This window comes from Anopheles ziemanni, chromosome 3 (assembly GCF_943734765.1).
Source record: "Anopheles ziemanni chromosome 3, idAnoZiCoDA_A2_x.2, whole genome shotgun sequence".
Taxonomy (NCBI): Eukaryota; Metazoa; Arthropoda; class Insecta; order Diptera; family Culicidae; genus Anopheles; species Anopheles ziemanni.
In genome coordinates this window covers 75,339,689-75,479,648 of record NC_080706.1, presented here as the reverse complement: position 1 = coordinate 75,479,648, position 139,960 = coordinate 75,339,689, and the positions used below count along the sequence as shown (strand labels likewise).

The following is a 139,960-nucleotide window of genomic DNA, read 5'->3' as shown; positions in this document are numbered from 1 at the left end:
GATCGATTTGCGGGGGGAGGAGGCCGTGTGGGTGTTGGGTGGGTTTATCAACTGGTTGTTGGGGGCAGCTAATATCTAGGACTATGTCTAACTCTTCTACACTAGTTATATTACGTTCACACTTTTCCTTTCACGTTATCTGCAATGAAATTAAATCGAAACAAAAACACAGCATTATGGGCACACTGCAATTTATTGTGTAACTTTTCGGTTACGAGAGGAAGCACAATGTGTTTGAGAAAAAATTTCCTTTCTCGTGTTATGCCATAACACAGTTTTAAAGAGTCACTTTGGTGAGGTCATACAGAAAATAAATGCAAAGGCACTGCACTCATTGCATATTCATCCTTGCCAAGGACTAACTTCAAGAGCATTCCACATTTTACAGGTCGAAAAACGAAACATTATTCCACCGAATTAAATTTGCCAGCATATGCACACGTAATTAGCGCTTATTTTAAATTTTTTCCACCGATTACCGATCGAGATCGATCGCGCTTAGATAATCACTCACGGTAGCAGCACACGGTCGACCTGACTTCACAAACACAGTTCCAACAGCACACTCCGACGGTCCCGACACTTCTTGGATGCCCTGCCGTGCGAGAAACGTCTCGGGACCTGGCACGGGCTTTGGCCACGGAACGAGAAGACCGAGCACACTACACACTACAATGATGACGATCGCAGCATCCCGACCGTGCCAACGGCAAACGACGATCATCCTTTCGTTCCATTTTAGAACCAAAAACACGGACACCCTCAGATGGTCGAACTTCACTGCTCGTCGTCGGGTTGCGCTATATACGCGAAGGAGATTCTCGTTTGCTCGATCGGGATGTGGCACCACCCGATCACCTTCTTCTGCCCTGCTGGCGTCTACAATGAACGGTCGGATCTGTGGCCCACGGTGCGTGAACATTCGATGTGGGATAGAGCAAACGTCAGACTGTCAGTCGGCCACCGAGACATCACTCACCGAGACAACGACTCGACTATCATCGGACGCTGCAGCACTTGTGTGGACTGTGCTTCCCAATTCCTGCAGGGGAATGTATGCCGGGAAGGGGGAGAAAAGGGCACACATACTCACGCGAAAGAAAGTCCATGCGATCAAACTAAAAACACGTATCTAAAAATGTCCCTTTATGTCCCTGCGTCGTCTCGCGCGCTCGCACAAAATAGTCTAAATAAGCCGTGTCGACGGCTATCAGCCATGAGTCTTCGTGGTGGCGTTGCGATGTGACTGGCGAGCGCGTTTATTACTTGTACCTCCTCACGCCCCAACCCGTCGAGGGGGTAGATTGCATAATCAACAAACGGCGGCGGAGACGACGACGATGATGACAGCTTGACGAACTCACGTGCTTCGTTTAATACTTCTGTGGGGTGCGCTGAAGTAAAAGGAATATGCTCTGCGCCCTGCGAGGACCAACATTGGGATTTTTGTAGAAAAATATTATTGTTACAATGTAACTCGTACGTTTATGCACGTTCAACATATCCAGAACTGTACCCCCAACTTTGCGACGTTTACAGTATTATTATGTATATATATTCAGTACGACAAACGATTGTATAACATTATTCAACAACATCGACTTGCTTGTTTATCATCAGCTTCGACCGAAAATATTTCCTCAACAAAACAAGGAAGGCAAGGTCGGAAAACATGTCAACGCAAGTGTGTAGCGATGATTCAATTATACATGTTTTTTTACTGTTTGTATAAAAATACGTCAATCAAATAGATATTTTTGGAAAAAAGAAAGCAGGAGAATCAGTAGTTGCTCGCTAATATGATTGTAAACATCGGTAAATAAAGTCAAACACATTTTCAAACCGAAAGTATAGGAACACGTGGCCGCAATGGAGCCGCATGGTTGACTATTAACAATCGGCTTTAAAGAATTGAAACTTATAAGCAAACTTATGGAGTGGTTTGAACATTAGGATAGGATTTAGCTCTTTGGGCAACAATTTAACTCCATTTGTTTACAGCAGCACTGCTTCATTTAACGCTGTTTCAAACAGCCACAACATAGTTGTTTTTTAAGTTGAGAAGGAAGACCAATCGGCTTTGTTTATTTCACTGCCTACGACTGCATTTGGTAGATGATACGATCACGAGGAATAAACGATAAAGAAAAGAAATCGCAACAAGATGGTGCTGCAAAGGAAGCACCACACATTCTTGGCGATCGTCGTTGAAGTCGGGAAATGCTTAACGCGATCGCAGCCCAGTGTACCGCGGGCAAACCGTTAGAAAAATGTAGTCCGTTTCGACAAGTCGCTTTTAGTCCGCACGGCTTGGCTCTGAAGAAGCGGAGCAAGAAGCACATTAGCATCACGGTGCAGCTACGGCCAACAACGGGAAATTGGAAAGGATTGCCAAAAATGTGCCACCACCGCGGGTAGCCCACCATCGTCGCTCTGTTCCTGCGTCCTTTTGCTTCAGTTTAAACGTTGATGAACCAATCGAAGCAACCTTCTACTTTTACCCGACGACTTGGATTCATTTAACTACTGCTCTCTCGTTTGGTTACGCACGAAGGTTGCAAATTGCAATTTTGGTTCTCAATGACGACACAAAACACATTTGTCGTGTGCATTCGTTTGGTTGCTGCATGACTTTCCTTTCAGCACGGTGGGAAAAGGCAACGAAAGAGATAAAACAACATTGTTTTAGAAGCAAATGTTGAGGGTGAGCTTATTCAAAATCGGTAAAATCGGAAGATTAAGAAATTGCAATCATTGTGCAGAGGGGTCACGATGTGCGCCATCATCATAAAAATTATCTAGAAGTTGCTAGCTGGAGCAATTTTAGGAAAAAGGTTTAACATTTTAGTTTACATCTGAATAACTTACTGAACAATCACGATTTTCCTTCACATTGGGTTTCATGGTAAGAACGTAACGTCATGTTGTGAAACATTTCTCAATTCATCCATCCATTGCACACATTTCCACTACAACCCACCTTTGCCGTGCTAATCGATCCGCATTATTTTTGCTCTCCTGTTTTCTTGGCTGAATTGCACAACAACACGACACATGGAGCCAAATTTACACAACAACGTCCGGATAGGCTTTCGAGTTTGCGTTTTCCATATATGGAGGGTATTATAACTTTTTTTAATTGTTTTAAAATCGCTCCAAGGAGGTAAAACTCGCGTTTAAAGGACGATCTCAGCTCTCAGTTCTCATAATATCAAGTGCTCTGCATTCTCTTTCTCTTAAAGGCAAACGAAACCGCGGTCGCCGGTAAACGGTATTTTTTCAGCCCCCTCCCGGAGGGAAGGAAAACGTCACGGCAAACTTGGAAACACAAAAATGGAGCCATCGAACGCAGTCAAAGGAAAACGACCGAACATCATAAATTTTCTCAACAAGAAAAAGACTTGAGAAATCGACTAGACAGAGAGGAGAGCTGAGAACTAGAATAAATTGAGAGCGCATTCGGGAGGAAAATGAGTAAGACGGAGAGAGAGGGTTAGCGAAAACGTTATGCACGAGATCAGCTGTTATGTAATAACGGTCGGGAAATTGCACTTTTAGCCGCACCACTGCCCTTCGCCATTATCTTTCTTCGAGTGTCGGAGGGCAAGTAGGAGGATCATAGGGGGAGGACATGGGGCGCCGAATGACTGATAACGGAGTAATATGTATTTTTCTAGCCTGGCACTATATTAGATGCTAGTTTACGCCAAACCAGTCGAATCAGACAAAGAAGAAGGTGAAAAAACGAAAAAATATATTGACGAGTTACGAAGTCACAGGTTTTACTGGAGAGTTTGTAAGAGATTCTTCGGCACGGAAATTTTGTAGCTCCGGTGGCCACAAAATAGTAGGTGTTATTCAACACACGCTTCAGCTCCATCTGCGTGGGAGGAAGATACCTAATCTTTGTTTACTCTCCCGCACCATTCAAACAAATCCCGCTACCTCATAAGTTCTCAGTCCATTTTATAGAGATTAATTTGGCGTTTTTTAATTGAATGACAAAAACGTTATTAAATGGCGATAGAAAAACAAATCGTTTACGGTGGATTGTGTAAGAACCGAACAGCACATGACGGAGAACATCACACTTTGTTGCTGCCGGTTTCCTGTTGCTGCCACTACCACCTCCAGTTCTTTCGCCATACCAGTGTACACTATCAAACATTTGACGAAGCTTCCTTTCTATGGACCGGTCAAAAGTCATTTCAACATTGCGGGAAAAAAATGCTTCTATCAGATGGATTTGTTGAAACGTTGGTCAGCTGATTTCAGTATGATTTCGAATTTTCCTGCTGCTAGTGACACACTTTTACACGCTCATTATCTCTGCCGTACTAAAATCACGTGATTGATATGCTTCCGTTAAACAGGTTTGGGGGCACAATTCAGAATCGGCATCGGTTACCTAATCCTAATGACAAGGATTCGAGCACACCCGGAAGTTTCCGGAAAGGCGCTTGACCCCGGTGACCCCTGCAAATGTGCATTTCACAAACACGGAAAATCGATTTTCCTCGACACTTAGCACGCGTGGTTATGATTATGTGGATGGAAAAAGACGGACGAAACGGATTGCGGCGCACTAGCGGAGGGGCGAGAATAACGTTTCCTTTGGCGAATAGTTTTCCTTCTAATTGCTTCACTATTTTCGCAGACTCGTTCACACGTGCGTGTTGAGTTTATTGGTTGAAGAATGTATTTGGGAAAATATTACGGCCAGTCGATGCCGGGGAAGGCGTTAACGTTTGGTTATACAATCAGCACGAATGAAAGACAGACAACTTTTCTCGACGACTGACATCGTTTTGCCGGGTGTGATTTTGCATTCGATTGTTTTTTGCAACGGAACTGCACTGAAACACTTTGCAAACAACACGTACGAGACACACGGGCACTTTCAGGTCTTTCCCATCGCTTCTTGTCCGGCGACCCGGTTCGTCTCGTTTGTGGTGTAACACCCCACCGTAGTAACCGCCACCGGGCCATTTGATTTTTCTTGCCAATTTTCCATTCTTCCTACCACTTTTCCGACTTAATGGGTCCCCGTGCGTACCTGCATGCAGAAAAAACTGTCGGAAACTGTAGGCAACGGTTAATGGTGTCGTTGGTACAGCTATCTATCGTGTCGGCCGTTTCGCGTTCGAATGATGTCGACGCAGGTCTGTTGAACGTACGTTGATTGCTCGGCGCACGTCTGTCTCGGGCACCTTCATGACACAAACTGACGATTTAATCGACGATTCGTTCTACACAAGTTCTACGTATTGTGCGCCATGTGTTAGTTACAAACACAAATCGCTTGGCGAAACGGTCGATTGACCGAGCGTTAGTCTAGCAGAGGTCACCGAGACGGTAACTATTTGGCTGTGGTCTGTATATGTTTGTGGTAGGTTAGGTCTTGATCATTTCATGAGGTAATGGGATCAATTTGGAGTGTAATTTTCTATTCTAAAAAAATGTTTGATGCAAAATGTGTGGTTTTATATTATGGTTTTGCTTTTCATCGCCCACTTGTTTCTGGGTCACCATTTTTCTTTACAAGTGTTTTGCAGACAGTGATCTTTTAAAGAAAAAAGTGCCTCGTGCCAGGAAATAGGTTTCTATTGCTTACCGTTTTAAAACGTTGTAGGCTAAAGTTTGAAGCAGAGAATCGTCAAAACTGCCCGTTCTAAAATAATTACAATCACAAAACTTAGAAACCCAAAAGAAAGGAACCAAATCAGTACAGCTTTGAACTAGAAATCTTGGGGTCCATACGCTTGCGACGGCAGCACTGCCATTGGATTGTCAAAACTGAATGGTTCATAAAAACACACGAAAAAGAAATTCCTTGCGAGCCGCACGCGATATTGTCCGCCTGGTAAGCTTTAATAGATTTTCTCAGCAAAATGGACAAAGAAGTCGCCGTATTGCAACGCAAGCTGGAGGCGGAGTTGAAGAATTTCAAGGATTCGCAAAAAGGTACCAAACATCAGCATTCCTTTTTAGGTTTCCTGCTAGACGAGCTACTCGACCGGCATTAATCATTGCCAATTGTTCCCTTTTATAGAATTCAACAAACTCGTGCAAACCCAGCAGCAACTCGATGGACAGTTCTTTGAAAACAAGAGTATTTTGGAAGAGCTTCAAATGCTGAAGCCAGCCAACACGGTAAGGAAGGAAGGCAATGTGCAAAATATTATTTTTTGACAATCGGGGTGTTTTCTTTGCTCGTAGGTGTACAAATTGTATGGTCCGGTGCTGGTCAAGCAAGACCTCGAGGAAAGCAAGCAGAACGTGGGGAAGCGCATTGAGTATATCACGAAGGAGCTGAAGCGGTGTGCGGAAAACATCAACCAGTTGGAACAGAAACAGGACAAATATCGTGCAAACTTACAAAAGCTGCAGCAACAGTATCAAAGCCAAATGGCATTGGCTAAGCAGTAAAACACCTCGGTGGACTCATTCGGAAGTGCAAACATCCATCACCAGCAGCAGTAACCATGCAATCATTTCCCGATGAATAAAATGGCAAACATCTAACCAAAGGTGCATCGTGTAGTGTTGTTATGATGTAGTAAACATCGTTACCGATTTGGGTCGAATATTGATTTAACTTGGACCGTTGCACTCGCATTCCTATGTTGTAAATTATTCGAGGGAGAGTTATTACAATGTTGTGTCGACGGACTCCTCGCTTTTTGGAAAGGAGGTTGATCCTTTTGCAAAAGGATCCAAAAGGATGTTCCCGATTTCAACATTTGTACATTCATTCGTACGGTGTTCATGCGAGGATCCACCGTTTGTTTATGTTCATCGCTTCTATCGAGCAACAACATTTGACGTACATCAGCTGGCACGGTTATCAAAAAGAAAACAATCACCACATTCTATTCAAGTTTCTTCCAGTGCGCAGTCGACATGAAAGCATAGAACGACGATGGAAGTAAATCCACTGAGTATCATCCTCGTTAAATCGGATAGTAAAGGAGACCGCCTGTTGTTTCGCTATCCGTACAATCTACCTCAGCAGTTCCAGGCGGCCGTTATTCCATCGAGAAAAACGCCCTATTCCTTAATCAACGCCGGGGAAGATATTCTCCAGAATGCTCCACCTTCTAACATTTGCTTCGGTAGGTAAACGTGCGATATGGTCTTGCCAACGACCCAACGCCAACGTGCCTAATGTGCTTTCGCTTCTTACAGATCAATTGTATGGCATCTCGGATAAAGATCTAGCAACGCTGTTTGCCGTGAAATCTGAACTCTGCAATCAAAAATTTGAGCTTAAAGTAAATGACGTACGATTTGTCTCGCATCCAACGTTGCTGCGTAGTGATCAGGGTAGCAGCGAACAGAAAACGTCTTCCTACATTCAGATCAACGTGGTGTTTGCACTGCACGCCCAGGCAAGCTATTCCGTGGTCAATAGTTACTACGAGCTCAGCAAACGTATCGGCTTCGCGCTGATCTACGAGGAACGACGTGATGGTTACATTTCTCGCGAAATCAAAACGATGGTTGCTGTGATGGATGAAAATAGTGCCCTCCAGGAGCAGGAGCAGCAGCCAGCTGGTACAACTGGAACTGGTGTGACAGGTGGGCCCAGTGGTGGACCGGGGTCCACAGGCGCTAGTGGCCAAACGGTGGTAACAAATGCTGCAGCAACTGCAGCCGGAATTGCCGTCAGTGTTTTTGATACGATACTGAAGAACACCACGCTGGCGCAATTTATCAAAACTGTACGCATCCGCTAAATGTGTTAAATTGTGAAGTCACTTATTTTGTTCTCTTTTTTCTAGATTTATCACGACCTTTGCAGCACAGGTCTTCTGAACGTCACGATGAATCAAACGGTGACGCTAAGCTTCTGCCTGCCCCAGAAGGCACATCAGTTTCACAAGAAAGGTGTAGTCGTGGAGCCGGAAACGATTGACCGCTGCGTGGATTCGTTGAAACCCTATCACGGGATGCTGCTGCTCGTCGATCCGTCCGAACTGTTTGACTGTGTGCCACCATCGGCGGCCAACATGCTGCTTCAGCTGATTGAAGTGTACAACCCGCTAAAAAGTCTCCAAAACATGGCGTCAGATGCGGAGCTGCTGATTGAGTACGTAAACCAGATCGTGGGTCATCTCGTGTACTGGGCCAAGGCGACCATCATTTATCCGCTCTGCGAGACGAACGTGTATGTGATAGCACCGGACGCGCAACTAAACATTCACTCCAATCTGCCGGATAAGTTCGCCACCAAGTTTCCGGGCATGTCATTGTTCGAGGTGATCAGTGACTTCTCGTTGCCTACCTCGATCGGGCACCTGACTACCCCGTTGCAGCATCCTGCACGTCAGGGTCGGCTCGCTCAGATGGTTCTCTGGATGTTACAGCACCATCTGCTCATGCAGTTGCACACGTACGTGCAGTTCGTGGCCAACCTAGATGGGATAGAAACGGAGGAAGAAATGGAAGGGGCGGCAGGATTAGCAGGAGCAGGCAGTGGGGGAGGTTTAGCGACTGAAAGCTCTAGAGCTAATGCAAACCAACAACACACGCTGTACGGTAGCTCGGCCCCGAGCGGTTCCTCCAGCCAACCGTTGGCTGTGCCGATGGGTGGCAACCGGAAGCATTCGCTCAGCGAAGATCGCTATTCCGATAGTCTTTCCGCTTTGCTCACAACTTCGGTCGTTTCGGTGGCGTCGAATACAAGGCCCTCGTCGGTAAGCCATCGCTCAAACATGAGCCACTCCAGCGTTGGAGGGTTACAGACAGCTTCAAGTACCGAAAACGATGAAAGTATCGCATCGATTGATGAGGACGATAAGTTGCGCCGACTGCTGGCCGCTTTTCCCGAACCCGACCGGAAAGCGGTGGCGCGTATTCCCGCTGCGAAAAATCCAGAGGATTTAGCGTTGATGGTACGCCTTTGGCAGAAGGGATACTTTATGGGCGAGCATCACTTGGAGGAGATTATGTACTTTGAAAATCTGCGTCGATCGCAGCTTCTCCAGCTGGTAGACAAGTTTCGTGAGGTGTTGATTATTTACGAGACGGAAGATCCGGTCATAGCGAACCTTTATTCGGAGCAGACGGATGATTAATGAAGCGCTGTTGAAAACAGGCTTTCAGTTACTGATAAATATTTTCCAAAACTACAAAAATACGTCTTATAACTTCCTTTTTTTATATAAAGAGGTTTCTCTTTTATTCGAGTATATTAATTGCTCATGCATGAAAAGCCAACAGCGGGTTCGCTTCTTATTTAGCACCGGTGAACGAAGGTTCTCCCTCGAACGTACAGCCAGACCTTTGAATGATTTCCCTTGCAGCCCAAATCCCACATTCAATGCAGGTATCAACGCTGCGTCTCTTCAGCAGCTGGGCCAGAAAACCGCCCGCAAACGCATCACCCGCACCATTCGTGTCCACAATTTCACTCGCTGCTAGCTTCTGCACAGGAAACTCCCGTACGGTACCATCGGTAATCAGTAGCACCGGACTGCTGCCCTGCGTAATGATTACGGTGCGAGCACGTTTCGTATTTTGCTTCGGCAGAGCGGAGATTCGTAGTCCAATTTCTTTCAGATCTTCCGTGCCGTAGTTGAACTCCTTCGCCAGGGCAGCTGCTTCCTACAATTACGGGACGACTGGTGTCGTTAGTTAATTGTTGCTAGAAATGAAAACTCAACCGATTGTAGCTCACCGTTTCATTGCCAAACAACACATCGACATACGGGAATATTTCCTCTAGGTTCGCTTTGTAGAACTGGGGAACAAACGGTGCGCTTAGATTCATCAAGAACATTCGATCGGTTGCTGCGGCGTCCTTTGCTACCGCGAGCGCACTCTCGAAGCTGACGGTAAAGAAAAACCCAGACACATAGAAATACTGGGCTTCCCGGAGGTACGCTTGGTTTGCATCGCTTTTCAAATGCTCGGAGGTAAAATCGTTCGCGGCAGCCAAATTGGCGCACAAGCTTCGCTGTGTACCCGTTATCAACACGGCACAGGTACCGGTGGGATTAGATGATGAACGCTGGTATTGCACGTTGACACCATTCGCCGTTGCTCTCTCTTCAAGGATGCGCGCGTAGTCATCCTGTCCGACGCAGCCGAAAAATACGGCCACGCGAGGCCGTTGCAGAATCCATTGGGCAACTCGAAGAGAATTTTGTACGCTGCCACCTGCGATATACTCGGCTTGGTGCTTTTCAATCAATTCTTTGTAGCTGCAAAAACGAAGAGGAAAAAAAGGTCAGTATATGAAGATTCAAGTTTTCCTCTGAACAAAAAATTACATTACATTGGCATATGCTTTTCCTCGGCCAGTATAGCATTATTCGGTTGCATATCGTACTTTTCGAGAAGATTGCTTTCAACAACCGCCGAAATGTCCAACAGCGGGTTGCCAAGGCCGACAAGTAGTCCATCCCTGAATATGATTTAAAAAAGACACAAATATCATTGAAAACAACTACATTAAATACATAGACCACAGTAATCACTAAGCGCTTGAGAGGGGGCTTGACCTTTTCAGGCCGTTATCTCGCATCACGCTGAACACCACAGAAGGAAACAATTGCGGAACCGGATGTGAACCGCGCAAACAGCCTTACTTACCTAAGCTCTTCCATATTGATTATATAAAGATAATCTAATCTTTGGCAGTGCGGGTACTGAGAATGCTAATAACAAACTTTATTCAACAAAGTAACAAATGCGCGCTACGCACCACACGTTGCACACGGACGGGATGAGATAATGTTATACAGAGTAAAAAAAAGGCAAAACCCGCTGTTGTGCTTTAAGCTGACGAAGGCACTACTACTATTTTTAAACCAATCACATCCAACTACCGGCACTCGGACAACCAGAGCGATTGCTTCATCTAAACCGTTCACCTACTTGTCGAGAGCAGAATAATTGAACTGAATGCGGTCCCGATTGTAGACACCGCATGAAAGACTACCGGCCACTTGGTGCGGTGTAGAAAAACAACATGCAAGACTCGTGTCGCAGACATTTCTGTCAAAACATCTTTGAGAAAGAGATGGAAAAGTTTGTTTACACTGGTGAATTGAGTACGCTTCGCCACTTGCAGCAAGTTGGGGAATGTTTGCAATACCAAAACCAGTAAAATTATGAATGAAAATGGGATTCTCATTGGTTAATTTCTTTTTCGAGTGAACGGAAATAAAACCGTTAAATAAGGAACTTGTGTGTGGCGCAAATTCATAAACATTTTCAGTAAAAGAAATTAAATTTGTCGCCTTCGTTTGAAAACAAAAAAAAAAAAAACAACCCGAAGCAATCAAAACATAGACGAAAATTTCGCTATTGCAAGCTAGTTTTCTACATATCAAAGATCTTCATGAAACTGAGCGAGTTTAGGAAATGAACTTTATTTATTCTTCAATCCTAACTTTTCTTGATGATTTAATTTTTTAGCACAATGTATGACTTTATATGCATTGCTGAGTAATAAACAGAGTATAAACCGTTGAAGCAACAATTTAAAAAAAATCCAAATTTGGCCTTGTATTTTTTACTTCTCGTTTGAATAACGTAATGGGATGAAACGAGTCTTGTTTATCACAGTACGGCTGTATTTTTATTTTCCTTTTGATTCAAAATTGCAAATGGTAGATTGTGTAGTGAGAAACTGAAAAATATTGTAATTTTGGCAAGACATCCTTCGCATAATAAAATCAGACATAGCAACCGGACGTGACGAAAATGTTTAGAAGCGAAAAACTAGAATGAGCGAAATCGTCGTTTTCGCCCGTATAATCGAGCGGGCGAAAAAGTAGCCTCGGGCAAAAAAGTAGTGGTGAGAAAGTCAAATTCCTTTAGCGACTCGAATCTTTCGATTCAGGTCCGTTGTGAGATCCGGATCTCCGACTCCGAAGCCCAATCCATGAAACAATCGTGAGACGATGTAAAAGTGAGTGTGGGAAACGAATTTCAAAATTTTAATCCCCATCAAACTACAACTTATAACTCGCTTTTTTAGTTCCAGTGCTTACATACGCCTCTGATAAAACCCTCTTAACTGTGTTTGGGAGGAAGATGCTCAATATATGCCCAATTCATTTTATCCAGCGTTTGAGTGCATTGCAATCAATCACGTTGTCTCTACAGCGAATCGCTACGTGACAATATTTGACTCGCCTCTTGTCTGAATGGAGTCACATTAAATTGAAATAGGTAAGGATCAAGTCTGAATCAAATCTAGTCAGAATTGTATTGAATCGAGTCCCAAACAAATCAATTGTGATTCAAATTCCAAGCGAATCAAATCTAATCTGAATCCGTCAAATGGGATTCAATGCTTTAGAATCCGTCAAGGGATCGATTCTTCAAATCTTCCGAATCCTGATTCTGCCAACACTACACCTAACCTAGTGCCTTTCAGGGAAAGAAGCAAATGCAGCAGAAGCAGAAGCAGCAGCAGCAGCCGAGCTCCTGTGAAAAGAAACAAACTTTTTCCGACATTTGCAAAGTAGAATCGGTCGAATTGGTGTCTCAACGATGGCATCCCAGTGAGTGCGTTAGTGTTTTGGTTAGCGGGCTCGGGAGTGTGTAAACTTTGTGCGTTGGAAAAAGTGTTCCTACATGCAAGCTTGAAAGAAACACAGAACTACCAACACGGATTAGCAGACAGCAGAGTGGAAAGAAGGCAAAGAATCACACAGTGGCAGGCAGAAACGTAAGTATTATTTCCCTGTATACTTCTTCTTCGTCGTCGTCGTGGTCGCCGTCATCGTCGTCGTCATGGAAAGGCGAGTGCAGTGTCAAGATAGGAGGGAGGGGAGCAAAAAAGAATTGTGACTACTTTTCGCATTTTTATCGTGCGTCGATTTATATCTGGCAAAAAGGGTAATACCCGCGCACCTTCCCCGTACCTTCGGTTTTCGCGAACAAAATTTTCTCTGAAAATGCGTCCTTATGTGTGTGTGTGCGCGCGCGTGTATGCTTGCCTGCATGTGTGTGTATGTGTGCAGTATGTGTGCTCGAAAAATTAGGCAGCATCGTAAATGAAACACAAGCAAGCAAGCAAGGAAGTTAGAAATAGTCAAAACGACGGCAAAGTGCGATGATGAAAAAAGCAGTGAAACGGCGGAACTTTGTCCCCGCGCCACCTCGCACCACACACCGCACTCTGCCTCTTTGCCCTTCCTCCTCTAGCTCAAGCATTGAATCGCGAGCGCGCGCCTGCGTGTGTGTGTATGTGCAGCGGCGAAGAAGAAGAAGAAGCTGGTGGTGGTGTATTACGAAAACGCGGTGACGACGATGCGATGTGCGGAAGAAACGAGATGAAAACGCGGCGCAGGAGATCGATCAATGGTAGTTATGGGGGTGAGAAAAAAGGTGGCTTCGATTTGTCTGTTTTTGTTCAAATTGGCAGACAGTTTTTCTTCCAAGAATCGTGGCAAATCGTCGTTACCTACAACAGTAGTGCATCCCAGTTGGCGCGGCATATGTAGATGCGTGTGAATTGGTTTGCTTCGACATTCCAAAGTATTTTGAATCATCTCTCAAACTGCACCTTGATTGGTTTTAGACGAGTACGACGGGTTTTTTACTTCTCTCTCCCGTCTTTTTTCTACTCTTGAAAAGCGCTGCATCTACACTCGCTGTATACACCATCATACGTTTATAGTCGCGCATTCATTTTGCGATCGCAGCGCCCTCTGTACTCAGCTCGAGCAACCACAATGGAAGCGTTGTGTGTGTGTGCCTGCGTGTTTGCTGCGAAATAAGACAAAAAAGTAAAAAAAAAACTTGGAATTAGGGATGGTATTCTCTTTAGGCGAATTCCATTAAATAAACCTGGGTGCAGAGACAATTTTGCAACAATTTGCTATCGAAAAACCATTGCTTTCAATACTCTGGATCGTGTAGCGATAAGGGTTGTTCAAGTTTTGTCTTCTTTTTCATGCTCCCATTAGGTAGCAGAGAGTTGAATTTGGGAAATGCATCGCAGCAGTCAAAGATCCCTCCATTGCATAGATTATTTCTTAAGACAAAAAGAAAGACGAACTAATAATTGAATGTATAAATTTTAGCATTGATCTCTTTCAACCTCGAGGCTCACACACCTACGTTCTCGGCACTGCTTACTTGAGAAAAAGAAAAATTGTAGGAAATATCGACGTCTTTCATCGTAGTAGGCGTCTCCATGTTTCCAAACTACGCTACTTTATTGATCGATGCACGAAGGAAGCAAAATCCCAGACAGGCATCGAACAATCAACCTACCATCATTTGAGCAGTGTACTTGGCTAATTCGTACTTCGTTTGCTGATCAGTTTAGTTATCGTGGAAGAAAATCGCTTCCTCAGCAGCGGTAGACGTCCTATAATTCAGTTGTCTGCCGCTGGTATGACTGTATTGCACTGAAGACGGGTAAACACGCCGCAAGGAAAAACCTAACGAGGAAGACGGTGAACGAAGAGCTCAAAACGAAAACCTATGAAAACGGTGCGAGAAAAATCATCCAACGTTCCTCCACCTTACATCTCTACCGAAGAAGGTAAGGGTTGTCGATTCCTGTTCGCATCCGACGAGATCGATGAGAGGCTTGAGTATTTTTCTTGTTTCAGTGTGTATTTTTGTTAGTACAATTGTGCCGCCATTCACCCGGCGGGTCTATGGTTCGTTTGGTTTTGGTCGATCCGCGCGAGAAAACATGAGTAGAAGCAGTAGCACCAGCAGCAACATCAGCAGCATCCGTACCGATCACTACAGAGAGAATCGAGGGACAATGCGAGAGTGTTTTGCTGTGTTTGACACGAACTGGCAGAGAGTCGAGCGCCCAAAATGAAGTGCAACACACCATTTGGTTCCGCGCTATACCACAGAGAGAGCATAGACGGCGGAACACGGATGTTATTATGTCGATGATCCGGACACTACCGTCAAATGTACGAAATTTGGTGAGACCAGTTTGCTTGGCATGGCTCGGTACATATAAAATAGGCACACATACATACTCGCCCGCGCATGGTATCGTCACATCTTGTGTGGAACGGGGAAGAGGAGAAGCCAATGTTGATAGGACATCCGCCACCGAGGTCGCACAATTCGGCTTGTGATCCGTAATCAAGATTATTCCAATTTCACTGGCGAGACCGGATGCTTTAAGCTGCTGTAGCTCGATGAAACGAGCAGAGAGGGCACTGTTATGGTAGGCACTGGGGGAACGGCCTTCTCCTGCCATTAGGACGGGGGAGGCTAGCGGTGAAATGGATAGGTCTCTATCGCGAACCCCCCGACAAACTTGGGGCTGCTGAAAACTGTGATAGAAAGCGCACACAGCGATGTAGTTCTATTATTACGCAACAGCGAGTAATTTAACGAATTATATACGTTCTCGGGTCGGCGCGCTGAGCTGGTTTGTTTTTCATTCGGTCACTGTTTTTATTCACCCCGAGGGTTCGACGAGATGGCCGTGAATGTTGATGGAATGGATGGGGTTTGTTTCGAAAAGGATCGGAACTCCCCGTTTTCGTTGGAGCCGTATAATTAATGAAGTTTAAAAATCAAAACACTGAACATTTTGTCTGCTGCTGAAAGACATTTCACTGGAATTTTGTTCAGTATCTTGCTAGGTTATCACGGCAAATTGTTGACGGTAGAAGAAGTAGAATAAGTTTAAATAGGGTACCTTCTCACTAGTCGCTTGATTTATATGAAATCTTTGTTTACCAAACAACACCAATTCTCTTTTAGTACAGTTACTTCCATACCTACTACCTAAGTAAGGAGGAAAGTGGCTTTACATTTCAAACATTCTTGTTAGGCTGGCTTCGAGAAAGAACATCGATAATAGTTTTTCTTTGAAAGTAAACAAAGAAAGTTGTTCTAGCAGGAAAGTCAACATCTTTATTTTTCCTACTTCTACGTCAAATTGTACGCTGCAGTAACCTGCATGCAAATACCTTGAAAGTCGTATAAAGTAGAAGAACAAAAGGGTATTGGTGAGCAAACCTCAAGCACACATCCCAATACACGGTTTGCAAAACGCATACTATTACGAATTGCCCTAAGCACAAAACCATCGACGATGTCACTTGATAGTGTTAGTGTCGGGAGTCGTTTAGTTTCTCTTGGAGTTTATGGATGTAGGTTGGAGGATTCACAAATGTTAGCAAAATGGATTGTGCATTTTTATACGACGCAGTAGGTTAGTTCGGTTCGATGCTGGGCCTTTCCCTACTGTCGAGCGTACAAAATGCTACAAACCATCAACACATTGTAAAATCAAGGGAGAGATGGAAATGGTCAATGCGTGCTTGTAAATGGAGGGGTTTTACAATTTAGTAATATGCAAAGAAAATAGATATTTGTGTTTTCATCAAATGACGAAGGACACACATTTTCTTGTATCATGTATCGTAATTTGCGATTGCGGAAATGTATCCGTTTTTGGTAGGCAAGTGCGCATGTTTACTATCATTCGGAGATTTCTATTACATTCAAGTCATTCGCGGGGTTTCCTTCCAGCTTTCTTTGTTGTATTATTGAGCGAAACACAGCAATTGTCGATGCGCTTCATTTAATATCAATTGCAAAGTGTATGTTTTTCGTTTCAACTAGAATTATCATTAATTCTCTTGGTCTACGTACTTTCCACATGTGCAACACGATGATTCATTTCTATAAACACGACGATGATGCATTTCAGTATGTTTCAACGGTAGCAAGACTTTTATAAACGATCTCTAACGATTTTGTTCCTCTCTATCCCAAAACAGGAAGCCTCTGGCCTACACTGCTATGAACTGTGCTGACATGGAATTCTCGCTGCCAGCAGCACCATCGGACGAAGGCCATCACGAATTTCATAGCACTGGTGGTTATAGTAATCCTTCGGCTGCGGGAGAAAAAGCCCCGTTACCACTGGTCGGAACGAGCCAGGAGAACAAGCAGTGTCAGCAAATTTGTCATCCTTTGACACATGAATGCCCCAGCTTCCATCGGTGTCATCGTTGGACAAGCGGTCAAAGTCATCAGAAAACAAGTTGTTCTTCATCGGTTTCATCCTACCGATTGGTGACCTCTGCTGTTAACAGAATGGTGTACTAATTACCTGTGGTTTACTGCACAAACATTACTTGATCGTCCTAGATAGGACTGCCAGCGAATGATCAACAGGGATCATTCAGGAAATATTATAATAGCAGTGGACTATTGGATTTGTTTACAATCTCGGTGAGCAAAACGGCAGAAGCAACGACAAAAGGTGTTTTTGTGCATTGTGTTGTATGTCTAGTTTTTGAGTGTTTCCCACACGCCTGTGAAAAGCGGGAAAATAGAGAATCGCTTCATTACATTATTATCTTCGGAAGAAAATAAGTGTACGGTGGTGTGAACAGTGAAGTGAGTTGAAAGAGAAGTGGCCGGGGAAACAGTCCACGTAGAAGCGGGCACAACAACATGTCCGCGGCGTCCTCCTCATCCATGAACAGTGGAAATACATTCAATGCTAACGGAAGCAACGGCAGCACCACTGGTGGAAAAGTTCTGATTGTGGAGGGCAGCAATACGAATCACCATCATCACCATCTGCTGGATACCAACGACGTGGTGACCGCAGCCGCAGGACTTCAGCAACTGTCGAATGCCGCCGCAGCCGCCCTCAAGCTCAGGCCAGAGGGAACTACAGTAGTAGGTGGCAGCGCTGGCGGGCAGTATTCGAATCTGTTATGTGGCAACAGCTATGGAGCACCAGTGTCCCTTAGCAGTAGTAGCAACAACAGCAGCATCAGCAATAATCGTAGAAGTAGTTTTAGCAATAGCAACAGTGGCGGTACCAGTAACGGCAACACTTTGAACAGCAATAGCAGTAGCAATAGCGGCCAAATGAGCAACAGCATCAACATACTGTCGTCCGGCCAGCAGCAGCAGCAACAGCAGACGACGACGACGGGTGAAAGTAGCGGACCCTTAGGGTCGGCCCGCGTACAAATCATGAGCAACGTAACGCTGGTCTCGAAAGGAGGAGGTCCACAGCAGCAGCACACGTTTCATACGGTTCAGTCGCCACAACAGCAGGCGTCGGCAGCAGTGGCTACCACGACAACGACGTTCAACTACATCGATGCTGGTGGCAAAAACTTTAACGTTCTCACGTCGACGGGCGGCAAGCTAAACGCAAGCAAGCTCATCAGCGTCCCGATATCGAAGGTGAAAAATCTCAACAATCATCATCACCATCAGCAGGCATCATCGCCTCTCCATCACCAGCATGTGCTTTCTGCCGGTGGCCAGCAGCAGCAGATAGGCCCACCAGCGACAATGTCAATTGCTGGCGGGCTAGGAACACCGGGTGGCGCTGGTTCGACGACCACAGCGATGGTGCAGAAATTGACCGTGCCTCGAAACATCCAGCTCGTCACAAGAATACCACCAAATGGCGGTGGAACCGGTGGTAGTGTGGTGACCACATCGCTTGCGAACGGTGGAAGGATACTTCAGCACCAGCAGCAGCAGCATCAGCACCTGCAGTATACCAATGCAATCGGTCAAATACAGGACACCGGTGGCGGAGGTTCTCCAACGGTTGAGATAAAGAATGTCGTATCGACGGCGCACATGAAACCGATTCCAGTGACAAGTAAGAGCAAGGTGAGCCAAAACGCCTGGGTCAAGATGATGGAGCAGCAGCAGCAACAACAGCAGCAGCCGAAACTCTCGAGTGTAACCCTTAAACCATTTGCTGTTTTAAAACCACAGCAACAGCAGCAGCAACAACAACACCACCAAACCCAGGGTAGTGTCAATGTTAGCCTGAAAGCGGTAAGGGCTAATAGTGCGACGAAGAGTAGTGGCCACATTACGCTCAGTAGTGCCCCTACAACCAACGTCTCACAAGCAGTGTTATCGACGTCGTCAACTACATCGTCGACTGCGACGACAACCACTACGTCGGCGACGTTCTACATGAAAAGTACTAATAGCAGCGGTGGCAGTACGACGAATGGTGGTGTATCGATAGAGCAGCAGCAGGGTGTCGCACCGACATCTATCTACACGACCTCCACCGGACAAACGGTGTACCACAACCCAAACATTCAGCCGATGATGGTCCCGGTATCGGCATCGTCGTCGTCGTCTTACGCACAACACAATACAACCAGCGGTGGCATCAACTCTACCGGATTAACACCGTCTTCGCACGGTAGCGTAAAACTGTCGGCCGCCTCGATGCATGGCCTGACGCACGGCGCTTCCAAAGTGAACATGATGAAGGCGAACAAAAATCAGCTCATTCAGATTCACCAACAAACGCAACCAAGAACGCAATCTCCCAGCAGCAGCACAGGAGGAGGAGCAGTAGGCGGTGCACTGCAAAGCTCAACGCATAGTCTAATGTCTAGTAGTGGCGGTGGAGGGGGAGGAGGAGGAGGAAGCGTTATACTGCAACAACAGCAACTTGGTGGAAATGTTACTCCGTTAATAAGCTCCTCTTCCTCTACGGCGACGTCGACGACGACAAATACTATGAAACTATCCACTAGCGGTCGGTACACGCCGTCATCCTCTACGCCATCCCCGCTCGGTGTCAGTTACGGCAACATCGTACCAAGTTCTTACGGTAATTCGACGGTAGTGGCAACCGCTACTTCCACCGGAGGTCCGACTGGCTCTGTCATATCGCAGGGCCATAAAGGGCTCAGCAGTCTCTACACGGCGGCTACCACCGTTGGCGGGTATGAGCTACAACCGCCGCTATCGGGCAAGGTTGGACCGACGACCGGTTGCTACTCGAACGTGCTCAGCACCTCCGGCACCCCCAGTTCGCCGATAAAAACCACCGCCAGCAAGCCATCCGTTGCAGGAGGTCGGGGGCGAAACAATAGCGGAAGTCAGTTACAGTATTTAAACTCTCTTGGGCATACGGTGGGACCAGGTCCTGCATCGTCACCGGTTGTTAGTTCTCAGAGCTATATCCCCATTGCTGCCGAACAGCAACAGCACCACACCACCACCACCCCGGGTAGTGAACATCAGACACTGAATCATGCCGCATCACCACCGTACCGGTACGTGTACTCCTCCTCGACCGCCTCGAGGGTTGTAGCGTCATCAGCGCAACAGCAGCTCCCACCACCACCACTGTCAGCCCCAGCAACAACAACAACAACAACAACGACAACACCATCAACATCATCATCATCCGGCACGTCGGACGGTGGTGACATGAGTTTCATGAACGGTCAGACGGACGAGCAGGCCACGGCCCGGATATTACAAAGTTTATCCCGTAAATCGCTCGAATCGACGGCGGGAAAAATCTCCTACAGTCGACAGCAGTCTTACGAGCAATCGTCGCCAGTCGTTGCATCTCCAGTGAACAGCACCGTTAGCATTCCATCGCGTCCAACCGGTGGCCGTCATAGGTACGATTCGACCAGCTCCACCGACGGGCGACGGATGAGGTAAGCCAATTTGTATACATTTAGTTAACTTTAGAGATGTTTGAAAAATACGATAATGTCGTATGTTAATGTAGATTTTATCATTGCTAATATAAAGTAATACGAAACTAATAATACTGTTTTGCACTAATTGCAGTGGTTCGGTTGATTCATCGACGACCTATTTTGCGGACAATATTCCGCTGAAGGAGAGCAGCCCAGCGACGATGCTAAACTCGGCTTATTACTACTCCAGCCGAGAGGACGAGGAAGGCAACAGCATCGAGGTACGCCCGGGACCGGTTGATCCATCCGCCGGTCGGCACTGCACCCTGCAAGCTATCCTGCAAGATCATACCTACTGCGTACCGATCACGACGTCCAGCACGGTAGCATCAGCTTCCGGAGTCACTGCGGTGACCGGGGCGGCGATGGAACAGCAGCAGAATCAGCAGCAGTATCACCACTATCAGCTCCCACCAGGAATGGGACCGCAGACGGTGCCACAGACGATGGCTCTGTCGAGTTCTTCTACGGCGCAGGCAACAATAATATCAGCACATTCCGCTGGGTCTGGCGGTGGTTTGCCTTCGAGTAGTATCAGTAGCTCAACAACGCTGGTACAGTCAGGATCATCCTCCGCAGCAGTGGTTGTTGGACAGAACGCAAGCCAAACGGGGATGATGGGGGCGCCATCTGGAGCGACGGGTGGTGGTAGTACACCGATGCCAGTCCCGGTGGCACAACTCAACCTGGCCAAACTGACCAGTGCGGCAGGTGTCGTTTCGGGCGATCTGCTCGGCGGTGTCGCCACCAATGCGTCCGGTCGGACGATCGAGTATTTCTACCCGGCCAAGGGTGGTCTCTCGTCGGCACGGCCGCACACCATCCTTGAGGATGACGATGATGCGCACTCGATCATAAGCACTGGGTCGCGTACGTGCCAGGATGGTGAGATGAACGAAGACACGGACACGGCGGAGGAGTGCGAAGCAGAAGACGACTCGGTGACGCGGTGCATCTGCGATCTTACGCACGACGATGGGTACATGATCTGCTGTGACAAGTGCTCGTAAGTATATGAATCCATTCTTGAACGATAGAGTATAACAAACCCTCTCTCTAAAAAGTTTACACACGGCGCCACTGAATCTCAAAAGCTGCTAGTGTTATCTCTCAGGCCAAGTCAAGTCCAAGACAAAATTGAAATCAGGAGACAAAACCAGATGAACACGAGACAAAAATTAGAGACTGTAGGAGTCCTAGATACAAATGTATTTGTAGTTTATTCAATAATTTATTTTTTGAATGAACTTGAAATGAAAACTTGTTCCCATTGAACCTTACATTGATTCCTCTTCTTCCTTTTCGCTTTTTCTTCTCGTAACAGCGCATGGCAGCATGTCGATTGCATGGGCATCGACCGGCTAAACATTCCGGACGAGTACAACTGTGAACTGTGCCAGCCGCGACCAGTCGACAAGGCACGAGCGCGCCAGCTTCAGCTTCAAAAGCGTAAGGAGCAGAGTCTTTTCCTGGCGAACAACAATGTCCCTTCCTCGTCGTCGACGGCTGCGGCAACAGGAACCGGCTCGTCGGTTCCTTCCGACACTGTGTCCAGTACGCTGCCACCAACACCGCCACTGAGTGGGAAAGGTGGCTACCAGCAAGCACAACAGCAGCTGCACCAGTACAACGATCTCATGGCACAACAGCACCACCAGCAACAGCAGCTACAGAGCAACGGTTCACTCGGACAGCTGCCGGGAGCGTCCACTACAACGACACCGAAGGGTTCGAAAAAATCAAAATCTGGCGGTGTCGGTGGTTCGCGCAAGAAATCCGACAGTGTCTCGTCCGCCACGGGCATCCCCGTATCGGGCACGGTCGTCGTCGGTTCCACCAGCGGCGTTGGTGTACCAACATCGACAACAATGTTTGGTGGTCCCGCCGGTCCGCTGGGAAGTGGCGTAACGATGATCGATCCAAGCACGGCTGCTACGGCGACGGCTGCGGCTTTGGGTCTTACGTCACCCCTCGGAGCAATGGGAGTAACCGCCGGTGCCGGGTTGATTTCATCGTCCGGCTCGATGCACTGTGATAGTAGCAGCGGTATAGGAGCAGCTGCTGGCGTCCCCGGAACGCCATCGGCGAAGAAACTGAGCAAAAAGGCCGAAGCGGCCCTCAACAACCGGCTTAACGGTGGCAAGCGGGCGGGCAACAAGGAACTGCGAGCGAGCGGCGGAAACATGAGCGCCGCGGCTGCTGCGAAACTGGCCAAGAAGAAGACCAAGAGCGCCGAGTTGAGCCTGGAGAAGCTAACGAACATGGTGCGCACCTGGATCGACAGCTACGAGCGGGCAACGACGAACCACTACTCCCCGGAACTGCGTGCTCGGCTGCAGGCGTTCGCCAAGATGCAATCGGCTAACCCGTTGCTCACTGACACTCGGCTGCTGATTGTCCCGAGTGCGGCGAACATGAGCCCCCGGTGTACGACGGTTCCGCACGCTGGCGGAAAGATCCTGATCGGTACGAGCGACATCGAACCACGCGCGCCAATCATCGAGGTACGCGGGAAGTACATGCTCACGAGTCAGCACAAGCAGTTGCAGTCGTTGTTTAACCTGGCGGCGAACGGGAAGCTGGCGCAGAACAAGAACGCCGGGCCGTTCCTCTTCCTCTACCAGCTACCATCGGCCGGGACGGGCGGGATGGAGCTTTGCGTGGACACACGAACGTACGGCAACGATGCGCGATTCGTGAGGCGATCCTGCCGGCCGAACGCGGAGCTACAGCATAGCGTCGAGAAGGGTGTGGTGCATCTGTACATCGTGGCGACGGCAAACATCAAATCGAACACCGAGATCACGATCCGCCACGACGAGCAGTTGATCCAACGGATGGGTGGCGTCGTCATCCTCACGCACACGACCGTAACGAATGTGTGCGCGTGTGGGTTGATTAAGGATTGTGCCTACTCGGCGCAGCTGAACGATGCGTCAGGAGGCTCCTCTCAGCAGCAATCATCGGGCGTATCGGGTGGTTTAGTGGCATCTTCCACTTCCGCGGCTTCCGGTTCCAGTGGACCGGTCTCAATCGTTCAGACCCCTGGTGCGAAGGGTGGTGCCAAGGCAGGTTCGAAACGGGCCCATGGTGGCGACCTAACGTTGGATGTGAAGGCTGGAAAAGCGGGTGGCAAAAAGGCACGCAACAACAGCCGGAATCGATCGATCTCGTCGAGTGGTGGCGAAAGTGATGCGGTGTTTGCCAACCAAGGGACGGTCCACGGAGCGCTCGCGGGTGGAAGTGGCCTTTTGTCACCCCAAACATCACTACTTCCCGTTCAGTTCCAGCAGTTGCTGCAGCAACAACACGAACAGCAGCAGATTCTTTCCGGCCTCCCTTCAACCTCGATATCGACCTCGAGTAGTTCATCGTCAACCCCCGCCCTGACGCCACTTCCTCCGCTAGTAGGAGGAGCTGTACCCCCGTTCCTATACGGAGCAGTAGCCCCACCACCACCAGGAGTCGTTTCATCACCGCATCCCCACTTTGGGACACATCCTCCCGCTCCAGGGTCCATTCCTTCGCCGTACAATTATTACGACATCAAGTCGTCGCCTCTTCGCTCGCCCCCGCCACCCTCGGTAGCAGGTCTGCCCCAGCAGACGGCACCTCCGTTGAACTCTCCGCTTGCTCCACCCCTTCAAACCCCCACCGGACCGATACAGTTGAACGCGGGCGTACCACAGCCGCTCACCTTGCTCGCACCGCACCAGCTTGCGTCGCCGATGAAGAAACAACCCTCGCCCGATCAGCCGGAAGCCGCGGCCGCCCTGCTGGCGATGGCATCCTCCGGTGGGGTCGGTATGGGATCGCGCGCCGGTACGGCGGCACTCGATGCGGCCCTGCTCGAGCATGGCACGCGCATGGAGTTGATCCAGCAGCAGCAACAGCTTCATCAGCAGCAAATCCTCGAAGACGTGCTGAAGATTCAGGCCAAACCATCACCACCGGCCTCCCCGATGAAGGTTGGTGGCGCTGCACGTGGATCACCCGTTTCGCTTTTACTATCCCCTCCGAGGCCACAACCCCCGCCACCAGCTGCGGCTGCATCGGTAGCGACAACGGCTGAGATAACCGGAACCGTTCTGCAGTTTCATCAGTCACCGGTCAAGCAGGAACCAGCAGCACCGGGGATCGCGGGACGGCATGTTGTATCCTCTCCGCAGCGAACACCAGTCGATCTGGGGCTAACGGTGAAACGAGAAGTGGAAGACATCAAGGAACAACTTCCACCACCACCACCACAAGCGTTACTACCCCCGCCATCATCGTTGGTAGTTGCACCTGCTGCACCAGCTATGATGGATCCGATTGCAGTGAAAAGTGAAACGATAGAGTACAAGGACATCGTCAAGCAGGAAACGTTGGTAAAAGCCGCCCCGCTGGAGGAGGAAACTACCGTCATCAAACGGGAGCCGGTACCACCGCAATCTTCACCCTCCCCGATGTTGGCGGAAAGGAAACCGACACCATCGGAACAACCCTCAGCTTCTGCTTCAGTTGGATTTAGTACCAGCGTTGGTACCCCCCTGTCGTCGGGCAACATCGTTCCATCGATGGCGAACAACTGCGTGTCCATTTCCTCCTCGACGCCCATCAAGCAGCAGCGTGCCAGCTCACCGAATCATCACCATCATTCGAGCGGCGGCGGTGGTAGCAAGAGTAAGCGCAGCATTTCGCGCGACCACCGGGAGCATCATCAACCGAGCCGTAGCGAGAAGAAGCAAACCGGATCGGAGAAACCGAGCCGCAAGCTGACCCGGGAGGAGCGCAAAATGGAAGCGATCGTGAAGGCGTTTGCGAAGATGGAACAATCGCAGCAGCGCAAGCAGGAGCTGAAGGAGCAGCGCAAAGGTGGCGATGGTGGCCCGTTCCACGGATCGTCCCCTTCGTCCAACGGTGGCAAGCGGAGGAGCATATCGACATCAAACTCCGGCGCCGGGGGTGGAAACCTGTCCGACGAGGGTACGATGGACGCTCTGGGAGGTGTTTCTTCCTCAACGACGATGATGGTTCCGACGAGCTCGTGCGATGAAACGTTCACCGGCACCGGCGCTGGTGTTGCGTCAACCTCTTCGTCGATGATGCTGCACGCTTCGGGTGCCCATTCGTCCTCGAGCAGCAGCAGCGGCGGAAGTAGCATCAGCAGCAGTAGCAATAGTACCAAACGGAAGACCACGGGCGGTCTGCTGGCGGGTTCGAAATCGGGCCGTTCGTCCGGTGGTGGGTCGAAGAAGAAGAAAAGCAAAGCCGTCAGTCAGCACTTTGCTTCGTCAACGCAGCAGCGCCGGAAAAAGATGGCTGCAGCGGCGGCGGCAGCGGCACGTTCGCGTTCGAAAACGAAATCCTCCAACAGCAGAGTCTCCCCTGCGTCTTCCGGTTCTTCCACTTCGTTTGTACAACAGCAACAACAACAGTACAGTGCGATACCATCCGCACACGAGCAAGTCCTACCGAACGACACCTCCGCGCAGTACGGGGATAATCCGGCGGAACTGTTACTTACCTTCTCGCAGGCGGCCCAGCTGGGAGGGATTAGCTCCTCAACGGGTGGAGCAGGAGGAGGAGCGGTCGTTGAGACGTCCACCGATACGGCTGGCAATCTACCGCTGCTCAGTTCCGCCTGTATGCTCATCGAGGCGGCCGTCGGTCCGCTGGAACAAGCGGCCACTTCCACCACCTCATCCGTGTTGATGGGTGGTGTAAACCGTACCGCGAACCATCATCATCACGGTCTTCCGGCATCGGTAGTTGTGTCATCATCTGCACCCTCGCCACCGGTCATTCTTTCCGTTGACCAACAGCAGGATCAACAGCACCAGCAACAACAACAGGATTTTAAGTACCCAACAAAGGCGAAAACGAAAAAGAGTATGAGCCGTGAGTGGCTCAGCGGACATCAATTGTTGGTAACGGAGCAACATCAGGAGCAGCAAGCTGGCTACAACATGTCCTCGATATCGCAGCCGCTTCACCTGAAGACGAACTTTGACGAACCTTCCCCGGGTTCGGCGTCCACTCCAACGGACGGTGGCAATATGATGTTCGTGGCGAAGAAAGTCGAGGAGTTTATCATGCAAAACTCTCCGCAGCCGCCGGTGGACGAACATCACAAGTGGCCAACGGTGTTACCGTCGCCATCGACCTCCCTGCCGACGACACCGGCTAGTGAAAATGCCCCCGGTGGAATGCCGAGTGCGACTTCCGGTTCGGAGAAGATGGAAAGTGCCGCCGTCAAGAAGCGTTGGCTACGGCAGGCGATCTCGGAGGAAACGGATGAAACACACCCCAGTGGTGGTGGTTTGGTCGGTGGTAGTTCCGCCGTCGCTGGCGGTTCACATTCTTCCTCACCACCGCCACCGAATGGGTTTACGACGCCATTGAAAAAGCGACGCGTTGTACGGGAAAATCCACCCCCTTCTTCGTTAGCAGTCAACCTTGTGCCATCATCGACCGACGGACAGGCGCAACAGTTGTTCGTTGGACCACCGAACTCCGTGTACTCCGGGACGGACAATAGTGTACCACCGGCCGTGGTGACGGGAACACCGGGAACGCCCATGTACTGGGAAAGCCCGGAAAAGCAAGCGATGGACCTTTCGTCACACCGTCCACCACCAGGACCGCCGGCTCCGACGATTAAGATGCTCACCCCGCTACACTTTGCCGACCCGGGACCGATGCCAGCAACACCACCACCACAACCATCGGCCGTGCATACGCAACTTCAGCTTGTCCACGGCGTCGTTGGGGGTGACGGTGTGAACACTGCGGCCGCCTTATCTCCACACGAGCAGCACCACCATCAGTACCCGATGCTGCAAACGTTTCAGCATCAACTACATCACACTCTTCCGCTAGAGATGGCAGCTCAAATGCAGCAACAACAGCAACAGCAGCAGCACTATGAAACACCGACGACGGCGACGACGACGGTGGTGACTGAAGCGACGTTGGTGGTGGAAGAATCCACTTCACAACCACTACCACCACCACCACCACCACCGGTGGTTGTTGTTGAACCATCCGAGCCGGTTGAAAACGACGAAAGGACGGCGGTGACGGTGACGGATTATCTACCACCGTCCGTTGTTTATCAATCGGAACCACCATCATCATCGGAACCACCACCGAGTACGGTTGTTCCAATGTCCACGTCTCCGACGCCGGCGGTGGAAGAGGAGGAGCAGATGGTCACCGAAGAGGAAGCGGTCGTTGTGGAGGAACCAGTGACGACGGTGGTGATGGTCGATGAAACGATGGAAGTGGCCACAACCGCCGTTGTGGAAACGATCCCTCCTCCCCCGACGACAACGCCACCGCGCGCTAGTGGAATGACGCGAAGCAAAGGAAGCCAGAAGTATATCGAAACATCGGTGGTGGAAGAAGAAAAAGTGGCCGAGAAACAGCAACCGCAGCAGCAACATGTGGAGGAAGAAGACATAGTGCAGGTGATGGAAGCGGAAGAGGAAGAGGTGGAGGAAGAGGATGTGGATTTGATGCACGAGGTGGCGGTGGTCGTGCAGGAGGAAGAGGTGGAAGAGGAGGAAGACGACTCGACGGGATCGTTGACGGCGTTGAGTATGATTGAACCGTCGCCCGAAGAGCAGCAGCTGATCGAGGAAACGCTCAAGGAGGTGGTTGAAGAATGTCTGACCTCAACGCCGAAGGTTGTCGCGGAATCGAAACATCCGGCTCACAAGGGCGTAGCAGTTGAACGGAAAGACCGTTCAATCGAGCGCACCAAGTCCAAGAGCGAAGAAGAGCTGATCGATCAGGATGCGGACACAATCAGCTACTGTGAGGCGGATGAGGAAGCGGACGGCAATGGGACGTCGGTAGCGGAATCACTTTCGTCCACGTTCGATGAAATCGTCGAGACTATCGTCGAGGAACGGCTGGCGGCGATGAACGACGGGTCGGCCGACGTTTCTCGGCTCGAGAACGTCGAGGAAGACGATGACATCGGATGCAGCCCGGAAGACTCGGTGTTGGTGTACGTCCAGGAGGAAGAGGAAAGCGACAGCAAACCGGCCGACCCGGCCCTCGAATCCGTCGAGCAGGAAATGATGGAAATGATGTCGGAAGGAAAGGAACCAGCACCACCATCTGCTGTGAAGGCTCCAGCGAACGGGAAAAGCCCCTCTGGTGTGAGTTCGGAACAGGATGTTGTGGGGAAGTCTTTCGTGAAGGTCGACGGAGGAGACGCTGAGAGGAAACAATCTCCTGTTGTAACCAGCAACGGGAAGGACGATAAAGGGACCGCCGCGAGTGTCGCCACGGTTAAGCCATCGAGTTCAACAACCAGCACCGCCGGTGGACCGCCGGAGGAAATTGAGCAGAACGAAATGGCCGACCTGCAGAAGAAGATTGCTTCCTTCCACTCGGAAAACATCATGAATCTGATCTCGAGAAATCGTAGCAAATCGAAGAAGGGCAACTCACCGGCGACCGTCGGTGCCAGTGCGGTCGGCCATCAGCCGGTGAAGAAGCAGGTGAAACTGAACTTTGATCTGTGCGTCAAGGATAATGCGGTCAACGTGACACTTCAGCAGCAGCAGCAGCAGACGGGAACGTCACAGAATGCCAGCTTGATAATAGACTCCGCCGTCTCGACGGTAAGCTCAATCTCCGTGCCATTGATTCTGCCACCTCCTTCGTCGGTGTCCGTACTTGCGGCATCGGCACCGGCTTCGATAGTGACATCACCAGCGGCACTGAAAACAATTCCCTCGGTTACGACGTTCGGTGCGGAGCCGATCCGCTCATACACGACGCTCCGGGCGGAGCCGATCCCAACGATTACCGGTGGACATCTGAGCACCCTCGGTGGGTACCATCTTCACCACCAGCAGCCATTGCTGCGTACCGATACGCGACCACCGTCCGTATCGTCTTCCTTCCTTGATTACCCAACGCCCTCGTCGGCCTCACTCAAACCGGCCACCGGGGGGGTTGGTGTAATCCCGGTCGGTGGAGGGTTGTCGTCTGCCACTGGTGGTGGCATCTATCAGTACCGCTCGGAAGTGTCGAACCTGTTGGAGAGGACATCCCTGCTGACGCAGATGCGCCCGACAAGTTTCTCCACGCTCGGTTCCCTCACGCCGACTCCGATCGGTGGCGGTGGTGGTGCTGTTGGTGCTGGTGCAAAGTCTTCGCTGCTTCTGGCTGGCAGTGTCACCGAATCGTTGTCCACCCTCGGCGGAACGGCGGTGGGCAGTGTGATGACGGGAACTGCGACTGGGGCAAGTATTACCGGTGTTCCAGCACCGGGCATTGGTGGACTGAGTGCCACGTCGCCCGGGGTAGGTGGTCCAACAGGATCAGCGGCCACGCTAGGAACGTACCCGAAGATCTTCACCAAAACTGCCAGCTCCGATCCGCGACTCAATCCGGCTCTGGTGGCGTCGACCACCCCGTCCACGGCCGCAGCCGATGGTGGTGCAGGAGGTGCCGGTGGTGCCGGTGGCGTTTTTGCCACTCCGAAGCGTAAACTCTCCATCACCGAGTACCGGAAGCGCAAGCAGCAATCGTCCTCTTCAACGTCATCGTCTCCTGTGGCAGCGTCCAACACTTCGCCAACTGCAGGACGAACTACTAGCAATCACAGTACAACCGGGTCGTCCCCAACAACGAGAGCGACCACGACAATGGCAACGCCGGTGGCATCCAGCAATAATAGCTCCACGCTACCGGGAAGCTCTGCCTCTACCACCAACACCACCCTCTTATCGCTATCGTCACTAAAATCCATCGCGGCAAGCACCAGCAGCACGCTCAGCAGCGTCCCACGTATGAAAGTACGCAAGGTTGATGGTGGATCGGCATCGACGGCCTCGACAGGGACCGTCAGCAGCACCATCAGCAGCAGCGATGTGAGCAGCTCGATCTCGCGGGAACTTTGCCTCGAGCTCGACTTGGGCATGAACGACGAAGACAAGCTACTATCGAAGGGGGGTGACAATTCGAACTCATCCTCCTCGACGTCCTCCACCGGTCGGATACTACCCTCGGCGATCGCCGCCGGCATTAGCAATGGCGCACTGGCGAAGCTGAAAGCGGTTAACAAGGATGGCAACAGCAGTAGCGGCAGCAACAGTAGCAGCGGTGGAGCATCTCCCGATCACCATCACCATCATGCGGTTAATCATAAACTATACAACCACCACCACAGCAGCAGCAGCCACTACGAGGCACTTTCATCGACGGATGAAATAAGTAAGTGAACGTACCGACCAAAATGTCCCCGAATCTTCCCCGAACCATTACTAGAACACGAACATTGAAATCGATTAAAAATTACTAATTCATAACTGTTAACATCGATAACATCAATTTCTAAATGGATGCTTTCACGATAATAGTAGAAACTTTATAACGCAATAAACGTAGATTTTTTAAATAAATCAATCTTTTTCATCTACCAGGGCCAAATGTAGACTACTACTAGAGTGAGTGTGTTAGATCAGAATTACAAACATAATCTAGTAGGTCGAAAACACTTAATCGTGGATGGAAGCTTGTGGTTTTATTCCTACATAGTTTTCTCTACCATTATCAAGAACTATTATTATTCATTGTAATTGTTGTTTTGATTGTGATTGTGACAATCTGTTTTGATACAAATTATTGATATGATGAATTGGTTGATCTTAGACTGGGTTATAACGATTTTATTAACCAAAAAACTGGTGGTTCGTAATGAAAAAACAGATAAACGAACTAATTAAATCGGTGAGAGCCCTAGCTCCATTTTACAACCTTTATCTGATTGTGTCCCATCTTTCTTCCTACAGCAACCACATTCAGTGCCACACCGACGCTAGCGGAACTGCGCAGCGAAGGTGGCATGTCGGCGGAACGCCTAAAGTCGCTGAAATACTTCCCCTAGAGAATGCAACTACTGTCACAACGCGGACATGCTGGACGTGTCACCATGAAGGAACGTGAGAAATAACAACGCGTGGAAATACCGCCGTACAGCTAGGATCTCGAATGCGATCTTCCTACAAGGATCGATCTTTGGTAGGCAGAAGAACGATAGAAAGCGATAACAGCCTTCAAATCTGTCAAAACTTTTGTGTGTTATTTTGTCCCTGACCATAGGCTAACACACACATACACGAATGCGCGTGTGCATGTACCGTCATCTCCATCGTTTTAGGAACGAGGGGATAGGAAACTTTTTGCCTTTATTTTTCTCTGAAGGTTTCGAGCTTGGGCGAAATCTTCCTGAGATCCTTCAGAGAGCCGCTCTCATATCTGCAAGTTTAGTCATGTTTTTAGTTGCTAGTATGCACTAGCACACTAGGATTCACTTTTGCTTGGGGTTATGAAATTTACAAAATTAATTACCCATTCTCTCTCAGCCAACTGGGATAGTTTTCATAGTTACGTGAATAGTTCGTGGAAATGTATATGAATACGGTTTATATTTAATATTTCCTTTACATTGAGACGAATTTAACATTATTAAATTCACCCTATTCTTCGAAGTTGTTGAACGTGTTCGAAAGTGGTAAAGTCTACCGTGCTTACAGTAATGTACTATATGCCGGATAATCAAAATTTTTCCTTCCCAATTGCATTGTGAGCAAGTGAAGTGTTAAAAAAAAATGAATTCTCCTATCCTCTGGGACATGCGCACTCACAACCACGCATAGACACGCACGGTACACACAGATAACAACTATCTTGCTACATCTAAGTACAAAGTACAAAAGGAAGGAATTAATGGTTCGTATTTTTGGTTAGAGAAATCTAAAACTAAGTTTAAGCATAATTAGTATGGCTCTATGGAAAATCTACACCATTCGAAGGTGATCATAGAGGACGGTTTGATTTATTGTATACAAGAAGAAGCTATGCAAGATGAAGATCCTACTTAAGGTAGAACGAAGAAGAAAACACTCGTCCATACGTTTTTAAATGAGTAAGAACTAATCGTTCCGGATTCGAAGGAACAACAGATGTAGAAAACGATCGAAAGGAGGGAGGGTGTACTATAATAAATGAAGATGAATCAATGCAGCCGAATAGCGGTTGGACATGTCGAACTTCCCGATGATTCTTACAAGCAAATTTGCACCTTGTCGTTTTGTTGGTATTTATTTTTACGAATTAGTTTGTTACAAAACAAGACATCGTTACGGAACGAAGATTGATGGTCGAACCCGGGACGGAGAGGAAAAGGAGGTGTGGAAATTGAAACCGAATTTAGACAATGTAATCGTTTGCCCCATTTCATACACACATACATTCACACACGGTCGCGCTCCGGCTATATGATGGAAGTGCTCTCTGATTTAAGCTAGTGGTTAAATGGACACAAGGAATCAAAATGCCATCGTGGATAGAGTTGAGAGTAATATTCGTTTCTAACAGTCGGGGCAAAACATCATCCGGAAGGCCAAAAGAAGTTCAATTCCCTTTTACGATAGCTTTTTTGGGACTCAAATCCTTCCCTTTCCTCGTATTTTTTGAAATAACATTTTGTTTAATTTTAACTAATTCTTTTCTATCTCAACTTTCTCATGTTTCGTCCTACTTTTTTCTACTTTCTACTTAGTACTATTTATATATTTTCCCTTGATTAGTTATTATCTTTGATTCTACTTATACATTTTTAAACATATTTCACAATCACTCAATCAATCAATATTTGTACGTTATATATAGAAAGAGCGACACAATTAGCGAGTCCCATGGAGTTAACGTGACCCACAACACCTTCACACATTCCTCGTTGAACAGAAATGTTGTTAAAGAGCCCCAACTTCTTCTCCCCTCGTGAAAACCACACGCTTGCACAGTCAATTTTATTCTCGAAATCGTATCGTACGTACCCCCTTAATGCTTCCTGGATGAGAATGAAATTCTTTTCAGATGACCTAAAAATGCCCCAGTTGTCCTATGTGGAAGAACGAAATCTTAATGGTTCTTCTTAAAAGTAAAGAAAAAGCGGACACCGCTTTGGAAAAAGATAACACACAAACGGTTTGTCTGACGAACTTATTTAAGAGGCACACAAAACAAACATCACACATAAAGACAACAATGCGCACAAAAAGGAGTAGGTTTAGCAAACCTGTTAGTGTAGTTTTAGTGGAAAGGATTTGCGTATTCTCCTCTGACATCGACGAATTTACGACACATTTGTTCTCTTGGTAGGAATAAGATGGGTTTTTTTCCTACCCGGGTGCTTGTTTTCCCTTTCTCCGCCCAGGGCGATGGTGTGTGTATGTGTGTATGTTCATCTAGTGGTCTTCTTTTCGAACCTTCTCAATGCCCGCAAGAATTGTTCAAACGGCATTGATAAGTTTGTTATACATTTTTTAAACTGTACAGTTTTACTCGTTTGTTCCCTGTTTTTTTTTTAGTCCCGTAAGTAAGAAAAATCAATGTAGATACAAAGTAATTTTATGCAATAAGAAACGAGTAACTAACCCTAAATATGTCCTAGTTGTGTGTGGTAGCTTGGTAGCGGCGTAAGAGATTTTTCAATTTTGACATTTGATTTTGTTTTTAAAAGAATCAAGAAAAAGAGTCTATAAGTTTTGTAAATGGTATTTTTTTATAGTGCTATGTATAAAAACCGTAGTTTAATATATGAAGCAACAGAAACCGCTGAAAACTAGTGATACAAAGGCACCCGCGAGAGTGTATCCTTTACTGTACATATTGACACAGCCAACTACGTTTAAGCAACATTTAAACATCTTTTCTACTTATGGCTCTCACTTATGAAAAAAAAAGAAGTAAATACTATAAAACAACGCCAGATCATTGTGATCCGGCGCAAATCGAATGCAAGAAACGATGGGTGAACGAATGTGAAAAGAAGGCAAAAAAAAGTCCCAGTCGAATATGTGGCGCAATTGGTGTAACTTATTTAAACAAAATCATTTGACGCGAAGGTAATAGCAGATGAGATAGACAAAGCATACTAGATGAATAGAAAATGGAAAGCAAGAAGCAGAGAAAAACATGGGAGCGATAGGTTATCTAAGCGGGAGAAAATAAATAAACTAAAGAACTGTAATGTGCGCTACAAGTGCAGATCGGACGCAGAACAGCAGTAAAACAAAACATTGAGACACCATTTTATTAGCGTTCATTCATCGGAAGTGGAAGGAGGAAAAACGAGTGAGAGCGTAAATGATGAGTATGTAAAAACCAGATATAATGTAAAAAGGAAAAAAAAAATCTAAAAAAAAAACCACAAAACAAAATGAAAATGATAAAGTATAATTTGAAAATGAAAATGAATTCCGCCTACTAGACTGGTTAACAAAACATCCGAAATATACTATAAATTAAAAAGGGCTAAATTCTCCTTCATTAGGTAGGCATAAACGGACATCATACAATACCTAATCTGATACGATCTCGATAGCGACCCCCGATCGACACGATGCCCCGGAACGCGCTCGCTCACTGAGAAGGACGGAAGCTTCGGCCATTGGAAGGGGCCTCCTGGTGGTTCGTGAATTGAAGCCTGCTATGAAGGTTGAAATTTTAGCCGCACCGAAACTCGATGCGACCTAATCTTTTTCTAGAAGCATGTAGGAAGCTGAAGGAATCCCGGTTGACAAAAATTCAAATTTTTTGCAGCTGTCATGTAGTGTAGATAGTAGCAAGTTTTTCCATGGCAGATTGCTGGGACTCTTGCTGAAACTACATAGTACCAGCAACTATGTCAATTTCTGTCAACCGGGATGTTTCTTTCTACAGTATCATTTTTTTAAATTTTTGTTTTTGAAAGATCAAACGTATATTTTAGAATAATAAAAACTTACCTAGTAGGAAGAAAACCATAGTTTTCGAAAATAAATAGCTATAATTGCTCGCATAAAACAAACCCATTTTGGAATAAATTCACCACTAAATGATTAAAGTTTTATTTTCCAACGCTTTTCAATAGAAAAACACGAGCTTAAGAGTTGTGTTATAATTTTTATTATTAATAATTATTATTACTTTTTTTGTTTGGCTTTGTTTGTCTGTTCGCTTGTCCGTAGTTCTTTCTGTTCTTGCTCTACGCACACCCCGTTCTCAGTATGTGTTTTTTTTTTAATTTCAATTTTTGTATCTCATTCCCAGGAAATCCTCCAAAATAAGCTTGTACGCTCAATAGTTTTCCTCTTTTTTTGTTTACTCTTTGACACAAGTATCCATTTACTGATTTGTAGGTTTTGTGTGGTTCGGTTTTGTGTTTTGTTTTTCATTTCTCCACTCATTGCGTCGCATTTTATTTACCGACTTCCGAAAACAGATTCTGTGGTTAGAGTTTTCTTATCCACACGTTGCGTTTGAAATGTTTTGGCAAATAAACCCTTCTCTGTGTTCTAGCTGACTTCTTTCCTCCACTCGATCTCATTCTCAACTATTTACGATCGTCCTTCGCTTTTCTGCAAATTATCGAATTTTATCATCTTTTCCAGCTACTCAGAAGACCGGTAAAACTGTCCTTCATTCGCATTAATTTTGCCGGTTGGCTGGATGAGAGTAGTGGAAGCAGCAAGGGAGTAAACCTAACATCGTGGAAAATCGAGTGCCAATTTGAGTCAACGCGTTTGTGGTTCGAATGAAAACAATAAGTCACATTCCGAGCTCCCCTTCTGGAAGTGGAATGCAAATTTGTGCGATTTTTCAACAACGTATTTTCACTCAGAATAGAGCTCCAGGGCTTTACGGCTAGTTTTTTTTCTCTCTCCATTAGCATTCGTTTAATTTTTCGGATGTCCTCAACCGTTTGTTTGCGCTGTTTTTGTTTTGGCTTTTATCTCCTCGCCTACTCTGTCGTCGAACGATTTGAACGATTTTCCTCCCATCGCCAACCAATCCAAACACACGAAACACATCAAGGAGTACACTTTTCATAAAAACCTTTTTTTAACTTGGGGCTACGAAATGTTGCACCCTAAACACATTTCATTTTTCCACGACCTCTTGAGCTTGAAAAAACAACGAGAGAATTAGAAAACAAAAACACACACACACACACACATACATCAAGCGAGTTCGATTAGTGACCAAGGTAAGGGAAGGGGCAAAAATGTCCCCTGCCCTTTGTCGCTTTGCTAATTTCGTTTTTTTTCTTTTCCTCAACAACATACAAACGAACAATGGCTACTCCTCCCTACGCAAACCCCTTTTGTTTTCTTTTCCGGCCAATAAACGTCCCCAAAAAGTATTAGATCCCCCAAGTGGGATCACCGTATGCTGCTTAAAAATCGATCCTTCCAAACAACTGGTTTCCGCCGCCGCTAGCAAGTTTCCCACCCTAACTGATCGCTACACTTTCCTTATCCGTATCCTTTCCATTTCCGTTTTCAAACCGGACAACCTGTGTCATTGTTTGTGTGCGTGTATGTGTGTGTGTGTGCATGCATCACACATGTAAGTGTCGTTTTGTCGTCTCTGGTATCATGAAAATCGTGCCCCGAAATGGCGCATCGTTTTGAACGTTCATACAAATTTGATTGACTAACCACGTGACTCTCACAATCTAATTTGCGTAGTAACAAAATCACGCTCAAAGGAAGTACAACTCTTCGGCACATACAAAACATACATACACACGCATACACGCGCGCACACACACATACACACACAGCGAGAGACATAAAGACGCGAGTGCGATCACTGATCGTCATTATCGAATCGGGTCGTACGAAAGAAGACATGTAAACTACACGTAATAAGAAATAATTAATGCATTAATCAATGTAACGATGTGTCAACATAAATATATATCTATATTATATTATTTCTCATATGTATGTATATATTATTTTGTAATATATATATATATTTAGTTTGGCGTGTGAACACGCCAGAGGTTTTCTGTTTTTTTGTCCTTGTTTGTTTTCTAAACCTATCTTCCTCGGTTCCTGTCGCACACGCGCATTCATTCCGTTTACCAAGCACTGCTAATATACCTATGCACTTATCCTTCTCCGTTTCCTTTTCATCTGTTTTTTCCCACACCTTAAAAACAAACTGTTTTTTTTCCGTTACTAACCCAAGTTATGTTTTTTCCTTTTCTTATGTTCTCTTAGTCTTTCTCCAAAAATGTATCTCCACACCGCAGAAGTGGTCTGTTTTTCCAATATTGTTACATTCGGTGTCTCGTCACTCGTCATTTGTATGCTTGAAAAAAGCATTTTGACACCGAGTTCGACGTTCTTCGTCTCCCAATCGGTCGGAAATCGTACGGAATGGAACATTTGAAAAACGGCAACGCTAATATCTAAGACTTTTCCCAGGTTCCAGGTCCTTCCACCTTCTGCTGCCTTCCGAAACCCACCGAAAAATGGAGGGCGTTGCGTATTTCCCCCTTCCCCTTCCCCTGCCTTCACCGAAGGATGAATCTAACGTAATCAACGTGTAGTTGTGCGCACACAAGAGAGCTTCTTGATAGGGAAGGAATCGTTTGCGTGGAAAATGCTTCCACTTCCAGCTGGCACGCTGGCGCTTTTGGCATGCTTTGACCAATTGCGGAAAAGACGGGGGGAATCGAGTGCGCGGTGCTAATGAAGGCGGTCACTCTCTTCTTCCCTCGGACGACGGTTTCCGGTAAACACTGGTTCCGGATTTGGTTCCGGTATGCCGAACTGCGTCTTAGTCGTCTTCGTTGCCGGGAGCGGTAGTGTCGATCGGGGGACTGCTGTCCTGGTGCTCCGGGAGGAAACGGTCCGGCAGCTTGAAGCGACCGCCGGTTCCGTCTCCGCCGGCCGTATCTCATTTCGGCGTGTTGCTGCTCGGCGTCCACCGGTCGAACTCGATGCCGGAATCGGGCGAGATGCCGGTGGTGAACGGACCGAGCAGATCGATCGCCGCCTGCGTACACTTGCACTCCACCTCCACGCAGGTGCAGTTGTACTTGACCATGTGCCGCAAGTGATGCTGGTGCTGCTTCGGTGCTGGAAGCTGCTGCTGCTGATGCTGCTGATGCTGTTGGTAATGGGAATGATGATGGTGTGATCGCGACGTATCGCCCGCACCGAACGGGGTGCCACTGGACCTGGGGCCGCCGCCGACGCCGCCACCACCACCACCACCACCGCCGTCTCCACCCGAGGAGGACGATGACGATGAACCGGGTGTGGCTGCGGCCGATGAAGAGCCGCCTCCGTCACCGCCACCGCCCGCCGACGAACAGGACGAGGTCGAGGAGGCCGAGTAGAGGGCTTGCTTGGCCGAGGCCGACTGTGTCGGATCGATGTTGAGCTGCTGCTCGAAGCTGTGCAGCTGCTGCATGAAGTGGAAGTTGGGTGAGACGTCCGGTTTGCGCGAGCGCACCAGCAGGAACGCATCGTTCAGCGAGAGTGTCCGGGCGAACATTAGGTAGGCGAGCGTGACGGTCACCGAGCGGGACACGCCGGCCAGGCAGTGTACCAGCACACCGCAGCCTTTTGTGCGTGCCTCATCTGGAAAGAAGTAAGGAAAAAAAACGTTAATAATGGCATAATGTTATTACATGCGAGGTATAATAACGATAAAGACGAAAAACTGATACATAAATACATATCTCATTGAACATACATTTTTTTTTTATTTTTTAGTACGTTTAGTGAAAAACTTTTATTTTGAAAATTTATTTTTTCATTTAATTTATTTTTTATTGCAAACGTTGGGAATTTGAAGTGAACGTTTACTTACCGATGAATTTGATGGCGTCCGGGAAGTGATTTGCCAGGTCACCCGCCTGCGACCAGTGATCGGTGATCGGTATCTGCAAGTACCGTATCAGCCCATCGCGCTCGAACACATTCGGCAGATCGGGAGTGACGTTCAGAATGTACTGAAGAAGGAAGAAGCGGTATAAGGGTGAGAATTTAAATGCAACCTGCTGCATTTTCGCGTCTTCGCCTTGCGACTTACTTTAATGTTGTACTTTTTCAGGGACTTGAGGTCCTCGCTGTGGGAGGCATTGCCGAGGAAGAGCCCGGGCAGTATCTCGACCGGCTCGACGTTCACGGCTGACTCGGAAAGGTAGTTGGTGGTGCTTTCGCAGTCCGACGACTCGGTGCTGCTGCTGCAGGCGGAATCGGAGAACGGAATCGAAATGCGAAGCGATCTGCAACGAAAGGGAGCGAAAGAAGCATTTTAACATTTTGTGTTTGATCGTTTGTTGGATATTTGCCGTCGGGACGGTAATGATGGATTTCATATCTAGGTGAAATTATTTATTCGGGAAATTTGGTTGTTTGTATTAATGTTGATTGATAAAGAATAAACTTGTTCAAAGCAAGCATTGCTCTACCCGCTGAAAACAAATATACCATAAAGTACGCAGCCATATTAGCCGAGACACTTTTACCATAGGCTGCGTTTGTTGTTTCGGCGTGGGTTGCATTCTTGAAAATACGTAGCTTTTGTTTTTAAATCTGGAATACTCTTCGCTTTGCTCTTTTTAAATGCTTTTGAAGTTGCACTTTTTGATATGGAATGCACTTTAGATTTCCTACTTAATTTGACCGTGTGTTCTCATTTTAAAAGACATTCCCTCGAGATTCTGTCTGAATACAACTTGCGTTGCGTTATCATAATAAAAACATGGATTCAGCAAATCGCGTATTTTCGAGTGTATTACATCACCTTTACCGTCCACGATTATTATATTGCAACAATTTTTTATTTCACATCAATTATGCCTTACAGGGTTTTTCAGATGATAGAAAAGCAGCATCGGTTGATTTTATGACGCAATCAGGTTTATTATGGCGTTGTCAGTTGAAATGAGAATTACTGCAGTTGATATTATAAAGCCGGTACAGAAGCTTGAGTGATGTGCGTAACTAACGAGAGAAAACGTATACCGCAAGTGTGACAATCTAAGGTAGTTTATCGCGGATAAATTGATTTGATTTCATTAGAAAACGAAAGGAAATTTTAAACAATTTTTGCTGACTAATTTTCATGTCAATTGCATGTAATTTTTTTTTACTTTTATCAGTGACCTGTTTTATTCCAATGAAATCAAAGCGCTCCATTCGAGATGAACCAACCTGATATGTTGAACTATTTTGGAGTGTTCGTCCGGTATAAGTTTACACTCGCTAGTTGCGTACTTCGCTCGAGCTGATGTACCGGGATTACAATAACAACGTTGATTACAACTGGTTTGATTATCATTTCAACTGGCTTCGCTATAATAAACATGATCGGGTTTAAAAAAAACCTTATGCTTCTATAATATCATGTGCTGTAGTTAGAAATAATGTTGCTACTGTTTAATATCATTTGAATACCCCTTTATCTATTCGTTAAACGAACGATCTTTTTCATCGATAAATCATTTAGGAAGACAATTATTTATTTAAATTTGTTCTGCAGTAATAATCACAGTCCAATGAGACTGTTGTCAAATCCAATGAATAATATCTTTAGTAGGGAACAGCAGTATTTAAATCTGTAACAAGTCTTTTGGTACGAAATTCTTCTTAAATGATTCTATTGTGTATTAATTGGTAAAAATAGTCCCTTCTCTTCCTCAACACCGGACCGTTCAGTCTGTAGCCCGTGTTTTCACCAGCTTCCACTTGCTCGTAACCACACCAACGCGAAGCCACTAACAGCCAGCCACTACGTCGATGGATTACCTTCGGCTGGTGCGAAAGCTATACAAACTGCCAGCACGTGGTGGAAGGATCGTTGCTTTGGGCATCGATGCTGCCGCCACCACAACTGCCGCTACGGCCGCCGTTTCCGTTTCCTCTGATGCTACTTCCGCCTCTTCTGCTGCTCCTGCTGCTGTTGTCGCGATGTAGAGTGCCGCATCGTCGTCAAGCGTCCTTCTGCTGACCGTCGTTGGAGGGAAATTCATGTATGAAAAGCCACGCACCACGGGAGCGAGTTTTGCTAATCGGCAACCGAAAGTGCACTATTATTTCCCCACACCGTTTGTAAACCTTATTTACAAGCACTATTTTATTGCACGGAACTGAATGAAAATTTTCCCAACCGAATTAGGTGAAATTAGTGGATGATATGCGCCGTGGGAGGGTTATTCCGTTTGTGAACGAAGTATCGAAAACTAGGATCGGATCCGTTGCCCATCGTAATGGCCGTGCGTGTGCTCACCTCCTTGCTAGATACATGTTTCTACCGATTTTTGCCAAACACTTCACTTGATTTGGTAAAGAAAAACAACACCTTCCAAGACACACCAGATGATATGTAACTTTTTGTTCAGTTGAGCGACACTAGCTGACACTAAACTACACGAAATCTTAGCCAAAATCAACTACATCTTGCTGAGGGTATTTTCGTTCGTGGTTTCTGGTTGATAAACTGCACTTTTCGGCTACATTTCGAACCCTTTTTCACGACTCCATCCAGGAAGATCGAGTGAGTTTTCCCCAAAAACCGAGGCTTCCTTGTCGAAGCAACGCGTGAATAGTGTACGCGATTTTATTTTCACCACACGACGAGCAGCACTCGACTTTCCATCGTTCCTTCCGGCAGGTCGTTCGAACACTGACGGAATCATCATGCAACCACCGGAACGAGCTTTCCCGGTCAGTCTGTGTATGTGTGTGTGTGTGTTTGGTTTGTCTCGGCCGTAAAAAGGGAATAAAACATAGACAGAGAGAGAGAGAGGCAGAAAGAGGTTGCTGTACGTTGGATTGTACAAAAACCAACTCGTTCTCTCCCTTTCTCCTGCTTTATCGCTCCCTCTCTCGTTGGGATGGAAAAACCCACCTAAAGCTGGGCCCACCATTTCCACCCCACCCTTCCGGGGGAAACTCGGAAAACTTTTCCTCCACTCGAATTATGTATATATACGCGCTCCGACGGTTCATGTAACCGAAAAAGAAAGAGCACCACGCGAACCGCGAGCGAAAGAAGGAGAGTGGTGGAGTATGCTGTAATGGAGTATTACACGATGGAGGCATTTGTGGGCTCCCCTTCCCCCCCAACACACACACACATACAAACACACAAAGTATCACTTTCACTCGACTGCACCTTTCACTTCTCCGACGGTTGGTTTTTTTTTTGGTGCTTTTTCGCCAGAGTTCAAACCTATGCTTGAAAGAGGAAAACGTGCGGGTGCAAGGACGAACGGACGGTTTGCGATGTTTGTGTCGACACGGCAGATCCATATCGTGTCCTCCTCCCTCCCCTCATGCCAAAAAAAAATCCCACACATAGGGCGACCAAATAAACACCACATATTCTACACTCCTTTTTACGTTAGATTTTTGGGGGAAAAAAAAGTTCACCAATTTCGTAGGTGCTTCGAGTAGAAACACTAAAACCAAAATGCGACAAAAATACTCATTTCCATCGGAAACGAACTAATCTCCTTCGGCCGAAACATGTAGGCAGTCGTATTTTACTACACAACAACCCAAACCGCCCGTCTCGCCTTTGGGCGGGAGTAAAATAAGGTTAAATCGGATTGGACTGCGTGCGCGTGGGAGCCCCTTTGTGGAGTTAAGGGAAATTGTAGCCGGGACTAGGCACAAAGGACAGTACGCCCGGAGTTGTCACAGTGGGTGAGCTTTTCACCGTTAACAATCTTTTATATAACTTCGCTAAGTATGTGGGTGATTTTGTTATAATAAGCAGCATCACTGAATGGTTATAGATTGGATCCCTTTCATGCGGAAAAACTCCTAGCGTAGCTAAAGTTGCATACCTTTAGGCGCAAGTTTTGGATTGATGGCAGCGTGTAGTAATTCTTATAGGAAACTAATAAATACATTTTGATTAAAACTAGTTCATTTGCGCGGTTACACAGGCTGCACTATATTTTTTTTATGTGAAAGTTATCTAGGAGGTGAAATAGATGAATAAATGAACTTTTTTTCTCCTAGTCTAGTTGGGTCACTTTTCGAACCATTAAAATCGGTGCCGTCCGACTTCACATCAATCTTAGGAAGCTTTGAAACTATTTGTCTATCAAACATCTTCGGTTTCCACGTGTTGTCCAACGGAGTGAGCTGTGGATTGCGTTCTGGTTGCTAAGTGCATCTTAACGATGTTTTTGTTCGTGTGTGTGATTGTGTTTTATACGAGTTTGTGTTTGGTACGTGTTTTGAAACACTTGAAGAATCGTGTATCCCGGAAATTAACTATCACTTCTGTTTGTGTTGTATTTTGTTTGGCTTTTTATCTGTTCAATTATACAGTTATACATTTTCCCTCATCGAGCTGGTCGGTATAGCAATCAATGCTATGTAACAGGAAAAACCGTTTGGTGGTTTTTGGCAAAATTAAATGCACTCAGTTGTTTTGTTAATAGTTCATAATTGTGGACAAAGTGAAAATACTAAACATCCGTTGCAAGTTAGTGACGAGATCAAAGCGAGAACAAAACGCATCATGACCGACCATGAAGATCCTAATGCTGTTCTTCTGTTGCGGAACTGTTAGTTGGGTTTTTTTTAGTGTTGGCAGAATCGGGATTCGGAAGATTTGAAGATTCGATCCCTAGAGGGATTCCAAAGATTCGAATCCCATTTGACGGATTCTAAAGATTCGAATCCCATCTGACAGATTCTAAAGATTCGATTCCCATTTGACGGATTCTAAGTATTTGATTCGATTAGGGTTCGAATCAGATTTGATTGGTTTGGGACTCGATTTGATTCGATTCTGACTTGTTCCTAAACTGTTTGAATCGACTCACAATGATTTGAGTCGAATTAGTCACATAAATAGTCGATCTAGAGGTTTCCTGACTAGTCGATCTAAAGAGAAAAATTCCTGGAACCTATTTTTTACCAAGAAATACAGTAGAATGTCCATTATTCGAGTTGTTCTACCCAACCAAACCCATTTCATCAGGACCAGACCATTTTTACCGAATTCTGAATCGGATTCTGGGGATTCAGATTAGGATACACAATTTCCAGACCGACATTGATTTGTTTACATGATGATGTTGATGATGATGATGATGATGATGATGAGTCCCACCGCCTACCCCTACATAGGTTTGAGAGGGACGAAAGTATCTTGCGATATTAAATATAAATCATCAAACGAGAGGGGGCATTGGGGTAATACTCTCTAGAACAATCGCATCCAACTCTGCTCCATTCATACAACGGTCGCCATCGATTGCACAAGGGGGTACATCTTAGATTTCCCAACTAGCAAAAGGAGACCACTTTCCGGAGTAGGGCAGGTATTTTCGCACAGTTTTGGTTAACACCACCAGCTAATTATGGTTGATAGTGTGGAGAAATCCACCAGTGCTACTTAAAGGACCTCATCTTGTTCCTTCCATATAACGGCCCCGAGCAATCACCTCGAAAGGTAAATCGCCGAGTCCCCCAAGGTTAACGGGGCACCACTTTCCGGGGTGTAAGAGGATATTTCTGCTCTGTTTGTAGTTCCCCCCGCCAATTACCATTGGTTGATAATGTGGTGCCACTATCAAGAACAGAAAGGGTCCCAACTACAGCGAGATGTGTAGATACTATTAGTTCTTTTCGTACAGCCATTACCACCAATTGTCCTCATTTACGAGCGCGTGTATCAAAACTATGTAGACTCATTCATTCTATTCAGTTTAATAAGATAATAAAAATAAAAAGTCCCTGTGCATTTTTTTACTCATCATCATCATAATTGAAGACCATGTTGACAAATGCAATACTACGGGCTCAAAAACTACAACATTTACTAAATACATTGCAAGCACAGCGTCAGACTACCCGCTTTACGTATACGGCGCATAGGCGTTTGAACTCCCTAAGATTTCACGCTTGTTTAATCTCTCTCGGCATCCTGTTGTACCATTGAGGAGTACCCTTTGCAAAACAACGAATTTCGGGCGTTTCCAGACAGATAGCCGGGAAGTCTTGGCTCACCGGCATTAGGAGTGTGAGTCCTAACTACTATCCTTTCCCCCAAATACGCTGGTACCAGGCGTTTCAAAATTTTGTACACAAAGACCACAGTTCCAAAGGAACACTATCCACTGCTTGGACTGTTCCGACTGTTTCTTGGATTGGGATTCGGATTTGGGGATTTGGTTTACCCATCACTACGAACGAAGCTGCGCGCCAAACTTTGTGCAACAAGCTTCGAAAATCAACTAATTTCTCAATAACTTTTTAGTGGCTTGGCCAATTTTAGCGCCAGACCCCTAAATGAAAGATTTTTTAAAGACTGTAACTCTGTGCAACAAAGACTCTTCCGTAATTCTTAGTTTATGAAATTCTGAGGCGTAGGTGCAGAAACCTTGGTTGGTATTTTCTGCTGAAATAACTATTTTGTGAATAACTTTACAATTGCTGAACCGATTTGTACATGTGACCCCTTAAATGAAAGGTCTGTTCAAGATACACAACATTGTCTTACAATAGATCCATTCATATTTTCTAGTTTTTGAGAAAACTAATTGTGTGGAAAAGGGACAGCATTCTACCGGGATCAAGGTTGATAAACCTCGATTACAGAAACGCAAATAATTACCAAATTGTTAATAACTATTGATTCTCTTAACCGATTTTCACAATTGACCCCTTAAATGAAAGGTCTTTTCAAGACGCACAACTGCGTTGAAGGTAGATGTTTCCGTACTTTCTTGTTTTTGATAAAAAAAACACACCTGGAATGTTTTCGCCCGAGCGGGCGAAAAAGTAAATCAGGTTGATTGGCAATTTAGGTTAAAAAAAGCCAATTCTCGCATAACTTGTTAGTTCCTTGACCGATTTCCACGAATGACCCCTCAAATGAAAGGTCTTTGCAAGACGCGTAATTTTGTCTCAAGGAACATATTACATTTTGTCCATATTTTCTAGTTATTCGTTTGAATATATAGTTTGAATACAATTAGAAGAATAATGTCAACTATATTGATATTCTTATGTAAACCATTCATTGAATTAAACACATCATATGAAAAATCGACATTAGATGAGCATGTATGATATGACGGATTGGGATTCAGATTTGAAGATCCGGATCTCAGAATGGATTAGAATCGAAAGATTCGAATCCCTGTAGGGATTCAGTTTTCTCATCACTAGTTTTTTTCCTAATATAGCAGAAGGCTACCGGTTGCATAGCAACTTGTATGCAAGCTGAGCTTGTACAAATTTACACCTTACAAGTTGCAAGTGTACTTTGCTAAATTTTATATATTATAGATTATAGGTAGAATAGAAGACAATCATGCTAGTTCTAGTTTGTTTGTTGGTCAAACAAAAGGTTTCTAGTGTAGGTTATCTTTTCTGTCTTTGAAAATGAGACATATTGGAAAACCAACAGAACTAATCGATAAGATGGATATTTTTCATCGGTTAACTGGTAATAACGCTTCTTTTTCGCAAATCTTATCGATTAATAGTGCTCGGGAATGTATATAAAACGACACAGATTTCTTTATCCGATTGTAGAAAAAAATCTTTTCTAAGCATATCATTCGTCTTTTTAAATTATCTAAGGTTTAAAAAACTGAAATTTGATAGCCGACAACGCAACGCTTTGCTTTCCTTTGGTCTGTAATGATTACGGACAACGTAGGTTGTCGAACGTTGGCACAAAGTTGCTGCTGCTAAGCCTCCCCCCTCGGCGTCGTCCCACGGTACTCACCTCAAGCCCATCAGTTGCTCCGTGGCCGCGCAGCCCGACTGCAGGTTGGCATTGATGACTTCATCCTCGCACCACTCCGGAAACGACTGTCGAAAGTTTGCGTATCCACCTACACACGCCGGGAATGGGAGAAAAGGGGGGGAAAAAGAAAACGTTCGTTAGAATTGTACGGCTTTCTGAAACGTCCCAAAACGTATCCATCCTGCTGGAGCATGTAGAAGTAACGAGAATGTAAATATTCCCCAAGCGTCGGGAGATTCGTCGCCGACACACATAACAACTCAATCTGCTTGGCATGCAGATCCCTTCCAACGCAGCCGTTGAGCACGTTTTCGGCTGCGTACGTACGTCCACACCATGCGTACACACTGTCTCTTTCTCTCGTTGTCGCTGTCCCCTCCCCCGGCACCAGGCAACACACACTCCTCAGCACTTGGCAAACCATCCATCCATTCATTCATGGCTACGTTCATTCATGCTTTCCATCGACCGGTTGGAATCCGCGCCGGGTTCGTCCTTGCCCTCCTCCTCGTGTAACGAGGCTTTACAACGGCAACGACAGAGAAAGGTGAAGAGAGTTCGCCGAAAAGAAAAAAACATGCTGACTGGTAAAAGTGTGTGCCTCAAATCGGCATCGAGTTTGCAGCATTTGCACATAAGAGAGAGAGGGGTTGGTTGTTCCTCGACCGTCTAGCGTGTGTATATAACCTCGAACGGGAAGAGGGGAGCTCGACATTCTTACAACCTTTACCACTTGAGGGGGGGACCATCACCCACGCCATTTGTGGGGCAAACGCTTGGGGTTGCTGTAAAGACGCGTGGGCGAAACCTAACCACCAACAACTCACGTACTCGTGAGCTGATACCGCTCCGGAAAGAAAGGAGCAGAAGGAAGGAAGAACGGTGGGGGAGGGAGAAGGTGAGTGGAGCATTGTGAATGGATTTGTTCGTGCGCGCGTGTATCCGTGCGTAGGTGTTTCATCATTTATCGGCATTCGAACTTTGGCAAACGCGACGACGGCTTCCAAACATTTCTTTTGGCCAATGTCAACCTGTGTGTTTTTTTTTCTAATCACACAAAACAAAACAACAAAAGGAACGGAAGGCCACAGTTTACCTAACCTTGGTCTTTTATGTGTTTTGTCGTCTCAGAACAGTGCGGAAGCTTCCAAATTACTAAGGATTCTTTGGTTGGCTTTCTCTATCCAAAGTTAGGTGCCGAACTGAAGTTTGTTTTTATTCCTTCGAATAGAGACGTTTATTCTGAAACTGATCTGTTTTTATGGCATCGATATTCCGAAAAGCAATTTGTTTTGTGTCAAACATTATGAACAAGTTGCAAACACTTAAACCTTAGTCAAGTTGAATCAAGGGACAATCTAGTAAAGTTTATTCAGGTTTCTCGCTTTTGTGGCACAACCCGGGAACGTATATTTTCTTCCCGTAGTTTTCATATTACAATTTAGGAGAAGGATTCCTTAATTCAAGATATTTATTATATACTATTTCCCCACATTTTACTTACAAAAACTTGTTTAAATGTAACATTTCATACTCATATACTTATCTAAAACTATTGTTACTTTTCTATATGAAAAGGTGCCAGGACTTCGTAACATCTCTACAACATAAATTTCATTAGATATTTTAAAATACAGAAAGTCGAAAATAGTCAAACCAATCGAATGAGAAAATGGGATGAGTAAAACAATCACATAGTTAAAAAAAAACGAATGTGCTACATTTGTTACACCGATACCAAAGAGAAGAGAGCTGCGAGTCTAACCATTTTGTGTAAGAACACAATTTGGAAACAGAAGATTCTCTCAATGTTTCGTTTTTCTCTGTCGCCAGCATATTTGGAGAGAGCTAGAAAATTGGTTTGATCCTTGTCTAACATCGTCCGCTTACTAACAAACACACATTTACACTGTATACCACTAAAAGCACATAGTGGCCTTATGTACTCAAAACACCCATTGTAGAATGGAACCAGCGATGACTCACCGCGCAGAATAAACCACCACCATTTGGAGCTCCCAAGTTCTTCCCAGGACGTGGGAAGTTGGGAAAAGCCACCGACAGGAGAATGGGAGAGTTTTCCACCGAAATTCCATTTTCCTGTTCTACTATTATACTTCATTCTAAGCGTAGGCCGAGAATCCTCGCTGTAGACGCACACTCACACACACACAACATTCGGCTTCGTCGTCCTCTCGATAATCCCTTCCCGCCCTTCACCGGCGATAAGGGAGAGGGGGGTTTATGTACACCACGGCGATAGCAGTCTAGCGCCATAAATACATTCAATCTCGCCACGACGAAAGCGTGGGATGATGCGCGCCAACCCTTCGGACGAAGAATTCATTGAGTAAAAATTATTTTTAGGAAGCAGCAGATGCCCCACGCCGGCCGGTGGCGGGGTGACGAGCGGGTTTTCCGGGTGTCTTTTGGGCTTTTCGTAAGAACTTGTTAGACAAACCGGGGGCATACAAGCTTGCCGAGGCTCTGGAGCTGAATGTTTGTGTTAAGCCGTAATGTAGGTATCTCCCACGGGATCCGACAGCTCCACGTGGTGGTGGATGATGGCGACATGTTTGGCTTGGACATCAAATCTCGAGGTCTCAACTACACGTTGTGGTGGTATATCTATGGGTGTATATACCCCCCCCCACCCCCCCCCCCCCCCCCCCCCCCTTCAATTATTAAATATAGCTGCGAATTTCATAACTCAACCTCCGGCGGATCGACGGTTGATCGACGTTTCGATCCCGGCCAGTCCCACGCCATTTTTCACGAACACGACGGTGGAAAGTCCGACGAAAGCATCCATCGTCGCACCCACTGGGTGGATGGGAAGATGGAAATCTGTCTTTCCACCCGCGCGTTTCTTCGAGGTTTCGAGGTGGGCTTCGAGAAACGCTGCTGGCTAACAAAAACAAAACAAACGAAAATAGCATAAACCTTGCTTTGATACTTTAGCGGTTGCGATAAGGTTGCAAGAAATGTCTAATTTTAGCTCGAGAGAATTCTGCGAAAGGAGTTGTACCACCGTGCACCGTAAAAGGACACGGTTACGGACGATGCAGGCTCCTACACTCGGGGAATTTAAACATTTTTGGAGAATGACGATGGAGAAAAGGGGGCCCACCGGTAACTGCAAATAACGACAGGTGGGACGGACGGTGGGAAGGCACCCGGCGACCGGTGGCGTAGGACGCGAAATAGAAATATAGCTGTCGGGCAGTAGGAGTAGTGCTTGTGTAATCGTTGTTATGTGTGCCCACCCCCGTACCACCCAATTAACCGTCGGTCGGCTAAGTTTAGCTTTCAATTTCAGATAAGCGACTGCAACTGACAGATTGTGCCAGCCCCGCCGTCCCGTGCTCGGTATGAATGAACCGAACCGGGTGATATAATGCACCGGAACACAAACACACACACACACACACCATACTACTTGCCTCAGAGGTTCAAACTTTAAACTACGGGTAGGAGGTATTCGCTTGGAAAAAGATTTTACGTAGGTAGAGGCAATGAGCATGAGAAAGTACGGTTAACAGGGAGGTTTATTATTAGCTTATATTGCGAACCGAACGGTTTAATCAATCTGCTTAACACATTGACTACTGCCAAGCGTTTTTAGCACACTTTTGTAGTACAATATTTTTTAATTTGTTTATAACATTTTTTAAACCGAAGGTTTTCGAAGGCTAATCAAAGACTTTGCTTCCCAAAGAATTAGTATTAAAAAATATTTTAATTTTTATGTTGCATTTTCATTCATTTAAAAACTTTTTAGAACTAATGACAGCTGGCTATAAAAAATTAAAACGATCAAGTCAAGGAGTTAAAAAAACTGAATTTAACATTAAAAGCAGATATAATTTAATACATTGATTTGAAACTTTTTAATCTTTAAAATTTCGTGCATCATACCAATAACTTTGCAGCATTAATCGATGAAATGGGCATTTTTACAGGTTCATGAACCAGTACAGCATGTTTTGCGTGGTTAACACAAGACAATATTGCTTTGGAATTTTAATAATGCTAGTTTTGAAGATTTGTCGAATCAAAACCGGCTTCTTTTTAGTATATTTGTTGACTATCTTTTGGGTTTTGCATGGACCTCTCTATCATTCCGCTAGCTCGGTATAAAGCAAAAATGATCGGGTTTGAAAAAATATTCAGTCGTTTGTGAGATAATAAAAACGAAACTGGCGTAGCGGTCAAAACGACTGCTATTTGGATTTTAGTGCTAACCGATAATGTAGCGCCAATCTCATCGATTAATTAATGCGCCTGCATTTATGCAGAAGACTATGTAGGATTATTTTTTTTTGGTTTAATATGTTCTAACCCACTTAATTAATTCTTTTGTAAGTTAAAGTTTAATCAATAACGACATTTAACAAAAAAAAATGCTTGTTTGTATTTGCAAGTGGGTGATTTCCTTCTAAAACCAAACAAGAAAAAATGATATCAATAATATCGTAAAAGTTTGAAACCCGAGAACGGAAGCTCCCACATAAATTAGAGAAAAGAAACAATTTTATCCTCCGGAAATGGAGCGAAAATTGATCCACGTGTGGACGACATTTTGGACGGCCATACATTTACTACCGAGGATGATTTGAATGCGCATGAATCGTATAATGATAATAGACGGTAGACATCTAGAGGGTGTCTTTACGACCTTCCAACGTTATTTGTGTTAAAGGAGCAGCATAAAGGAGGCGTCAACCACGCCTGCAAATAGATTTGATTTTAAATCACTACCACCCGATTCGTTTACCGTATTTCGTTTTCAATTTTCTTTTCTTCCCCCCTCTCGGCTGCAATCTGCTGAGGCGTTCGTCGGACGAAAACGCTTAGGCAAAACCGCGGTGCCCACGCCGTAGTCCTACGGTTTCCGGCCCGCGAGCCATATCAAGTGCAGACACTAGCGCTGAAAGCTCCACTAAACGGAACACACTGCCTCACTTTCAATGGAAGTGGGTGGGCAGCGGAGTTTAAAAATCCGTCCCCGATGTATAACGCCCGGTTGGTGGACCGGCCAAACCAGGTAAGGTTGCTCAGACTCGCTTGATGTTTGCGACACGAGACGGGTGTTTGGTTTAGGTGCTGCGTGGGAAGCACGTCGAGCTGGAGTAGCAAAAGCAGCAGCACCTTGCACACGACGTGTGCCATGCTCGTAACCAAAGGCTGTGCAACGATCTGGTGCCGACGTTATTCAATAAACAGTTTTAGCGTATTACGTTAATATCTGGCATTAGTTCGGCATGAAATGAGTCAAGCTCTCACCATAATAATACTAATAAAATTAAACATGACCAATTTGAATACTATCAGTACAATGGAAATTCAATGACTAAACACATTCATGACCAGCAATTCCCTTAAATGCTCGGTTTCAAGAAACTTATCAAGTTTAATTGAATGCACCGCGGAAGCTCGCATGAAGGACGTCTGTGTTGCTGCTTTATTTTACTGGTTCGTACAAATCATCGCACAAAGGCCTCCGCCGAAGAGAATGATAAAAATGGACGCCGGACGGATAAAATGGCAGCACGAAGCGAGTCAGTTGTGAAGAAGCGAAGCACGAACGCACAGGTTCAATGGCAGACCGTGGTCTTCTGCCGTTTTATTCTTGTTTTATGGCAAATGGCGTGCGTGGGTGTAGTTTCATTCATGAGTTGCGCTTCTTCGTCATTTCGTTCGAGTCGGGGGTGTACGTTCTCTTGGGTTAGTGGAATTCAGAGCGACGTCACCGTTTTGATGGAGCACCGGTTTATTCCAGACAGGAGAAGGAGTGTGAAAAGGATCAATTTGATTTTGAACAACCTTCGTTAAGGTCAAAACCAAAAGTAATGTAAGAACAATCTTTTTAAACTTACTCTACTAAACAACTCCTCCTAACACACTGTTTTTGTACAATATTTTTTAATAAAATTTGTTTATAAGATTTGTTAAAGTGACGGTTTTCGAAGGCAAAACGAGGACTTACTTTCCCAAAGGACTTGTTTTTAAATTTTTAGTATTAAGTACAGTTTTTATGTTGCATTTTCATTTATTTCATGGGACAAAAACTTTTTAGAACCCACTTTCGGGTGTCATGGCAGTCAACGTGTTTATTGATGTTTGAGGGATAACTTAACCGACTTAATTTTTTAAGAAAAAGGAAGTAAAATATAACTACTAAACACACTCTAGTGTGAATTAGTTGTGCTGTGAAAACTAATCTAATCAGTGCATACAAACATTAATCATTTACATTACAGTGTAGTATATAAGAGAGAAAACTCACTTAGAAGAACCCAAAGTGTCAAGTAAGCACTTTGCAATAAACACCTTGACATCGATCCATAAAATGGTGATCAATCAAATCGGATAGATTTTTTTCCCCCATTAGACTGATGATGGTGTGCAGGCAAAAATGGTAAAATATGTAAAACAAAAGTTCAAGGAATAAAGAAAAACACTCTAGAATAGAATAGAACGATCGAAGCTTTCCTCCGTTTACTTTGCTCCGGCCATACCGAACCTTGTCCCCAGTTGAGAGGACTTTCAAAATGGAATCACAGTTTGGCAAGCTTTACGTTTTTTTGTTTCACTGTGATACAGTGTGGTGTTGGTGAGCGGTTTTTATCTACATGTTGTGCAAGTCTGCGCATGTCCCGTAATTCGCGTGGCGCGCGTGGGATTCATTCAGAAAATCGTACCCTTCCCGCCGTCCGAGCCCTGTCTCTCCTTTCCGCCGACGAGAGCTGGTTTCGCTCGCCTTCACCCACTCTGCTGCGATCGATACCACCACTCCTGTGCATTCAAAGCACATACACAGGCGTTGACACTTCCCTCTGTTGTCCTCCCGAACTGCCCCGCCCTTGAAAGACCGTCTGAGTTGAGATGTAAAGGACAAAAATAAAGATTGAAAAACCATTGATGCGACGAGTGATGCGATCGGGGGCCGGAAAAGTTGAATGAAAATCGTTTGCAAACCCACCACCACCAGGGGGGGAGGGGGGGGGAAGGCTGAGCTTTTTTTTCCCACGCAGCGGGATGAATGAACCCCTTTCATCCAGGCCAGTGCTGGAAAAACAAGATGGCGAAAGACGTGCAGAAGGTGCAGCCAAATGCGCTTCCATGCGAGGAAACACGTTTGTCCTTCCTGGTTGGAATTTTCCCATTCATTGAAATTTGCGCTCCATGAACATATCTGTGCATGGGCAGGTAAATTATCGAGTTCAAAACTCGAACAACAACCCATTCATTTCCATTCGGTTTCTTTTTTGTATCTAGGCACATACAAAGATGGTAGTGAAGGGAAATAAAACAGCAAAAGAAATCTTCGTATAATGAAGATAACAAAAATACTTCGTTATGGTTGCTCGCTTTCCCGTAAACATTCAGGGCGCGAAGAAGCTCACTCAACCGAACCGGGAGGGACCGGCATAAGTACGGGCCATTTCCATTCACAAATTTTCCTCGTGCAAATGAAGTCGCTTTCCACCCCTCGGTTTGCTTTCTTTTCATTCACAAGACCCATGGCCGGAACGAATGTTTAACATGCGCCTGTTCAACGACGAATAGTCACGCAAGAGATTTTTGTTTCTCCATTAGTGGAAAGCGGATTTACTTCGACCACATTAAATACAAATATCCAAAATAGTGCACGATATGTGAAAAATTTAGATGATAAATGAAACTGTACTTCTTTCCATGAGCACCTTTTTATTAATGCATGAAGCAAACGTATAGTTTTCTTCTCGAGCACTGATTGTGCGTATTTCGCAAAGGGTTTTGGACAACCGCAAGAGGTGCGTTTAAAAGTAGAAGCCGTCAAGCGTTGCACCGGAAACGGCGCTATGTGGCGGTGTTAGCCAAGCGAAACGAAGTGTCTTTGAGTTCTTCTCACTTCCTTTTGCCACTGAGAAACAAAAAAATTGCATTGTAGCGAATGCAATGCTCGTGGTTTTAAAGGCAAACAAGAAAGTCTGGTCGAATGTTTTATTTGATACAAGACACCTATTTTTGATTTGGTTTTTAATGCTATCCAGGTTCTTCTTAAGTGATTTCCATTTTTCAGCGACGGTCTAACAGATATTGCACGAAGAGCAGACAATCTAGGTTTAATATTCTACTCCCCGAAAAATAGAAACGTTAGATTGGAAGAAACATATAGCCTACGTTATATACGAACAGCACATGGGAACGAAACCGGTGGAAAACCCCGGGCCCCGTTTTCCTCCACCAATACCGCCACCAGCTCGCGATGATGTCATTGACGAGCGTCGGAGCGAGTTTTTTCTCCTTTCTCTTGACTGCTTGCTCGATTTTCATTCTATGGTAAATAAAGAATGAACACGAGTAGATTAAAAAAAAAAAATAGCAAGAAGAAAAACCCATCCACCCTTGAGAAAGACGCCGTATACCTTTTCCGCTGTGAACCACAACCACGTGCAAATAACGTAAAGTTTCGTTACGTTTCGTTGCGCGCCCTCCCTCAAACCCAAAATCCCTTCCTCCCACCCGGGACCGTCTGGCGGGGTGGAAGTCTTTAGCGGGTTCCATGAAGCATACCCTGAAGCTGGAGCAAATAGAACGGAAGAACGTGGTAAAACAGGTTACGTCACTGGTCTGACGTCAGCAGGAAAGCGCTCTGTCGCATTTACAATTCGTATTTATTTTTCGTTTTCTTTTTGGGTAGAATTTTTAATAAGAACCACGCCGAAAAGTTTCTAGCTGCGAGTGAGCGTAAGCCACTCTTTGTCGACGTCATAGTTGGGCACGAAATAGAAGGAGGATATATTTTTAAACATTTACGGCAAGATAAGACGTTGCCAAGTGTGAAAGTTTTGTAACTTTTTATGACGACCAACAAATAAATTGATCCCAAATTTGTACGGCATAACTGGAGAAAAAGAAGTTATGTTTTGAAAGACTTTTTTTGCTGGATAAATGCTGCGTGGTGGAGGACTTTCTAATAATATCCAATTAACAGGTTTTTTTAAAGTATAAATGAGAGTTGTGATTTAATTATAATTATAAATGATTATAAATGCACATGTTTTAACTTTTCTTGATGTTGCTACAGAAACTGTTCACCTTTATAAGCTTTTGTGCACGCAACCAACCAACAAGTACGCAGCCAGTTTTAATATTGTAAAGCACCATGCGTCCGCTCGAACGAAAAGTCAGTCTGGGACAAGCTTAGAAGTGGATGGTTAGATATTACAAATGAAAAATAAAATGTTATAATTGTTCCAAATATTTTTCGGTTCGGTTTTCTGGTTTGAATTTGTCCGAAAAGAAAAGCTTTATAGTGACCTGTTCAGTTGCAGCTGAAGACAGGTCGCTCAAGTTGTTTTTTTCTTACAACACTGTTCTGCGAATTAAGGACCAATAATTGCACAGAGGCAAACAAAACAAAACCTTATGGCAAATCAAATCCAAAGCCATCGGTGCGTTGGACGGCTCCCGCCGACCCAAAAGGCCCAAAATCACTACAACCCTATTCGTGTGCGTGTGTACGTGTGTGAGTGGGAGTGTTTTTGTTGCCTGGCAGGCTCATAATAATTTTCGGAAAATTGAGCACCATCGAAACTCCCACGGTTTCGCCCGGACACACGCACGCCAACACACAATTGGCTGTCGCTTTGAAAGTTCCCCTCTCCTTCCCGTGTTCCGCCCTTTTTCTTTTATGGTAGATTTTTTATGCTCATGGAAAACGAGCATCGGGAGGATAGCGGGGAGCGGGACGACTACACGGTTGAATGGATATCCCGACGGAGGAAGGTGCGGGTGGGTGGGTGGGCGCGTGTGTTTTTCTCCTCCATTTTCTGTCAAAACGCCTCCGCAATGACGAGAGGATGATAACGTTGGCAGCGGCACGGATCGCCACCCCTCGAAGGATCAGCCCGATTTGGATTTCGAGTGGCGGAAAATAAACCACACACCGAGGGGGTAGCATGCCCTGGGAGGTTTGGTGGGAGGGAGGGAAGGGTGTAGCACAAAGTTCACCTTCGTACGCCAACGCGTTGCGAAGCGGCGGCATGGTCCGGACGCCCACGCGCCATTCGGAAAATGGTCGCCCCAAAACAGTGGCAGAAAGCAGAAGCTACTCTAGCAAACATCACCGTGCGGATGGGTGGTGGTGGGTAGAAGGGATGGGAGGCACTCGGTCGGTTGGAGAAAAAACCCCTAGCTTTGCACACCCACTCACACACACACACACACACTCAGATTAGGAGCTACCGGGCGCCTCCATCCAGGACACGTGGCGTGCAGAGTGAAACGGGGCAATGGTCCGGCAACGGACGCAGCCAGCGACGGGGCCGAAGCAGCTGAATGGTGATTTTATCCATCGCTATCATCATCATCATCATCATCATGATCATCGCATCCGGCGGTGGTTTTCCATCAAAATCCCGATACCCACGCCGTACGGCGCGCAGTCGCAGAGCGGAAAACCTCGCGCAGCCGGGAAAGTGAAAGCTCGTCGGCGCCAAAAAAATATGCGAGACAGAGAAAGGCAAACGAGAGATCCGTTTTTTCCACTCTCTTGGGAGGCAGAAAGAGACACGCACGCCAAACAATGTGTTGTTTTCCCTAAGCTTCTTGTTCGTTCGAGTAGCCATAACATTTCAAGAGCAGCCTATATTATAAGTCCTTCCAAAGCCATCCAAAGCCGAAGGTAGGGTTTCCAGTGGCTCCTTCCCTGTGGTTCCATGCACGACGCTCGATGTGGTTTTTCAGTTTTATGAATGAATATTCCACGGCAGGACAAAGAAACCATTCTTCCATGAGAAGTTTGATACGATAAACAAGTAAAATACATCGGTTTCTGTCCGACAATATGTATATTTCGTGACATACAGTGAAATTACTCACACCATGATGTGATCCAGCAGTAATACTAACATTATTTAAACCGTTACCATTAATTTGCCAAAATATTGATTTTTCTTTTGATGTCCTTCAAACTGTTTGGACTGTCAAATAGTTAATTAAAAGGCTTTGTTGTGACAGTCAATCTAATACTAGCTTGACGCCCCGGCGACGCTCGGTTGATTTATGTTTCTACGCTTTCACCCCCTTTCCGACAAAACTGAAACATTTCCACAGGTATGATTTTCTTCTTTTTTTTTGCTTAATAATTACATTGTAGCATGTTTAAAATGATTGCCATTTCGTTGGTTCCCTCGTGCTGTATTGACTTTGTTGCATAACATTTGATGACTACACCTTGACATATGCCACTGTCATCGGATTACAGTTGTGGCCAACAATGCATACATACGTAGACTGAGATTTAATATTGTTTAAATCGTGAATGGGTCTAAAATGTTGATTAATATTAACGAAAACCCCAAAATTGTTAGAAACAATTATTGTTTAAAGGAAAAATGAAGAAAACTGTTTAAAAATATCGAAAGCTATAGACAGACAATCTTTGGATTTTGCGACACAAATAACGATTTTGGGCATTTTTATGAAGTGCTGTTTTCTTGCCAAGAAAAGTAGAAAATGATTTTTTTTTGTTTGGATTAGTAAAACTGAGTTTCAATTGTGAAATTTAGATAATTTTATTAAAAAAGAGTGTAAACAGTTAAATCTTCAACACCATCTGCAGTGGTTAAACTTAATTTGTGGAAAGTTTCAGAAGCTAAGGTGCAACTCCATACAAGAAAAGACTAAAATATAAAGTAGATGTCTTTAATTTTTTGTCCAAGACTTCCAGTTCTGAATTTCATTTACCAAAACATATTGTGTACGTAAATTTGACGTAACTTTGCAAAATTCATTATAACTGTTCATTCAAGAACTAAAACTTCCATGGCCAAACGGCATTTGAAAGACAAACTTTTTCAAATAACGTGTCAGTTTTGTTTTTTTTTTAGGACAAACAGTTCAGTAAAGGATCGTAAGGAATTTTAAGTACAAGCTAGAAATTCTATCACAAAAAAAAAATCAAATTTTATAGTGAATTTCTATTCAAAACCGCTAACGGTCGTTCATCAAACCTGAGTAACATAACTCTAAATGGCTGTGCCAAACAGAACGCCGACACACACTGTAAAAAATTTGAATGTTAAACTAAATTTGGCAAATTTTTCATGACCTTTTGGAGGAATCTTTCAGACTAATGGTTAGCCGTTCTTACACCTACATAACGCTGTTTATCGTAAAAGGGTATAGTATAGCTTTCGGCCAAAAGAAAAGAAATAAATGCAACTAATTTTTTGATACCTGCGATGCTCAAGCATCAGGAGGATTTTGTTTTTCCAAAGTTGGAACAGTTTCTAACAGGTTGTTGTTTCTTAGGATGAATCAGGCATTAAAGAAAAGCCTCACCGCACAGCATTTCAGAACTTTTCCACGATTTCTCAGCTCTTCTTAGTCGAAAAAAAAACAATGCAGCGAGACATAACGACGCGTAGGTCGCTTCTCAATCGGTAGCAGTTGACGTCGGAGTTCCCAGGTCAACCTTTGGCTGGGTTTCCACATCGTGCGTTGGCGTGGGCAGCAGGACTTTCTTCTTTCATCGTGCATGCGTAGCCTCATGCGTGGGCCCTACTAAAGCACGCCGCCGTCATTTTAGGTTCTTGAGTGAAATTATTTTCGGCCCCCGGCGAGGGTAAGCGGGTGGAAGGCGCTTTTTCGGCGGAATTATCATCACTCAACAACTTCGGCTGCGGCATATCTCGCCCTGACGTAGGTCCTTTTCGGATCAGTGGCGGATAGATTTCCCTCTTTGTTTGAGAAGCTTCTGCGAAAGAAGCGGAATCTATCGGAAACATAATATTGATTTTGCATGCACGTACTTCTGTTGATTCTACCGTTGCGAACGCTGTTTAACGTTGTCAAATTATATTTATCAATTCCACTGTCCCAACATCGAGCGTGGGATCGACGTGGTTATTTATAGTCAGTATCGTTTATCATCACACCGGTAGCGGATCTGCTTCCACGCTTACGGGCTTCCTAGCAGGCGCCATCGAAGTAACTCGAAGTGCTTCACAGAAATATGAGTTGGTTGAACACACTTCGCAAACGGTTGCGGAGCGACATTATGCAAAAACCCACCCAACATCGGAAATAAAAGCACAACCAAGGTTTAATTAAATTCTCGAAGCCTTCGTCCATTGCTTTCGAGAGAAAATTTTGGCAAGACCCCAAAAAAAAAAAACCCGACGCTAAAATTATTGCCACGCGCCAATGGTTAAGAAGCTGCCAGGTCGGTTGGAAAAGCAAAATAAAATAGGTGCACAACACAAGGTATTTCTTTGAAAGTTTTGAAGGCACCAGAGATGGGTTTCCAGGAAGTCGAAGCAAGGATCGTGTTTGCTGTGGAAGCAGGTTGTGTGCGTGCGTGCGTTCGTGCGTCAAAAATTCCATCCATCTTAAACATAACCGGAACCTGCCTGGGGAAAAGCCCATCGGTTACCAGGAGTTAGGCAGAGGACAGCGGAAATAGGTATGTTAGTTACACTATCTGGGTTTGTATACATTTTTCAGATTCAACAGAATATAGAAAAAACTAAAAATGAAGCATATAAAAATGTTTTTGATGTATTGCTTTATCCTCACCAAACCAAATAAAGCTAGACAAGGTAAGACATAAACCATTTCGGCGCGTTTTTGAAGCAGCTCACATTACACAACCCCATTCGAAAGCGGCCGAGAAAGAGGAGAAAATCACACGCAGTATGCAAAGCAAAACCTGGAGCATGAATGAGACCTTTTCAATGTCATGCAAAAAGAGGCGAAATCAAAGGAAAAGAACAAAAAACTTAACAGTGCGTAAACCAGTTTTCAAGAGAATGTGTGGAGAACGGGTGGAAGAAAGCTGAAGCTGAAATGAATTGTCGAAGAGGCATTCGGAGACAACGGCGACGGGAAAAGAAGGATGAGGCTTTCTCATGTTCTCCACCTTTCTTCTTTGGTCCGCTTTCCCGATCAACCATTTTTCTTTATCGTCGATCGTGTTGCTAATTGTTTGGCCCCTCCGCTGAAACTGTCATCCGGACCGGAAGTGGATGGAAACTGGAAGACACTTTGGGTACGCGGTTATGTTGTGTGCATGTCATTAATGCAAGTGGCGAAGAGCAGTCCCGCGGGGAACATTCCCGTATGAACGTAACGTCGTTTTGTTTTTGCTTCTCACCTGGGAAAGAAAGAAAACACCACAGCGAAACCTTTTCCTTCGCCAAGCTCACCGTCTTCGGTGGCGAAGGACAGAAACAGCGAACGTCGTGAAGATGCTGATTTCTTCGCCCAACCCATCACCCAGTACCGCCGTGGTGGGAACGCCAGCAGCAAACGGAAACGACCACAACCATATGATTTAGCGATCATTTCTCCGATCGTTGGGATTTCGGCTTCCTCTCGTTGTGTAAGGCGCGTTTTTTTTGTTCATCACTCCGGTCCCTTTATTTGTTATGTAGCTCAAGCGAACAAATTTTCGGTGACGGAAGCGTGTCATTAAAAAGCAACGAAACAAGAAAAAACATAAACCTTAGCGTAAAAAAACCCGCATCGATCGGGGTCTTTTTTCGATTCCCATGCTCGGAAACATTTGACATAAATTAAATTCAAACAAATATCCGCCCTAGCAATTGTTTAATATTTTTAATGTGTAAATATCGAACCGAGTGGCCACTTTAAAGGGAACACTGAAAATCATAAGCATAATTCGGTACTGACCGAACGCACGGACATACTCGTTCAAGAAATCAAATCATCTGATTCAAAGCATTTTACCATCAAACGGAAAACGACGGGGCTCGCAGCCGAAACCGAAAATTGCTTCCTATATAAACAATCCCATTTTCAATCGGGAAATCTAAGAAGGGAGAAAAATAAGAAACGTTTCAAACACGTGTGCTCCAGCGGCAACGGAGATCGGACCGACGAAGGAAGACGCCAAACCGGCCGAACACGGGAGATAAATGACCGACCTTGGGAGGAAAATCTTTTCCTCGCATTGAAATACAAACAGAAAACATGGCCGTATGGGGCGGGGATGCCAAGGGAGGGAATGCGAAGCAAAGCAAAGAAGAAAAAACGTTTGGAATTGAAACGCCAACATGTGTGTGAGTAAACTTTCTCCCTACTCAACCGTCGCCCATCGCTTCCAGGGCTACATTAACCTTTTTTACGACCTTTGAGATTCCTTCTTGATCGTCTGTTTGTTTAAGGAAAAAATATACTCCATTTCGGGTCTCGTTGTTCGTATCCACGATTGATTGGATTGGAGAGTGTAAACCGATACTGACGCGATGACAGATGACAGCAGTTTGTGATCGAACTGAACTGTAAACGTCAAAGGGGCGTCAGTTAAAACAATGGCGCTGATCCTTTCGGTTTAATTGAATTCGAATTGCATCAATTAAAACCAAACGATGAACCGACACCGAAACAACACGCCACGATACATGGCCCGGGGAACAAAACAACGTGTCAAACGCCCATCATCCATAATCTCAGGCCTCATCACGATCGCTTCGGACTCACTCGCTACAGGCTTCCTCGGATTCATTCATTCTCACTCGCACTCGTTTGCTGTGTTTATTTTTTTCTGTTTTTGGCTCCAATGACGTAATGCGAATTGGAATAAGTATTAATCAACCGTTCAGCATGCGAAAGCAAACCCCCAACCCTCTCGCAACGGACGTTCCGTGTGCGTGATTCTACGAAGGTTCGCACACGCAGCGTTGGGAACGCCCGTACTACATCGGCGATGACGTTTGGTTCCCTGTGTGCGGCCGTGCGTTCATGTGGAGCGCGCGACGGTTGATGGACGCGTGACGGAAACGCTGCATCCGGGCACCGGAAAATGGATTCGAGCGTCCGCAAACGAAACCGAGAAACGATCGTTTTCTTTCCATTTCGCGCTTGGTCGGCGCAGCGACACGTGGAGAAGGTCAAAGATAAAAGTGGTTTCCACTGTTGTTTATTTCCAAATGCCAAACATTCGCTGGCCGAAATAATGCTCAGAAAGTAGGATGGTTAAGGACGATTGTTGAAGGAATATTGAATTCAAAAAAATAAATTACATTAAAATCACAATAATAATTATCATTGAATATGAAACATCAACTTAAATTAAAATGGAATGTTTCTGGTGTTGTTTTATATTTAAATAATTTGTGTTGGGCAGGCTCATTTTAATATACTCAGCAGTATCTTTGTGCAACACTTGTAATGACGTCCTTGATCAAATTATAATTAAAATATGATCCAACCAATTCATCAGATACCCTAAGATATGTAATTCGATTAGAAGGAACTTTCTAAAACTGTTTTCTTTTTAAAGTGAACATAAAATTTGATTTTTTTATGTATCGTAAGTTCTAAGCTGGTAAACTCTCTCTGGGTAGATTGCGTAGTATTTTTCTTATAGTCCTGTACATATATCTTAGACAATTACCTTGTGCAAGTTCTGACTGTACTACAAAATCATCACACATTCTGCAGTACAAACAAGCATAAGGTTGAAGAAACATACTAGCTAGGGCGACAAGAAAAACAATCTTCCCGTCGACCAACGCACACGGGGATAAGAAATCAACGTCAGAACGAACGAAGCCGATCTCGGAGGCTGCGATTCCGATCGACGTTGTAAAGCACCACACCACCAAGCAGTTTTCAACGGCGCGGTTCCGTTTGACAACGCATGTTTTTCCCTCTCGATCTCTCGATCCGCCCTTGCGACACACAACGCACAAAAGACGTTGGAAGAAGCGTCAACGAACGCCTACGTAAGTGTGGCCGCACACCTTCGCGCTGGTCGCGTTCTGCTCGCGAGAATCAATGTAAGGCACACACACAGGCACATAGACAAAGACCAACCCAAAAGGGACCGCGACGCGATCGTCATCGCGGACCGTCATCATCATTGCGATCAGCGTTCATATAGCAGCAAGTAGTATAGGTTGGCTATATGGTTTTTGATGGCTGGCCGTCTGTGTGAGGCGGCATAAGGACGGGCAGGAGAAGGTCTGCCGACCGAAGCCAAATCAATAGACCCGACGTGGGGAACCGAGGGAAGGGTGTGTGGTTTTCCGTTTTCATCGAACCGTGTGTAACTGTGTGTGCGCGAGCGCGGACTTTATCTCGTCGTCCGCGACCACGACCAACCGACACTCTGCCGCCGATCCGCGGCATTTGATGTCGCGTTCGTATCCGGCGATGCTTCATTCATCGTTTCCCGTGAGGCGCTCCGCCGACGCCTGTCAGTGACTGCCTTTGATTTCCGATGCCTCAAACCAGCAAACCCCAACAGCAACAAGAGATCGTGAGACGCGCGATCGGTGTGAGATCATTTCCAGGTTTCTCACAGCGGATGGCGAGGACGCTTGGTCATCCGTTGGACGAACGGCTATTCAAAACGCGACTAAGGCAACGCCAACGGTATGACTAACAATCAGTTCCAGTCCAGCGCTAGCTCACACACCAGTGCCAGGGTTCGCGTGTTTGACAAACGTTTAGTTGTACTGTGGCGGTTGCGCATGCGTTCAACGTTGCGGTACCCCCCAAAGGTGATAGAAGGCACATCGGTGGGAACACCGCGCGTGCACACACACACACACAGGCCAAGCTCCACACGGGGATACCTCTCCTCCAAATCCAACAAACACACCGCTCGCGTTCACTTCTGGCTTCTGGCAGCAGCGGGGTTCGGTGGGTTCTCGAATGGTGTCCGCGAGGATTTCAGTGTGTCGAATTTCATTCATGTTTTTGCTACCCACCATCCATATCGTTGGATTCCCTTGCCTTCCGACACCGACGCGCACGCAGTTGTCACCATTCGAAACCGTTTAATTTACGTTTCCAGCGGTCGAAAATGGTCGCGACCCATCGACATTTCGAAGCACCTCACACACGTCGGGAGAAAGATGGTTTATAAACCGTCATCTTGGCACGATATTGGGTTTGTTTTGTTGTTTGTCCGCCATTTCCCCCAGGCGGCCCACACACGGCTCGAAGACGACCACGCACTCTTAACGGGGAGCATAGAAATGTAAACGGTCCCCGAGCATTGAGCATAAATCGGAACCGTTTTCGAAGTTCGTTATGACCAGGCGTAAATAAAAAAAAATGATTATTCCCACCACATTTTCTTCGAAAAAACTACAACGTGACGATGGTTTGAATTACGAAATCTACAATTTCACAAATTAAAGGTTAAACAAGATTCACATATTTTAATTTTATTGCATCCGCTTAATAGCCGATAAACGGGGTGGATGAATTCGTCCAAATAAAAAAAAAAGGCGAAACGAAACCACGAAACAAGACAACGGTCTGAATGAATGGACGAAAAATGGCCAACAAGCGCAACTTCGCTGGTGAAAACGCAAACCATCGATTAAACATTTTGATAAGAGAGGCGCGTCCGGTCCCTCGAGGGCCTACGTGACGTCAACGATGGCGGATCCCGGCCGAGACACGGCGAGCCGGTGACTTTGCGGAAATTTAAAATACATACATTCTCACCGTGAGAATTATACCGAGCGACTCCAGCAAGGTTTCGTTTTACACTTCCCGACGGATGATGTACACACAAAAATTGCATCGTCGGGAAGCCGAGACGTCAACAGAAGAAAAACCGCACGTATAATCACTGCTATCGGGAGACCATTTCGCTTATCAATGATACGTACCGGGTGGAGTAGCTTTTTTTATGGATCGGCCGTTGCATTCGACCGGGTGGTCTATAAATACTGGGCACGAAACGAGTGCACTTGGAAAAGTACAGCTCTACTGCATCAATTTCATTTTATCACCTTTCTTCTGTGTGCGCTCTGATATTTATCACCATTCTTCCGGAGCTGATAACACGCGGACACAAAACATACAGATAACCATAACACAAGCACACGGGAAATGGACCATTCGTGTGGCTATATCTATATGGATTAATCATCTGTGTGTAAAGAACGCTTCCGGTTCTGCGGGTAACGGAAGTCAATAAAAAAAAACAAAACAAAAACCGGAAACACTGGCTCACAGTATGTCCTCTTGTCCTACAAGTGGCCGGAAATTGATCAATCTTGACATTCCTATCACGTTGAAAGCTATCATCATATTTTGGTGCGCGGACGACAACGACAACGTTTATCTAAAACGGTTGTTGGTTCGAAATGCTAACACCTGTTGTCGTGCGCAGATTGTTCCGTTAAGTTATAATAAATGTAATATCTTTAATTTTACTTGATTTGCATTCAGGTTATTCATATTTTTGTTCCAAACTGAACACGGCGACTCAGCGTCCCCTCGAAAGGAGCATTCCGGTGCCCACACGATCGACCGGACGAGTTGACTAAAACGGCGTAATCCTACCGCCTCGTTGAACGGAAATTGTGATCACTGCGCGTTTGAGGCAGTGGTGGCACATTCCGAGACTGACCTCATTCAATAGAGCGGTGTGTGTGTGTGTGGAACTTGAAGCCGTGTCTACCACCTGCTGCCCACGGGAAGAGGGTAGCGGTCACCGGTTAACGTTAGCATTTACGGTAGAGGTAGGATGATTGTAAATACCAAACCTGGAACTATGGTAATACCGAAGACGGACTGAGATGTGTGGGGGGGGGGGGGGGGGGGAGAGATCGAAAAGTATTTTGTAACTAACTAGGGTGTAAAAGTCTTTCAAAGTTGGTCCGGGATTCGATCCGGAGGTTATCGTGTCGGTATTTTACCTGTACCTGCTGCATCATGCAACGGATCACTCTTATCGACGAAAAAACTAGCTTTTATGCGAGAAAAGCAACTTGTCGTACAGAACAGAAAGTAAATTCTTCAAATCATAGGGTAAAAATTCCATTTTTGGCTACATCGATCGTGTAACGATGAACTTGGTAATGTAGATTGACTATTCAAGCATGGACAATCTTTTGAGTTTATTAGATGTTTTTTACTAAAAATTTAGCATGTTCCAAACACACATTTTGATGCAATATCTTTTAGATTTTCAAATTAAATAATTATAATAATAAGTTTGATCAAATGTCAGTCGAAACCAGATTTCCTTGTATCATTTTTGGCCACTCTTTACATCAATAAAAACGTTATTTTTCGAGCTCCAAAAATTCAATAACGTTTTGATAATGTTTAACCAAACTTAAGGCCAACTTCCCATCCCTTGCCGTATCCCTTTTTCGTAAACCCAAAGTAATTTAATAAGTTAGTAATTTAAACTGGGACCGTTTGTAACGCTCACGCAGAAGTGGAAATGTATCCGTAACTTGTGCCGAGTTTCGAAAAAATATGGTCGTTTAGTTTTTTCTTAACGCACCGTAACAAACTTCCGTTCAGACGTTGATGCTTTGACCGCTAGGAAATTATTTTTTACGGGCGTTTCTCGTGTTCGTGTTCTTCATTGTTTCAAAACGCTCAATTCATACAAAGGCGAGCGAAGACAAAAAAAAATTAATCGACGGCGACGGAGCCTATATTGTAGGCCGCGACCGTAGTGTCTTTCCTCCCTCCGCTGGCCCGCTGTCTTGGCTCGTTTCTCCTGGGTTGCAATATCGCGTAAACGATCATTTTTTTATGCTGTTTTGTGTGAATATACCGGTTTGCCGCGTACCTCTGGGTACCGGGGATGGTCAGGTAAAACAACGATGGTAGGCAACTCGATGACAGGATGGGGTTGAAGGCGCCCCCCCTCACCTGTCCGCCTTTCCACCGCTTTACCTATTTCACGGAAGGCCGTTTTGAATATTTATGAATGACTTATTATGTCTCTACGTACTCTGGGCTCTGCTTATATATGCACACCAAGCTGACATGGGGCGCACGGGTTGGGAGGATGTTTGGCTGAGCCCTGTGTGTTGTAACCGCCACCCGGCTGGTGGCCGGGCCGAAGATTCCCACCACCGCCAACCGAACATCCCACTCCGTCCTTTTTGGCCAAACAACCCCACGGAAATACACGCGTGATGTTTCTCTTTCTTGTACGACTTGTGCGACCCCACTTTCCATCCGCCGATCAACCTGACTCCGTGCGTCCTAGGACGTATTGTCTTTAGACCGCCTTCCGTCCCTCCTTCCGATAATTTTTCCATGCTAGTGAAAGAACTCGTAACGCTCCACGGCCTCACGAAAGGGGCCGCCGGAATGAATGGGGGAATGTATGAATGAAAATATGAAAAGAAACGAACGAAAATGGCGCACATTCTTCGCGCATAAATTGGTGGTGGCACAAAACAAAATTACAAAGCAAAGAAAAACGAGAAGACAGCAGCACGGAATTAAAACTCACGATAAACGGGGAAAGGGTCAAAAGGTTTTCCCCCCGGGGCGTGCGGTGCCGGATCGGTACCGGTGCCACCACCATTGATGGTCAACTGCAAGTACGGAGAGCCCTCAAGGGATTGCTTAAAGATTTGAAACCCGGAGACATTGGCCACAAACAATGCCTTAGCAAAGACAAAACAAACTTAAGCAAAAGAAACTCTGCTCATTTTTTTCTTTCCCTCTTCTCCCACTCTATCGGTACAGAAACGTTAGAGCAAACGGCAAACATTGCCAAGCAGCAGCAGTTCAAACAGGCGACCTTCTCCTTCGATTGTTTCTTGGGAGTGGATGGGGGAGCCGACGAAAAGGGGGGCCCGAGGGTGCATGAATGGAAGTAGCGAAACGGCGAACGTTCGAAGCACCGACGTATGAATGAAACGGAACACGAACGGAGTGCATGAATGAATGAAATCATCTGGTGGCGTTGGGAAGAGGCCAGAGCGTTTGCGTAAAACTAAATTCGCCAAGGGGTTTTGCTAGCGACAGTGAAAAACTTTTATAAGCACACGCCTCGAATGGAATGGTGGTAGAGTTTTGGAAAGTTTCATTTGTAAGTTACTTTGAAGCTAGATTACGTGATATTTTTGAATGTTTTGTTTGTGATTTATAAAAAGTTTACTTAAAAATTACACATCGAATGAAGTGGTTCTAATAAAATATCGGTGATCGGTTGTTTTCCAAGAAAATCTATACGCAATTGAAAATAACAAACTTGAATACTGTTTGTACGTTTAAATGAATATTTAAAATAATTTACTTCGCACGCATTTCGTGATAGGCGAAGAAAAACTGAAACCGATTGAAACTGTGAAAAGAAATCCGAATGAAACTGCAACCAGCGGGAAATATTCGGATTGGGTATGGGCCAATAAATTGTCAAGGCAGGAACAGGAAAACAGGGGAAAAAAAAACTAAAATAAAAACCCCTCCCATTGCCTCCTTCCGGCGTAACATTAGACGGACGGTTCCGGAACGGAAATGGAAAACGTCCCGTCGTCTTGTCTTTCTGCGTTCGTGCGTTGCCAGCATTATTGGGCATCCAAATCCACCTCTTTCCTTCCGTTTGCTTCTTCTTTTTTTCTGTTGCTTCTTCGTCTCCGCGCGCCTTTCCGTCTTTAGATGCATAACGTTACGGAATCGGAAACGCCACGACGCAAGAGCCGACGAGAATTCTTTGCCCCGCGTGAGCGCTTTTGGTCCGTGCCATCCGTTCGATGGTGGTGGAAGGAAGGCGGAGAAACCGAAGAGGAGGCCATCAGAAACCATAAAGTCATCGTCTTCGTCACCGAGCGTCCGTTCAGGGCATTAATCGTTTACATGGTACCCGCGATGGGCCACAAACGCGAGTGCACACATTTAGAAACGCAGACCGTCCAAAGACTTCCTTCGTTTAGTGGTCTCGTTTTATCGAGCCAACCCTTGCATGCATTCCGTTGAAATGCTGAAACTTTCAGAAAATTCAGAATTTAGTCAGAAGACTAACGATGTTTTTCAACAAATCATACAATTTCTCAAGTAAAATATTTCTTAATAATCGAATTTTTAAGAACATAAAATTATAAACATCATCTTTGAATTATAAATATTCCGATTCGGTATCCACCATCGCCCCATTTGGACATATATATTGGCGCAACAATTAGCAAACCGTTGTAATGGCAGTTACCGAACCGAGCGGAAACCGCTTCCGCTTTCCGTTTCCGTTGCAACTAAATGCAACACGACGAACGGTGACTAATCCTTCCGCTCTTATGCCAACTGATGTTCGGAGGTTTATAGTCTAATACATTTCTACACTCACGTGGATCAAATAGTATCCACAACCCCTTTATTGAGAGGTCGGTTTCCCGCTTACCCCATCCGAATGGGTCACAGCGGAAACCCAGATGGTACGCATGATTCATGATCGACAACGATGTGCTAACGATTTCCATTGAAATGACGATCGAGAGCATGCGATGGCGTATGCTCGCTGTCGTGGGCGAGGGTTAATTATTCAATAGAATAACTTGGATTTAAAATGTAATTAAACGGATGATTCTGCTGCATTTTGTCACGATGTAAATTTACGACAATGAAGAATTTTTATAGAAATACTCTTCAAATGCAACATTCCGCATTATTTAAATACATTTAGGTTTGAATAGTTTTGAAAAACAATCCTTGAATTTGATTTGTCGTATACTCAAACCGATTGAATAACGATTTAAAAAGATTTAAAAAAATACATGTTACAATTACCCTGCCTTTTTAACGACATTCAGTGCTCTTTTCAATATAAGATAATTCCATATTTTTTCAATTACTGGTTACAATCCTCCCATTAGAATTAGATTTGTCCATCGCGGACAAGTAGCTCCTTTGAATCCCATAAGCAATACCAAACAAAACTAACCTTCCAGACACACGACGCGGCAGCCATCTTGCTTGAGCTTCCGATGCAGCACGTTAATTGTGGTGTCGTTACCCGCCCCACCGGACGACAGCGACGGGGCGAGGGAGATTCCACCCCCGCCGGAACATCCGGTCGTGCCGGCACCGAGCACCAGCTCGTCGCATCCACCGCCGACCGGCTCGTTGCTGTTGTTGTACAGCACGAACGTGCTCTCCTTGTAGCAGGACAGGATGCGCTCCTTCAGATCGCGGCACTTGATCGTGGACGTGATGTCGATCTTGCCGGCCGCGAACCGGCGCAGCATGATGGACGGTATCGAAAAGTTGACCGCCGTCCGGATGTGGCTTTCCGTGTACTCGTTCGAGCTGCGGCAGTCCAGTATTATGAAGTGTTTCTGCGACTTGCGCAGCGCCGCGTGCAGCTGCTCGCTGGTTATCATCTCGATATCGTGATCCGGCATCTCGCTAAACCCCCGTAAGCGTCCCGTACGTGGTGTGCTCGTGTGTTTGTGTGTGTGTTTTTTTTACCGGGGGGAGGTTGTGATTAAGTTAACAATTAACTATGGTACCGTCGGATTTCCGGTCACTTTTCGCGCACCCCTCGCTCTCGATCGATCGATGCGCTCTGTCACTTTTGGCACTTGTTTGTTTACCTGCCCCTGGCGCGTGGTCGGCTTCAATCGTCCATATATATGACACCTCACCTCAGTGGAAGATCGGAAAGGGCATCGCTTCCATTCACCTTCACTCACTTTTCAATAACACACAGACACACACTTTGGTTCACAATCAAACGTGAGCAGGAGTAGATCACACTTTGGCGAACGATGCAACTCAAATGCAAGCTGCAGTATTCTGCTCGGTTACGATCGTGTGCATCGCCACGTTAAGCGCCCTCAATGTAACATTGAATCAGTAATCTAAAACGAGATAGGAACGGAGGGTGGGGGGATAGAATAAATAGATTAGAAAAACATGAATGAAATTGACAGTCGAACGATAGATGACGTCACACAGCCACCCTTGCAATCGATTAACTCCAATCGAACCCCATTCAATAAAGAGCTTGTAGAGAGACTCACTCGACGAAGAAAAAATAAAATCATCATTCCTTCAACGCGGCCGTTTGTAATGAGGAACTCTTTCTTTCCTCCTCCTCCTCGAAATCGTAGTGGATGACGATCGATAAAGAACGTGATCGTGACGATAGGTTTCTTTTCCCTTCCCTTTTTTTCTTCTCTTCGTCACCACCATGGCGGACGGCACGCTGGAGGCTGGAGTCGCAATGATCTCACAATCTCCACATCATCTCCCGCGATTCGAGCCTCTCGCTCAGCACACAGCATCTCATTCATTCTCATTCTACACTCGCTCCAATATGCGATCGTCGAGGCGATCGTGGAGGAAGGAGCGCAGTATGAGGCAGGCGATGATGACGACCGTCGACGATGATGATGATGATGATGCACTCGCGCAGTGGCGAGCAACAAAAAGAAGAGAAAACAAGAACAGTGAGAAATCAGCGCACAAACGAGAAAAAAACGGAAACCAGGAGTGTATTTCATTCGATTCGTTCGTGTTCACGTTTGCAACAATTGTACAAAATTGTTTTCAATTCATCGCTTCCTTCTCGGTTCCCTCTCTGTGCCACTTTCCTTCCAAATTGCATCAGAACCGACGAAACGTACGGAAAGAAACCCTTCGGTGTGGTTTAAGCACGATGCCATTTAAAATGAAAAAGAAAACCCCCACACAACTGGAGTAGGAAGATGAGATTGAAGCCACACTTTCTCTGCGTAAACGGATTACTAAGCAAAGCGGCACGCTGCACGCAGTCGATTCTCTTTGTTCGATGGCGGTGTTTGGAACTGTTCAATTCAAATATTATTTAGTTATCATTGTGTGATCGGCCACGAAAAAGGGCTCCGTGCTACCAGGAATGCCTTAAAGCCCTATTTTTCCGTTTGCTTGGCTCTGTCGAGTTCACACCTTTTTTTTACTTCTCCCCCGCAGCCTCCCACAGCACCACATTTTTGAACGCCGTCCGCGAGAAGTCATTCAATAGTTGCGGACTGCTGGAGAAGCAAAAGGGTTTCCCTTTACGAACTGCTTTGCTCCACCATTCATATGCGCACGTACACAGAGAAAGCGTTTTGTTGCTGTTAGAGCAATGCGAACCGGAACCTCTGCAACGACGACGACGGCGGTGTTGAAAAACCTTATTTTTTCTCCATGCGGAACATTACTGGAATGCTGAATGGCGAAGGAAGCGGACGGCGTTCTACACAGTTTTGCTGCACACAGGAGACCATCTTCGCTTACCTACTGGAGAAGCACACACGGGATGTGTGTCGATGTGCCTAGAACTTGAATGAGACGGGTGTGTTTCGTACGGACCCCGAACGCGCCTTGATTGATGTCTTTCATGCGATCAATCCTCCCGGGAACGGGGAACTTACACGGAAATTCGATTGCACACTCGGAACACCCTTTGGCACGGACACAAAGCGCACGATTTTTGGTTGAAACGACACGGCGGAATATGGAACAGCAGCAAAACCACTGAAAAATAGCTAAACTCTATCTGAAGCAGCTTGTTGTATGTCAGCTTCGAGCAGACGTGAAGACAACGCGTTAAACACGCGAACGACGCGGTGCCTACTGCGACGAGTATACGTAAAACGAACGGACAGAGTTTTATGACCGGTTCGATGACCTTGAACTACCGATTCAATCACCGTCAAACGAACATTCGAATCGGTAAATACCGCTTAGCTGTAACCAATCAGGGCTGTGCGTTGAATGTGGTAGTCACTCACACACACCCAATTGATGCGCACACAGCGACACCAAGCCACCAACACTATGAAAAAACGATAGTTCAACAATGCAAACTGCAGTGTGTTTGTGTGTTGTGAACCGATTCAAACACAAACACAATGTACGTTTAGTGCACGTTACACATACACAATCTAAGGAAACGCGCTTCACTTTTGACAGTTCGTAGTTGAACTGCCTGGAGCAAATTGTCCGTTGAGCTGTCAGTTTCTGGTCAGTGCATGGGCGGGATGAATTAAAATTTGCGAAAACTGTTGTTCCATTGGGAATTTAAATGCTTAATCCAGATACGTTCACGGGCAGAGGATCAGAAACTCGGATACAAGAAGACGTACACACCAGGAACCCACACCTACGTCACGATCGTAAGGATTCACCAGGCGCGGCGTTTCTAGTGTGGTAGTGATAACAAATCGGCGGAAGGACATGTTGCACAGGCAACAACTGCCGATGCGCGATGGAAAGCACAACCAATAACACCCAACTGTAGATCCTAGAAGGCTTCTCGTCGTTCCAAGGAATGATGCAAAATGCGACCTTCTATCGACGCATAAAAGAAAGTACAATTTGGCTTTCCGTTACTTTAGCTTGACTTGTTTTTCGTTTTGTTCTAGCGTACAACCTTGAATGTTAAACTTTAACTTTAATACTCTGTAAGGGAACCTTCTTCAGAGCTCTAACTCGACAAAATGCCACCCTCTCTTTGTTTTTTCAGCACAAACATTCTTCGACACCTCCACCAGGGTTTGGAGCAGACACGAGGCCTAAAACCCTAACGCGACGGAGCGTTTTCGTATCCTTCGAAATTGGATTGCGTAAATCCTTTTTCTTGGAACAGCCTCCAGACAGCCAAGAGCGCTGCCGTCCTACTAGCAGAATTCTGCGTGCAATCCGGCGAAGGCATGTGCTTTCGCTGAAAGCGAGGGATGGGCTGTTATAGAACGAGCAACGGCAGCAGTGGCAGTGGGGGCCGAAAAAAGGATAATGACTTTGGTATGGCCGTCAGCAAGACGCCTTTGAGGCCGCCTACGACGTGCCCACGCAATCGTCGGGTACATGCGTAAGCATTGATGACGCCTGAACCAAGTGGGAGTTGTTCTTGAAGGTACCATTCTTTCCTCCAAAAACAGGGCGTTTGCATTGCATCCAAACCGTTTCGTCCAGTGAATGGTTGGTAATGTTCTGACGATGATGTTCCATGGAAATACGAACCGTGGTTTATTGTTTTAAAAAACATGCGTTTAATAAATTGCAATGTACCATCCTCCAAATGGAACAACAAAACCAATTAATTCAAATAAGGTTAACTTTGCGTTTTGCCAACACATGCCATTTGCACAATATGCAACGAGGACGTGTGCAACCAGCCAATAGCAACGGCCTTGACGAGCGGCAACGTTTGACTTGGACACACTTTAAACACACGGAAGTCCGTCTGAAAGAGATACATTGTACCGAGGAAGGAACTGGCTGGGCATGGCCGCTGATACCAGCTTGTTTATATCATTACACAATCGCAGGGCCTCCACCCAGGGATGCGGTTTAGAATTACTCAACCCAATGCTCTTCCGGAACGATGGATCACCTTGCACACTTCCAGGAAGTCAAGGACAATTCTTCACTCCACAAACTGGCACACAAATGTTCAAATGAGGTTGGTTCACTGTTGATGCGTGGCTCTACTCGCGCGGACCGTAAAACGAATCACAAAGTCACACTAAGCAGCAGCGGTCCTTGGCGACACCACCTGAGACTGACGAAGCTGATGGCTGTTGAGCTGGTGTTTTCGGAGCTGGCTACTGGGATGCATCGTACACGACTAACGACGGGGGAATCAAGAAAATAATCAGGGAGCGCCTTTCGTCTATTATTTTCCCACTTGTTCCCTCCGTTCCGAACCGAACACCACAGGCCATAGTAGGCTTCGGAGAATACATTCACGAAAATCTTAACGCAATCCTCCCGGCTCCGCAGCAGCAGTGTTTAATGAAAATCGGGGAAAATGGGTGCAGGAAAATGGGAGCGAAAGAAACAGACTGACCGGAGCGCAAGCGAACGAAAGAGAAGAGAAATGAGCAGGTCCCATTGTGTAATTATTTCCGAACGCTGAAGCAGTCCATCCCGAAGGGTTTTTGTCACGCTCACACGCCTATTTTCTGTTTCGCCTGTCACTTGTCTGGTACACATGCGCCAAGTGTCCTTGAAGGACGTACCGGAATGGCACAGTCGGAATCGCAAACATTCCTTCGCACGCAGAACGACCAGGATCCCCGTGCAAACTCACACAGCAAACGTTCTATGATCCCAGGAGAATGGCAGCGCCAGCGGTTTGACAGCGGCTAAAGGATCCTTGTAGGATCGGTAAGCGGTACCGATGAGCGTGTGTGTGTGTGCAGTTGAACACCAAGCAGTGGTGGTAGTGGTTGTGCACCGTCAGCCAATTCATCCAAAATTCGTTCAATAATATTCGACCCGTTTTGTCCTCGGTGCGCTAGTGTTGGTGGGTGTATAGAATAGCATGGGAAGGCGAAGGTGAGGAGAACTGTTGTGCTGTACAGGCGCAGATGCGAACTCGCTCGAACCCCGCCGCACGAGACCTTGAAGGACGATTTTTTCCATTCCGAACGCTACCCTATGCATCCGCGGGTTTGCTGTGATGGCTATTCTTCAGCGCCAAGCAGGGAGAGCATGTGCGAGTGAGCAAGATAGATTGCCCTAGTCAGGACTGCTGGGGTCCTGCTCGGTGTCGCGCGAATCTTCGGGCCTCGGGACAGATTCATTCATGGAAACGGCCGTTGCCAGCCAGACTGTCGCAGTGGAGGCGCAGGCAATCGTTGCAAAACGGAAGAGAACGGACGCACGGAGCGAAGATCCGGTTGGGAGGGGGTTGCGCTAACAGAGAACGGAGGAGGAATGAAGGGTTGTTATTGCAGCAGACAGCGTGCATCCTTTCGCCTTCTCCCCCCGGAGGATATCTCCCAGTGGGCCCGTGGGCCAAGGACGTCGTGGCACACACAATGCGGATTGCCCAGTTCTTCCCAAAAACCCCTACATGTATGCAATCACGGTCAAACCGCATGCGTGCAGTTCGGTGCAGCTCCAACGAGCCACTTGTAATGGGCGTTTGATTCGACGATTGTTTTACCCACAGGCAGGACTGCGCCCTCACTCCTTCCCCCTTTCCCCTTGTTCATCCGTAGTTTACTGATTGATTGATGGAATAATGTCTGAATGGGACAGGAAAAAACGAGCACGCAGTGGATCGAAAGGACGAGGGTGACGGGAGCGACTGGGCGATATAGGAGCCATCCTGTCTGGCATCGTGACATCGTGGGGGTGCAAACACGTTCGGCAGCTGCAAAATCCTGGCTGCCGCCCGGGGAAAACTTTGCCCAACGTAGGCGAGCGGCGACCCGGACGCTAATTGGATTGGAAAAAGTTGCTAGTTTTCCTTCTCGGCGCCACCTTCGAGCCGCTCCAGTCTGTTTGGAAAAGTGGTTCGTTGTTGAAAGTTTAATTGAACTCCCACATGGAGGAAGTGGTTAACCGGGAGGAGCTGAAAAGAAAATGGGGATGTTTTAATGAATGAATCTGACGTACATGTTTGGCTTAAACCGTAGTATAAGCGCTACTGACGTCTCATGGATTAATTAACATTCTGCCATTCCACACAACCGGATATGGTTGGTGTGGAAAGGAATGTAATCGTGAGGTTTTTTTCTTCTTCCAGAAATTTAATATTTTAAAGCGAATTTGTTTACATGACGCAAAGCTTGGTTGATATCAATAAAGCATTTAAAGCAGGAAAGAATGGGGTGTTTCTCAAATTGGAGCAAACTTACCCGTAATCGTAATTAGTTTAGTAGTCCTCTTCTTGTGAATGTCTCATCTGAACCCAAGGGTGTTGAAATTCACGACAAGCACACCTGCGCTTATGAAAGTTGATCCAACCTCGAGAATGCAAACCAAATATGGGTAACTATGGCAGAAGGAAAAACTCATCTCCAAAGGTGCCCGACAATAAATACCCCTCTAGGGCTGGCTAGATGTGTTGCAGGCAAATAAATGTCAACCTATTTCGAACCACGCACCCACTTGCGTATACTATGGCCCACCATTTTCAAAAGTCAATGGGAAATGTTGGACGGCACCTGGTTTGCTTTCCACCAATCTGCGTCGATCTTCGTCCGGAAGCAGATACCGGTCTCCCCTTGTTCTCGGGATCAGGTGTTGTTTCCCCAGCGTCTCCGTTACACGTGAGAAACAAGTGCATCCGCCGGCTGGACCGTGTGCAGCCAATCGTGCCGACCGAAAGTACGGGCTCCACGGTACACGTCTCTTCTTCCCTGTCCGACGGACAGAAAAGACCAACCTGGCCAGAGGGGGAAACACTAGAATCACGGAGTAAAACGATGCCACAAAGCTTCTCGAGGCACAACAGTGCGATCCTCCGTGCGGATCGTTCCATGCGAACGCAATACACATTGCGGTAGACCTTCCAAATTCGAGGGAGAAAGATAGAGAAAATGAAGCAGGAGGTGTGGTGTGTGAGGATAGGTAATCTGATCCTTCCGAGTGTGTGACTGTTTCCACACGCTGGCCTGTGCGCTGGTTTGTGGGGTTGTTTCTACCTTAGCCGTGGCCTCCAGGAGGAGGCTTACCCGCGCGATATCTCATTGCGACAGGAGTGACGACGAGATGGACGAACGAATGGCAGTGTGGATGAAAGGTTATCTGCCAAAGCTCCCTCCACGGTGATCCACATTCGTACACGCCGGAGGCATTCCTTTGCGTAATAATTCCGACATCTCAATGTAGCGAGCAACCGGCGCAGGAACACTGGATACCTCCGTGCTCGGTTGTATGATCGGGCATCGGGCAAACGGTTACGGCGCTCGCTCGGTTTCCCCACGTCGATCGTATCGGGTATCGGCTGGGCCGAAACCGACCGACGAACCGCTCTTTCCTCGTTTGCTGACGTGCCACAGGAAAGGGTGGGTTTTGTTCTAGATTTGTCACCTGTAGCTGAAACCACACGGCCGGCTAACCGCTAGCCAGCGGTTGATTTAAACCGTTCACTTGCTCGCCAACAGAGCGCAGTCAGTGTTTGGCCACCGGCGGGCACAAGTGCGTACGGAACCGCCCACTTTGGCTAGGATACCGTTCAATTAAACCCCATTTGTGTGTACGTAGTGAGAATAGCAAACATAATTAGAGTTGGATTCTTGCTGGCCCTCGTGTGTCCTGCTCTTGATACGACGTGTTACGATCATGTTGATTATAAGTGTTTTTTTATTATGCGGAAACTCAGATATTGTGTGTGTATTCAAAGGAAGTCGCATTGCGAAGCTGATATAGTGGTGATCAATATCAATATAGATATGGTTTTTCGTTCTCTGGAAAATAGGTATTTAATATAATCTCCAACAAATAGTAAACTGAGGGAGAGAACTTAAAATTAGACATATAGCAAACTTTACAAAAACAAGATCCCGAAGAACAGCGAGGTACAGCGTACCATTTATATATTCTTTGTACTTACAAGTGTCGCGTTTACTATGAGCTTCTTGAATTTCCCGATGTTGATCTACAATTGTTCGAAAAAGGAAAAGGATTTTTTGAAAGTATAATCCTTTATATTCTATTAATATTCCTAATTGGTTTGCACTAAAACCGAGTTATTCTACAGTTCTACAAAGAAATTTGTCTCTGCTGGTTGAAATGCATTAAAAAGGTGTTCAAAATTAAAAAAAGGAGAAACAGAAAACAAATGAATCGAACATCTCACACGTATTTGCCGTTAGTGTACACTTTACTTTATCACAAAAATATTTATCATCGTTTTTTGTTTTCATTATTAATGCTACAAAACACAACGTTAGATCGAGCGCGCATTTCACGCCAATCATCACTCACTGTATTGTAATGTTTCAATGTCCTGCGCCCATCCTTTGTTTCCCCTGCGCGAATCTGATTCTCTACGCAATTTGTTTATCTCGTCGTGTATCAAATGTTTAAAAACCGATTGCGCAGTGGCTTCCGAATTTCATTGCGTGACTTGCACGTCATATCCTTACAATCTAGAGTTAAAAAAACAGGGTTTCGGTTTTCCTGGTACCGTTCACATAAACGCTACAGAATCTCTTCACTGCCGTGTGATAGCAGTGGGTGAATCTCTTTAAAATAGTTTTATAAAATTTTGATTTTGTTTGCTGCGATCCATTGCGGTTGTTTTGTGCACCTCTTTCCAGGCACGTTCTCCCTTGTTCGCTTCACGCGGGTTAAAATAATGATCATTAAAAGAAAAGAATTAGGATAAGCTTTTTCAGCCCTCGCTCTCTTTTATCACCCTCCTCCACCATTCTCCTACTTGGATTCTCAACATCGTACAACTGTACGCTACTTTTACACTCTTTAACAACAATTACAAACTACAATCCCTCGGCGCACCGTGTGCGCCGGGTTCTTCTCTGCTGCTTAATTGCCTAAATATTTCTTAGAGAAAAAATAAACTGTATCAAAGATCAAAGGAAAAACGGCTATGCGTTACATTATCAGATAAAAAAAAATTATATTTTTATATGGACGAAGATAAATCTTAGCTTGAAGCTTTGCGCGGCACAGAAGCTTCCTAGTTAGTAGTTATTTATTCCCCGTGCACCACCATCGTCTCGGGCACTGGCTTCCAATCGGTGTTTAGATGGCATTTGAAATCTTTTCTAGCACCATTCGAAATCAGTACCCGAAGGTGACCGACGCCGAGGGGAGCCAACGTCACCACGGATTGGGGCTATCGAAGCCGACTCCTCGCTCGATCGGGCGGACGGGCGGCGGGTGTGGGGGGAAGTTTTGGAGATCGTGTATCGTGATATAATATCTTACACGTCCTAAGCGCGTCGCGTGGTAGGACGATCCGTCTCGCCATGGCGGCACCCGCACTTTGCGTACGGGACCAAGTTTTGGTTGAGACATTTATTTTTGTTTTATAAAAAAGCAATTGTGTAGCTTAATCTCGAAAAAGAACTTTTTTTATCACCCGGAACGGTAAGCATTATGCATATAAGATTTACAAACAAACAAAAAAGGGAAAAAACAAAACTTTCATTTAACGTATGGAGACTGCAGCTAGGGACGATACGATACTATTGGGAAGTTTACGCTATGCTTTGAAAAATAACCTACCACTACTTGGCCGGTTTCACGTTTCACACACTTGAGAGGAACAGTTTGCTTTTGATTTCGATTTTCACTCGAGGGTGATCTTCTTTTGCCTTGGCGTCGTTGTAACGGCCAAGGTACCCAGGTGTTTGATTGCACCCGTAGTGGTTCTTTAAGTTAAAAATCTTTGCTAGAACATTCAAAGCTTGCCGCTTGTTTAAAGCCGATGATTTGTTTGCAAAACAATGTTGTAGGTATGTGGCAAATTGAAGCGAACAAACGATTTAAACTACCGCCGCTGTTAACATAGAAGCTAATATCAGGTAAACTACTTTTAGATTTCCGAGCAGTGGAGTTTTACAACGGGTTTAAAAGAGACAACGATGGTACCATCGGTAAGTGCACCCGATGAAGACTAAGGTAGGGAGAGATCCGCTTGCTCCCACGTCGTTCTACTCTTCGGTTAGTGTTATTGTAATTTTTAAAAAAAAGTTTATTGCTAACCCGGTTGAAGCTTGTTCTTCCAGTCCGCCCGAAGGATGCATACACTACCGTTTTGGGGGTAGGAGGATGGAAGCCACCGTATCTTACATTAAATGTATCGAATATCATTCTTACAGTTCGCTTTCAGTACGATTCCATCAAGTACGGGCTAAGGTTCATTCACAATTGTTTTCCTCCCATCTTCTAGCTTCTAGCTTCAGGAGGTTCTCTTTTCCGTTTGAAATATCCTCTTTCGCACTGTTTGTGTGTTTCCTGATTTCATCTTGTTTTTGTTCATCGCCAATCTTAAGCTTAGAAACTTCTTTTACAATCATCCACGATCGGGTATGCCACACTAATGGTTACGATTCTTGTACATTACGTCTATAACAAAAACAACAAGGAATTAGTAAATGCACTCGTTCTGAACAAGTCAAATGAAATTTGCTCCGATTTTCGTATTGAAAAAAGTACTAATTGATAGAAGTTACACTACTGAAACTGTGCCTTCAACTAACAACTCCCACCAGGCAAACCAAAGAAGAAGCACACCGATTGCCCATCGAAAGACAATATTTTGTTCTGCTTACTTGCACCCACATTTAAGCACAGCTAAGCCTGAAAAACGTTTACAATCACAAAATATCGTACATCACTATTAAAAGTGTACCGTGTTCAAAGGGTACGTGTTTCTCTTGTCGATCGAACAACAATCGCCTCGTTTTTGGGGTAAAATCAATACCAGATTGAAAAGTTATCCATACTCTAAAAGCAAAAAAACAGGTGTTTATAAAATATGGGCGGGGGTGTAAAAAAATATCTTAAAATAAGTTTAAAATAAGACCTCCTTAACACCTAAAAAATAATAAAAGAAAAAGATTCATTCTACCGCAGTTTCAAGCTCAGTGATAAAAAAGAAGCGGCCGTTGGGCCCACCAATCGAAAACCTTTCCACCGCCGCCACCTTAAATATATGCCCCCCTCGTTCCGCTCGCATAAGGCACTCACAAATTCATCTTGTTCTCCTGGATCTTCTTCCAAGTATCACCGAGCGCTTTGGCGAAATGATCGTCGACCTCACCGCCCGAGTCGATGCTGTTGCTTTTCAACTGCTGCTGGTGTGGGTGCTGCGGGTGCAGCGAAAGGAACGGAGCCGGCGAGGAGGCCAACGACGAGGACGGCGATGAGGATGACAGCGACCCGGTGGTGGTCATCGATGCCGGTGAAATGGGTGGCGGTGGATGCTGGAGCAGATGGGCCGTTGCTGCTGTCACCGTCTGGTGCTTCGGCGACGTTAAGGATATGGCCACGTTGGTCGGCAGCGCGACCAACCCAGCGGCCGGAGAGGGTGCCCCGGGTGACGGTGGTAAGACGGTGGCGGGCATCAGTGGAATCGGCGGTGCCGGATCGCTCGAGAGCTTCAGCTTGATCGTATCCGGTGCGACGACGCGTATTCCTCCCATGCTGGCGATCGGTATGGAGCGGATGCTGATACTGTTGTTGCTAGGTTTACTGTTACTGGTGCTGTTGTGGATACTGCCGCCACCGCCGCCGGCGTTGCAGCTGCTGCTGTTGTTGCTACTGTTGCTATTGCTGTGGCTTAGGATACTGCTGGAACTGCTACTGTTGGAGCAAACGGAAGAGCTGGAACTAATACTGCTGCTGCTGTGATTTCTCATACCGCCCGCACCAGTTGCCCTGGCTGGCACACTATTGATCGCTACGATCGGTGGTGTTTCGCACGTTTCCATTGGGTGCTTTTGCAGCAACATTGGCACCGGAAGTGGGTGTTTCACTTGGTGCGCCTGATGGGGATCGAGCCCTGCGAATGAACCAAGCCCGACCGTGCTGCTGCTGCTGCTACTGTTGTTGTTCAGCACGTTTAGGGCAGTGGCGGACGGTTGCTGCTGTAGCTGCTGTTTGTCACCGTAGATCGAGCTGTAGGTCGGGCCGAGAGATCGCCGGAAGTGTTCCTCGATCGAAACATCACAGTACGTGGAAGAAACGTGCACGATCGGCTTTGAATCCACGACACTGGACGAGCTCGTTCTAACGCTACTTTTAAGCACAATTTCACCTGGGAGGAAGTGTGAAAAATAAATAAAAATTTATCATTTTACCATTTCTAAGCGACATATTTCATTCAAACTACCGTTGGTGTGCATATGGCTGATTCGCTTCTTGATAGGCGGTGGTGGTGCTTTCGTTATCACACTCGGCCGGACATTCAAATTGATCGGCACGTCCCGCGACTGATCGCCACCCGGTGGGGATCCCTGCCCATCGGATGAATCCTTCCGCCGGACGGTCATGTCCAGCGGAATTTCCGTGTCGTCCAATGGCGGCGGCGGTCTCCCCAGCACGGCTATTCGATCGTACTTTGGCGATGGTGGCGAATCTGGCGGTGTGTGGGGGTAAATTGTCAGGTGATGAAAGGAATAAATCAGTAGGCATCGAATAGAATAACGGGCAAAGGGCGACGCAGTACCTAGATTCTCGTTGGGACTGGAACCACCCGGGTCGCGGATCATTTTGAGACGGGTTTGCACTAACTTTTTCAGTGTTGTAGCGTTTGCGGGATCGTAATCCCTTACCGGTTTGTCACAAAAAAAGGGTAAAAAAACACCGATCCCCGCGCACGGATCGGCACCGAATAGACTGCCCACGAAATAGGACGTACGGCAACGGTTTGCCAACGGTTGCTCGGTCAGTTGCTAAGGGCAACAACCGAAATAACAGTTAATTCGTATCTTCCTTACAGCACGAAACACTCGAACTAGTTCAACACAGTGACTCACATAGGTAACAAAATCTGATCGTATCGAATGATCGTAAGGAAAAATCGATGGTAAAAAAGATCAGCAACAGAAAACAACAGCCTCACTGCGCATTCGGTCCAGGAGTATTTGCTTTGGGGTGAGATGGAGCACGATGAGCTTGAACTGTCAAAACCGCACAGCAGCCTTTCACTTTCTCACTCCAATCGTCGCGTTCATCTCACTCCGGTGAGAGATCGGATTAATCCCCCAATATTGGCGTACGGCTGTGTATGTGTTCGAGTGTGTTTGTGTATCCTGCGCGTACGTGCGACGACTTCCCGGACGATTTTGGCACTTTGTTTCACGTTCACCTTTCCGCTGCTGAATATTAAATCATTTCTTTAAAACTCGTAATAAAAACTCCTAAAGTGGTTGGAAAAAAGCAGCTTTTCTTCCTATTGCCTCCTTCGCGTCGTCCCCAACACGGTGAGAGCAGCATCAACTTTGCTCACCCACTCATTTCGAACGCAGAGATTGACTCACGCAATATGCACAGTACAAGGCACCACACCACAGCTTGCAAGTGTTCCTTTTACTCCACGGCCGCCGGGTACGGGTTTTCCAATGCAAATTTGTCTGCTGCACTTTTGGTTTAGCCACAACGCCGACTACTGTTGTGCCGGGTGAATCACTACAAATCCCTTGTCGTCCACCTGAACACGAGTCCCTGCGCGGAGCAGCGTAATTTCTCCAGGAAACGGGCCTTTTTTCTTTCTTCCTCCACACGATCGCGATCGATCGATCGTATACACACTCTGGGGACCCCGCGAGTGAGGTGGATCGATGTTCTTTCACCGCCGTCTGATGCTGTTTGTGGTGTGCTTGTTTGCGTTGTGTGTGTGCTTCTCTCTCGTTCTCCGTGTGTTGTGTTCTCCTCTTTTTCATCCACCGTCGCTACCTGCTCCGTCTCTGTCTCTCGAGTGCGCTTAGTTGCGCCCCCCTTCTCGCTTACACCAACGTCTGGCGAACCGTGCGCCGCGGACTCGACGTCTTTGCTTCACTACACACGCCACGCGCCTTCCACTACTTACGACTTCTTTTCCCCGTCGCTCCACCCCCTCTCGCACGATCCCACCGTTACTTTGCACAGGAGACGAAGAAAGCTGCGCCGTAGAGGATGAAGATGACGATGCTCACGACGAGATGGTGCCTTTTCGACCGAGAAGGGACGGGAGGATACGCGCGAGCGCGGGGTTTGTCTCTGTTTCTTTCTTCTCGTTCTTGTTTCGTTTTTGTGTTGTTTTCCTCCCCTTTTGGAGCCTTCTTTGCTGGTGCCAACCGCGGAAATGTACGATTTTCACCGTATTATCCCCCCACCGACCCGGTTGGAGAAAGGGAAGAGGCTGCACGACGGACGGTGGTGGTGGATTAGAGCGAGGGAGACATCGGGTACGGTAGCTCGTATTCCTTTTTGGGATCTAATGGAGAGGAGGCGGTTAAGTTTATTTATTTTGAAAAGAGATCTTTTCTTTTTGTTTTGCGGAAAGCAAAAACGATCGTGGTGCAATAGGATGGATATATGCAGATTTTTTAGACGAATCATACACTGCGGATCGGCTGACACACTCGGTTATTGCGATCAGCGCATGTGTTTCGCTATTTACACAACACGGAGATCGTTTGCGTAGGACATAAAATAACGATTACCGCAAACTGTCCAGCGCGCTAGACACTGTAAGCACCGCACACTACACACTCCCGTCCCCTTCGCGCAACCAGGCGTGGAGTACTTTCTTTCTTCTCACGTAATCGAGCGATCGTTGTTCTCGAGTGAATCAATTGCTCAACCACTCGCGCTGCTGAAAGTCGCTTACTTTGTTGCTAAAACGGCTCAACGTAACTGCCACTGCACACTGGGCGCTGCACAACAGAGCATGCAGTGCGTGATCTCGATAGATTTTGTTTCTCCTATAGATTTTCTTTTGCACTTTCGTTTCGTTTATTGGCACTGTTCATGTCTGGAGGATCGACCAGGAGAAACGCACGGACACTACTGATGTTGTTGTTGTTACTGCTACTGCTGGTGTTGCAGAGTAGTGTTGGCAGAATCTGTATTCGGGAGAATCAAAGAACCGATCTCTTCAAGGATTCTATAGGAGTGGATCTCATTTCACAGATTTGTATCAGTTTCGATTTGATTCATTTGGGACGCAATTTGTTTCGATTCAATCTTGAATAGAATCAAATTTCGAAATATTCGTATTCAATGTGACTTGATTCAGGCACCATGCGAATTATTTGATGGACTTGGGGACTCGAGTCCCAGACTTGCTGTGAATCAAAAGATTGGAGTCCCTGCAGTGATTCGTTTTCCCACCACTACTGGTAGTGGTGCGCTGTCAAATGTTTGCGGTTACACCGCCGAGTTGAAACTGCTGGATGCAAATTGTACGGAAAGTTCGTTTTTTCTTCCAAATCATGATAAAAACACCTCAAACGCTGATTGCTCTGCTAGATAATTGTAGTTTAACTGTTCCATGACCATTATTTTACTAAAAATAATGTAAGTGATACCATATCTCAGTTTGATACCGTTGCCGATTTTTTTTCTTTCGTTTCAATTTTTTTACTACGAGAATTGAAGCCAAGCATCTTAAACACTCGTTATTTACCGATCTCTTTTTCTCTCACAATTGTATCGTTCTTTTCTCACTCACACACCGTTGTTTCGCTCTCAGTCGAGCGTGTGAGCGAAACACTGCTATACATGCAGGGACCAAAATATGTTCGCCAAAGTTTACGGGCATGTGGACACCTAAACAAGACACACCAGTCCACAAGAAGAAGTCACCGAAATACCGTTCCCCGGTGGCACGGAATGGCAGGTGAAAGATAAATCAAAAGCGTACCGCAATTCCGCGACGATCTGTAGTGCTGCGTGTCCCCTACGTGTGCGGTGTTTGGATTTTCATCGCAAATGTTTTGGCCCCGCCGAGAACAGCCCACCTGTGCCAGTGGCCTTTGAGTTGCACGCGTTCACGCCTGGACAACCCAAAATCTTGTCTCGCTGAGCCGTCGTCGAAGGTGTAAAGCGATACTCAGGAGAGCCTTCTGCGTGGTGCAATTTGCATTGTCTTGTCTTGTGCACTTCCGGCCGGCGAGGGTGGGTTTCAACCCCGCAGCATGTCTTAATTGGTGTAACGAGTGAGCAATTGCATTGGTTCTGTAACCTGACTGACACCCGTGACCTCTGCCTCTCCCACGCCTTCGCATTCCGGCAGCTTGAATTTCGTCTCTCGAGTGTGAACGACGAAACAAACTCACTGGTGCGTGAAAGTGGGTCAACGCTCTGCCCGGTGCTCGGTGCCTCCGAGACGGATCGTCAACCGGTAGGTCCGGTGTAAAGGCCTAGAAGATACGGAGCAGACAATTTTGGTACGGTCGGTAGCGCCAGTCGTTGACCGGGTACGGCCGTAGCAGGATGTCGATCGATTTGCAGAAACATCGAGATGCCATTGTCGGAGCCTGGAAGTCGGTGGTTGACCGGAAGTCTGCCACGAACTGGGCTCTGTTTGGCTACGAGGGACAGAGCAACGTGCTCAAGCTGCAGGAAACGGGCGAGGACGGTATCTCGGAGCTGGCGGCGGAGTTGAATTCGGGTAAAATCCAGTATGCCTTCCTAAGGGTCGACAACAGTGAGACGGGTATCGCAAAATTTGTGTTTATCAACTGGCAGGTGAGCAAAGTGTTTGTTTCTCAATACCAACCTCATGCAACATTTTAACTAAAGATGCCCGTTGAAATCATGGCTTCGTTCATATCGAAACTACGATGGAACCACGCTTATCTCTGGAGTATGTTGACTTTATCAGTCAACCTATTTCACAAGCACACATTTCTTATCTCGTAGGAGAAAAAAACTAGTACGAGATAACAAAATGTGCCCAACACTAGTGACTCATGGGTATGATTTATTTATCTTTTATTCATCCCCCCCACCACCACTAGGGCGAAGGGGCCCCCATCGCTCGTAAGGGAACATGTGCGAAACATGTGCGCGACGTGACCGCGGTGCTGCACGGTGCCCACATCACGGTCCACGCCACCAACGAGGACGACGTCGAGGAGGCCCGCATTCTCGAGAAGCTGCAGAAGGTAGTGGTAAACGATTTTAAGGTGAAGGACTACTCGCAAGCGAATGGTAAGACACCATGCTCTAAACAACATGGTCCAATGGTAGTTTTTCTAACTGTTATTTTCTCAACCGTTTCGAATCGGTTTGTTTTTAGAAGTCACCAAGCCTGTTGGAACAAACTACAGCCGGGTGAATCCGACGAAAGAGATCAATCCGGCCGAGCGGGATGAGTTCTGGAGGAAGGAGGAGGAAGAGGAGAAGCACCGTTTGCAGGCGGAGTACGAGCGGAAGCTAAACGAAACAGTATTGCTGGAAGAGGTAAGCAAGTTAATTACATTCGCAGATACTCGCCGTTTGCTGCGCCGTACGTCGGTACGTGCTCGTTTTTAAAGTTCAAGAGCACGGGTAAGATGATAAGGCGGCGCCACTCGAACACTTCCGTCTGTTTACTAGAAAAGTTGTGCGTACGGAATTATCACGCACCGTCGGTGGGTTAGTGGAATTCTATGTGGTTAGTGGAATTCATATACTATTTTGCAAGTAAAATTCCAATGCCAAATAAGTTGTTTTGCTGATGATAACTAAAGACGCGATGGAAAAACGATTGAAAAAAAAAATTACTATCACACTCAAAAAATTACTAATATAAATAAAAAGTTGTATTTGCCGTAAATCACTTTGCCAAAAATAGCAAAATTCTTTTAACTCAGTGTGCAAAATTTCTATTGACTCATCATATTTTTTTTTAAGTTCTAAACTTACACTTAATGAAAGAAGTTGTCTATTATTGGTTACACATAAACTGCCCTTTTTCACATTAATATGAGATTTTCGCAAGTATTGGCACGGTGACCATGTTTTGATGGAAAAATGGTTGTTATCATAAAAGGAAAATTCTATAAACGCAACATTATATTATTTTTCAATTACACATGATAAACATCCTAAAAATCTACAACGAGTGCGTAGTTTGGAATTTCCAGTAGAATTAGATAAAGAAAAAAACCCAGCAATACCGGCCAAGGGTATCTTGCGCCATTCTTCTCTGATGGTCGCCTGGAGTTTTTTAAATCCTGCCAGACTGCATAATTTTTTTATATGTAACTATAGTAGCATTTCTTAAAAATGGCTACATTAATCTTGGTGTACAAAACCGTATTTTTGTAACAGGGAAGGAACTATAATTGTGATCATACTTCCACGATAAGCGGAAACACATTTTATGCAAAATCTTAAAAAGTATTTTTAATTCTATTCATAGGAACGACGACGACGGGAGGAACGTGAGTTTGAAAAACGGGAAGCGGCCACCGATGCTGGCAATGTGCATGCAGCGACGACACCCATTTCCCCGGAGCGCAGCTATGCCCGGCAGGCATCGGACCAGAGCAAAACAGAACGAGATCGCGAAATCAAGCAGGTGGTCGAGGCGAGTGCGAAGGTGAGCAGCGCTAAGGCCCGCTTCCTGAACAGCACGGCCCAGCTCAGCCCGACGCACATACAAGCCGAGGTGGCCCAGGAGCTGACCGGGCAACCCTTCTCGCCGACGGCCTCATTCGAGGAGCGCTCGATCATCAACGAGCTGAAGGCGGAACTGGAAAATGAACTTCAGAATGGCGCCGGAACGGAAACTCCACCTCCCGGCGTGGCGCTGGTCGAGGAAACGAATGGTTCAACCGTTTCGCCGGTGCTGACAGCCGATGCGCAGGCGGTTGCACCCGGACAGTACTTTGATCCGAACGCGACCATCGACCTGTCGGACGAGGATAACATCATTCGCGCTCGGGCACTGTACGATTATCAGGCGGCGGACGACTCGGAGATCAGCTTCGATCCGGACGATATCATTACGCACATCGATCAGATCGATGAGGGCTGGTGGCAAGGATTGGCACCGGACGGCACGTACGGTCTCTTCCCGGCGAACTACGTGGAGCTCATCTAAAGAGGCGAGAAATGACAAACGGGGAGGCATTTAGGAATTTATTCATCGTTATCATCCGTTTAAGTGCAACAAGCATCACATAATAACATTATTACTGTTAACGATTGTATCCATCACGTATTACGCAACTAGATCATCCCATTAGTAGACGCACACCCAAACGCATCGATTCCGCGTGTAAGTGGAAGCTCGATCTATATGGCACAAAAGCACTAAATCGCCTAACTAAGACAAACATGTGGGACACAATCGACTTAAAAAGAAAGTGGAAGGGAGGAAGGGGCAGAACGTTGTCTAGTTAAAACGAGTACATCGTTTAACTTCTGTGAGTTAAATGTTTTCTCTCGATGTTTCTCCGTTTTTATCCCCGTGATAGTTGTGCAAATATAATAGTAGTAACATTACAGTAGACATCGAGAGCGCGGAGTGTGCACGTTCCGCTGTTCTGCCCACTCAGCTGACACGATGGGGGGGAGTGGGTCGTTTTAACAAAACTAGTTGTAAACACTACACAGCAGCCCATGATCGAAACGAAGTAGGATATTCGAAACGCAATAAACAAAAAAATGCAAAAATAAATCTATTACACCGAATATGTAACACACTCTCTCCAGTGAATGAACTGGGTTAATCTTTTTCCTTTCGATTGTATGTGTACGAGAAAAGTCCATTCGTTGGTTTAGGCTAACTTGATCAAATAAAAACCCAATCTGTTTAATGAAATATCGCGCCTTAGTTTGTGTTATTAATTGGGCACTATTTGATGTAAAAAATATGTTCATTAAACTGGTTAAATGTTCGTCCCACTAAGTTCGTTTGTACCCTGAGCGGGTTGATTGTATTCGATTGGGGGCTTGCCTTGCTAGGCACATCGCAGCACCCGGAAAAGGGTTGTCCTGGCAACGTGGGGAGTTCCGATACCGTCGCGAGGTGAGTTCGTCGCAACACCAGTCAATATGCTTCGTAGAGGTTGTTTGTTCAATAAACTATTTCGCGGTATGTCCTGCTGGGGCGCAAAAATACAGTCACAAACTACGGTACTCGCGCGACACGGTAACAAAACTCGGTCAGAGCGCTGACCACTGCTTGGGGGAGCATAGTCCCCTAGGTTGTCCAAGTGGTGATTATTTTTGATTCTTTGATACAAACGTTAGTAGTTTCCGAAAAGATAAGTAATCGCGATAGCCTGGTGCGTTTGAGGCTGCTGGCAGGATGGGAAATACGGAGAGCAATGTGACTAGTGGAGTGAAAAAGCAGGCCGGAGTGTCCACCCAGGCCCTGTACAAGTTCGTCAACCTGAAGGGTGGCGGGCTGCTGGTGGACATGATGAAGCGCGCCATCCAGAACAAGCAGTACGCGGAAATTGACCACGCGATCAAGACGAAGGTCGAACCGTTTCTGTACAACAAGGGCAAGGGAAAGTACGTTCCGGTGTCGGTGCTGGTGCTGTTACGAAACCGGGAACGTCCTCGCCACAAGCAGCTGCCGGAGATACGTGCGATGGAGAACCCGGAGGAGGACTTCGACATGGATGCCGTCTGCCCGGAAGTCACCGAGGCCGAGTACTATCTCAACCCTTCCGGTTACCGGGAAGTGTGCTGGAATGTAAATGTAAGGGATCGTTGGACCCTTCCGTATGGTTGCATAATATTGTCCCCCAAAATACGGATCTCTAGTGTCAGTTAGGTTAGGAACTACAACGACTCGGTTCCGTCGTTCGTCTAGACGGGTGCCGTGCGCTTCGGGAAAATTCCACTAGATACGAATGTTACATTGCGGAATTTGGTAGCACGGGAACCACGTGCTCGGCAGTAAACACAGTTTTGCGTTGGTGTGTAAGTGGGCTAAACAGGTGTAGGTTCCGGTGGGCGCCTTCCTCAAGCGAGTACCTAACAAATCGAGATGTCAGCTGCGAAGAATGAATAACAAATGGCAAGGACCTCGAACGCCGTTGGTGGTGTGGGGCGATTCACTATTGATTGATATGTTATTAACATTATTGCGCCAACTGTTTGCCGTATTGCTCAGCGCAAACAAACCGCCTATGAAGGGTGTGAAAACAACGCCGATGTACCTTTTGGTTAATACGATGTTCCTTTTACATAATAGATAGAAGGTTTTTTTGAATTGAAGCAAATTTATGAATCATTTGGTTGGGTAGCAAATAGTTTTAGATTAATTGCGATGGGGATTTATGAAGCCTCAAACTCGGTGCACTAAGGAACGAAATTCCGTATATTACGTTCACTATCACCATGTCATATATTTTAACGTGATAACAAAAATTAATATTTTGTTAATGACGTGTGTGGAATATTTTTAACCTTAGCTTTTTGTTTATAAACTTAAGCGCTTTACTTCACATTTAGACTGGTACATTATGTTCCAAATAAAATCGCCGTATTTTATCCTAGCATAGGATATTTTAGTTGTCTTTATAACCATGGTGCAAAGTTCAAATTATTTTGGGTACATGATTAATACCTGCTTAATTACAATATCTTATTTCATCAAACGTTAAAATAATAAATAAAATAAAATAAATATTTTTTTATTTTAAATTGCATGTAAATATTTTTTGCTAAGACTTAGAGTTATGATCAAATTGGATTTAGCTACTTCAAACTTTTCGATTTAGTTGTTGGTAATAATATATTTTTGTAAATGTCTCTCTCTGTACTACAGGAACGTGGCGCCGTGGGGGAAACAATTCTACACCTATGCCTGCTGAACGCAACGTCACTTCACGCAGATCTGGCCAAACGATTGTTGCGCTTTTATCCGAAGCTCATCAACGACGTGTACATGTGCGACGAGTACTACGGCGAGAGTGTGCTGCACCTGGCGATCGTAAACGAAGATCCGGCAATGGTGAAGTACCTGCTTGATCACGACGCGGACGTGAATGAGCGCTGCTGTGGCACGTTCATGTGCCCGGAGGATCAGAAGGCGTCCCGGTACGATACGCCGGAAACGGAGGTGGTCCAGATGGTACAGCTCACCAACTACGATGGGTACGTGTACTGGGGCGAGTATCCGCTGACGTTCGCGGCCTGTCTCGGGCAGGAGGAGTGCTACCGGTTGGTGCTAGCTCGCGGTGCCGACCCGGACAACAAGGATTTCAACGGCAACACCGTGCTGCACATGCTGGTGATCTATGAGAAGATCACGACGTTCGACATGGGCTACGAGGTGGGGTCGTCGCTGAGCATCCGGAACCACCAGAACCTTACACCGCTGACGCTGGCAGCGAAGCTCGGGCGCGTCGAGATGTTCTTCCACATCATGAACATCGAGCGGGAGATCTACTGGCAGCTGGGAAGCATCACGTGCGCCGCCTATCCACTCGTGCTGATCGACACGATCGACGTGGAGACAGGCAACATCAGCAAGGACTCGGCGCTAAATCTGGTCGTGTTCGGTGACAAGGACGAACATCTCGACCTCCTCGACGGCGTGCTGATCGATCTACTCAAGACCAAATGGAACACGTTCGTGAAGGATAAGTTTTACCGGCAGTTCTTCATGTTCTTCTGCTACTTCTGCGTGTCGCTGATCAGCTTCACGCTCCGCAACGGACCTCCGCCGGCAGATGATGGCAGCGAGGAAGGAGGCAACAAAACGGCCAACTCAAAGGAAGATCTTCGCCAGCCGGATAGCTGGAACCGGACGTCGTTGGAAGATATTTTAGAGTCACTCGGATTTAACAGCTCTGGCATGAGCGTTGGACTCGACATGGAAGAAACACTCGTTGCTATTATCGGAGGTAGACTTACGGAACTACAACAGCTACACAACAGCAGTGGAACCGACCCCGAAACGAGCGACACCCTGGACGAGGGATTGTTCTTCACTGCCAACTGCCACACGATGGATTACGATGGAGTCGAGGGAAAGGTGCGACTCATATCGGAGATGATCATACTGGTCGGTGCATTCCTGTACCTCTTGGCGGCCCTTCGGGAGTTGAAATTTCTGGGTCGGAAGATGTTCTTCGAGAACTTGGTAACAATCTGTGAAGGGTTCTAGTTTATATCTCGATAATAACCTCATTGATGCCCTTTCAGATGACGGCTCCATCGAGGGTGATGTTTCTCTTCTCTTGTTGTATCATGATGGTTGTCCCTTTCTTGAAGGTGCTCTGCTTCACCGAGCTGGAGGATCACGTGGTGGTTGCAATTATGCTCACTACCGCGCCCTATTTTCTGTTCTTTTGCCGGTGAGTATTTTAATATTTTTATAAGTATTTTTTGCGAAATGTTTTACTCTGCTCTGGTTATTTTAGCGGCTTCAAAACCGTCGGACCATTCGTAGTGATGATATACCGCATGGTGATGGGAGATTTGCTGCGATTTGTCGTGATTTACCTGGTGTTCGTGATGGGCTTCTCGCAGGCGTACTACATTGTATTTTTGTCCTACAAACCGGAAGAGGACGGTGACGCCAACCCGATGCCCTCGCCGATTGAGTCGATCGTGGCTATGTTTCTGATGTCGTTGACCAACTTTGGCGACTACTATGGTGCCCTCGAGAACACTGATCACGAGTTCTGTGCGAAGGTTGGTACTTTAATATATTCAAAATGGTTGAGGGTCTTTTTATATATCTTCTTCCGTACTTCTAGATTCTTTTCGTACTGTTCATGGTGATCGTCGCAGTGCTGCTGGTGAACATGTTGATTGCCATGATGGGTAACACCTACCAGAAGATTGCGGAGACGAAAAACGAATGGCAACGGCAGTGGGCCCGCATCGTACTGGTCGTGGAGCGAGGCGTTCCGCCAAAGGAGCGGCTCAAGAACCTGATGTCCTACAGCCAGCCAATGTCGGACGGTCGACGGGCGCTGGTTCTGCGGTTGAACATGACGGTAACGTGCTGCTTACGGTCTACTTCACCAGGGAACTTTGGTTTCTGTTTAAAAACATACCTTCTTCCCACAGGACGAAGACAAGGAGGAGATGAAGGAGATACTGGAAATGAAGCGCGTCCACGAGCGGCTTTCGAAAAAGCGCCAGGTCGAGCGGGAAGCCCGGGCCGAGCAGCGTCGGTTGCTGCGCGAAAAGTACCTAAACATGGCGTCGTGAGCTGCCGGTGCACTTGTTTACTAGAGTTAAGTCGATCATGTTTATCGCGTGTCCCTGTAGGTGAAACGTTTCTCGTTAGCTCTTTAGATAATTTTTAAATCGAACTGGAATTTATCTTACCTTAGTGCAAATAAAGTCGTTTACTTTTATCTTTGCAATTTGGCTGCTTTTGGTGAGTGTTTAATGTTTTATTTACACAAAAAACAACATCAAATGAAAATCGCGACCTGTTTTGAATATAGTTTGCTTTGTCTCTTTTCAAACACTATGTGTGGTTTTTACTATCGCACAAAAAGCTAGTGTTGTTTATCTTCAAAACAATTTTCCAAGCATGTTTCTCCAGTCGTATTTTCAAATTGCTTCGCATCTAAATGATCCGTCTTTTTCAAACAAATAAATGTATCATAACCCTGAACAGAGCTAAATTAAGATCCGTTAAACCTAAACCTAAAAAAGCTCTAATTTTATGGATAAGCAAAATCTAACGAACATCACTGTAGTTAAACAGTCGCAAAAGCTTCTTTAAGAAAAAGCTTTGTGGAAAAGTTCAATTTTGAGAAGATACAAAAAGCTTGGCGTTTCCGACAAAAAAGAGACGAATTGAGGCACGTTTTCACGGTTACTTGCAGCAAAGCGACCTTCTAGTGGATTTGAATGTAGGTCACCGACCTTGAATTGTCTGTTGCAGGGAAACATGAACTTCGAGTGAAGGTCTTCCGAAACGGCCATGGTTCGAAACGAAAGTTGTTTCTAGATTGATGTTAGAATCAAGGAGAATGTGTTGTGAGTCTTTTTTTCTTGGAGAATGTACCGGAGGCTTAGCATTCAGAATCAGAAATAGTACTGGAAATCATCCCATAATACTGTACCCATAACTGGCTTTAGTGAGACGACGTAAAACTGTAGCTGAAGGGTAGAAATGATGAGTTTTCTTTATGCTGTCCTCCGTTCGTAAAAAAGAAAAACAAACGGGTAAAATACAAAAATCGATGCACCACATCCGCACACGGTTCGCACGACGTTGATGGGATGTGGTAGAAAAATGGGGACCGCCATTGTTTCGCCACCTTCCTCCAGGCTGGCAGCCCCTGGCGGCGTCTCATTATACCTCTCGATGGCGATGGCAAAGTGTGATGCTGAACGGTTTGCCAAAGCATTCGCCATAAATGGGACGTGGTCTCTTTCGATCGCTTTCCCTTGGAATGGCCGGGAAGTTCTGCCTCCGATGTCGGCAGCGCAAGTGTATTTCCTTCCACTTCCGTTCGGTGGCACAGCAGCATCCGCTCGGGGTAGTTAAACTCCCTTCATTTGTGGCCTTGATTCCTGCTGGCCCGAGCCCTTTTGATGACATGCCCGTAGCTCATAAAAGACGACACAAAAACGAGGTAAATAAACGGAACCACAAGCGGAAGCCTATTTCAAACCGTTTGAATTAATAATGGCGGTTAGTTAAACTGGTCGGTGATGAGTGACGCCGACCGGGCAAGGATTCTCCCGGAGCACGTTAGGCCGTGGTCTACGTTAAATCAACTTCATATGCCAGCAACCGCAAGCTGAGAATTGTACGACTTTTAACGCAAAACTTTTTCATTTGCTTTCCGACCTCCGGAGTTTCCGGTTGGCTGGATGGATCTCCAGGAAGATAAGACACAGCTCCACACCGTTAAGGAAACAGGTTGGAGGTGGGGGAAAAATAAATGAAGCAGCAACAGCGAACCAAAATCAGGACAAGCGTTTGTTGGAAGTTGTGAAATGCATGTGAAACCTCAAAGAGTGAGGAAATATTTGTTAAGCTGAAACACACACATACACACACAGGCCTTGCGGTGAGTAGAGCTGAGGAGGATGATAAATGTTTACCCTTAAAACGAGGTGCTAAATGTGGGCCACCGAGAACGGGGGTTTGGCAATTAATAGGAAATGAAGGTCGAACGTTCCTTTCTGCCCGGGCACACGCTGTCGGGTGCATTATTTCTCGCCCGTGCCTTGGGAGTTGGTGGCTTCCAGAGCTAAAAGCATGTCCGCTTTGGGCGATGGCTATAAACGTTTGTGGGTTTCGGAATGCCTTGGGAGGTTGGCGGGCTACTGGTGTTGCTGTTTGTCATTATGCTGGGGGCAAATATTTGCCAGCGAAGGGTGAATCGAGGAACGGGAGTGCGTCAATTGGAAGCGGTAGTAACAATGTACGTATGTTCAAAGGATGCCTCGAACGTGGGAAAGGTTGATATAGAGGAGGATGTTGTTTCGAGATTGGAAACAGGACCTTTCAATGTTTAGCAGCATACTCGAGAGGATAGGGAGTAAAATGTGCTCGAGCCATGCTCGCTGAAATACAGCCTTTGCATGCCATGCTTACATCCTACGCCATAACCTTTAGGTCACATTTCAACCAATGAAGCTTTCTTGAATTGAAAGTTAGCGAATGGCGAATAATGCTGCATAATAAAAAAGGAACTGTAAGGTTTTACAAATAACAGCCTCTACTAATAACACTTAATGGTAGCGCATGACAGACGGCCCTGGTGAGTGGCATAATGCTCCAGTTTATCGGAGAAAACATGATGTGCAATAATTCATTCCAGCTTGATTGCATTCCATGTGTCATAGTGCCGGTGTGATGTCCCACCGGGCTTTATCTCCAGCCGGCGCTCAGGGAATCGTTGCTATGGCCTCGGGGCGGTTGCTTTTTCCACCAACGATCAGGCGTCCGCTTCGGCAAAAAAGCTCCGCACCGGCTACCAGGCGCCTCCATCGGGGTCTGTTATTTTTAATCGCACAAATTGCAGCAATCTAGGCGCAAACGTGAACAAACGCTGGTGCCCGGTGCAGATGGCAATCTATCTTTCCTACGTGCTTGGTCGTTGAAAGGGGGGTGCTGGGATGGGGCCAAGAGGGTTTGGTTTGGGTTCACCGCGGCACTACCAACCCTCGAACAGGAGCAACACATATAAAAAATTAACCGGCCCTGAGGCAATTAAATCAAATAAATAATGTATTGACGCATCCAATAGCTCCCGTCCGCGCGAGTGGGTGGTCCGCGAACGTTTCGGGAAAGTGTTTTCCCCGCCCCACTATAGGTATCGTCCCTTTTGGGTAGTTGATAATTGGTCTCCGACACGCGAGGCAGTTGCGTTGCCCGTTTGCGCTAAAAATCCGTAGGACAACCTCGCCGGAACCCATCCGACTGCTGATAACACGTTTGGAGTGGAGATAAAAAGTGATTATTACACAGTGTGCCGCATGCCGACTTTGCTTCAGTTGAATGCGGGTTCGACATCGCCGGGGACAATGGTGCCGTTGCCATCCCATTCGGTTCCTTCTGGGACACACCAACACCGGGTGAGGTAGCATTAAGAGGATTTAGCGTACGGTTGAGTATGGTTTATGACAGCTAAAAGGGGAGAGGAGAACAGTAAAAGACAAACAGATGCAGTAAAAGGCTGTAAAACCATTCATTCAAACGATTAAAGATGACATTTTGTAACTTCCTGTTGATAAGTGTATTTTTTTATTGAGTCATATTAAAATAACAAAGCTGCAAAAATATCTTAGTGATGAAACTATGCATAACAAAACAGGCTGCAGTCCGCAAGGAAAATGTAATGGATAACTGTTTGCATGTAAAATTAATAGAAACAATAAGATCACCTCAAAATGGCAGCTTTATTACCTGACACAATGTGAACACCGCAATTTAAGATGAAACAAAAGCAAACAGAAACTAGAAAGAAAAATCCGCCAACGCAAAAACCGACTCAAACGACGGTGGAATGCTAACAGACAGGATACGGGCGCAAAAAGGTGGTATCGGCGCCCTCTTGCTGCATGCAAATTAACCCGTATCCGTTTTGATGCGATGATCTTGCCACTCGCGAGAAGAGCAACCGACATCTAGAGGACTAGCAGGAAGGGGAAAAAATCGTGACAAAAAACGCCGGCTAATGCACCCCCACCGTGGGAGAAATGGAGGAACATAAAGGGGTGGCGTACATAGATAGGATGGTCGCTAACAAGACCTCACACACCCTCCCGAAAGCTCTGGGGAGTAGTATTAGAAAGAAGCTGTAAAACGAAACCCGAACGAGAGCGATAGAGAAGAGGCTGGTGGGTTTCTTTTTCCTTGTCATCGGTTTTCCGTAACACTCATCGACACACGCAGAGTCGTTCGTTCGGTGGAAGTTGGGTAGTGGAAGGAATTTAGTATCATATAGCGCCCAAGAGTAGAGAGGAACAACTTCAGACTAAACGACACTTTCGCCGAGAATCCGCGAGTGGAGCGAAATCCGAACGTTCGCTCATTCGAGCAGATTCGAGCAGACTGCTTGAAAGGCCGTGTTTCGAAACCGGTGAGAGATTGAAGCCTTTTGTGCGGTCGCGTGTTCAGTCTTTCTCGCCACCTTGACGCGCTCGGTCACCAAAACGGCCGACCCGGTTTCCGTCAGTTTCCGGAATTTGTGCGCCCCACCCCTCTCCACTCGCTCCCGCGGCGGTGGAGGTGCACATGGTTCCGGGAGGGGGGGCGATGGCAGTGTCGTCCTTTTCGGGCGGATATTGTGGGAACCACAAAAGCCACAAATCCCTCGCTACGTGTTCTACGCCTCTAGTGAAGAGTGAAAACTCATGCGAAAGGAAAAGAACGGGTCTAGGAAAGGGGTTAGTTGTGGTTCTACCAGGTTTTCCTGATCGATCTATACATCTGCCTTATTCTGTGATTTGGATCGGTGTGGTGTTCTAAGCAATCCAGAACTCTGAAGTTCTAATGATTTTCTGAATAGAAATAGAATAGCAAAACTGTCACATGTTTAAAGCCGTTTCGCGTTTTCACAAGTTCTTAATCAGTTCTCTTATACACCTCAGCTTGCTTTCCAAACTTTTGTTAGTTTCAGGGGACTCATCACCATGCAGCAGGGGTTTTTTCTGGTGACAACCTGCCAGGGACACATTGGACAATAGTGAGCGAGACGAAGCAAAAGTGACTCCATTTGTAGTCATGGCAACGGGCAAGTTTTGACGTCGCTCCGTCTACCAAACCACGGCACGACTCGGAATGGGGGAGAGGTTTGCGTTAAAAGAAAAATAGAGGGAAAACGGGCTTTTAAACTGTCACACAGCCCTTCGAGCCCTGAAGTTGCACATGGTTGTTGCTCTAAACGCGTTTGTGGTAGGTGGGGGAGATACGAGATTACGGCTTGGAAAGGTATACTAACCCGACATCCATGCGCACTGGGAGTTTCCTAAAAAGGTAGAAAAAGGACACAACATGAATGCTTTTTAATGTTGTTCGCTGGGGTGAACTAACAAGAGTAAAACAGTAGAGTGCATTGGAGGAGCATTAGTTCAGGAGGAATTTGCTTTATACACGCTTCGTTTAGCGACTACTCTGTTTTGGTCTTATCTTGTGTTTATACATAGCGAACGTCCCTTCTGCGATTCTTCTGCTGACAATATGCCGTGAATGTCACGGTTTACGACCGTGTTGTGTTATTGGCTCGCGTGATTGCGCGTATTCCAGCTGTCAAACTTGCTCGTGAAGCTCACTAATCATCACGCAAAACAAATGAAAAAAAACGAAGCCCGAAAGCCATTGCGACCAGCAGAGAACGTCAAGAGAGCAACCGTGAGAGCGATCCGAAAGGAGAGTCAACAAAGCGCGTGGCGGTGGTTCCTGCTGCGGACGATTGCTCTGCGAAATTCCGGCAAACGGACTCCTTTCGGCAGTCAGAAGTCTAAGCACACGCGTCCGGGCCGGTTGTGCGAGCTCGCAATGCCAGAGCGGCTTCGGCTCGCAGGCTGGATTATGTAACACGCACGGTCCTCACGAACGTTCCTCCCGAGCCCCGGGGCGTCCGTAGTAAGTCTTGTGTATTTTTTAATTTTTTTCCCCTACAATGTGATAAAGAAGGAGTGTCCCGAACGCGACGCGATATTAATCAATGGGCACGAATCGTTTTTAGTCGAATCTTCTATAAAAGTGATCAGTTTGGAGTTTCTGCGTTGAAAAACTAAACTTGTCAGTTTGTAAAGCAGAAAAATATTCTTATCAAAATTGTGTTCGTCTAATCTAATGTGCTTGTTTATCTATTTTTAACATTTAATTTAGGTACAATTTCTTTCGAGGATGAATTCAAACATTAATCAAACAGTCTTACTGTTAGAACTTTTTTTAGTAATAAATTGTATATCATGAAACAGTGAAAATCAATCTGAAAAATAGAGTGTAAAAGTTTCAATGTGAAAACTTTCAAACTCTGTGCCTGTAGTGTCGTTTTCAATGGAGTGTAAATTAATCACCTTGGATGTCAAAGGACGAAAGTAATGAGGTGCACAGCCCTTAGTGAAACGTTTAACGGTAAAATCCTCCCTCCACAGTGAATCGAAGGGCGACACAAAAAGGCGTCAACACAAAGAGTGTCGGTCTATCACTGTCGATGTTGGTCCTTTCCTAATCAGGGAACGGTTCAGTGTACGCTCGAGTGGGAAATTGGGGCATTCCACCAAACGGCAGCCCACTGTTTTGGAAGTGAAAAAAGAAAGGAAAAGTTAATCAAACCGAACGAAACATGACCCAACTGCGTAAGCTCGTTGATTTTCTATGGGGCAAACGTTTGTTAAACTTGGTTTCCCCTGCGTTACTGAACTAATGTAATCAACATGTTTGGTTTATTGATCGACACGAGTAAAAACAGAAGAGGTATTACAATAACAAGTCCGTAAAAACCACATGACGCTTCAATTTGGACCAGCACGGTGCCGACCGTGGAGAATGTCACAAACAAATCCACACAAGGAACCGTAAACAACGTGAATTCCAATGGTAAAGGTCGTACCGAAAAATGGAAAAAATAAAATATGGGTGGAATTTTCATCAAGCAAATGTGAGTCCGAAGTAATCCACATGGAGCTGCCCGTACCGGGCGCTGCCTGGTTGGTGGATGGACGGTATTTTAATAAAGCCGTCGCCATTTCCACAAATATTGTGATATTGTTTGTTTTTTCTGCCATGGTGCGGAAAAATGAACGTTTGGGCAGCAGACAAATAGAATGTAATCAAAACGAAAATGATCGCCCAGCACCGTTCCGGTGGCATGCCGGACCATCGCGTTTGTGCGGGAGATTTAAAACGAGTGATTTTGTGTTCGTGTGTGTTTGTGTGCCGAAAGGTGTTTCGCGTCAACTGCAGTGATGAAGAGATTGACATCAAATGTCACCAGAAGACAAGCATGACACTCCGCTTGATCGGGTAACGTTCTTGCGCTTGTATCCGTCGATCCGGCCCCGTTGCTTGGGGCAAGATTTTCCACCCTGCCTGTATTGTTGTCCCGCTTTTGAAGCGAGAGTGACCACTAGTGAAAGAGAAGAGCAAGAAAAGTTGACTGTTTTATGCTGAGGGAGGCTGTGTGTGAAAGTTCGTCGTTTGTTGAATTCGTTGTTGAAGTTGTTGCTTGTTGTATCACAACAGTCGCTTGTTGCTGCTCAAAGTGCTCATCAATAAAGTTTTGCCAGGTGTGAGGAGTTTAGTAGTATTAGAAAGGAAAACTGGAACGCGTCCAAATAAAAGCTTTCCGTGAATTCGACCTTTTTATGGACCAATCGTTTGTGAAGTATTCAAACACGTTACGTACGCAGTGCAGAGCTATTTACTTGCTTTGTCCATCGGGTAAGGAAATATGTAGGTATTACTTTTTCTACAAAAGTAGGAAACAATTAAGACAAAACAAAACGCAACGTCAAGATGGGAAATGGCATGAACAAGGTGAGCTTCGCTTCTGTTGCCGTTCTGCTAATTATCTTTCATCCTTGGAGGCGAGAGCTATTTTTAAATGGTTCGTTTGTCCTTAACCAACTAACCAGGTCATGCCCGGGCTATATATTGGCAACTATCGGGACTCCAAAGACTACCAGCAGCTCGACCGATACGGCATAACGCACATCGTCTCCATCCACGACAGTCCGCGCCGGTTTCATCCGGTGAGTATTATCATTCTCCTTGGATCATTCCTATTTAGTTGTACTTTTCAAATACACAGACATACAAGCATTTTTAGAATCAGAGTTTTTGAAAATTTTCGAGTTAGAAAGGTTTGAATACCACGGTTCGGCAAAATAAAATATAAATTTCATAGCGTGTATTGCGCCGCAATGCATGCAACCTGCCTTACGTATATTTGTCAAACATCGTTGGTTAATCTAGTACAGCAGTATATAATATTTTTATCCTTTTAAGCCGTTTCAAAAACAATTTAAAATATATAGATGTTCAAATATTCAATCTTACCATCATTTCACCAAAGATAAAATAATGAACAGATTACGTGACGAAGGAAGCAATCATTATTTTTGTCCGGTTCCTCTTTCCTTCCTCGTGCACCGTTAATTAGCTTAATGGGCACAATAGTCGCACGCTTATCAACGGCATGATTGATTATTGTAGGTGAACTACCCAGCCAGTGGGTGAGGTGACAAAACTACGTCAAGCGAAACTTTGCCATCAGACCGTCACTGAATCCATGCGTTCGCGTAAAGCCACTGCGGTAAGGAGAATGGATTGGATTACAATGTGGAAAGCGTCGAACCGTTCGAATTTGTTTGATAGATCAATAGAACATCGCAAGTGAAAAAATATTGCCGCAATAATACCAAAACTCATAACTATCGCAGGCAGACAGCGATATTTGGCGTTGGCTTTTTCGATGGGAAAACTTTTCCCCAATCAACGAAACCCCACGATACTATAACCCTACTAAATCAAAATGTGAACCACCGACAACCCGGCGTACATAGATTGTCCCACAATGGGAAGCTCAACAAAACGAACTCGATGATTGTCGTCCTCATTCTAGATTGCTTTTTGTTTTGTTTCACAAAAGTAATGAAAATTTTCCTACCGAAGGGTAAACGTTTCGGTTGATTATGATCGGTGGGAAATGTCCACCATCGGGAACGTGGCTGGAGCAAACGCTGCGGTATTAATTTATGCATATGTATGCAAGAAGAAAATGAATACTGGAGTGTCAGCATCAAGTCCGTTTTTCGATTGACATGAATTATAACTTCATTTGCTTTAGCGTGAATGTGTTTGCTTGAGTTGATTATTGTTTTTCATGCAATTGAGATTTTTTACTTATAATGCATTCTTAAATAGGCGTTTAGATATTGATTTGTTATTTTGTATTTGTTAAAACTAGTCATTAGTATAAGAGACTGCGTTTTAATAATTTAATATGTTCACACTTTAAACAATTTGGCAAAAATCCAACCCTTCTTCAGCTAGTGACGTCTTTAGTAGTTAAAGTGAACATCTTAAAATAGAGTGATTGCTTGTTGCTTGAATTAAACATGGCTGATCTATGGACAGACTCTTGTTCGCTCCCGTGATGAGACCCTCACATCCAATGCCACAAGGGACCTTAGCTTAGTCTCGTGACGTCCTGTCCAAGAGGACAAACGAATTGGTTTATTATATCCAACGCGAGCAATGTAGTGCGGATTGCCAATTTCGTTAAGTAGGACTGGTGGAACCATCACCTTCATTAGTTACGCTCGTTCCCTGAAGAGTACTACATATTTTGGTAACGTCTAACGAACTCCGGCGTGAGTTATGTGTTTACATAATAATAATGTTTCGACATTGGATACCAACATTCTTGCAAACTACCTTAAAGGTTGATTTATGGAGTTTATTTTGACAGTTTTGTAAACTAAGCAAGTATATTTCAATATTTTTGGGTAACATATGACATGGAAATCGACATTTCTAGGAAACAAATATTTGAAGGACACTATGTAACCGAAGTAAAAAATAAGGAAAACATTAAGAATTTCATTGATGATAAGCTATAGAGAAGACTTGATAGTAGATTGAATCCCTATTTTTCACATGATCACACACGGGATCGAAAAAATGGAATTCCTACGGCTTGGCTGTCTTATTCGATCCAGCTAAAGGACTTAGGCCGAGAACCATCTGAAAAGCTTGTGTAATCGGGAGAAAATAAGGCACCTGTCCACTTATCGTGTTCATCTTTTTTTACCCCTAAACCGTATGATATGAAGCATGGGAAAACATGCGAGAGAAAACATGGATTTCACACGAATGCTACAGCTCATCAATCTTGTTCGCTTGAAAGCTTTTCATGTTCGGGCGAGGCATAAAAAAAAGGGAGAATGGAACATGTATAGTATGAAAAGTTTAATAAAAATCCAACTAACCACATAAAGCCTCGCTTCTCGAGGGTACACACTACGGTCGATGGGTGGTTATCTTTATTTATCCTTCTGCTCCACTTCAACCACAAAGGAACCTCAGTGTATGCTTCATCATCGGTTTAGGGTACATTTTTCTCCTATTTGCAGTTTCCCCGATTAACCTGATCGGCGTTAGAGGTTTGTGGTGGCACTCTGAAGCTGGTGGGTTTCGATCGAATTCGGCACAACTTGGCTGTCGTAGTACTTCGGGTCCATGTTTGCGTGACAACGCGTCATGCGAATGTCGTGACGCGGTCCTGCTGAATGTGGTTTATCGGTGAAAAACTTCCAACTGTGCCCTTTTTTGGGTGGCATTCTTTCAATTCCACCCGGAGAACCATTTGAGGAAGTCGAGGATGAGGCACGCGCCACAACGTGGCATGCGACGAACGGTCACGATAGGTTTTCCTTCATGAAAACCGATGGACATTGTTTGGGAAGTTTTTTTTGTGTTTTTCGCCATTTCATGCTTTATTTTCCACACCGGAGCAGAGTTTGAACAACGTTATCTCAAGTTGAAAAATGAAAATTAAAGCAAAAAGAAAAACCATAAATAACGACAATGGGTCATGTCGCCGATGGAAAGTTTTTGAAAGCATTATTTTCTCTCTTATTGCCATTCGCCGGTGAAAAACGCGACGTTACAGTGACAGAAGTTGGCCTCACAGTTGCGCAGCGTTCGGAAAAGTGGAGGACCGTGAAAACTATCCGAAGTAAAATGTGCCCCACGGGGTGACAAACTTCTGTGTCGATGCTGGCATGCCGGCACATACATGATTAGTGTGCGGTCTGGCCACGAAAGCTCGTCCTTATGTCGGAGGCTTGCTCAACATTCCCATGCATTAGGTGGAACATTAAAAAGTAATCCACCGTTGAATGGCAGAACAGGTAGTTCAGATAAGTTGGGTTATGTTGTGCCCTGTTTGCCGGCAAGGGGTACAATTAATTGTTGGAAAGTAGATCTGCATAATTTGTGGCTTCGAATGGGAACGTGTTTCAAACATAAGCTGGAGAGGGTGGAGGAATTTTGCGAAAAGAAGGGTACTTTAAAATGTTCTAGCCTCCATCCAATCAAATCCCATTGGAGCAACTTTTTATAATTTTAAAAGGGCGGGAGTAAGGAAGATCTGGCAGGAAAGGTGTAACACGATGGTTTGCGTCAATGGATTCAACATCGTATAAATTTCTATTAAGTAAGCACGCTACTAAACAATTCATTGTCATTAGCATCGGGGGATTGGACCTCAAATCTCTGCCCGTTATGTACTAATGTTATGTTGCGACAGTCGTCTGGGAAATCGTCCGTTTCTAACAGCTGTTTTTAGCATATTTTCGCCCAAAAGTTGACGCAGGAACTGGATCTTAGTTTTCAGACGGCTGTCCTCTTGAGCTGTCTGGTTTGCGCCGATAAAGGTTTGAGCAGTCTAGCCTTGACAGAAATTCAGCTTAAACCGTTACCGGTTGTTCACTGAAGTCATAGAGTTGTTAGTATCACGGTTTTACTGGCGGTTTCGGGTAACGTATATTTGCCTTTTAAGTTAGCCCATCTCCTCTCCCCGTCGAGGCTGTCTAAGATCTGCTCTTTAAATTGTCAATACTCTCGTAAACTTGATGTTTGTTGTTTGCTAACACTATTTGTGTGTGGCTTAGCTAAACATGTTTAGTTCGGCCTTGTATATTTTTTACATACGTTGTTTATTTTTGATTGAACTAGTTCAAACCTTGTCAATTCATAAATACCAGTATACTCGTAAGTGTAAGAAAATAAGTATATTAATGCGTCAGACTAGCGATTTTAAATAGTTTAATTAAATTTCAAATTATCGAACTTTGCAAGCACAATTACATAAGCAATGCTGGAAAGATCTATTTTACAGCTTTAAGCTGATCATCAAGAACTATTTATGACTTTTCTTGGCAGATAATGGCAATGTGTAAAGCTTAAATCCATAGTTATCGAGGTTAGGCTTTAAGTTTTAATGAAGGTTTTTTTTAGATTTGGCAATATTTTAAACTTAACTCCTAATAACTCAATTCATGACGACCTGACAATTTTTCTACCCCCAATTGAATGTTCATGTTGTACGGTTTTCTTCTGTTTGGGGGCATAGAAGGCTTTAAAGTAGAAAACCGCATGACGCTCATAGCAAGTAATTCGTTCAAGTCAAGTCTATTCAGCAATTTGGGAACGGATCAGGCACCGAATTAGATAAGGAACCGAGTGTGACTAAAAGCCTAATTTGTTTGATCAAGATCTAGCCAATTCTGCCCTTTTCTTCAGAAATACCTCAGAATGTTTATTTAAGCATTCCAGGAAAGTTTATTGTGAAGAAATTTTAATAACGTGGATTACCGTCAGGAAGCGAAGTCAAAATCTGTTGTAATCCTCCTCGTGGGGTGTCAGATGAAATAATTCTACCAGCTTCGCAAAACTTTCTCGTTTTTCCGACTCCTTCCGGGGTAGATGAAATCGCAACTCGCATCTCAGGTGCAATAAAGTTTCCTTCCTCCCATGAAAACGAAATCCCACTCGAAATCAGCACGCCCAATCGCCTTTGCCGTATAATGCCGTTAATGATGAACGTGACCAACCCCGTCGGGGTCTGTCTTCCGCAGGACAAGCACTACCTGTGCGTGATAGCGGCGGACAAGCCCGACCAGAACCTGTCCCAGTACTTCTCGGTGTGCAACGATTTCATCCACTCGGCGCGCCTCAAGCAGGGCAACGTGCTGATCCACTGTCTGGCCGGGATGTCCCGCTCGGTGACGGTGGCCGTCGCCTACATCATGGCCGTCACGCCGCTGAACTGGAAGGAAGCGCTCAAGGTCGGTTTTCTTTGGCCAAACGAGCCTCGAACAAAATATGCACATGTCCGACGAGCTATAACCCAACCACAAATGCGTTGTTTGTGTGTATTTTACAGGTGGTACGTGCCGGTCGCTCGATAGCCAACCCGAATCTGGGCTTCCAGAATCAGCTGCAAGACTTCGAGACCAGCAAACTGTTAGAGGTAAGGCCCGGTTGGAAATCCGGAAATGGGTTTCACATTTTATTTCCCATCCTTCTTTGATTTTCTTTACCACCTGCGAGGTTTACATAAGTCTTACTCGAGGTTGATTTTTACCATGCGTTTCTCCTCCAGGAACGAAAACGGCTCAAAGAACGATTTCCCAGCCTGGCACTGGAAGGGACAGACCGCGAGCAGTGCTATCTGGCGCTGGACTACTATGAGGAGCTGCTCGTTAGCAAGGATGTGTGCGAGGGTCACTGCAAGTTCGGTAAAGACTGCCCCACGGGTACGTATTGAGACATGGAGCGGTTCTACGAGGTAGCTGTAGATGTTGTTAGATTTACTCATCCCATTATCACTTCATAATTATGATGATCTTACGTTAAACACAATTCCTGCTTTATACCAATTTCCCTAGTATGGCTTAGGTTATATTCATATTCTCAATACAATATTTGGAATCTCTCAGATGTTCAAATTTTCATTTTCTTACGTACAGAGTTTACATTTTTATGTGAACTTATGACTATTTTGAAGGAAATCAAAAAAACTCATTCACAACATTAATGCCCTTTATCTCTATTGGTGAACAAAGCTCAGCCTATTCTCATCTCCATTATCATGTCCCTCGTTTCCCATGCTGTTTTTAATCAACCTTGCAATTCTCAAGCTCAATTTCACTCGCAACCCAAACATTTATAGCAACCCTAGAACCTCGTCGTGTTTTTTTGTGCTTGCTTTACCTCTTATTGTTTGCTGCTTTCTTCTTCCAGCGCTCTCATCTTCACTTACTAGTACCGTTTCCCATGCGAAATTCACTCATCTAGACTTCATGACTCATTCGGGGTATGTCGCTATCGTGGTATTTTGGCCAACCATCCAGCATCATCTATCCACCAAATTAGAGTGTATTATTTTTCGTCGAAGCCACATTGGAGGAGTTTATCAGAATTTCTGCGTCATGAGAGTTAGGTTAGTCTACAGGGGAAAAAGATGAGACGAAAACGAACCTTCAGTTTTTTCCTTGACCGAATTCGAACAAAACAACTGTTATCTGATAAGGGTAAAGGACTTTCAAAAGAGACAATAGTGCTTTCAGAGCTTCTCAGAATGTCGGTAGGCACCATCAGATCCGATTATTAACTATCACGCTCGGATCATAAATCATAGCAGTTTAGTTGATGGAGATATTACTTTTATGAAAGTTCTGAGTTGAGCCCATATCATGTAATTTACTTTTTCGACTAATCATGAAAATCTCTCATAGTTCCGAAGAACATATGAAAGTTAAATGTTACTGAATTTTGGAACAAAGTTAGATACTGTTAAGGTTTAACTTGCAGGAAGAAAATTGGTAGCTTCTTCAAGACAAGGTTAACTTAACTTTATCTTTATCTGATTCGCTTGCCAGGGATCTGCCGAACGGAGTCACGCGGAGGCATGCGATCCTCCCGGAAGTCGAGTCTTTCGTCCAAAAAGCAATACAACACCTCCCTCTCGACGTCGCCATCGACCTCGTCCCAGCTGTCGGTGCGCAGCATGGGACTTCCACCGAGCAGTGGCGGCGCCCAGTCCTGCCCGACGTCTCCACGCTGCTCGAAGGCGCTGACCCAGCGGCAGGGAAGCGGTGGCGCCAACCGGAACCCGGACAATCCCCGAGCGGCTGGCGAGTACGCGGCTGAGATCGATCTGGGTGAAATCTCCGAGCTACGACGGAGCAGCAGCATCGTCAGTACGTTTCGTCCGCGGAGCAGCCCGGCGGGACTGTATTCCTATACTGGTAAGGTTACTTCATTTATTTTTGGACACATTGCAACGAACGATAAAAATATCGTTTAGTAAGAGCCACATATTTCAAGCAGATGTTCCGTGTACAGTTTATTCTCTGGTTTTGAATATTGTAGAAATTAGTTTGTGGTCAGCGGCCAACTGCATCTAGAGGATGCCATTCAAAAATATTAGATACAAATATAAATTAATTCAAATCATATTTGATTTCAATAAAATATAAAGTACTTTGAAACAGTGAATTTTACAAATTGAAACTTACTTTATAAGCGTTTGTTTGTATTTAAACTATGCTCCGAATCGGGTTTATATCAGAGTTGTGCAATGTGGATTCAGATTCATGAATTTTTCCATGAATCTCGGCTAAGAGATTTCATAAGGCTCATTACTAGTTTATACATTAGTCATAGAGAAAAGACACATAATTTGTCACGACAAACTTAATGCATTCAAATTAACGCATCTGAAACTTTCCAAAATTTTAAATTTCTTTACAGTATAATAGCACTTTTCATATTACTTTAAAAATTACCTAAAGTTACTAATTATGTTTTGTTTTGTTTTTATCCGTCGTCAATGTAATTTTTTTCATTTTAGGGTCAGCACCACCGTCCATCCATGGTTCCAGGGTTGACTTGAGTGGCAGCGGAGGCACCGGGTCCGCCATCTACCTGGGTTCCTCGAGCGGCAGTGGTGGATCAGGCACGGGAGGAAGCGGAACGGCAGGAGGCAGCTCCCCCGGCCCATGCCGACGGTTGAGTATGCGAACAACACCCAAATCAACGCCCGAATCATCCCCCAAAGCATCGCCCAAAAAGAGTGCATCCGGGAAAACGGGAGCGGGTGCGTCGAAGGGAACCACCGGAAGTAACGCCTCGCCGAAGAAGCCGAACACCGGAAGCGACCGGACGCCGGCGACGGGCACCACCAATACCGCGCCAACGTCCACAACCGCCAAGAAGGAGGATAAACCGTGCAAACTGACCTCAAAAACCACCGTCCCAAGTAATGCCAGTACTAGCGCCACTGTCGCTACCACTACGTCCACCACGACCAATAACAACAACAACAACAATAGCAGTAGCAACCGTAGCTCCGCAAACCGGCCGACAACCACACGTGCACCATCGATTGTGATAGATATTTCCACGACCACCACCGTTGGCCATACGCCGGCCAAGGCCAAGGACGACGGGCTGCCTGCGGGGAACGGGCAGGGAAAGGCGGGCGGGGCCGCCATCGCCAACAGCCTACCAGCAGCCGTCAGCAACCGACAGCAAGCGAATGCGAACGGCAGGGCTGTTAGAAAAGAATAAATTGACAGCTGTTTTGTTTATCAGCTTTTTTCCCTCCCCTCTATTTTATGTCGGACATTTTTCCGGCGATATTTTGATGGAACCATTCCGAACGGAATATCTCTCCTTTCGCGTTGCTTAAAAATATAAATTAAACGCGGACCATGCAATAAGTCATGCTGGTGAGCTATAAAAAGAATAGAAAACAGTTACCATTGGATTAACATGGACGTTTGGGAGCCTAAAGGATTTCGGTTTCGAGTTGTCATGCTCATTTCAAACCTCGTTTAGATAAGAATACAAGAATTTCATCCAATAATAGTTTTGGTAGCACGATATTTAGCACATATTTAGCCAATAAAAAAAATCGTAATTCTTTTTTGAATGTGGGAAAATACCCAAAAATTAAAAAAAATTGCATAATTGCTTTAAGACATCAGAATTAATAATCCTTTGAAAAAATCGTTAAACTTGAACCAAAAACATATAAAATAATTTAAAAGCAAGAAAAAGGCATGACACACAACCAGTTTGCCGACGTGTAGAAACAATAGCTAGCAATGACGAAAGAGATGACTAACCAATCAAAACACACACACAAGCTTTCGGTGTAAATTATTTATCACCCAAAGGTTTTCGGTTGCGGTTTTCTTAGAATAAGGTAGGACTGAACATAAATTCATATAAACACAATTTGATCGAATGCTGCTTTCTTGGGCATCATTGGAAGGCGCGCGGTGTGGTGACAATTTTGTGTTTCACAAAATATTTCAGCAGAGTGCAAACAGGGAGAAATTATGCTCACCAGTATTATTGTGAAAACCACACCCTTATATAAAATAAACAAAGAAAATCAAGTTGGAGTAAATAATGGAGAAGAAACAAGATGGATAATTATGAAAGCTAAACTTGGAATGGTAAAGTAAAATTGTCTAGATGAACGAGTGCGCCACACATTGTAGTGATCCTGAAAGAGAATAAATAAAACGATATCAAGGTACTGCACAATATAATCAAAAAGTCGATCAACATAAAAAGGATAGAGAGTTATTTTTGCTAGCATATCCAGCAGTGTGTTGCGCCGAGCGTTAGTTGTTAGTTTATGGTTGAACGGTTCGTCAAAAGGGAAATCAACTTGCTAAATCGGCGCATCATTCAGCGCAATGCGTAAAGTTATCATTACATGTAGAGAACCGATGCAGATATTTACACCCCGCACAGCCTCGTCTAAGTTTGACGATAAAGACGTTTGCGAATTATAAACACTCGGAAGGATTTTATTAAGCACATTTCAATTGCTTCCAAGCCAATTAATGCTCCCATGTTCGAAAACTCGCAATCGACGTTCGTAGAACGATTTCAAAAGGGTGTGTTTTGGTCTTCGAGTGGCATTTGGAGCTTGTGGAAATTAGAACAACGTAAGGCGAAACCCGAATGGCAGTGCTGAAAGCTAAAATTAAATATTTATCAAACGCTTCGAATGCATATGTAAAACATGATAGAGAGAGATGGAAAAATGCAATGCAGCTGAAGGCATGCAACGCATACGCTTGGAATGGTAGCTTTAGGAAAAAGAGCAATGATACAATACAAAAACATGTGAGTGTTAAAATACCGTGCACAGCAAGCTGAAGTATTATTTTTCAACCCAGAACGTTGGTGATGATTAAAGTCCATTACAAAACAGACCCGAAATAATGATACAAGATGACAGTGAAATGCAATAATGAATGACGGGTTTTGTGAAAAGCAGAGAAAAGAAGGACGGCAGTGTTATGCACAACAAAGCAGTTTACAGCAGTTCGCAAACGGACTGTCCGTTACCATAGAGTTACCGTGGAAGAATCGGTAGCAATTTGTTAAGTAGAGATTGGTGAAAATGCCAGTTCAAGGACTCAAACCGGCTCACGGAGGGAGGATTCTTCCTTCAGCAAAGAGGCACAACCAGGAAACTCATCCGCAGGCACATTCACAGGCACATTCATATGTATTCATATAGCAGAAGAAAAACAGAAAAACGGAAAAATGATATATTTATATTTAGCTATTTTATACATTTTATTTTGATATAAAAGAAAACTCCAACGTCAAACGAGTGAAGCCGTTCAAAATAAAGCTTATATTGAAGGAAAAAATTAAAAACACTTTTAATGTGCCGTTTTTATTTCCAATTGAATGAAGTTGGAGGAGTCTTGCCACACTTGAGGTAAGTTTATGGTTGAAACTAAACCGATCTAATACATGGTGGTGTGATGGAATGCACATTAGCTCGGATAGGAAGCTGAGTCTATTTATTCAAAAAGGAACACACTTTTCATTAATCGATCGACGATGACAATCTTAAGGACAATTATAAATCTTTGAATTTATCCAAAATTTAAATTACGAAATTTTTTTATTTGGATTTCTGTGTGTTTTCTTTTAAATGGAAGATAATTGAGTCATTAAAAATTGATTAAACAAGTAGAGTAATTTAGTTTTTTATTTTAAATTAAATAAAAGCTAAACAAGTCTTAGTAAAACATAATAGCATAGATTAGAAACTTTTTGTTTTTGTAGTAAAATTCGATCATTTAAAAGTGATATTTTTTCATGAATTTTTCCCTTCTTTGTTTCACTTTTTTAGAAGAAACCATTTTTGAGTGTGATAAGTGTCCATTGCCCGTTTACCCTAGATTGCACTGCAAATGTTTGATAGAAACTTATCATTTTCTCCCGCAAATCTAAAGTTTTTGTATATAATATATTGTAAAAAGGCACCCAATACGGAATCTCTGTCGTGATGATTCATATGATTCCCTACTGGGTGAAGGAGCATTTCGTTCTGGTTTACAGGAAATTGTTTCATGTTCATTTTCCCCTGTCCCTTTCCCTAACATGTCTGCGTTAGGTTGAGCAATTAAATGGTCTTTACTCGCCCTACCCTAGGGAATGGCTTACCAAAGGTGCTAATTGCGCCAATTAAAGAACCGGCGACAGCGTGGAAAACAAAAGATGATCAATGAGGTGAAATTACTATAGTTATTATTTAAATAGACAACCTGATAGAAGTAGTGATAAATTGAATGAAAAATTGGTTTTGTGCGAGATGAACCAAGATCAAGAAAGGATGGATTCTGCAAACGGCCGTTACCTTCTAGCCGCTGTATAAACCTTCAAAACCGTTCGCATCCTGTGTACGATACGCAAACGGGGTTGGTAAAACAACAAAACCCCGTTCCGTTTCCCTCCCTCAATGGATTGTGTGAAAACCCCAGATCGGAGGAAGAATTTCGACGCGACTGATGAATCATCAACCACCGACCGGAGCCGGGGGACCAGCAAACAACCGAAAAAACGCACCCCTCGGATTTGAACGCAACGCCGGAACGACACCGGGGACCGAAGGCACACTTGACGTTTCGCATCCCCTTCTGGTGAGATTCTCTGCGTTTTTCTGTTGTTTGCGGCTGCTGGCAGGAAAAGTGCGCCGTTCCTGTCAAAACGGGTCGCGCGTGGGCCAACGTCGGATGCCTTGAGTGGTTCTGAGTGGTGAGAAAATGAGTGTGCACAAGCACGCACGTGTGCACGCATGCGCCACCAATGGCGGAAAGGCTCACGTGCGCGCGTGGTAATGGTTTCGTTCGCCCTCGTTCCAGCACCGTCTTCTCTGAATCGGGTTTGACGTAAGTAACTAAAAAAAATAAAATAAAATAAGCGAGAGCCATTCGTGAGACACACATACGTATCGGCAACCCCACGGACGTCGTGGAAACGTGAGAAGAGATGAACTGGTGAAGCCTTACGGTGTCCTGAGTGTCCTTTTACAGAAAGGAGGGTTCATTTGGATCGCTTTCTTACAACTACAAGTGTGCAAACCAGCCTTCACAAGCACTCACTTCGTCGGTCAGTCAGTCAGTCAGTCATCCATCCGTCAGTGTGTCTGCTAGTCTGTCTGTTCCTTCAGCACCGCAAGGGGACGCTGGACAGCAGATAACGTGATACTGGCGGCGAATGGACTTTTTTTCCAAAGAAAATAGTGAACATTCCCAACGGTTTCACACGTAGGATAGAACATTTAATGGAAGGAAAAGTAAAAGGTTCAACATGGAAAAAGGAAATCGAAGTGGAAAACGGTGAATCGAAAAAGAGTCTCCTAGCGTGCGTTTCTGCACTGTCGGTAGTCTACATTTAGGCGTGCGTGAAGCGACCTCACACCCGGTGAGACGGTGAGTTGTACTTCTCATACTCACCACGGCGAGCAGTGAAAGTACAGGAATCCTATTATTTCGTTCAACACAACAACGACGACCCGTACGTGTGCTCCGCCAACAACACGCACACACAGAGTAGCGCGTGCCACGAGTGTGCTACGGAAATCAAGGACTCTCACTCGCACGCACACAACCGCACATGCACGGTGAGTGAGTGAGCCCGAGGAGACTCGCCGTCGAAGTGAGGATGTCGAGACGAGTGCGTGAGAAGTATTGATTTTTCAAAATAAGGTGGAGAAAACGGCACACCGTCGTCCGCGCGAGCACAACGCAGTGGTTTTTCGCGTGCGGAAAATCTTACAACGGCTCCGTCTGTTGTTTGGCCCTTTTTCTGGCCTTTGGTTCCACTTCCAGTCCAGTGGCAAGGGCAGGCCATTGTCCACACCCAGTAGCGACGTGCGTTGGCCAAAGTGTTGTGATTCCGTGTGGCCACAGTTGTTTTTGCCTCAATTTCCGAACTCCGCCAGTTCAAACCCTCCTCGCCGCCGTGATTCCGTATGGGCAGGCCGAGTTCTTTGTGAATCGTGTCGTTGTGTGCGCGTATGTGTCTGCTGTGGTGTAACGGGAAATTCCACATTTGGCGTACTGCCTCGTGCCTCGTGATTCTCCATCGCTTGTAGTGTGTAGGGAGGAGGAGGACCTGCAAGGATCCACCGTTCAAAGGAATTTGAATCCCTTGCAGCAGGCAAAAGGCAGCACCGGAAAGGGATGTATTGGCCGTGCATCCGGTGAAAGTGTGCACCGTGCGCTTGTCTGTTGTTAATTGCTTTGTACCACAGATCATTGTGGCAAGGCCCAAATCCCAAGGCGGATGTTGATTCGCCAGGCACCAGACGAAGGTGAACCAAACAACCCATCAATAATCGGTTATCGATAATAGGTGTGAGTTTGTGTGTGTGTGTGTACGGGTGCTAGTGTTGGTGCTTTCGAAACGTGCCGTCAATCGTGTGTTGCGTTCTTTGTGCAAGATAATCAGCGTTGGTTGTGACTTCTGAGGAGTCTGTTCCAGAATTCGCCACTCTGGAAGTTCTAGTTGTAGTCGCCTGTCCGTAGTGCTGCAGCGCTATGCGTACGTGACGCTTTCAGCCGTTCGCGTGTCTATGCGCGTGTTGGTGCACAGTAGCTGCGTGTGCGTCGGAATCGGGACGGTTGTGATTCCCCGGGAGTTGGTGACTGACACCGGTAGTAGTAGTCCCTACCAGGGTGGGATCCCCACGTCCCCGCAGTAGTCCGGTTAAGTGAGGAGATTCGTGGAGCTTCCAGTCGAAACAGCAATGAGTCGCGAGGTGCAGAAGGAGAACGCCACCCCGGCCACCGGGAGTACCGAGGGCCACCAGTACGTCGGCCCGTACCGGCTCGAGCGGACGCTCGGGAAGGGCCAGACGGGTCTGGTGAAGCTCGGTGTACACTGCGTCCTGGGGAAGAAGGTGGCCATCAAGATCATCAACCGGGAGAAGCTGAGCGAGTCGGTGCTGATGAAAGTAATGGTCCAACGTAACGGTGGTCGAGTGTGTTCCGCACATCCCTCCCAGGAGCCTCCCAGAGTTGGATGACCGGGCTTGAAGTTCCAGCTCCAGAAGGGCCCAAGAATGGTGCACGAAACAAAGCAATATCGTCACAAGATGCGAACTTCTTCCGTTCGCGAGTCCCCGGTCCGGTCGACACTGTGGGGCTTCCTCTGGGATCGAAAAGCGGAAGCACGAACCTCCCCAGCACACAGCAACAATTAGGGACTTTAATTAATTCTCTTATCCTATCTGTCTTTTCTTCTTCCGCTGTTGCCTTCCGAACGAATACGCCACCTGCTGCGAATGGGGATGTTCCTTCACCCATTACTACGTTGCGATAACGTTTTCGCTATCCCCCACCTTCCTCCGATGGCTGCCCGTTTTGGTCCTTCCTTCCTTTGTGCGGCGAACTGCATACTTTTGCAATCGCGACCCTATGCGATGAACTCTAAACTGCTGAATCGATTTCTCACCGAACTGCTTTGGATGGTCCTGAAAACAAAAACACCATCTGACGCCAACTTCGACGGACCGATAGGTCGAACGAGAGATTGCCATCATGAAGCTCATCGACCATCCGCACGTCCTTGGACTGACGGATGTGTACGAGAACAGGAAATACTTGTAAGTATCCGGTGGAAAATCCGGCGATCCCAAGAAGGAGGCCACTGCTCCGTTAATCGATGGCAGTTGTGCACATGTTTATGGCACACGTTTTTTTCTTTTTTTTTTGGAGCGGCCAAAATGAAAGCTCTGCCAACGTGCCTGACTTTGACAGCTCGTTTCGTTTCTGCTCCTTGCATTGATTTCCGATCGGTTTGCTTTCGGTTTCCATTGTGATTGCCTTCTTGGGATATTTTTAGCTGCCGTATTATAATCCGGACACAAGCTCCGGGCACTTTAATTAACGTTTCTCCTTTTGTCAACACGGTTTGTCGCTTTCCCCAACACGGCGAATGCTTGGGTGTTCGCTTCCGGCGTGTCAAAAACGCCTCGATGTATGCAATGTGCGCTGCGATGCACAATGTCGCGCTGGTGTGCAGATATTTGGTGCTGGAGCACGTCTCCGGTGGCGAACTGTTCGACTATCTCGTCAAGAAGGGCCGCCTGACGCCGAAGGAGGCGAGAAAGTTTTTCCGACAGATCATCTCGGCGCTGGACTTTTGCCATTCGCACTCAATATGGTAAGTAAAGCCTTGCATCCTGCGCGAGGGTTTCTTGTCTTTGCCTCCGTTGCTGTTCGAGCGTAAAGAAAAACTCGGAATCGGTTACATGATCGAAGTTGGGGGCTTAAATACTTTGTATGTGTGTGCAAGGAGATTCGTAGGCAAATCGGAGCATTTCACAAGGAAAAGTTATTGAGTGAAAAAGGATAAAAAGTGGCACAACACATGCCAAGAAAAGTATGCGCTATAACGAAGCCAAGTGGAGGCGAAAGCATAACGACACTCTCTTCCCCCCTCCCCCGTGTCGTCCGGTCCGGTCGTGCATTCCGTTTGTCTGTTCGCCTGCTTGTGTTTCAACCTCACCACTTACCTCCCCTATCCTTCCCTATCTCTCCCCGGTGGAACAAGTTAACAAGTAAAGGCTGCAAGGCGAAGGTGAATCCTTATAAAGTGCTTACGGCAGACAACGGGAGAACGACCGGAGCGTTTCGCGTTATGCCGAGTGTGCAGAATGTGTTGACCAGTTGGTGTTTGCAGAGTATGTTGTTTTCTTACGTTTTTTTTCTGCCGTACCACTCCAACCCCTCGTATCCTTCCCACTTTTCCAACCCACGAGAACGTTGGAAAGGTTTTCCACCTTTTCTTTGTTTGTCCTTGTGGGAGCGTTTTAATGCCAGCGAACAGCAGGGGAAAGGGATGTACGGGGTATCTTGTGGTGGCCAAACCTTGGCCCTTTTTTTTACGGCCCAACGTTCCGTGGCACGCAAGGAATGTCCATTCCTGACCGCGTCGCGCGTACCATTTTCCCTTAATATCTCACCCCGGCTTCCCAATATACCATAACGAATCGACACCTGGACAATCCTTTTCTCTTCCCTTTTGGTTCCATGGTGTGTGTGTGTGTGTGTGGCGCTTTTTGAGGCTCCATCGAGTGCACCGGCTGGCGGTGTTGAATTGCTCCGTTCGTGATGTTGTTCTGTATGGTGTTTTCCGTGCGCCTAGAATTATGTAATGCGCGGGTAATGACTGCCCTTCGGCAGGGAAAAGGCACACCAGGTCCTGATTTGTCCTTGTTCGGTGCCCGAATGCCTGTTCCTGTTACATGAGGAGCTTGTGGGAAGGGAATGCTTGTTGAATAAAATTCCCTTCGTGGCGTGGGCACAAATTGTTTCGGATGGTATCTTGATGCCCCGAACCAGCCAAGGTTTGCATTCCAAACCAACATTACGAAAAAAAATGTCAAGAGGGAAAAATCTCTTTAAACAACAACGCATTAGCCGGTGGTCGAATTAACCGAGCACTAAGGCGTACAAGCACGAGCAATGCATTAAAGCTAGCTGCGGCCCAACCGGAAGTGAACGTAGCGCCCGACCGAAACTCACCGCGCCACTCGGTCCCGTGAGAGGAAAAGCTCACCGTGCGCCACTATGGGCCACCGTGGTGCGGACCGGGGGACATATGTGACCGGCGCCCGGGCAACTGCTGAAGGTTGAATAATTGATTTATGATTCGCACTTGGCGCACTCGCGGGACCATACGGCGTCCTGCCTCTTACCATAAGCCGCGGACAAAGGCTGGTGGAAAAGCGCATACGACGGCCGCTCGTGTCACACGGTGCCGCCACGCGTTTGAATGCGGACTGTTTGGCGCGTTGGCGCGATCGTTTATCGATCGTAAAACAAAAAAAAACACACACACACACACAAACACACAAAATGGACGGACGATATAACGACGAAAACACTGACGACTGGAGGGCCTCTTTTTCCGATTGAGATTTTGCTCGTAAAGAGGAAAACGGGAATGGCGAAATGGCACTTGTTGAGTGTCGTCGGTCGTATTTTGCACGCTGGCAGCATTTTCCGTCAACGGCCGTGGGGAGGAGGGGAAGGGCTGGGGCGTTTATTTGCCGTAGTCCGGTGACGACCGTTTGGTCAAATGAAATTTGGCCAATTACGTGCCATCCGTGTGCCGGCGGTCTTCGGGACGGCCTACAGCTCGGTCGTCCCTTGCGGCGTTTTATTTTCGCTCGCCAACCAAACGCGAGCGATAAAGAGAAAAAGTAAATTCGTAACGAAAATATTATGTTTTCTCCAGCAGTGTTTATAAAACATGCATATTTCGGTGGACAATTCATAGGCGTTTTACGTTTTCAATTTCAAAATAAAACGAAATATTTTATATCGCCTGCGATAGTCGATGTTTTTGTCGAACTGTTTTGTTTTCTCCAAAGAGAGATTTTTATTTATTTATTTACATCATTGCCCAAAAGTTGCTTGAAAAGATAACAAAAAAAAGTATGTATTGCAAAACGATTTCCTTTATATATGTTTTATTACACCTTATTCACATTTAATATATTTGTTTGCTTGGTTTCAGTATTTTCAAGTATTGATTATTTGAGAGTAGATTTTGTTTCCTATTTAATATTCTGCGAGTAAACTTCAATAGCAAATAATACTGTCAATACTTCAGATCAAGGCATGTTTTAGTTACAATAAATATATTTTAAATTAGCTCTAGTAGTATATTGAACGCGGCAGAAACTTCACAAATATGTGTTTCATCTTAAATAATTTAACTTGTTTACAAACTTTGTGTCTATTCTCGTGTAGAGAAGTTTTCTCTTTCATCTGCTTCCGTTGCCGGTTTGCGACGAGTTTGCTTCTATACAATTGGGACCAGTTTAAGACCAATCATCTTTCCACTGGCAATCATTTGTCAGCCTGCCAAGTCTGGCGGTCCAGCGCTAGCGACCAGTCCCGGACAAGGATTCTAAGAGGATTAGTCCCATCTCGCCATCGACAGTCCCTCGTCGCTGACAGCTAGCCCCGGGCCGTAGCCATATGACGATGGGTTTTTGGGAATTATAATTTCAATGAGAATCGAAAATGGATCCTTCTGGAAAACCCCTTCAAGGCAAAATGAAGCAATGTAACATCGACTTTTCGGAACGGGAGACAAGAGAGAAGGGTTTCTTTGGACCTCCCTTTCAGCTCCCGCTGTGTTGGCGTCTCAAAGGCCGACGTCAACGGATCTTTTGTTTGCCATATAGCGGCTGCGGAGCGAGAAGTGGAGAATTTTCCACATTTTTCCCGAACCCCATGCACACCGCCGAGAACGGTTTAATTTCAGCTCGTGACGCTACGCGTGCCAAGTTTGGTGTTTGGTGACCGTCGTGCCGGTTTGCATGCATTTAGGCGCTTTCGAGAAAGGCGCTCGCGGTGGACTTCGGGTTCGCAGTGAAAGGGCAAAGTGTAGAGTTTGAAGATAACCTTCTTTTTTTTGTATTAAAAAATGTGCCAAAAATGTTGCCGTGTAGTCGTGTGGGCTCGCTCTTCTCAGGGGAAACATTTTTCCTACCAAAACAAAGCATATTGAAACCACAAATCAGCGTCTTTGGCACGGGAAATACAGTAAAGTTAAGCATACACACACACACAGACACACACGCACAAACCGTGGGTTGATTGTACCGATGAACAGCCGTCCCGTGGCCCGTGTGGGTTTTTCCGTACTTTCTTCTCCAACGGAAAGACGTCACGCTAGGCGATAGGTTTTAAAGAAATGGCGACCATGCGCCAGTGCTCGGTGGAAAATTCCAACCAACCAAAGGTTGGTCAGCACGTGAAACAAAGAGTGACGATTCCCAGGCGCCAGGACAGCGCTGGCCAGAGCATTGGGCTCTTGGCAAGACAACAAAGCGTTGCGTCCAGACTGCACTCCGCATGGAGAAGAGCCAAGCGGATTCGGGGTTCCGGTGGAGGTGAAGAAAAACATAATCCACTTGCAAAATCAGCACCGGGGGTTCTGGTAACTGCGTGCGATACCTAGAATCTGGGTGCGATTAAATTAAATTACACTTTATGGCAGTTCGAGGAAGTGCGAACGATAAATGAGGAGAAAGTGAAAAAGACCGGATATCGTATGAATATTTCGTTGGGGATCCAAAATCCTGAACTCACCACCGAAACGAGAGTTGGTGCGAGCACAAAAGATGTGAAACTTAAGTCCTAGGACTAGGGCTTTGCATTTGGGCAAAGGATTTCCGATGCATTTGTGGTATTAACATTCTATTCGTTCTATCCGGTGTATAACTGTATCAGCACAGAGTTGGCAGAGCCTCCTTGATAGGCTTTGAGTTTTAAATGTTAGAGTTCGTAATTAAATTCTACCTCACGGCACAGGTCGGGCTAGGCCGGAGGAATGCATAATTCAATTCATTTCAGTCGTTGTCAGTATCGGCCCGGGAATGGCTTTCAGTTTCTAATGATGCATCGCTCTCGCTCTTCCTTTCTCCGGCAGCCATCGGGATCTGAAGCCGGAGAATCTGTTGCTGGACGACAAGAATAACATTAAGATAGCCGATTTCGGAATGGCCTCGCTGCAGCCCGCCGGCTCGATGCTGGAAACGTCCTGTGGCTCCCCGCACTACGCCTGCCCGGAAGTGATTCGGGTGAGTACACAATACACACAGAATTTCGCCTTCGATTACTTCGCCAAGCAAACCGGACTTAAAAACTAATACACACACTCACAGGGTGAAAAATATGACGGCCGGAGGGCGGACGTGTGGTCCTGCGGGGTTATCCTGTACGCGCTGCTCGTCGGGGCGCTCCCGTTCGACGACGACAACCTGCGGCAGCTGCTGGAGAAGGTCAAGCGGGGCGTGTTTCACATTCCACACTTTGTGCCACCGGACTGCCAGAGTTTGCTGAAGGGCATGATCGAGGTGAACCCGGAGAAGCGGCTGACGGTAGGTTTCCATTTACTGAGAAGTTCCCCCGAGTTCGGAAGACGAAGTGATTTTGATACCCAAAACCGGTCTGTCGCTAGCTGGCGGAAATCAACAAACATCCCTGGGTGACGGCCGGAGGCAAGGGTGAGCTGGAGCTGGAGCTGCCCATGATGGAGGTGGTCCAGACGCACGTCATCCCGAACGCGTCTGCGGTCGATACGGACGTGCTCAACGCCATCTGCTCGCTCGGTTGTTTCAAGGAGAAGGACAAGCTAGTACAGGAACTGCTCAGTCCACAGTAAGTACAGCGCAGTGGAGGGGCGAGTGTCCATCCCTTCCTGGAGCTTTTCCTGGAAAGCGCCCAAAGCTCTATGTTGGAATTCAAAGCTCAGAGATTCGTTAGATGTTTCTAAGCCGTTTTTTCACATTCTCCCTAAAAGCCATAACACGGAGAAGGTGATTTACTTCCTGCTGCTGGACCGAAAACGGAGGCGGCCAGCGATCGAGGACGAGGAGGACGTACTGCGGCCACGCAACGACATCATCGAAATCGCTGATCCACCTCGGAAACGGCTCGATACGTGCCGAATCAACGGTAGCAGCAGTCTTTCGTACGGTCAGATCAGCGAGGGCTCGCCACTGACGTCTCGACGACAAACGTTCAACAATGGCCACCGCAGTCACAGTGGCAGCACCAGCAGCAGCAGTCGTCGCTCGCCATCCTCGGTGCCACTTTCGCGCAGTTCATATCAGAGCCCAACGCGGGGTGTCGTGGTCAACTCCTCGCAGCCACTAAGTAAGTGTTTTGCCAAGGCAACAACGCCACATTGTTGGGGTTTAAAAAAACTACTTAAACAACGCTCCCTTTGTACGACTCTACCGTCCACAGATCAACTCCATCCACCATCGTCACCGAACGCGGCCTCAAACCGACACTCGAACTACTCGCCACGCAGCAGCACCAAGTCGCAGGTGATCGATTCCTCCTCGCCGGTACACCACCGGGCCAACTCGGGACCGGCCGTCACGGTCGGTCTGTTCTCGGAAACCGACTCCAACAATAGTGAGTATCGGGCACACCGTGAGTTTTCCTCCAGCTTTTGCAGCAAACCCGTGCTAGTGTTTCCTGGGATGTAATTTCCTTTCGCGTTTTCTACCTTCTCCTTCTAGTGACATCATCAATCAATGCCATCCCGGGCTCGCCGATACTGGGCAGCCCCCAGCAGCTACAGGCGGTCACGACCGGCAGCCAGCTGTGGAAGACACGACTGACGAACATTAAGAATAGTTTCCTAGGAAGTCCAAAGTTTCATCGTAGAAAAATGCAAAGTAAGTGTTTGCCCTAAAGCGGCATGCAATGGCAGAATTTTAAGGTCATTCAGCTCCAGGGGTCCTATCCCTAGGAAGCTTCCAAACAACTAATTCCTAGAACATCAACTTTGCTACCGCAACAGTATAGTTTGAGAGTACGATTACGAGGGTACGACGAAACAGGAAGAAAATGTTAGGTGAATGATCTCTCCATCCATAAACTTTCGACCCTAGTGAATTCTTCCTACGTATCTTCTTTCACTTAAATTGTTTCTAAAGTTGTGCTTTTCAATAGGTTTTAGCCTTGTAAACCTTTCTGTAGAACACTGTTACAGTTGATATTAGTGCGGAATGGTTCATCTGAGTTGTACTGCCGCGTAGTTCTAGATTCACCTTCCATTACCCCCTTTTTAATTGCCTTTGGTAATCACCACATTTCCAGTATCAACTGAAGAAGTGCATCTTACTCCGGAGTCGTCGCCGGAGCTGACGAAAAAGTCCTGGTTCGGCAACCTAATGACGACCGAGAAGGACGAAACGTTCACAGTATTAGTCAAGGGTAAGCCGCTGGCGACGGTCAAGGCTCACCTGATTCATGCCTTTCTATCGGTAAGTTTTGCTTCGCGTGAAATCGTTGGAGAAATCGAGCGTTCCAATCTCACCCCCGCTTTACCCCCGTAGATGACTGAGCTATCGCATAGCGTCCTCTCGCCAATGTCTTTCCGCGTCGAGTACAAACGAGGCGGCACGGGGCCGACCATGTTCCAGCGGCACGTTCGGATACAGGTCGACATCAACACGATCTGCAAGCAGGGGGACGTCGGCGATATGCTGTTCGCGATCACGTTCACGCTCATCTCGGGCAACATCCGGCGTTTTCGGCGCATCTGTGAACACATCCAGGCGCAGGTCTGCTCGAAGCGCTACCCCGCCCTCAGTAGCCCGACGAACCAGCACAACAACAAGGTGACGAACAGCGTGGCCGAGAGTATATCCTGCGGGTCGGACTCGAGCGATCGGATCAACTACAACAAGCACGTAAGTCGCGCCCCAGACCTCCGGGAAGCCTTCTTCTGGGAAGAACTTGCCTCTTGCAAATGAGTGATCGAAAGCTTGCAGTCCCACCATCCCACCTCCACCAATCAATCCTCCTCCTTTCTGGGAAAGGCACCAGTGTGTGGGTGTGTGTGGGTGTGTGTCTGTGTGTTTGTGTGAGAGAGTGTCCTGCCCCTCACCCGCTTTCCTTCGCTGTCAGCCACACTTGGGTTCCACAATCTCCCACTCGTACTCGTTCAACCTATGGTTCCTTGAACGTTATGGCCCTCGTTCTCGTTTGAAACTCGCTTATGCATGCTTCTTTTTCCGATGGACTTTTGTTTTGGTTACCCTCTTTCCGGAAAAAACCCGATAACAACCACCACAACAACATCAACTACTACTACTTCCTATGGACTTCCGTTTACCTGCGTGCGTCACCTTGCCCGATTCCACTTTAGAAGGAGTCTGATATCGAGCAAGAAACGTTCTACGACACGACCAGCATCGGCAAGACGCGCCGCTCGTCGGCCACCTCGTCCAACAAGAACTCGGTGTCGTCGGACGAGATCGAAATTAAAACCGTACGCTCCAGGTAAGTGAAGGCCAACGCTGTGTTTAGTTTGCGTTCGTGTGCGTTTACCTATTGTGTGTTTGTGTGTCGGCTAGGCTGTGGTTTTGGGCTTTTCGGTTTGCACCTGCGCTACCAGTCATCGCGCAAAACTTGTGTTCAAAAATCCCCATCCGTTGAGGTTATGCGTTGGTTTGGTTTGGACGTTTCCATTCGTGCCTAGTAATTCAGTGCCCGTTGCAACGATAAGCCTTTCTCTTGGCGGGGACACCAAACACTAGAATGAGCAAGCACAGGCCAACAGCACAGGAAGAATTGATTTGTAAAATATCCTTCCCTACCACTCTCCACCGTTGCAGCTCGGAATCCACGGAACGTGAGCGGGAGCGCAGCACGGAACGACCGGCGGCCATGTCCGGTAGTGCGCTGGTATGAGAATTATTTCTCTGATAGGATTCAGTGAACAGTGGCACTCCTGCAGAGACAGTGGCAACCGGACCGAATCCTACTCACGCTGGTGAATCCATCGTCGCGCCGGACGTCCCTGGTGACGCAAACGTCGCAGCAGCGACCGCCGAAGATGTCGACGTTTCGGGCGAACTGATGGAGTTGATTGCTAACCAAATGGAGATCTGACTATAAGCCCCGCCATCGCCTCGATGACCACTACTTTGGCTTTCTTTCTTCCTCGTGCATGGCTCACAGGGGTGAGGAAGCTTATACATATAAAACAAAACCCCCCCTGGAGGTGGACGGGTGCCGTGACAGATGGCGCCACCGTGGCCTAGGCCTACGTTAAAACAGAAACCGTTCCAGCAAACGAACAATCCCTATACTTCTATTGCTAGTACTTCTTCTACCACTATTGCTAGTAAATATTATAGCTCTCATAGCAGATGCGGATAGACAGTTGCGTTTCCGAAGGATAAGAATCCACTAGACTGGAACTGGAGAAGTTTGGCAGTGAACACACCAAGCACCAACATTTCTTTTTATGGTCAATTTCGTATCAATCAAATCGAGCTGAGCAGGTGAAGTTTCATCACGAAAACATACAATGAATTTTAAAAACCATCTAAGGCTTAAATAGATAAACAAAACAACAGCCAGAAGTAAAAAGAAAAACACACCGTACCGATTGTATCCTCCTATGAGACACATGAATCTGACCTACTCGTAAGGCTACCTACATCTAAAACGCAATTCAGACACAGTAGAAACGTGTCCTGATCAGTGGTTGACTGATTGAGCTTGGCTTGAAGACAGAATTATACAGGGTTTGCTGAATGACGACGCACACGGAGCTACAAGTTGCAGTTTAGCTGGCTGCTTGCTAGTACGAAAGTTGGAGAGTTGAGAAGCTGGTCTTAAACGTTGGTAAAAATAAATTTCATAAAACACGTTGTATCACGTACACGTATCTCTTAACCTCAAAACACGTTACACTCCTCTTCTTAGTATTGGACAGCGGGAGGAGTAAGGAAATGCTGTACGAAGCAGTAGGAGCAAGATGATGCAGATCGCTTATGGTGTATCAAAAGTTAGCGAAGAACGATTAACGATAAGCTAAAGGCTAAACCAAAAACCATTAACTAAATGCTACGATATTTAACAAGGAAACATACCTACTGCTTTAAATAAAAACAAACAAAACAAAAAACCATGGTATTCAAATGGCAAACGTGTGACTATTCAAGCAGAATTAAAAGTGAGATAGTGGTCCGATGAAAAGTTTACACATTAAACTAATGCTCTACATACACCTAGAACAAACAGCGATACTCCGACGGGGACGTATAGCTCCAGACTGGAGGTATTATTGTGTTTATCACTATCTGCTATTATTTAACTCAAGAGGTACGCAGAATAAGAAGGTACTATAATTAACTAGCTACCACCATAGAACACTTACGAGGCGAGCACACACAACTCTAGACTAATTGCTCCCACGTACACCGGGTAAAGTCGAAGGAAAGGAAGGAAACTTACAAATAAGAACGATATTAGGGCAAAACCAAAGGATTTAGTGCAATTCGTAACACATTAAAGAGCGTGCGGCTCGTCGATCGAGCGTGCCACATTTTGACGTTGGCTTTAAAAAGCTTTGCTTTTCCCATTTTTATTTTTTGACGCTTGTGTACTACTTTTGAAATCCGTTTTTGCTTGTATCCCCTTTTTTACTGTGTGGTGTTAACATACTCGGCATCAGGACAGTCAAATGCAGTAGGAAATAAAAGGCAATCTGTAACCATTCTACGGTAATACATATAATGTTGAAAGTTAAAGTGAATCAAAATCAGCTGTATACAGGCCCTCATAATTAAAAAAACAAGAACAAAAAATATGCAAATGAACAGGATAAGAATATTGGAAAACAATATTGAAACAAATAAAAACAAGCAAACAAAATACAAACCACTGACGCTTATTAGTTTTATTGCCTAACAGGGTGGCTGAAACGTGGAAAAGACGATGATAGCGTATTTGCATGCAAGGTAAAACCACTGTCCGCTTTTTTGTAGGTTAATCCGAGAAAGAAAGCTACACGAAACGGCATTCTAAGATATTAATAATTATAACATTAGTAGTACTTATAATCATAGCAAGGAAAAACTCTAGCTGTTCAGTTTGGTCATTTTTTGACGTTTCGTTCAGTTTGGATATCTACCAGTCAGGAACTATGGAAATGATTGCCAAGTGTGTTAATCTCCGATGCCACGTGGTGCTTAATCGAATGATTGCGGTGTGAACATAATACTCATTCTCACTTCTAGTCACACGAATAGTACCATTCTCACTAGTTCACTGGAACAAACTGTTCCGCTCACATCGCGTAGTAAATGAGGCAAACGGTGAAATAAATCTCTAATACGTATACCTTTCAAATGGCGTGCAATACAAGTACAGGATGCTGGGTAACGTGCTTACAAAAAGGTCGATACAAAACCAAAACCAATTCTCTTAGTCTTTCTTACGGTAAACAGATTAACGTCAGTTTCGGCTGGCTGGAAGTTAATTAAAAATGCTACTGAATAAAGATGCAAACACACTTACCCAGCTATAACTTAGTTGAAAGCGTAAAACACAAAAATCTAGCGTTAGATTCTACACCACCAAAGAAGACATTCGAAACACCTGGTCTCTTTCAAAAATCGTTTGAAACAAGGGATGATCGATAAGTTTGATAAGTTTGACGCCTGCAACCTATGGTACTGACTAACATTTTCGTTGTTTGTCGTAACTACACTATAAAATGCATGTAAAAAAAGAATTAACGAGCAAAGCACACACACTAGAAAACCAAACGCAAATCAAAATAGTAACTACTCAGAATGGCGGGCAGAGGAAAGTAATTCCTACAACAGTAATCGCAATGCTTATCTCACAAAATACGATTTTCAATTTTCCTACTCAACGGAGAGCTTAGCAGTATGGCGTGGTTGATGGTAAACATAAGCTGTAAATGAATTGCGATTTTCTGCAGTTCTGTATGCTCATGTGTAAAATTCGTTGGTAGAGAGCTGACTAAGAACGGTATAATTATTTGTTGAACTATTGCATAATAAAAACGACAAGGTTGACAAACGAAGGGCAAACACGATATGAAACAGCCATTACAAGGAAATGTTGTAACACCGGCAACACTTATTCCATTTCAGTGCGAACTGCGAAGACGGATGCGAAAAAACTGCTATACAGTGCTTGTTGTTATAGATGTTTGGAAAATGTGTAAAAGTAAGTTGACGCGGGCAAAGCGGGCATGAACATAAGTCGATAACATATTATCACACAACCATGTAAGAAAAACATTACTGGAAATATGTAAAGGATGTCGTTTGAGAGCTGGCGCTATTTGCCAACGGTGTTACGGCACCGTTACTTGTATATGCATGAAATTGGAAAGGAAGTAGGCTAAACATAGCAAGGACATTGTGTGAAGCAACTGTAAGAAAGGATTAACAAGCGTATAAGTTAAAGTGTGAAAAAGGAATGAAGCTTAAACAATGTAAAACAACATGACACACATAGGGAAAAACATTCAGCAAAATTGGAAACTTAACTTCAAAATAGATAGTGAAGATAAAGAGGAAAACGACGCTCTTGTTCGGAAAGGAGAAAGCGACATAAAAATTACAATTGCAAAGAAATGCTTTTTTCCAACATAAAGAAAAACAAATCACACACAACCAAGGAAACACCTGTTTGCAAAAGAATAGTTAAAACAAAATGGCGAAAATGTGAGAAAAAACCAAATCAGCAGCTACTTGTAAAATGTGCAAAAATGTTTTTGTATAAATCAAACAAAACTAACAAACAGACCGAGGCTGAGATGGGATGCAATAATCGTTCCGGAGGGCACAGGTGCCCGCGGATGGTCGCTTCTCTCCTTGCCCTGCCACTGCCAAGGTGTGTCCTCTGGAGTTGGAGCGCTTGGCAAGTTTAGCCTTTGGGTCTGTGTTTGTGAGTGTGTGTCTGTGCAGAAGAAAATAAGATACAATTTCGAAATACACGCCATTAAAATGAGATAAAAATCGTTCAGTTTCATTCTGTGTATATGCTTGTATATGTGGTGGCAAAAATATCCTAATCTATCGAACGTTCGCTTATAACGAGCTGTGCCTACGATCCGAAGGATGTTCTACGCACAATACATTTCAGTTGGCTGTGTGGATAGCACAATCTGCTCCGTTCGTTACGTTAAAAATCGATATCGATTAATTGGCGAACGAGAAACAAAGTGTGCTGTGTAGACAATTGCGGGTGCACTTACCGGCGAAATGAACTTTATCCCGTATCGAACCAAAAGTGTTCCATCGGCAGCAGGAGTGTTACATCCTCATCCATCGGTACGGTCAGTCCCGTACAATCGGAGCAGGTCGTTCGTTGCGCCACGCCGTGAACCAACGGTTTACATTCCAAACGCAACCACCAGTGATAATTCAGCGCTCGAACGGGGTACCCAGGCGGATCGTTCCGGAAATGGAGGTGCGAAGCGGGACTCCGGTTACGTAATTGTCGTGATTGCGGAAGGTCGTGGACATGCCGCCCTGGAGGTCGGGCTGGCTGCAATCGATGTTACCTCGCCGCATCTGAAAATCACCCAATACAGCGATAATTTCTGGTACTCGGTGACGCTGACGACGCTGCACGGGCTCGATCCGACGGTGGTTTTCTTCTCCGAGCACGTGCTAGCGAACGGAACCTCCTACCTGCCGAAGCTGATACATCAGTTTCTCCCGCGGGCGCAGGTCCTTGGGCTGGGGCGATCGTACTTTAACGATAGCATTGCGGAAAGCTACCTGGCCCAGTTGTGCAGTCGAGATTATGGTAGTCTCCGTGGGCTTATTCACAGTAAGTACTACGGTATGGCGTCCTGCGGGGCGCTACTACGCCACTGCATGGAAACGGCCCTACTGCAGATCGCCAACCGTTCGCTGAAGCTGAGTTACATCGACAAAATGGCCACGATGACGATGGACGTAGAGTGCGTGGGGCAGCTGGAACTGCTCGGGTCACTCCAGAAGGGTGACGAACGGCAATCACTGTTCGGGTTTATGAACCACTGCGTGACCGGCATTGGCAAGAGGCATCTTCGGGCCAACATCATCGAACCGTGGACAGGTCGGGAGCGGCTGGAGCTACGCCTACGGTGCATCCGAGAATTGCTAAGTAAGCCGACGCTACACCAGGGCATACGAAGGGTGTTGGCCGAAATAAGGGACGTCGGAGGATTACTTCGACTGTCAGTGGATATCGATCGGATGGTATGAGTAGATGATCTGAAAGCGTTATTTGCCTTTTCAAATGCCTTTCCCCTTTGCTTGCAGAAAAACACCCATCAAAACACAATCCACATGCTCAACCAGGCGTCAAGTTTGAGAAATGTGCTGAAGGTCGTCCCGAAGTTACGAGATCTCCTTAAGGACGTTCAGGCGGCCTATCTGAATGATCTGAAACAAACGATCGAGGATCCGGTGTACGCTGAATTGCAGGAAAAGATTTGTAACGTCCTCGACGATGGTCCCACGGAACGGAATACCAGCTATAACCGACTCTTCCTAGTGCGTTCCCACATCAACTCGATACTTGACCTGCTGCGGACGCTCTACTCGGGTGTCATCGACGAGATTCGCCAGTACGTGGCCGAACTGAGCCTTGCGACGCGCATGCAACTGAAGTTGAACCATTCGCGCGCGAACGGGTTCCACTTGCTGTACGTGCTGGCGAACGAGGAGTTGGACAACGTGGCCGACCAACTGGCGAACAGCTTTCAGATATTGAACCGGACTGGTCGCCGGTACACACTGACAAACGGGCGTCTACTGGCATTCAACGAAAAGCTGAGCTCTGTTGGGCAGGAAATTGAAGAGATCAGCTACGCCATCATCCGGGGATTGATCGAGGGCATCCGAGAGAGTATCGATGCGGTGTACAATTTGGTCGGGTGTTTGACCGATCTGGACGTGGTGCAAGCGCTAACCACCGTCAGCCAGGGGAAGGAGTTTTGTGAGCCTTCCTTCGGCGAGGAGACGAAAATCGTTTCCGGACGGCACCCGTTGTTGGAAAGCTTTGGCGGTGAGCGTAAGGTCGTGCGCAATAATGTGGTATGGATGGATCATTTTTGATTTTTTTTTTTTGCAAACCTCTAATTGAATCCTTGTCTCGAATGTCGGCTGTAGATTGCAACACCGGAGTACAATGCATTCATCGTTACGGGACCTAACATGAGCGGAAAGACGGTGTATATTAAAACGATATGTGTACTGCAAATTATGGCCCAACTGGGATGCTACATTCCTGCTACGCAGGCGCAAGTACGAATCGTTGATCGTTTGTTAACAATTTTTGGAAACGCCGATAGCCTCCAGCAGGATGATTCCGTGTCCTCCCGAATGTATAACAAACTGCAGTTTGTACGGCACTGTCTTACCCCGAGCAGCTTGATAGTGATCGACGAGCTTTACGGAGACACGCACCGACCCGATACGGGCAGCTCCAAGTGGGCTCTACTAGAACGCATCATTAGTCACGTGGGATACACTGGGGAGAACGAAGCGGATGTGGTCGTACCTACGCTAGCGACCATCAGGAAACCGTTCCTATACATTACGACGCATTGCATGGAACTCCTGAAGCCCCTGGAGGTGCACCATAACGTATCCCGGTTGTGTCTGCAGACGGAGAGCGTTCACGTGGACGGCGTCGAGCGGCTTCGGTACAAATACGTGGTCACCGAGGGACGCACCATGGTAACAAACTACGGCCTGTCTCTGGCACGTACAGTTAACATACCGAAGGAAGTCCTGGAACGAGCCGAAGAGCTATCCAGGGGCGAATTAGGGCAGCAACTACGGCAGCCATTCGCGCCGAACAGAACGAACAACAATCGCTCGAACAACATATCCTCCACAACGCTCGCGTCTCTTTCGACGCAGGGTAGTTTTAATGAGTTTTTCAAGCTATTCTATCATCTGTACGCGAAGATCGCCGATGCAGCCCGTAGCACCAGCGATGTGCAACCCCTTCTGACTGAGCAACTGGCAGCGTTCATCGGCTCCGTTCCGGAAGAGGTGCGGGAGTTTCTGCGGGCCACACCACTCGATCGGTTGCTGCAAATTGACACCTGATGCGCATGATGTCGCTGTTATTTGATCGCTTATTGCCAGTGTTTACAGCTCCCCACAGAGGCAAATAAACAAGCCCCATTTGCAGAGGCAAATAAACAAGCCCCCCGTCTAGTGCATCTCTCTGCCGGGCCCTTTGTCGGCGTAGACACGGTACGATCATGTGCGCATATGGAAGGACCGTAATCTGACGTCAGTAGCCCCTCGATTTCCCAGCGACCTTGGCCCTTGCGGATCGATTTCAACGTTTGAACGATAGAAGATCGTCACGATTAAGGTTTGCTACGTTTACGTTCAATTCATTGGGAATGCTTATATGGGAAACACTGTGCTTTTTAGAATGGTTGTCGGTTGGCGCAGTCCATCATTCGTCACTATATGTCTACGCATACTAGCCTCTACTCTTCTTGGACGAATGAACCGCCTTTGGTTTACGATGGATTAGGGTTTACAATACCGTAAAATAGTTTCAGCCGAGCCAGCGCTATCACTGTTTACTATAGAGACAATTTACAAGGACAGATACGTTCAATGAGGTACATTAATCTTATAATTGCAAAAAATAAGCTGTGTTTTGATAACGATAACTTTCGTAGGATTATTCTCTTACGTCAAATAATGAATATCAACTGCGTTTTCAAGAATCAGTTTCGGAAGCACACGATCTAGGAACAAAACAAAAATATTCCCAACATGTTAGTCACTAAGTCACTGTTGCTCTCGTTAGAGATAAGCTAGCCAGAAAAATAGAAACCTGAATTAATGCAGATAGAATTTTTTTACCATCGGTAGATCCGGTTAGAGCCATGCGAATTTTGTTGCGTCGCAATTGAAAAAATGACCTTTTCTCAGGCCGAACCATAAAAACGCAAATTATGGAGGCCAGAAAGTAAACGAAGCATAGAACAAACTAGTTTAAACCAGAACATGTCCCATCTGCAAACGAGATGGATTTCATTCACTTCGGTTGGGGTCTTCGGGGTCATGCCGGTTATGCCGTGGAAACAGACCACCGCCATCAGAAGCGGTTGATTGGTTCGCTCCGTTATCGCCTGACGACAACATGGTGCCGAAAGTGAAAACCGGTCCATTCCGGCATAAGTCTCGTCGTCGGGTCGAGACTTCCAAAAATAATCCCATGCGGCAGCGCGATCCCCGTCACGTGATGATAACGGACCCTGCGCCAGCAATGCGTTGCTATATACCGTTGCTGATGGACATGGTAACATCGTGGTAGATTGGCGGACGCTACGGTAAACAATATTGGTTTCAATTGTCTTTGATTCTTTGCTGAATGAGCTTTCGACGTAGTTGACAACAGTAAAACGATCGTTTTAAGGCGTACGTCTAAACAAGCTCACTCCCCTTGCAATGAATGTGATGTTGTTGCCCTCGAAGCGCTCTGTAAATAATACGCCAATTGAATACACTTGATCGTTATTGGAGACACGGTCGTCCATAATGTCATGCCGTGTCGCTCGACGGAATTCTCGAGGGCTCGCCGACAAGGCAAGCCAGACTAGATTCCCTCCCGTCCTCCTCGCGTGTGCTTGTGTTAGGTCAGCCACTTTACAAGGGGAGGGTTTATTTATCGTGTCGTCGGGTGCTTCGACGTGATTATCATTACCAGCACGGCCGTCCAGTATGTTGGAACAAAGTTCGGCGTCTTGACACTACAGCTGCATACTGGTGGTGCGATAAGCCGCCTGCAAGTGCAACTCCGGAAGTTTACCCCCAGAGGGCGCGAGAAGGAAAGAAACGGGACAACGCCGGAAAGAGACCAACGGTGTCACGGTGCGGAATGTGACAGATCGAGTAGGCGCATTGTTTTGACGGAAAACATCTGATCATCCGCAGGGCTTGCGACGAGGCTGCCGTTATCAGGTTCGCGACTTTCCTTGGCGTGCTGACTCGTCTGACGGGGTGTGATTGGAGAGATTGTTATTCCGGCCCTTATCGGTTGACGGTGTTTGCGATCGTTCGTTCGTCCCCGCGGCAGCACACCCCTTGGCTAGTAGACGCAGCAGTCCTTGAGAGAGTGGGTGATTACCTGTTTTTCCCCGCAAAGTCGTGCGCTGTTGTTGTTCAACTAATCGAGCGCAATCGAACTGACAGTTGATCGAAGCGTGCTTGGATGTGGGGACGAGAGTGTACTAGAGTGTGTCCATAAACGACTGCCCCAATGCTGATCGCCTTACGAGGAATTTCCTCTCGTCATCAAGATCATCTTCGCACTCGTGTCTGTGCAACCGGCGTTGCGAGGTAAGTGGTGTGAACTGGCCATTTCTCCCCACGGTGGGTGAGGGCTTGCAAGAGATTATTGTTTAACGGTAGCAGATAACGAAATCCATGCGCTGATCCGTGCTGCAGGGCCAGGAATCGTGCAATAATTGCCACCGATTAAGTCATGCCCGTGCGTCCTACACAATCACCATGGGGCCTGGGTTTGGGGTTCGCGATGAAAACAACCGGGTGGCCAACAGTGAACTCACAATCATACAACACCATCGTACGATGGAGAGATTCTTCCTTTCGAGGGAGGCTCATTGCATTTGTTTTTGCATCGAACGTCAACTGGATTTTATGACGACCTCCATCGGCGTGCTACTTGAACGCTGCCTGATTTATGTATGGCGGTGTGGTAGCCTAGCAACAGCCAGCATCAGCTCCTGTGCTTGTTTACCGACCGTTGGCTAATTTGCAGTCCCATTTCGGAAAACATAAACATCATGTTTTATTTGGAAAAAACAACTCACGCCAATTGAGTCTTTTCCCAGTCCGATACGGCGATTGGAAAATAACCGAAAGAAGCTGTTTGTTGCCAGATGTTTGATCCTCGTGGCACATGCGGACGAGATTCGACACCGGGACCATCGAACCGGCACTGCCATCATCACCACCGCAGTCCGTTTGTTCTTATCTCCCGCGTCCCTCGCACGCTCACTTAGAATGAAGACGTACAACAGCCGGGGCGGGCGGGAAGGAATCCCTCTTGGAACAGGTCCCGATTGGGGACACACACACACTGCAGGAAGGGGTAGCCGATCGTCGACGGGAGACGGAAGTAGGCGCGGGACGCACCGGGACTGGTTTAAAGTGAATCTGTGCGCCTCGGTCGGCGTCAGTTGTTTGCGAGAGATCGAACCGCGCGCGCGTGCATGCACTTTCTTATTCTCTTTACCCGTCCCAAGTCCCATCGTTGAAGGACCGTTATACGGCGCGACTAAGCTGGAGAAAGAAAAGGACACACCTTTTAATTGCGCCAACTTCAGCACAGAACGATTCGGTTCCGGTGTCTCCAGTTGTCCGTGTCTAGTTAGTGAAACTTCTCGTGTACCCATTGAAAGTGGGCTAGAATAAACTAAATTAGCATAATTCAATCTCGACCAGCAAGTGTAGTCAAGGCCAACATAAACAAACTGTCGAGTGAGTTGGAAGTGCCACACTTTTGCACACCACCAGGATCAAGCCTTGTGTGAACATTCCAGTGACAGGCGATCGTTTCAGCCTTCAAGCATCAACATGAATCGGTGAGAAATTAGCATAAGAATGAGGTTGGCCATGTGTCCACTCGTGCCGGTGCTTCCGTAGTTTCTAAGGGCGATTAGCCGTTTAGCAAAACCGGACCTAGCAACGCAATGTGGTCCCGTGCACGAGTCAACAACAACACAAAACAAGGGGTGCAAAATAACTCCGGCAATGAACTGCAATTAGGTCGAGTACTGTTGACGATGGCCAGTCGAGGGAAGTTATCTCGTTGTATGCAGCGAAGGATAGACAATGGTTCGGATGGTTGCGGGAAAGCTGACTGCTTGGAGGATGTTTTGAAAGTTCCGTCCCCCTACAGATCTTGACGCTGCGCTATCAGCTGATCACTGAGCGTCTCTGTTCGGCGGCAGTTGTTTTTTTCAATCGATTCTTGCGGTGTGGAAAATTACCTCAAATTCCACCGAAGATTCATGCCCGCTTTGATAAGGAATAGTTGGTGACAAACATAAAAAAGTAGATTGAATGAGTGAAGTGTTTGCCCAAAAACCTAAAACGGTTGTGTGTGGATGGTGTTTCTTTTCTAAGCTCAGATATAAATTTCATCAAAATAAAAAACTGAGCGTAGTGTTCTTGCAACATGGTTTTACTAAAAAATCAAAAGAATTAATGCAAAATATGTTGTCGATACGAACATCCCCAACCGACGGTTTCCCACGTGTACTTGAATCACTCGGCAATAGGTTTGTTTTTCCCTATTTCCGAACGGGCGGCTGCTTCCTCGTCAGAGCTTGAGGGTTATCAATTCAGACACGATGATTGGCGATATGAGTGTAGAGCGACAAACAACTATTGTAGGGGCAGCAGGCGCAGGGTCAGCTGTTTGTTTGTCCTCCTGTTGCTAGACGAGGCCTTATTCGACACTCGTGCAACTGCACATACCGCGGGGCAATGGGAAGCGATCTTGTACCCAGTTGTGATGACGTCATTTGAAGGGTTATATTCTCCCTTTAACCAACAAACGATTGCACTTTTCCGTCTTTTAATTTTATAACAAAAGTTGATTTTATTGTTAATCACAGTTTATATGTATGCTTCTATTGTTTTCCCCCGTTCGAGAGTTTCTAATTTCGGGGGTTTTGTAAAATAAAAACGATGAACGGATGTTTCTTTGAGTTTGCTATTCCGTACACTTTAACCTGCTAACTACTTGAAAGCGGTCATTTTGTGGATATTGTCTCCATCAAACAATTGTTAATCATTATATATATACAACATAAAATTCATGTTTAAGGGTCACTACTGGCGAGTACGAACGTGAGAAAAGCATCCCGTTTGGCTTTGGGAGTGTTTTAAGATACTATTCTTACGCCCCGTTTTGTACCGTGATATAACTTTGTTCCAATGTAATTCCTGTTTTGATGCCCGTCCAACACGGCCCACGTTCTCCCTTTCGAAGGAAGCCGCTTTGTGTAAAAATTTGTGCTATATATTTATATTTATTGTAGTAGCTCCTATCTGTAGTTCGTTTGTTCTCTGATGATGCGCGTTGAACTATTACACGACCACCGTGTGTTCGGCGTCGGTAAGCCTAACTTGGCCACTTCCTCCCCCCTTGCGGGGAATGCGAAGAAAGATGGCACACGTGCCTGTCTACATCGTTTTATCACATTTATGTAAAGAAAAAGCGATCCATCTTACAGCCAACATAAATACCACCATTGTCATTGGGGTATATGTTATGTAGGAATGAGAATAATAATCTCCCGAGTCTAAGTAAAAAAAACACCTTACTTCCGGCTTAACTGTTGCGGGAACATTCTTGGAAATGGTATTTACTTCCCAGTCCAACCTTTCCAGAACGAGCTGACCGAAGCGAAGGCACTCGTCATGAGACTGGTTGCTGCGGCCGGTGGTTGTTGAAGTCCGTGCGGGTAGTGGCCACCTGCTCCCACCGCCCGGTGACGATGTTCGAGTGGGAGGTACGGCTGTTCGACCGTAACGGGTGAAAGGTTGCTCGGAACTGCTTCCCATTCCTGGTGGATGATGGTTTCATCTTTAAGGGCAAAGTAAGAACACGTTTTGTATACTTCGGATAGCGGTGTATGATGGTCAAATGATGGCTTACCCTCCGAATCGGAATCCTCGCCAATGTGCTGCACCAGCAGCTGCTCCATCGAATCGGATAGGCAACTGGTGCGATCGGTTGGACCGCAGAGGCCAAGATCGGGAGACTTTAGCAGACACAGCACGTTTTCGAGCGTGTGCGTCGGGTTCATGTCGTTTAGGCGGCAGCCCTGGGTGTGGCACAGGTGCACAATGTCCGCGTTCAGTCGGGCCACCTTCCGGGTGAACTGCGCCTCCGGAAGGGCGGTAGTGCAGAAGTCGGAGTAAGCCACCCGGAACGGGAGCAGCACGTCGAGGTAGAATGCAATCAGGTGTACCAGCTGGGTGGTGTACGTGAGTGCGGCCGCTATCGTGTGTGCCGGATTGTGGCAGCCAACCCGGGGAGTGTACGGATTTTCACCGCCCGTGGATGTGGCTACTGAGGGTGGATCCAGCACCGTGACGGTTCCACCTGTTCCCGTCGTCCATTCGGGGTACGCCGAATAGTTTCCCGTTCCGGGTAGAGCAGGTGCAACGATGACATGCTGCACTTCCCCGAAGCTATCCTGCAGCACCCACTGCCCTCGCACGTACGCCGTCCTTGTGGCGTCCGAGATTTCGTTGATCGTGCTACGGGTATTCCCGGGGCCCTGGGAGCTTCCCCCACTAGAGCTGCTGGCC

At 46.0% G+C, this 139,960-nt stretch overlaps 13 protein-coding genes across 16 annotated transcripts in view; 9 read left to right on the top strand and 4 right to left on the bottom strand.

The window, feature by feature from the left end:
• The first annotated feature begins 5,835 nt into the window (after positions 1-5,835).
• Positions 5,836-6,524, top strand: LOC131288642 (probable prefoldin subunit 6). The gene is made up of 3 exons (XM_058317793.1): positions 5,836-5,964; positions 6,053-6,153; positions 6,220-6,524. The coding sequence occupies exons 1-3, from the start codon at positions 5,892-5,894 to the stop codon at positions 6,427-6,429; spliced, it is 384 nt and encodes a 127-aa protein (XP_058173776.1). The 5' UTR covers positions 5,836-5,891; the 3' UTR covers positions 6,430-6,524.
• Positions 6,525-6,916: 392 nt separating this feature from the next.
• On the top strand, positions 6,917-9,109 carry LOC131288640 (GATOR complex protein NPRL3). Its single transcript, XM_058317791.1, has 3 exons — positions 6,917-7,115; positions 7,189-7,724; positions 7,785-9,109. The coding sequence occupies exons 1-3, from the start codon at positions 6,923-6,925 to the stop codon at positions 9,078-9,080; spliced, it is 2,025 nt and encodes a 674-aa protein (XP_058173774.1). The 5' UTR covers positions 6,917-6,922; the 3' UTR covers positions 9,081-9,109.
• On the bottom strand, positions 9,041-10,949 carry LOC131288641 (uncharacterized). The gene is made up of 4 exons (XM_058317792.1): positions 10,600-10,949; positions 10,283-10,411; positions 9,683-10,208; positions 9,041-9,609 (listed from the first exon to the last, which is right to left on the bottom strand). The coding sequence occupies exons 1-4, from the start codon at positions 10,611-10,613 to the stop codon at positions 9,238-9,240; spliced, it is 1,041 nt and encodes a 346-aa protein (XP_058173775.1). The 5' UTR covers positions 10,614-10,949; the 3' UTR covers positions 9,041-9,237.
• Positions 10,950-12,418: 1,469 nt separating this feature from the next.
• Positions 12,419-31,506, top strand: LOC131285474 (serine-rich adhesin for platelets). Its single transcript, XM_058314332.1, has 9 exons — positions 12,419-12,688; positions 16,740-20,072; positions 20,139-20,426; positions 20,563-20,794; positions 20,861-21,477; positions 21,796-26,601; positions 26,644-29,783; positions 29,814-30,692; positions 31,271-31,506. The coding sequence occupies exons 2-9, from the start codon at positions 17,422-17,424 to the stop codon at positions 31,363-31,365; spliced, it is 12,708 nt and encodes a 4,235-aa protein (XP_058170315.1). The 5' UTR covers positions 12,419-12,688; positions 16,740-17,421; the 3' UTR covers positions 31,366-31,506.
• A 6,522-nt stretch (positions 31,507-38,028) lies between these two features.
• Positions 38,029-71,246, bottom strand: LOC131288976 (dual specificity protein phosphatase Mpk3). 2 transcript variants are annotated; one of them, XM_058318162.1, is made up of 6 exons: positions 70,741-71,246; positions 47,040-47,148; positions 39,363-39,558; positions 39,141-39,282; positions 38,639-38,908; positions 38,029-38,587 (listed from the first exon to the last, which is right to left on the bottom strand). In XM_058318162.1, exons 1-6 carry the CDS (start codon positions 71,198-71,200, stop codon positions 38,220-38,222), a joined length of 1,545 nt encoding a protein of 514 aa, XP_058174145.1. In that variant the 5' UTR covers positions 71,201-71,246; the 3' UTR covers positions 38,029-38,219. The 2 variants fall into 2 exon arrangements, with proteins under 2 accessions (XP_058174145.1, XP_058174144.1); XM_058318161.1 differs by having other exon boundaries at positions 38,029-38,908.
• Positions 71,247-81,204: 9,958 nt separating this feature from the next.
• LOC131289919 (uncharacterized) lies at positions 81,205-85,852 on the bottom strand. 2 transcript variants are annotated; one of them, XM_058319267.1, is made up of 4 exons: positions 85,685-85,852; positions 83,707-84,358; positions 83,371-83,616; positions 81,205-83,295 (listed from the first exon to the last, which is right to left on the bottom strand). In XM_058319267.1, the coding sequence occupies exons 2-4, from the start codon at positions 83,747-83,749 to the stop codon at positions 82,223-82,225; spliced, it is 1,362 nt and encodes a 453-aa protein (XP_058175250.1). In that variant the 5' UTR covers positions 83,750-84,358; positions 85,685-85,852; the 3' UTR covers positions 81,205-82,222. The 2 variants fall into 2 exon arrangements, with proteins under 2 accessions (XP_058175250.1, XP_058175249.1); XM_058319266.1 differs by lacking the exon at positions 85,685-85,852 and having other exon boundaries at positions 83,707-84,583.
• A 948-nt stretch (positions 85,853-86,800) lies between these two features.
• LOC131286382 (drebrin-like protein) lies at positions 86,801-90,727 on the top strand. The gene is made up of 4 exons (XM_058315329.1): positions 86,801-87,713; positions 87,986-88,178; positions 88,267-88,430; positions 89,374-90,727. The coding sequence occupies exons 1-4, from the start codon at positions 87,459-87,461 to the stop codon at positions 90,055-90,057; spliced, it is 1,296 nt and encodes a 431-aa protein (XP_058171312.1). The 5' UTR covers positions 86,801-87,458; the 3' UTR covers positions 90,058-90,727.
• Positions 90,728-91,269: 542 nt separating this feature from the next.
• On the top strand, positions 91,270-95,141 carry LOC131287262 (transient receptor potential cation channel subfamily V member 5). Its single transcript, XM_058316297.1, has 6 exons — positions 91,270-91,668; positions 92,743-94,062; positions 94,125-94,276; positions 94,343-94,616; positions 94,682-94,924; positions 94,998-95,141. The coding sequence occupies exons 1-6, from the start codon at positions 91,270-91,272 to the stop codon at positions 95,139-95,141; spliced, it is 2,532 nt and encodes an 843-aa protein (XP_058172280.1).
• A 7,732-nt stretch (positions 95,142-102,873) lies between these two features.
• On the top strand, positions 102,874-111,501 carry LOC131285473 (tyrosine-protein phosphatase vhp-1). The gene is made up of 7 exons (XM_058314331.1): positions 102,874-102,894; positions 102,993-103,109; positions 108,003-108,212; positions 108,311-108,397; positions 108,530-108,683; positions 109,809-110,177; positions 110,783-111,501. Exons 1-7 carry the CDS (start codon positions 102,874-102,876, stop codon positions 111,499-111,501), a joined length of 1,677 nt encoding a protein of 558 aa, XP_058170314.1.
• A 5,506-nt stretch (positions 111,502-117,007) lies between these two features.
• On the top strand, positions 117,008-126,497 carry LOC131287590 (serine/threonine-protein kinase BRSK2). The gene is made up of 13 exons (XM_058316654.1): positions 117,008-117,214; positions 117,780-117,865; positions 118,285-118,425; positions 122,713-122,863; positions 122,948-123,163; positions 123,244-123,443; positions 123,586-123,941; positions 124,035-124,208; positions 124,316-124,474; positions 124,899-125,065; positions 125,138-125,494; positions 125,953-126,086; positions 126,422-126,497. Exons 1-13 carry the CDS (start codon positions 117,008-117,010, stop codon positions 126,495-126,497), a joined length of 2,424 nt encoding a protein of 807 aa, XP_058172637.1.
• Positions 126,498-130,840: 4,343 nt separating this feature from the next.
• Positions 130,841-133,690, top strand: LOC131285472 (mutS protein homolog 4-like). The gene is made up of 3 exons (XM_058314329.1): positions 130,841-131,827; positions 131,891-132,667; positions 132,743-133,690. Exons 1-3 carry the CDS (start codon positions 130,841-130,843, stop codon positions 133,688-133,690), a joined length of 2,712 nt encoding a protein of 903 aa, XP_058170312.1.
• A 1,893-nt stretch (positions 133,691-135,583) lies between these two features.
• Positions 135,584-139,960, top strand: part of LOC131289158 (phosphoserine phosphatase) — a 7,080-nt gene continuing 2,703 nt past the window's right edge. Inside the window, exon 1 of one of the 2 annotated variants that reach the window (XM_058318367.1) lies at positions 135,584-135,949. In XM_058318367.1, the coding sequence (XP_058174350.1) occupies positions 135,870-135,949 (80 nt within the window). In that variant the 5' untranslated portion in view covers positions 135,584-135,869. Of the gene's footprint in view, positions 135,950-137,154; positions 137,218-139,960 lie in introns of those variants that run through there. The other variant, XM_058318368.1, reaches the window with a different exon arrangement.
• LOC131289157 (beclin 1-associated autophagy-related key regulator) overlaps positions 139,009-139,960 on the bottom strand; it is a 1,989-nt gene continuing 1,037 nt past the window's right edge. The window contains exons 1-2 of the mRNA XM_058318366.1: positions 139,302-139,960; positions 139,009-139,229 (exon numbers count right to left, since the gene is read on the bottom strand). The exon at positions 139,302-139,960 is cut by the window's right edge and continues 1,037 nt beyond it. Coding sequence (XP_058174349.1) covers positions 139,009-139,229; positions 139,302-139,960 — 880 coding nt within the window. The remainder of the gene's footprint in view (positions 139,230-139,301) is intronic.

What these genes read in the sequence shown, in the direction of transcription:
- LOC131289919 (XM_058319267.1), bottom strand. Translation starts at nt 83,749, where the DNA reads ATGATCCGCGACCCGGGTGGTTCCAGTCCCAACGAGAATCTAG. An exon ending in CAGTCCCAACGAGAATCTAG is followed by an intron (nt 83,617 to 83,706) that starts GTACTGCGTCGC and finishes ACACACCGCCAG; the next exon opens with ATTCGCCACCATCGCCAAAG. An exon ending in CAGCCATATGCACACCAACG is followed by an intron (nt 83,296 to 83,370) that starts GTAGTTTGAATG and finishes ACTTCCTCCCAG; the next exon opens with GTGAAATTGTGCTTAAAAGT.
- LOC131288640 (XM_058317791.1), top strand. Translation starts at nt 6,923, where the DNA reads ATGGAAGTAAATCCACTGAGTATCATCCTCGTTAAATCGGATAGTAAA. An exon ending in ACCTTCTAACATTTGCTTCG is followed by an intron (nt 7,116 to 7,188) that starts GTAGGTAAACGT and finishes CGCTTCTTACAG; the next exon opens with ATCAATTGTATGGCATCTCG. An exon ending in TGGCGCAATTTATCAAAACT is followed by an intron (nt 7,725 to 7,784) that starts GTACGCATCCGC and finishes TCTTTTTTCTAG; the next exon opens with ATTTATCACGACCTTTGCAG.
- LOC131287590 (XM_058316654.1), top strand. Translation starts at nt 117,008, where the DNA reads ATGAGTCGCGAGGTGCAGAAGGAGAACGCCACCCCGGCCACCGGGAGT. An exon ending in CCTGCCCGGAAGTGATTCGG is followed by an intron (nt 122,864 to 122,947) that starts GTGAGTACACAA and finishes ACACACTCACAG; the next exon opens with GGTGAAAAATATGACGGCCG. An exon ending in GGAAACCGACTCCAACAATA is followed by an intron (nt 124,209 to 124,315) that starts GTGAGTATCGGG and finishes TTCTCCTTCTAG; the next exon opens with TGACATCATCAATCAATGCC.
- LOC131285474 (XM_058314332.1), top strand. Translation starts at nt 17,422, where the DNA reads ATGTCCGCGGCGTCCTCCTCATCCATGAACAGTGGAAATACATTCAAT. An exon ending in ACCGACGGGCGACGGATGAG is followed by an intron (nt 20,427 to 20,562) that starts GTAAGCCAATTT and finishes CACTAATTGCAG; the next exon opens with TGGTTCGGTTGATTCATCGA. An exon ending in CATCACAAGTGGCCAACGGT is followed by an intron (nt 26,602 to 26,643) that starts GTTACCGTCGCC and finishes GACACCGGCTAG; the next exon opens with TGAAAATGCCCCCGGTGGAA.
- LOC131285473 (XM_058314331.1), top strand. Translation starts at nt 102,874, where the DNA reads ATGGGAAATGGCATGAACAAG. An exon ending in AGACCAGCAAACTGTTAGAG is followed by an intron (nt 108,398 to 108,529) that starts GTAAGGCCCGGT and finishes TTTCTCCTCCAG; the next exon opens with GAACGAAAACGGCTCAAAGA. An exon ending in CGGTAAAGACTGCCCCACGG is followed by an intron (nt 108,684 to 109,808) that starts GTACGTATTGAG and finishes TTCGCTTGCCAG; the next exon opens with GGATCTGCCGAACGGAGTCA.
- LOC131287262 (XM_058316297.1), top strand. Translation starts at nt 91,270, where the DNA reads ATGGGAAATACGGAGAGCAATGTGACTAGTGGAGTGAAAAAGCAGGCC. An exon ending in AGATGTTCTTCGAGAACTTG is followed by an intron (nt 94,063 to 94,124) that starts GTAACAATCTGT and finishes ATGCCCTTTCAG; the next exon opens with ATGACGGCTCCATCGAGGGT. An exon ending in TTCTGCGGTTGAACATGACG is followed by an intron (nt 94,925 to 94,997) that starts GTAACGTGCTGC and finishes TTCTTCCCACAG; the next exon opens with GACGAAGACAAGGAGGAGAT.
- LOC131286382 (XM_058315329.1), top strand. Translation starts at nt 87,459, where the DNA reads ATGTCGATCGATTTGCAGAAACATCGAGATGCCATTGTCGGAGCCTGG. An exon ending in GGACTACTCGCAAGCGAATG is followed by an intron (nt 88,179 to 88,266) that starts GTAAGACACCAT and finishes GTTTGTTTTTAG; the next exon opens with AAGTCACCAAGCCTGTTGGA. An exon ending in AAACAGTATTGCTGGAAGAG is followed by an intron (nt 88,431 to 89,373) that starts GTAAGCAAGTTA and finishes TTCTATTCATAG; the next exon opens with GAACGACGACGACGGGAGGA.
- LOC131288641 (XM_058317792.1), bottom strand. An exon ending in GAGGAAAAGCATATGCCAAT is followed by an intron (nt 10,209 to 10,282) that starts GTAATGTAATTT and finishes TCGTTTTTGCAG; the next exon opens with CTACAAAGAATTGATTGAAA. An exon ending in TGTTGTTTGGCAATGAAACG is followed by an intron (nt 9,610 to 9,682) that starts GTGAGCTACAAT and finishes CCGTAATTGTAG; the next exon opens with GAAGCAGCTGCCCTGGCGAA.
- LOC131288642 (XM_058317793.1), top strand. Translation starts at nt 5,892, where the DNA reads ATGGACAAAGAAGTCGCCGTATTGCAACGCAAGCTGGAGGCGGAGTTG. An exon ending in TTTCAAGGATTCGCAAAAAG is followed by an intron (nt 5,965 to 6,052) that starts GTACCAAACATC and finishes TCCCTTTTATAG; the next exon opens with AATTCAACAAACTCGTGCAA. An exon ending in TGCTGAAGCCAGCCAACACG is followed by an intron (nt 6,154 to 6,219) that starts GTAAGGAAGGAA and finishes CTTTGCTCGTAG; the next exon opens with GTGTACAAATTGTATGGTCC.
- LOC131285472 (XM_058314329.1), top strand. Translation starts at nt 130,841, where the DNA reads ATGAACTTTATCCCGTATCGAACCAAAAGTGTTCCATCGGCAGCAGGA. An exon ending in CAGTGGATATCGATCGGATG is followed by an intron (nt 131,828 to 131,890) that starts GTATGAGTAGAT and finishes CTTTGCTTGCAG; the next exon opens with AAAAACACCCATCAAAACAC. An exon ending in AGGTCGTGCGCAATAATGTG is followed by an intron (nt 132,668 to 132,742) that starts GTATGGATGGAT and finishes TGTCGGCTGTAG; the next exon opens with ATTGCAACACCGGAGTACAA.
- LOC131288976 (XM_058318161.1), bottom strand. Translation starts at nt 71,200, where the DNA reads ATGCCGGATCACGATATCGAGATGATAACCAGCGAGCAGCTGCACGCG. An exon ending in CCGCGTCGTGTGTCTGGAAG is followed by an intron (nt 47,149 to 70,740) that starts GTTAGTTTTGTT and finishes CGGCGTGTGTAG; the next exon opens with GTGGATACGCAAACTTTCGA. An exon ending in GAGCAACTGATGGGCTTGAG is followed by an intron (nt 39,559 to 47,039) that starts GTGAGTACCGTG and finishes CTTTCGTTGCAG; the next exon opens with ATCGCTTCGCATTTCGATTC.